Below are 144,179 nucleotides of genomic sequence, written 5' to 3' on the forward strand. Positions count from 1 at the left end.
GAAACTTGATTTAAACCTTGTTATACAAAATGGATCATAGATCAAATGTCAAATGTAAAACCGTAACTCTTTAGTGGATAATATGGGAGAAAATCGTTAGAAACTAGGGCTTGGTGAAGTATTCTTGGACATGACACCAAACACACAATCCATAAAAAAGAAAATAGATAAATTGACCTTATCAAAATTAAACGTATTTGTTCTGTGAAAGACCCTATAATGAGGATAAAAAGGCAAGCCACAGACTGGGAGAAAATATGTGCAAGCCATATATTTGGCAAAGGCATCACATGTAGACTATATTAAGAACATTCAAAACTCAACAGAAGAAAAACAAAAGCAATTCAATTAGAAAATGAACAAGAGACGTGAAGATACCTGCCACTGATGGCAAATGATCCTATTAAAAGATGTTCAACATCTTTTGAACAACACAATTCATTAGGTAAATGTAAACTAAAACCATGAAGAGACATCTCTACACTCCTATTAGAACACATAAATTAAAAAATAGTGACAATACCAAATGCTGGCAAGGATAGAGAGAAACTGAATCTCTCATGTTGCTAGTGGGAATATAAAATGATACAGCCACTCTTGAAAAGAGTTAGCCTTTTTATTTAATTTTTTTTTTTTAAACTAACCATATAATTACCATTTGAACCAGTAATTTCAATCGTGGATATTTATTCCAGAGAAGTGAAAACATACGTCAACACAAATAGCTGAACATGATTGTTCATAGTAGATTTATTTGTAATAGCCTAAACTAGGAAACGACCCAAAAGTCCTTTAATAAAAAGCTAATCGTTAAACAAGGTGGTATATCCATACAATGGAATACTACTCAGCAACAAAAAGGAAGTGATTATTTATACACATGTTAAGTTGAATGGATTTCAAGGGCATTACACTTAGTGAAAAAGTCAATCTCAAAAGATCACATATGGTGTGATTCCATTGATATTATCAAAATGACAAAATTACAGAGATGGGAAACAGATTAGTGCTTCTGGGTTTAGAGATTGTGCAGTGGTGAGGAGGGGATGGGGATATGACTACAGTCATGGGTCTCTTAATGACAGGGATATGTTCTGAGAAATTCGTGGTTAGGCAATTGCCTCTTTGTGAGAACATCATAGAGTATCCTTACACAATCCTAGATAGTATGGCCTGCTACACATCTAGGCTATATGGTACTAATCCTGTGGGACCACTGTCATTTATGCCATCAGTTGTTGACCAAAATGTCGTTATGTGGTGCATGACTATAAAAGGGTAGTGCTAGGTAGATCTCTGTGGTGATGCAAAAGTTCTGGATCTTGACTGTGATATTAGTAACACAAGTCCACACGCATGGATAAAATGACATAGAACAACACACACTCATTGTGCTAATGCCAAATTCTGTCTTGAATATTGTAATACAATTATGCAAGATATAAACATTGGGAGAAATCATTGGGTAAAGAGTACACAGGATCTCTCTGTACTGTTTGCAACTTCCTGTGAATCTATAACTATTTCAAAATAAAAAGCTTGTAAAAAGGGCATGCTATTGGCTCGTGAACAGTAGAATGGAAACACTGATGTGTTCTAATTCAGGAAATAGATCACCCCTCTATCATCTTACAGAGAGTCTGTCATAGCTGCACAGATTTGTGAACTCATTGTGACTTGACCTGAACGGAGTATGGACCTTCATGCTTGGATGCATTAGAACCACGGCCAGATGCACTGCTCAGGTTGTTGAGTCTTTCTGACTACCCAAAAGGTGCCTCTGGGAGTTGAGCTGCTGTCAACAAATAACTCCAGACAGCCTGGTCCAATGCCACCTGGGCTGCTGTGGCATCTATCACCTCTTTGTTTTAGCTGGGGTTTTACTCAGATTTCCTGTTTCTCTTCAATTTAATTCAATACATAGTTTTTGAGCACCAACCACTCTGGGCCAAGCACTGTGTAAGGCACCGGGTGCCCTGTGACCACTTGCAGAAGGAATACATTGATTAATGGGGGATACTGACTCCTGTTTCACGATCTCAGATTTGATGTCCTCCTATTTGATTGGAATTTGTCCAGGCACCAACCCATTCCTCCCAAAACAACACAAAACAAAACAAATAAGTTAACTGAATCTGCTTAAGGATCTGAAATAAGCCACAACTCATAATATGTTTGGGTAGGTTTTTCACTTTTAGCGCAGGTAACATTCCTCATGAAAAATAAAATAAAATAAAACACAAAAATGTGCGTCATTTTTGACCTATTAATAGTTGAGAAAGTCTATCCTAAGGAAATTTTTCAAAATATGGGCTCAAACTATATGCAAGATGTTCATCATTAATCTTACAATATAAAAAATAAAGTAAATACCCACAAAGAGAATTGTAACATAAATTACGGCACATTCCCAATTATGGAGACTACGTAACAATACACTAAAACATTGAATGAAAAAACGAGGACATTTTGATATACTCTATAAACATATCTATATTTTTTTTAAAGAATAGGAAAAAGCCTAGAGGGAATATGTTAAATCTGAACCTGGTTTGTATTAACAGTGGTGGAATCGTGAGCCTTCCCACATCACTCTCCCCTTTTCTACTCTTTCTTATCTGTTATTAATCACGCAACCAATACACAATATTATAATTTTAAATATCACAGATAAAATTAAGTCTCTTTTGATTACTATCCCTAAATCTATTCCTACCTCTTGCCAAACGCACCAACACACATAAACACACATCCTAGAGGTAACTTCTATTGATTTAGTGTGCTTGTTCTTGAAGTCCCCTTGTATGCATCTATAAAGCATACTGTCTTGTATGTTTACATAAGCGGCATCCTGTTATATGGATTGTTTCATTTCTTGATGTGTGTATTCAACATTATGACTTAGAGGTCATCTTATGCCAATATATACCTTTATGTTGATATCTACATCCTTATTTTCACTGTCAGGTCATATCCTGTACTAGGATTTTTAACCATCTTTCCATTGATGGACACTTAGTGGCTTCCATTGTTCACTGTTACAAAATTCTGCAATAGACACTGAAGTCTAAATCTCCTCTGTTCAAAAAAGTCCTGTAATGTGGTTACATTAATTTTATAATGAAAAACAAATTTCAAAACAAAATTATTTGATTATGTTAACAAAAAGGAAATCAATCATGCATTTCATAAAGCATTAGAGGGAAAAATGTACTTTGGACGGGAAATTCTAATTATTGTATATTACATAAAAACCCAAATAAATGACTTTCAAGTGTTTTCAATATTCTTTAAATATGTTTTAATTTAAATTTTAAAAGCAATATTTATGCAAAGACAATGCATTATTGTCAGAAACTTTCAGTAGTAAAATTAACCTAGAGATATGGCTTTGCTAAGAAACTTAAAAAAACTTGCGTTATTTTCTTCCTTAGACCCTAGGAGTGCTGATTTTTTAATTTGTTTGTCTGTTTGTTATTTTGGATCTCAGTTACTCTATTATATTTGCAGACACATAAAGATCCATCTAATTGTTGGGCATGAAAAGGGCCATATTTTAATCTTCTAAGCTCCAGAGATCTTAAGTTTTCTAGAGCTGAAATAATTTTATAATTAACCTCACCTTTTCCTCTACTGACCAAACTGTAGGAGATACTCCTCAATTAAGATTAATAGTTATTTGGGGGAATTTTTAATTATTCTTGTATATAGCTTACACAAAAACTAATCTGGTGATAAATGTTTTTATTTAATGTAAAAGAAGAAAATTGTAAAATAAGTATCATGTTCTTTCAGGGACAAATGAACACTCACACACACACACACACACACACACACACACACACACACACATAGTGCCTTCCAGGTTAGTACAACTACAAGACAGTCTACTGCATGAGTAACAGACATTTAATGAAATAAGACAGTTCAAAACTAGCTAACTAATGAAAAATGAAAATCTAAACCTAAACTTATAGATAGTGATATTGCTTGTCTTGCAATCTAAACTAAGTAAAAAGGTGAAACTGAAAGACAAGAATTGCACAAAATCTATAATAGATTCTTCTCCACCCCGCATTCTATTGCCTTTGTTCATGCGCTCGTCAAATCTTCCCTGGAAGTTGCCTTTGAATGGATATTGTTGTCCCTGCTTTTAGCTACTTGAAACCTACACATACAGCAAATTTGTTCACATGATCTACCTAAAATGCAATTCTTATCATCTGCTAAAATCACAACAGAGGTGGGCCAAGGCTTTTGCCAGAAACTCCCTGCCTCTTAACAGGACCACAAGGTCCTCCAGAATCCCAGCGCCCCCGTCCCTAGCCACATTTCTTCCTCCTGCCTGCCCGCCTGTAGGTTATGCCACCAGAGAACATGGATGTGCTTGTAGCTTTCCACACTCCGTGCTCCCTCCTCTTTTTATTTCACTCAAATGCTCTCCAGCTGGAATGCCCTTCTCTTGGTTGCGGTGGTCTGGTGAGATCTTCCTCACCCTTCAGGATGTGGTCTGCGTCTCCAGGAAGCCTTCTCTGACCTTGCCTTCCAGGCTGAGTTAAGGTTCCTCTCAGAGATTGCATGTGTAGAGCTCTAGCACTGTGTCCACGTTATTTTATACTGTATATCTCTCTGCCCCTCTGCCCCTCGAGCTGTTGTAATTCCTTGTATTTAAACCCTATAAAAAGTGTCTGGCGTCCAGTAATAATTCAAAATATACTCTGGTTAAATAAAGATGAACGAATGCATAATGAATGGATGAGCCGGCTACACATAGATGCCAGAGCTTTTTCATCTGTTTTTGTTTTTTCCAAAGGTTACAAATCTTGTCAGACTCAGCTCAGGTTTTCTGTGCTCCTGGAGACCTCCCAGACTGTTCCAGTCCACAGACATGGAACTCTTCTGAATTTAGCTCCCACTTTGAGTCTGTGCCAGTTTAGCATTTATCTGCAGGAGACAATCCATGCTTCTAAAATTGTGCACACTGGTTCTTAAACTATTGGTCGTTTGAAATTAGCCGTCATAGGAGTATTTACACCATGGAAATTAGCAAACTCTAAAAGCGAGGGGTTTTTTTTTTGGAGAGCCAGCTGTTACACTTACCAGCACATCACTCTGTGTGTGTGTACATACATACATATATCATTTTACTTTTACTTTATGTGTATTTTCCTACCCCAACAATATTGTAAGTCCTAAATGATGAGAAGCCTATATTTTCTGTTTATAGAAATAAAAATTACATGCTTACTTCTTTATAGAATATACCTCATCTACTTCCAAAATGTGTTGTCTCAATAAAATATTGACTTCAAAATTCTAAATGTAAAATAAAAATAAAAATAATGTGAGAGCAAGAGAAAATCCACGTCACGAACATTGAGATTTACATAACTACTGTGACTAAGTGTTAAATATTAGCTCTGTGCTTCATATCAGCCAAAAGAAAAAATGGCAATTTTCAATTCACTTTATTAACTGCTACTAAATAGTGACTAAAAGGATAATGCACATTGACGTTGAACGAAAGCATAAAAAATGTTATTTTTAATTCCTGTTGGCCATGCCTAGTATTTTATACCTTATTTTCACTCAGTCTTCACAACAACGGAGGTAACTCTTGTTAACATCTTGTGACAAAGAAGACACTGAAGCTTAGAGACGTTATGTGCTTTGTCTCAAGATCGTACAGGGCTAGCCACTGTGTGTGCCAGCGTGAATGGTCATCACCACTCTGGTCCATTGATCCCAGCCACCATGTTCCACTGCCTCCCTTGGCTAGCAGCAATGTCTATCAGAAAAAGTTTACACACCAGACAAAAATGTCTCCTGTGTGGGGATTATTTACAAAATCACCCTAAAAAAGTAGAGGTCATGAGTTTCAGAGGTAACTCAGGGAAGACAGATCTGCCAGGCCTCACTCATGAGATTTGCGTGCATAGCTGTCCTGGGATCTAACCTGATGGGAGGACAGGATTTCCAGCTCTGGAGGAGTCATTCTTGGGTTACTCCTAACAACAACTTCCTCAAATGCTAATTACCCTGATGAGCTTTCAGTACCAAAATGAGAGAAAGTCCAAGGTTCAAAACTTGATGGCCATTTGAAGGCCATTTCATAGATTTGTGTTATAAACAAAACAAAAACACATTGCTTATATACAGGCCAAATCTAGTCAAGGTAAGAAGCTCCCAGTGTAATGTATAATTTGACCCTAATAAGGTTTCATTTGGATTTGCCTGTTTTGAGTCCCTCACTGTTTTCCTGTGTAATGTAAACAGTGGAATGGCCCAAGCTTATAAACACAGAATTTTGTGCTGGCTCCTTAGAGCTCTTACCCAAATGATTAACAGGTACCTATATGCAGTTGAGTTCAACACAAACACTAAGTTTCTCCTATCTATCCAATCCTGTATAAGGTGCTGAGAAAACAAGATTCAGTCTCTGTTCTTCAGGACTCAAGTCTCATCAGAGAGAGAGAACCACAAAAAAATTAGCTGCAGTGTGGAAAGGGCTATGGCAGGTGCATATTCAGGATGCTATGGCAGCCCAGTGGGCGGAGGTGTTAACACGGGGTGGGGGTAGAGGAAGGGCAGGTGTTGTGTAGAGATAATGGAAGACTTTGGTAGGATTTCACTGAAGGTAGATCCAAAAGTTAACTTCTACTTTATCATTTTTCTGGATGTAAATATACTTCTGATGGTTGATAATCACGTGAACTGGGTGAAACAGTTTGTGCAACAATAAACATAATTCTTGTATCATAATAAAAGATACAAAGCGATGTGTGTGTTAGAAAGGTGCAAGTAAAAATTTATGGTCTTTCTGTGTAGACTCCGTGATCCTGGAGGGAGCGGGAGGGAGCTTCCTGGTGGGTTTACACTTGAGCTGGGTCTAAAGAATATCATATCAAGGCATGCAAGCTACACAAGAGCCGGGGTAATGTCATGGCCAAAAATAACCTGGAAAGATGAATAACAAAATGATAAACGTGGAATTAAGACAAAAGCATGGCTGCAAAGGCTGGAAATAGTGATGATAAGCACAATGCTTACAAAATGTTCCATATCAAGGACGTCAAGGATATCTGTTTGCTTGTCACACACTTGGAGTTTTTAAGTCGTATACAATCTGTGGTTCATGTTCTCTGCTGCCAACACCAAATTTCCTATCCTGAATTCCAGGTGATAGACATTCTTTTCTCTCTTCTCTTAAAGCATCACATACATCATCTTATTCTTATGTGTATCAAGTTATTGTGCAACTGGTTCTTTCCTCTGCATGTCCTGAGCTCAGGGATGATGCTCTAGTGTTCCCAGAGCCAAACACAGTGCCTGGAACGTAGTGGGCACCGGGTAGTTTTTGTGGTTTGAATGCTGTAGAATAGTTCTTATTGGGTTTTTTAAAATTCACAAAATTGTTTGCAGATGCCCATCTCCCCATCATGGCATCCTTAATGAACCACTAGGGATGGCAGAATGTTGCCCAGAACCATAAATGAAGGTTCATTGAGTAAACTAAATGACTGCATGAAAGAAGCCCTTCATACTCAAGAGTGACTTAAGTATGGTTGGCCATACAGTTGGTTGGCACAAACTGGCCAACAGTACAACACAGTCTCCGAAGAACCCTTGGGAGTGCCAAGACACTCTCTTGTCTCCACAGCAGGTATGGAGAGATTTCCCTGACAAGTTAGACACCTGACGTGGCAGACCCAAGTGTTCTGCCCCTAGAGGTGGTAGGAGAAGGGGTACCACTCTGTGCTCAGAGCATCGAGCATAAACCACTCAGATTCTGAGCCATAAGATTCTTCCTCCCTGAGTCCTCCTCCGTGTCCCTGACACCTGGATGCCACGAAGCCCAGTTCCATTCTTCATATGCCACCCCTGCCCTCCTTGCTCCGGGAACTTGCCGGGGTGTGTTGGCATCAGGCCTGCCTTTAGGCGTCCTCAGTGGGGCTGTTGAAGACCTAAATTAGCTGGGATGGGTCCATTTGACAATCACCCAGGCCAAACTGGCACCTGCGATCTAAGTCACTGCCTTTTAACTGTTTATTAAGTGGTGACAGTGACAGCTAAATAGTGATGAGGAAGGGCCCTTTCTCTGTGAGTTCTGGTAACATAATGCTTTAGTGAAAAGGCAAGAGCATTATTAACAGGGGAGGCGCTGAGAGAGGAGGGGGTGCCCTTGTTGTAGACCACAGGACGAGCACACAACCAGATCTCGCTTCTCTTTTGTCTCTTGGGGAAATGGTTTGTTAGAAGTCATTCCGGTACTAGCTCTCCGCTCTGTGGCCCTGGCTTTGGGCAGCTTCGCACAAGCCTGTGTTTTGAGGAGCACTGAGGGCTCATTTGGCAAAATAAAGTTCCTCCTGTATCTGACAGGCCTCACATTTCTGCTGAAATGCTGCAACGTGAGTGGCCCTGATACCTCGGAGAAGAGGACAGATCTCTATGGGCACCTAACACACATTGAAGAGGCCCGGGAAGCATCGCCACTGGCACGTGAGCGTGTGAGCTCGTCCAAGTGGCTCCTTGGCTACCTGAGAGATGGGGACTTGCATATATTTTTCAGCCACTGGTGGGTGGGACTAACCATCCTAGGATAGGAAGTGATGCACAGCCAGGTGGGCTGTCTAGGGGGCTGCTTCATTGGGGGCACTGGGAGAGCAGGGCCAAAGATGGACGTGGCTGTCTTCATAGTTTTGCCTGGAATCAGACTTGTCTGGCTCTTAGGGCCCATTTTCTGGATGTCAGCAAAATACATGCACACACGTGCGCGCACACCCACACACACACACACTTTTGTGCAGCTCATATGTTGTCTGCTGCAGCAAATGCTAAGTTCTCAGTGCAAGCAGGACTCATGAAAAAAGAGGCCTGAGGCAGGGGTGGAGGGATTTAGACTCTGAAGAAGATCTGAGTTCAAGCCCCAAGTCCTTCACCTTGTGCCATGGAATTTTATCTTGGACAAATCTCTTGGCTCGTCTGTGCCCAAGAAGTTTTTTCATGTACAAAATGAAAATAATAATAATAATAATCCCTACCTTGTAGGATGGTTTTAAAGACCAACGAGCTAATTCGGGGTTTCTCAACCTCAGCACTACTGACATTTTGAGCAACTAATTCTTTGCTGTGGAGGCTATCCTGGGCATCCTGGGTATCTAGCAGGATGTTAGGCATGGAGATAAAGACAACAATGAAGATGTAACAGTATTTACAAATAATCTAAGTGGGCAAACTGTACATTAATAAACCAGTGCCCAGTTTCAAAGTTATGGGATGGGAAATCAGATTAATCCAGCATCATACATTTTGGCTCTGAACTACCGTGAAAACGCCGTATTAAACAAATTCTGTTTCTTTCTTCTTAGTAAAGGGGAGGGAAAAAAAAGAAAATGAGTAACACATTAAATTGCTAGGATATTAATTATACAGAGCTACATATTAAATGTTATGCATCTAAGGAGCTAATTTTCTTCACAATGTTATTATTATTTGTTACTTGTATCACACCGTTGATGTAAACATACTGTTTTATAAATACTCCCATAAAGTTTATTGCTCTTATATGAGTGTGCCATATAATTATGCATTTACCTTCTAATAAGCAATGTGAGAAGCACAACTCACTCACAGCAGAACCCCATTGCCTTCTCATCTCTCTGACTTTCTAAAAATCTCTGGGTAGCAACTACAGTGATGTTGTGCTAGAAACAGAATTGATATCCTCTGAGTAAACAAGAGTTTTAAGAAAAATCTATTTTTGTTATTTTTTTTCTACTTTAAGGAAACAGGCCACTCTTTCTCAGAAAGAGTTTCACACTGTGGGGTATTTTTTGAAGGAGGGTATTTTTGGTTTTTTGTTTGCTCTTCTACAGGGCTGATCTATCCCTGTCAAGTCGTCAAGGCGAGTTGCGCGTGGGTGGAAAGATAAACCACACCGAATGTTCTTGTTGCCAGAGTTAGGTCACCTTAAATACCGCATGGCAAGTTTCTTCAGAAGGGAAAAATGCAACAAAAAGAAAACACACACACACACAAATGATTGAAATGCCCCTGTGAATTATATTCTCAAAAGCAGCTTAGCTTCTTCAGCTCAAATCACTCATGTCAGCAAAAACTCTTCCTGCCCCATGTCAGCCATGGACATTTGGAATATGGAGCGCAAAATGCAGGCCACTCTGCTCTCTAGCAGCTGAGCTCTCTCTGATGAAATAGCCATTGATCCCCCTACGTGATTGGCCTTAGATCACGTCTAGCTCAGACGCATTAGCAGAAAGATCCTTGGGGAATGCAATATAATCGCCGTATTGGTCACAAATATTAGCAATTTTGTGGCTTTTTTCTTTATGTTCTCTACGTGGTTTGGAGCGTAAAACATCGAAGACCTTGGAAGCGTTTCTTTAAAAAAATGCGTCAATTGTGTAAACCAAACAGGATTCTGCATAACAGCAGGTGACAAATAATCTCCCATTTCTGTTAAATTGGACAACAAGGAGAGCCCCACTACATGTTTGTTTATTACAGACAATGGCTCCAAAATGAAAGCTACACATCCCTGGGGTTGCAGAATCTGAGGATGTGGTGTAGCAGGTGAACTTCCCAGTTGGATAAGATTGTGAGGCCTGAAAACCTTCTCCCAACTGATTTCCTCACAAATTCCAAAGAGTAGAAGCCCACAGTAACGGGTATTATTGAACTTTGAAAAAATAAATGGTGATTTGAAATAAGAAAACAAGAAGAGATTTTTTAAAAAATCCTTATCGCAAAAGTTTTTTAGAATATCTATCTTTATTTCTAATCTGAGATGTCTCAACAGATATTTTAGTCTGGAGAAAGACTTTAGAAAAATCTTTGTCTATATAATAGAATTTATGTAAAATATGTTTAAAATGCTCTGTTTATCAGTAATTTCACCTAATTCTCTGTTTATCAATAGATTTATTTTATATGCTGTTTGTTCCACCTTACCTGTAAGATGCAATGTATTCCCAGTGGGGGTGGTCAGTAATTCTCAGCAAAGTAAAGGAAGAAGTCAGAATATGGGAAGAGTCACGATGCTTATATGAGAAGGGCAAGTGTTGCCTTCTTTCCCACCCCATAGGCAGTGAATACTGAATGCAGGAAAAGTCCTGGAATATTGTTATTCTTTATGGCAGATCTCTCACTCAGAGTTCTAACTTCAGGGTGGATTTTTAATAGTTTGGAATAAATACTTCAGGAATTTACCAAAAGCCTGATTACCTCAGATAGAAGTTGACATAATTTAACACTTGGTATGGCAAGAAGTATATTTTTAAGGAAAAAAATGTAAAACAAGAAACTTCATCTAAGTACTATGAGATAATAACTTAGATCAGAAATCAAAACGCATTACAGTAAAGTGATTTAAATAGAAAGGAAAGCAAGCACATAGCTGGTAATATTATGCCTCATGTTCAGAAAGTAGCAATCTAATTCAAGTCATATGGGAACCACCAGATGCTTCTTTGATTTATACTCGTGAAAACGTCCTGTGTGAGCACTCTGTCCTTATGCTTGGGGGGCTCATCACACAACCAGCTCAATGTGAAGTCCATCTGACTTCACAGTTTCTAAGATCAAGCCTCTTCTTAGAACAAAATTTCCTTACGAAATAAACTGTGCTTTTATGAAATTACAAAACAGTGGAAGCCAGATCCTCACCTGCCTTCACTGTTCTCATCAATTTGAGATGTATGGGTGTTAATTGTTACCTCTTAGAATCAAATGTTTGGTATATTCCAGGATAGTTCCCAATTAAAATATTCTGGCCTATATGAAAGCATTTGTTAGCACACAGAGGGTGGTGAGAGCTAAGGGAATATAGCAGGGGCACCTGATCCCGTCTGCAATAGTCTTCTCAGAGAAGGTGTTTTAATCACGAGTAGGAGTAAGTTTGCTGAAAGTGAACTGGGGACACAAAGAGCTCGAGGCATACGTGATAGCAGGCGGGAAGGTCTGGAAGTCAGAGAGAGCCTAGAACATTCTAGGAGCTTAAAGAATCTTGGTGGGCAGTTCAGAGTAAGGGGTGGTTATGGAGAGGAGAAGAGCAGGAAGTGTTTAATGATGGGTGAGTCCAGAGAGTTGAATAGGAGCCAATACTAATGTCTAAGGACTTGGACATACTTGCAAGCATTTGCGTTTTGTCTTTGTCCTTGGGGGGTTCACTAAATTAAGGGAGGAAACCAGGGAGAGGAAAGTCGCGCCTGCTCCCATGACAGGCTTCTTGTCCCAACAGTGACCTCTGGGCAGGTGGTCTGCTCCATGACCTCCCTCCAGAAGTCTGGATGCCACTCATGCTTGGGAGACAAATGGTCTTGGTGGAGAAGTTTTAACTATAAATTTAACCAATGAAAGGACTTAACACTAAACAGAAGAAAAATGCTTCTTCATTTCTGATTTAAATCTAGAGAGTAATGTTTAATTGATAGCATGATTACATCATTACGAGAGTTTTTTTCTTTTTAACCTAATATATATTTTTCATTTTAAGAATCTAACCATGTGTCCAAAATTTTTGGAGACTTGTGAAGAGAAAAAACCCATCATCCTTCCTTCCACTAAGCTAACTCAACAGAGCTTGTGGTATTCAGTGAATTTACTTTGAGCTTTTTCCCCTTATGAGTGGGCGTTTCACCGCATTTGTACTCATATTATGCACACAGTTTTAACCCTAATTTTTCACATAACATTACATCATAGACATTTTTCTTATTAGTGGAAGGATTCCATAACCATCATTTTAAATAAAAAGATAATATTTCATAAAAATGCACCATAATTTATCTAATTATTCTCCTATTCTTTAGATTATGATGACCATTTTGCTATTACAAATAATCTATTCACGGGATTTTTCCCAATGGTTTTGGATTATTCCTTTAAGATTGATTCCTAGACCTGAAATTTCTATTCAATGTGTATCAGTACACTTACTTCTCTTTGTTCATCTTACCAAAATATTTTCCAAATAGATTATAACAATTTATACTCAGACACCTGCTCCAGAAAACAAGCCTTCTGGAGAACTTGGGGACTTCTCATCCACACTCCACGTTCTACATTGCGTCATTATTCCTGGCTGAGAAGAGAAGCTTGAGCAATGCCGATGCTATGGAGGGGCACATATATGGGTATATTTTGCTTCTGGGCACATTTTTACCTTTAGGTGGTGTCAGTAAGCAATTTTGCACAACACCACTATGCATCTCAGACCATGTTTCCAAGAACACTTACACAGCAGCCTTGGAAGCTACTGTCTCCCTCCAGAACAAAGAGCAGGCTTGTTTTCTGACCAGGATAATAAAGCTATTGTGTCCCTTGGGGGCAAAGGTTGGGCAGATTTACGAGAAGCCCTCTTATACGACTCAGTGTTTCTCAGCTGTGACACAGACCTGTGTGTGCACGGCATGCACCTAGGGCCACCTCCTTATGACCACATGGGCCTTGGGGGAGAAGCAGAGCCGACACAGACATGAAGCTCATGTTGCCATTGTGTCACGGATAAGAAGCTGTCTAAATCCATGTGGGATTGCACTTTCCTCACCGACTGACTCTTCGAAAGGGTGGTGAGTCAGCCCAACAGTTGCAGCGGCCCCTGCAGCTCAGGGGCCACTTGACAAGTAGTGTTAGGACAGACCACCCATGTTTGTGCAAATGAGGCTCCAAGTGAGGGCAGAAAAACGCCCTGGCTTCTGATGACAACGATAGCACCTATTATTAATGTTGTTAATTTCCTGAGGGCCTCTGTAGGATCATTCATATTTACTCACAATAGAGGATAAGGGCTAGGAGCCAAAACTCTGGAATCAGACACACTTAGATCCAACTGCCTGCTTTATCCTTTACTTGCTGCATGACCGTGAACACACTCCTCTCCTCTCCACACCTCAGTTTCCCATGTATGAAATGACAGTAATAAGAGAATCTCATAAATTTGTTTAATGAGATGATACATTAAAGTGCTGGGTGTGCGGACTGGCTCAGAACATATTGAATGTATGTTAACTATTATTTTTTGTTGCTTGATTAAAATATTTGAACAGCTTTTCGGTCCCCAAAGACTGTTAATATTAGTTGACCAGATAATTTGGTAATACAGAAAAAGCTTATTTGTTAATCAATCCAGTCCTATATTTTTACTGAAGAAAAAAATGGAACCCAGACGGTGACCTGCCTTCTGCTGAACTGGACATGAAGTTATCAGCAGGTGGGACCAGGATACGGGCCCCTCAATATCAGCTCAGTTACCTCCCTGTTGGCACTTTAATTCCCTGTGGTCACAAAGCCTGAGTGAAGTGCTGCGTCGGTAGGAAGCCAGAAAAGGAAAGACGAGAGCAAGTCAGAGAAAACCTAGAGCAGCCAAGGATAGTAATAGAACCACTCTGAAAACCAGGCAGACAGGAAGTAGTCTCAAATACACCTGAAGGCATATTTGTGATGGAAAATACACACTACACATTCTACGTGTTAACAGTTAAATAGCTTACTCAGAAGGCAGGTTCTCAGGTTCTCATTCTGAGACAATTTACTTTTTCTTTACAAATAAAACTAAATTTAGATGTTGCCTACTAAAATCTAACTAACACAGGATCGAAATACTGATACAAGATATCAGGAAAAGTGGCCATAGGGTAGAAGATTTACACACAAGCACATGTATCCCATAAAAAGAAGATATGCTAAATCAAAAAGTAAAATACTATTAACTCATAAATGTTGAGTAAATTAATAGAACACATCTCAAAAGTGCGTGTGCCCACAATTATATTGTTGTACAATTTACATAAGCTAATGATTAGGAAAATCGTATGCAAGCTCTAAGACCCTATAGAAATGTAAACTAATATTAATAATATAAAGCAATATAATTAATATTTTAAATAATATCGCATAGGCATTTCACTAGTGAGGATAGAATATGCTGTAGGAACAGCTCCTATCTCTCAGGAGGTTAATGCAATAAAGGTTTGCATTTCTCAGAAATGAAAATTCTGTTGCAAGTTCGGCGGTTCTCCAAGGTAATTATCCCCCATGTAGTAATTCAATAATTTTTGTTGCTTTGATCTAGTGGTCCCACCACTTCAACATGAGGCCTCCTTGGTGACAGGGATGTGCAAGACAACTTGAAGTTTGCAGCCAGTCTTTTATATTTTGGCCTAGAATTAGCATACATTGTTGACATCAACAGCGCAGAGACAGAACTAACTAGTCAACGAGACTGGGAAATACAGGAAACAAACTGAGTGCTTGGGAAGCCCACTCTCTTTGCCACAGTCTCAAATGAAATTGGTCAGTTCTGTTCAGTGGATGATTTCTAAGAAGGCATCTAACTGTGTAATATGTTTAGGAAGAGCTTCATGAAAAAGTTTCTTAGAATTTTAATAAAAAGTGGTTTTTAGTATGATAAAGGCTCAATTACACAGAAACTCAAATATTTAAAACATGTCGTTACATAGAATGAATAAGCAAGATTTTACTGTGTTCTGAAAGTTGGATAAGACCATATAGATTATTTAAACAAAGCACAGAACTTTCTTGCCTTGGAACACTGTGCAATTGATACAAATAATGATCTATAGGGGCTAAAATGGTAAAAGGGATTTGCAGGAAAGTGTGCACAGAGTACGATTCCGTTTCCATACATCCTTACACATACACAATCATACCTACATACCTACATACATATCTATATACCTACACACATACACACATATATATACACATGCATACTCATATACATGTACAATGCCTACACACATACGCACGTGAGCATGCACAGATATGCACACATGCATATACACATACATACATACTCAGTTGGACTGCATTTATCAGGACTCCTTGCAGTCAGACATGCCCATGCAATGGAGTTCCAGCAGATAAAGCATGGGTAGAATAGCTCTATACCACTCTTCAACTTCCAAGTTTGGCCCGTAGAAACCTACACTCACCATCCTCCATACCTTTCTCCTTTACTGGCTGTTTTAACAGAGAACCCCTCACACAACCATGGAAATCAAGTATTGTGGATGGTGTAACCCCAAGATGGAAAAAACCAGACCTGCAACCCTGATTGGAAAAGAGGCACCATCAAACAGGAACACCTGATGTATACTTTATTTGAGCAAGAAATAAATTTCTATCACATTTTGAGCCTTTTTAAAAATATTGAGTTTGCTTGTGGTACAGCTATCTTACTCTCCCTGGAAAAAATTAAGTCAAAGTTTATAGTTGCACCACAAAGGAGTGAGATTGAGGGTAGTGGTCGAAGAAATGCTCTATCTTTGTAAAACTTGGCGCTTTTTGATTTAATTTTTGAATTAAAATCTAAAAGTTTAAAAATTAAAGTTAAAAAAGAAGATAAAACAAAATAAAATTCATGTTATATGCTTGCCTTTCTGCCCTTGTCTCTTTCTGCTAAATTTTAACACTGAAATAAAAACAAACAAAAATAATCCATTTAATTGACCAGCATATATACCAATTATGCGATTAATAAAGTTATTTAAGCTCTTAGAGCCTCAGATTCATCACTTTTATTCAAGGTCTTTTAACTTAGTTACCTCTATAGGATCTTTCACATAGAATGTCGTAATTATAACTTTTTACACGGGCCTGTCAGGGATTTGATCCGCAAGCTCACAATCAGACAGACATCTTGAGAAAGGAGAAGTTCAGCGCTCAAAAAGAGTATTATTTGAAAGAAGGAGAGGTGACAATCTCAGATTCCTTTAACATAGAGGTGTAGGACAAAGAAAAAATAGTATTTTGGGGCTATGAAAATATGTATGTGTGTGTGTTTGTGAAATACACATAAGCAGAGACTCTACTGATTTAAAAAAACTGGAGGATGTAAAAACAAACTATGCATATGAAATGTTTCTAAAAATGCAAATAAACAAACAAAGGGAAAGCAGCTGCCTGACCACAGCATAATGACACACACACGCACGCGTGCACATGCACACACACGCACACACACACGCACACACACACTCAGGACTCGCATTCATTCTCTTTGGTGACATTAAATTCGATGTAGGACTCCAGAGCTATTCTTATTGTAACAATCTCCTTTGTATATCACTGCCTATGGAAAAAACTTCTCTCTCTGAACAAGCAATAAATCTCGTTGATGTTGTTGAACTGTGATGAGCTATGTTGAAAGTCTGGTGAGAGGAAATGTCACGCTACCTAACCTCCAATCTGTTTTCCGCCCCTCTAGTCACCAATGGTTGTGCAAATAATCCCTTGTCCCGATGAGCTTTTGTTCCGGGGAGAAAACACAAAAGGAGTGTGTAATATGTGCTGAACCCCTGGTGCTGGTTCTCTAACAGTCAGATTCCTGCAGCATGTTTTCACAATCATGGTCCTACCTGAACATTCTTCTCTTTACTTTCAGAATTTTCCTCACCTACTGTTTGGTGCCAACGTGGGTAGATGATGGAGGTTAGAGAATCAAAGTCAAGGAGCAAGGAAGCTTTTTAACACTAATAAAACACAACGTGTATTGAAAGCCAACCATTGAAACAACAGGCCAAGCACGTTTCTTAGATTATCCCTGCTGCTCAAGTACAAGTGTACCAAATGGGTATGTCTACCTATTTCCCAGCCCTTCCCCACGCCTGCCGCAGTGTCTGGCACGTAGCAGAATCTCAATAATAATGTTTAATGAAAGAATAAATGAATAAAGGTTCTTGGTGGAAATCACCACTAATTATGAAACCCTTTCTACTGCCATGAAGCAGAGGGTATTTCCTTTAGCATCAACATAGTTCTTTCAGTGATACTCACATGGAAATATGAGAGTTCACAGGAAGTAGATATTTCACACCAAGGTTAATCTTTTTGAAGTTGTTGATTGAACCAATCATAGGACTTTAAAAGTCAAAGGAATGCTGTAAGCAAGAGCTCATTGCTGATGAGCCTCCTGGGACTAAGCAACAAACAAATAATCGAACCTCTTACTTCTGCTGCCAAAGAATTCAATAAATTGGTTTGACATTTGATTATTGATGATCTATGACTTTGGAATGAGGAGGAGCTGAGGAAACACTAGGATTATGCAAAGCAAAATTACCTATATTTAGCTTTTGGGTGGGTTTTTTGCTGTCCTTTACTTTGAACATGCTCATGTCTGTCATTGGGAAAGTCATCCTAAACCACGTTCTGGAACCATTTGATGAAAAAGAGACTCAGAAATGATGGTCTGTCTTTGACCATATATCCTTTCCTTGTCATTGTACTGGACAGAATGACTTCACTTCTTAGAAAGACAGGTCATTTCCACAGTCATCATCATCATCACCACCATCACCATCTCTTCATTCACTGAATGACTACTATGTGCCAGGGCCTAAGGACATTACCCATATTGCTTGACTGCTGCACAACAATCTTTTGAATGATGTGTTAATATTCCCATACTTTGGATGAGGAAACCAGGGCTCAAAGAGTTAAACTAAGTAAGTGAAAAAACTAGATTAAAACCCAAATTTGTATAACTCTAGATCCTCCAGCTTACACACTACTCTATGGATCAAATCATAGCTTCATTTTATCTAATTTTGCACTTTTACCAATTAATTGTGGGGATGGAAGAAAGGATTTAATTATAAAGACAGTTTTTGTCTAAAAATAAATATCCTTCAACCCTATTGTTAAAAACAGCCGGCAGAGAAAATATAAATGAAAACTGCCAACATGTAAACAGAAGTGACAATAAGGAGAGGAAGGCAAGAAGTGCAGCTGAGAGTTGAGAGTTTCCTGCAAAGATCTGCTCGTTTGCTCAGGAGAAGTATCCAGAAGTCTGGTCTGGGCTCCAGATAACAAGGCCCTACCTGACTTTCTGTTCACAAATCCCACCTGATTACGTAGCAACCTATGTTTTATCTATGTCTGGCCTTTGTGGGGTGAGGGAATGGCTCCCCGAGAACCTTCAAATCCAGGTTCATGTGGGATACCTCCTGACAACTCCCTCTGGATGGTTCTGGCTTCATTTTTCCTTTACCTTTGGATGGTGGCCATTTATTAGTATAAAAGTGGGTAGTCATTTCAGTCATCGCTGGATTATAGTGGAAAATCATAGCAGGATTCCAAGCACACCTTATCCTAGTCCTAAAAAAATCCCTCTGCAGCCAAGAGATGCTGTTAGAATTGAGATAGGCATTTGGAAGCTGAAGGAAGAACAAGGAGAGGGCATATCCCTCTCTCCCAAGCTCTTCTAGCAATGCTCAGAACACACGGAGAATGCTATTCATTCTAGCAACCACTTTTCTAGGTTTGTTCAAAGACCTAAATCAAGCAAGGCCAGGTTTTCATAAGTGGCAGTGGTTTGGGCTGAAACTGAAAACTATGATTCACCTGATGCGGCTCTATTGAAAGTTTTATGTATGTATGTTCTGTAATGAAGAACATAAAATTGAAATCATGAAATGACTGGTGTTCACTGCCTTTCCATTTTCCAAGTAGTTATTTGACTGCTCTGAGTTTAGCAGCCTACTTCTGCTAATTTTTGAAAAATTTTTTATGAAGATGAAAAAGAGAAACATTTATAAATCACACCAAAGGTAGATGGGCTAAAAAGATGTAAAGGTGTTCAAAAGATGCTGAATAAACACTGTTCTTTTTATTGCAGTCTTACAAACTTTTGGACAGATTAGTGAAATATTAAAACAACATTGGAGAATTTTCCTTAATTTCTGAATCCCTCCATAATCTAAGAAACACATTTTAAATACATTTTGGCTTTTGTAAGAGTTGGATCATTTCCAAACGGTGTCTATTTCAGCATGACACTTTAGATGCTGGCAAACTATGGCAGTGGCCCAAATTCAGCCTACTCCTTGTTTTTCTAAATAAAGTTTTATTGGAACACGACCACACCCATTTGTTTATGTCTTATCTATGGATGTTTCTCATGCTACAAAGGCAGAGTTGAGTAGATACAATAGAGACCTTACAGCCTGCAGACATAAATAAAATATTTACTATTTGCTCATCACAGAACACACTTGATGACCCTGCTTTAAATAAAATAGACCTTATAGTAACTGGAGTTAGGTTTCTGCAGATTTCTGAAATAGAACTAAATGTAAACCTTAACGTTCTGAGCTGCCATGACTCTCAAATACATTCCACTTGTAGCTGCTAAAAACAAAGCATTATCAATTTCTTTACCTCTTAAAAAATGCACTAGGGGCTGGCCCTGTGGTGTAGTGGTTAAGTTCACGTATTCCGCTTCAGTGGCCCGAGTTCACGGGTTCAGATCCCAGGCGTGGACCTACACCATTTGTCGGCAATGCTGTGGTGGTGACCCACATATAAAGTAGAGGAAGACTGGCACAGATGTTAGCTCAGGGCTAATCTTCCTCAGCAAAAAAAGAAAAAAAGAAAAGAAATGCACTAAAGGAAAACTAGCATAACAGAGGAACTGTATGTGGACAAAGTATATGATAGAATCTCCTCTGGACCTCAGAAAGTTTTTGAAGAGCAAACACTACTCAATTTTTTTCCTACCTGTCCCTTTCCTATTGGCAACCTGAGAAGCATGATCCCAGTCACTGCTTTCTGGCCAGCAAGGTCAACAGTCTGCATATGAGAGAGGGCCGGGGGAAGGGAACATGAATGCAGAGGTTCTCAACCATGGCTTCGCATCAGAAACACCTGGGGAGACTAGGCAGTTACCAATGCCAACCCCACACCAGCACCAGGCCCATTGGCTCTGAGGGTTTGGCTCTGTGGCCGGGGCAGCAGAATTGTTTAAAGCTCCCTAGGTGATTCTACTGTGCAAGTAGAATCGGGAACTCCTGCGTTCCAGTAATGAAGGAAGCTGTCTGTAACAAGGAAGCCACTTCACTTCTTTGGCCTTTTCCTTTCAATCTGTAAGTTGAGGGTGCTGAAATAAAGTTCTCTGAGGTCATTCCCATTTGTAAGTTTAAGTTCAGTTCAATTGAATTACGTTAATTTTCCCAGAAGAGGAAGCATGAGAATTGTCATGCCCTCTGTTATGCAGAATATGCAGGATGGATAGAGCAGAACAGGAATGGGCTCACCGCACTGGGGACTTGGAGAGACTTGATGATGTCGTATTGCCAGTCTGTGGCTCTATACTTTACACGTAATGTATTTCTTCTTCCTTAGGAACCCGAGTCACAGAGATTTGGTGCAGAGGTTGTTGGGGCCAGGCCTTCAGGGACTCCCCTGTAAGGGAGTGAGGGGAGGAGAATCAGACAGAGGGAAAAATTGACTGCAACGCAATTATAACAGAGCCTCAGCTGATCCTTTGAGGGGTTCTGGAGTTGGGATGGCCAGTCAGAGTTGTTCCAAATTAAGTCAAGGGCTACATCTTTGTTCCCCATGTCAACTGTCACTGGAAGTGGACTGCTTCTAGGGAGAGGACTTTCCTTGGCCTAAATGACTCTCTTTACAGGAGACAATTCATGGGGAGGAACTTAGGGGTGATCCATCAGCACCCAACTCTCCAACAGCAAGGATAATGAATTAATGAATATAAGACCTCACAGGGAAGTCTGGGCAACACAGCACTGTGTCCACTGCACACTCCCAAGCTGAGGCAGCGGAAAGACCCTGCCCAGTTTTCTGATCTTGCACTTCTCTTCAGCAATGAGTGTGAAGCCTGAGCAGAAATGGCAGAGCCACATCACTAAGTCTTTGCATAAAAGACAGTCATCCTGGAGAACTCTCCAATCTACAACGGGTGTGGCATCAGTGACAAGTAGATGTATGACTTAAACTATTGAGAGCTGTTTTGGTCACTGCAGGATAAGCGTGGCCCAGACTGATTACTTCGGCATCTCAAAACTTACATGCAAAATCAAATTCCTGATTCCCCACCTTCTCCAAACTTATTCCTTTCTACAGTCTTCAGGACCTAGTAAGTGGAAATTCCATTCTTCCAGTTTATGATTAAAAACTCACATACCACATTGAGTCTATTACAAGTCAGCTCTTCCTTCAGAATAAAGTCATAGCTAATCCTATCTCACGCCTCCAGTCTTATCTCTGGTCCAAGCCACAGACATTTCTCTCTCAGATTACTGTAATAGCTTCCTAATTGATTTCCTGCTTCTGTAGTTACCATCCTCTAATGTTAGCACAGAAGACAGGGTGATCCCGTGAGACAAATAACACTCTGCTCAAAACTCTTTAGTGGGCCCTGTCTCACTCAGAGTAAAAGCCAAATCTTCCAAGGAGATTATGTGATCTGGCCCCACATTGCTTCTTCAACCTCATCTGGCGCTACACTTCCATTGGCTCCAGCTGCTTCACTACCTGCCTTCTGTTGTTAGCACACTGGGCGTGCTTCTCTCTCAGATCATTCCTACTCATTGTCCTCCCAGCCTGGAATGATCTCCCAGCTCTCCACTAGTTCCCTCCCTTCCTTCAGGCTCCACTCCAATGCTGTCTTAACGGCAAAGCCTCCCTAACCACCATCTATTTTTTAAAAAATACATAAACGTACTTATTATGCTTTTGTTCCTTAGAGCATTCATCGTCCTGAGACGCACTATAAATGTATTTTTAAATAAAAGATTAGCTCTACGCAGGCGGAACTTTCTGTATTCCTCACTGCTGTATCTGCTATTCCTACAATAGCCACTCTTACACTGAATATACATTTGTTGAATAAATGAACTGAATACATGAAGTCTCTCATTAGTACCAATGGTTTACAGATTATATTGAATTTTCTATGAAAAAATATTTTATTTGCATTTAAAGGAAATTTTATCTCTCACTTAAATCTTAATAACTTTCATTTCTTTCCTTTTTTCTTTGCATATTGCAACGGCTAAGACCTTCAGTACAACTCTGGAGGATTTTTTACCATGAAAGAGAGCCACATTTTATCAAGTTGTTTTTCTGCATCTATGGACATGATTATGTGGTTTTCTAATAATTAGTTAGTGGAATTTCTGATATTTAGCGAACCTTAGATCTCTGTACTAACCTGCTTGATCTTTGAGATCAATGTCAGAATACAAAGCTCAAGACACATGGACCACAGATTCTGACTGTGACCGTCCTTTAGAGACATCATAGACTGTTCCACTGACGGGTGTGGTGTTTCTCAAAGCTTTATCAGGTGAAGTGCGTGCCTTCAGGAGCCTGACAGACGTCGGGAATCAGTAAAACAGGCTGCAGGAGGAGGCTGGCACATGGGACAGCTCACCTTAAAACACAGTGGTCAGGGATTAATCAGCATCAACTGAATGTCACTGTGTGAAAATGAAGGCCCAGTGTTGCTAGATCATCTGATATTTGACCAGAGAGAATGGAAATCTGGATTTCTTGAAATGTAAACTAATTTTTAAACACTTTTAATTAATTTAAATTTATAAAAGAAGACATCCTGTGGTCCAAGCATAACATGTCTCTAGGCCAAGTTATGACTATGAGTTTAAGACCTCCAGTGTACTAGAGTAAGTTTGTCTTTCCATTCTTAATAGACATTAACCTCTTTTACCTCACTTCCTCATTTGTAAATTGCAGATAACAAGAATTGTCTCACTGAGTCGTGTTGAGTAAATAAGTTTCAGAAGCATGAAAGCGATGCTGAAATAAAAGAAAGTCCACTATGGCTACCGATCCATGTGTGCATCAAGCTAGATGAGAAGGAAAAGGAGACAACTTAGTTCACGTCCATCACCCCTTGAAGAAACCAACTCTGAGAGCAGCCCATGAGATAAACCAGTACAAAGAGCAAGTAGCAGGAAACGGGAGATTTAATGCATTTTCCCTTCTTACTGTCCAATATGACCCAAATATTATTTTCCATAAAAAACGGTGATGTTAAAACTCTCCTTGCTGGATGGCTGGTTGGCTCACATCAGATACTGACACGGAAGTTTGGACTACAGCTCTGGGTGTGGTGTGGGTGCTCAGTACATTTCTTGCTCTTCCCTTTCCATCCCTTTTACCCCTTCATGTCTGCAAGGCCAGGCACTGCAGGGCCCACAAGGACGATTGATACCAGGGTCCAGTCCTCAGAGAGGATCTAGACTGAGGAGGGAGATCAGCCATATAAAGGGTAATTGCACTAGGTGGTGTGGTGGAGGGAGCGTGGCTGCCTGGCACCAATCATGGCCCTGCTGACACCTAGCCAGCATTGGCAAGTCTCTGTGCCTTAGTTCTGTGTGTAAAATGACTATTGTACTGTAGGATTCCAAAAAGGAAATCCAACTCCAGTCTCGGGAAGGCGCGGACCCACAGACACAGGAGACCGAGCTTGATGCAAATGCACGAGGTTTTAATTAAGCGGAGCTCCGGGTCGACACGTATCTCTCGCAGGAGACAGAGTGCGAATTTCTAACCTTAAGGGCAAGCTCTTTTATAGGATTCGAGGAAGCATAAAGCGGGAAAAGGTTGGCGAGGTCTTACATGATTGGCTAATTTAAAACATTTAAACAGTTACATTTTATGGCGCGAATTGCTATGGCGCGAAGCAATTATCAGGTTACACACACGCGTCCCCATCTGGACCCCCTCCACCCCGACCCTCCCAAACTTATCCCTCTGGAGCACTCTCTTGTTCTCAATTTTCCCGAACAGTTTAGAAGTGAGTCTTCTATGAATAGAGTCAGTCAGGATCGAGCAAAACGCTTCCCCTTATACCAGGAATCCTTAGGTGTGGAGGTGCCTGTCTCTAAGGTATTAACTTTTAAATTTTTAATATAATTTACTTCTTCATTCCCCACTTCTTCTTTTGTCCCTAGTTCTAATCTTAGAACTTAGTTTTCGGTGTCTACTATCAGTGGCTCATTGTGTGGGAGAGCTTGGTAATGGCGTTAGAGCATCATAGCATGCACTGCATTGACTCTTTTTCTTATGAAAGCAGTAATTTATTGAAAACACACGGTCCGAAGACCAAAAGTAGACAAAGAATCAGCAAGGGTCCTGCTAGGGAGGATAGTAAGGTGTCATCCAGGGGACTTAGTGAACCAGGATTCAAACCAGCTCTGTTGCGCCTCCTGCTTTGCTGCCTCATGTCTAATCTTTTTTTAATCTTTGCATTGAATCTCGGACTACCCTGTGTGATCTGCATAGAAACAGCAGTCTTCTTTAAGGCCGCACAAAGTCCTCCCTCTCTTAAAAACAGCAGATCTAATCTTCTTCTATTCTGGAGCACTACTCAGACAGGGAGGTGAGGACTCTTCTAATTTAGAGATGGACTGTTCTAAAGTCCTGAGGTCTTCATCTATAGCATTGCTCAAGGCAGTTAATCCCTTTCTCCTGTGACTAAGGCGTAGTGCCAGTCCCTACGCGGCAACTCCCAGTCCCAGGAGTACAGCCAGGGTGAGGGATACTGGTTCTCTTTTCCATAATCTGGATCTCTGGTCAAATTCATCCTCGAAACTATTGGCAGTATGATAATAAATTTTAGGCACCAACTGCACAAGCACGCAAAATCTTGTGACGAATTGAATACGCTTAGTTGAGATGCAGGGGTTAGGCCGTGGTGCAGGCCCACCACCTGTGGGTCCTGGTACCAAAAATGACCAGGAGTAGTCGGAAGGCTGACTTCAATCTTATTACATAGAGCTTGGTAGCCTGGGAATTTTTCCTAAGCATAGTCCTGAACCGGTCCCGACACATCCGTAGGGGTTAGCCGCCTTTCTTGCCCCAAAGACAAGTCGTGTGGTCTGGGGTGTTATTATAGACCCCCATGGTGGCAATTCCTTCATAATAAGGGGGCTGACTGCTAGGCATAGCCAGCATGATTCAGTCATTTCAGGGTTGGAATCATTCAAAGGCGTGAGTAAGCTCCCATACTAAGTTAAACAGTCTGTGCCATCTTTGCTCAGTAGGTACTGCGGAGGTGGGTAGATGGTGGTCGAGAGCAGATCTGGTGACCATATCTACAGCCCCATTTAGGGTTATGGATTTTACCTGGGGGTTTGGGGCTATTTAACCCATCGGTCTGCTGGCGGGGATTTTTTTGGGACAGACGGGGGCCTCTGATCGGCTAGGATCCCGCTTTGGCCCTATTGGTCTGCTGGCGGGGAGTTCTATTTTTAATCTAATAGAGAAGGTCAGGCCATCATCGTACCGTTCTTTGTACAATCTTATTCCCCATGAATGACCATTCGATCCAGGTTTTAATTGTTTTTCCCTTCCTGTGAACTGAATGGTTAAGGGGTGGCACCAGGTATTGCATTCTGAGCCCGACTCATCTGGTGGCTATAATTTGCTCTAACCCTGATTAAATCCCAAGAAGAGGAGGGTTCCCAATAAGTAGTCCCACTGGTTTCACATCCCCAGTTTTACAGTAGAAGTCTTCTTTGCCCCGCTCAGGAGTCAATGAACGAGGTCTGTGGTGACCGGGCACACGAAAAAGGGTATGCCTTTAGTTTACCCGCATGATGGGGAGTGGCATCCTCCGGCTTGTTTTTGCCCCCTTCGTCGACCCATGAAATCCCAGTCGGGGTTCCTATAGCCAGTTTACAAGGTCAGGGTGTAAGTCTGGCCACCATGTCCAAGGGAAGCAGTTTTTGGATTGACCAGGTTATATCTCCTACCTGGGAGGCGACTGCCACGTGAGCAGTTGAGGAGCGTGGGGATTAGGATTGACCACTTGCTCGCGTTCCCATGTAAGCGCAAAACGCAGCTTAAGAGGGTTATCAGTCTTTCCACCTTCCAGAGATCTGCTGCATTCTGGGGTGCCTTTTTACGTGTGGCGTGAACCCAAGAGGTTATACCGCCCACCTTGACTGCTGTGGGCGAGTGAGGGAGCACCACGTGGGGCCCCTTCCAACGTGCTCTAATGACCCCGTCCGATGTCTCTCACAAGGGACAGAGTCCCCAACCTGGAATTGGTGCGGATGAGCAGATCACCAGGCTGGTAGGCCTCTTTAGCTGGTTCCAGATGTCGCACCTGACGGCCTCGAGTGCTTTCAGCGGGCTTCTGCCATAAAGCTGCTGCCGTCGGTGTACCAATTAGGGGCCCCAGCGGCTCATCCGCAGATCGGTGGTCCCCGCTTTCTGATGCCAAGATGTCGCCGCATTGGTGAACAGGTATTTCATCATCTGCTTCGGGCAGTAGTGTGGTCGGGTTTAAGATGGCCGTGAAGCGAAGGTAATTCTTCAGTTAGGAGCAGACTTTGGTGAGTGAGTCATCCGGGCGTTAGTCATCCATCGATCTGGAGGCTGTCTGATAATGCTTTCTAAGGCATGGGGGCTACTACGGTTATCTGTTGGCCCAGAGTTAACTTATCTGCATCTTTACCAGCTGGGCAGTGGCGGCGATTGCCCAAGCAGGAGGGCCATCCACTGGCTACCGGATCCAGTTTTTTTGATAGATATGCGACTGGGCGCTTCCAGGCCCAAGGGCTTGAGTTAGGACTCCCGGGCGATTCCTTTCTTTCATCTACATACAAGGTGAAGGGCTTGGTCAAATCTGGTAGCCAACGCGGTGCCTCTAATAATGCCCGCTTTAGAGTCTCAAAAGCTTCTGGTGCTCTAGAGTCCAGACAAAGTTCCCACTTTCCTTAGTCAATGGGTACAGTGGAGCAGCCAGGGTAGCAAACCCAGGGATCCACAATCGGCAGAGACTGTCCCTAGGAATTCCCTTACCTGGCGCGGAGGTTGGGGCCGGAATCTGGTCACAGTCTTTTTCCGATGCGTCGGTTAACCACCTTTGGCCGTCCTTTGAGTGTAGCCTAAGTAGACTACTTTTTCCTGGCACACAACTGTGCCTTTTTCGACGCCGGTATCCCAACTCACCCAACTTTCGGCCAGGAGGCGCTGGTCCCTTCTTCACAGTCTCCGGGTTTCCGCGTAACCAGTAGATCATCTACATACTGTAAAAGAGTCACTTGAGGGTTTTAACCCTATAATCAGTCAAGTCCCTGTGGAGGGCTTCATCAAACAGGGTAGGGAGTTTTTAAAACCTTGAGGTAGTCTCGTCCCAAGTCAGTTGTCCAATCGATCCCCATATCAGGTCGCGCCACTGAAAAGCAAAAAGTAATTGGCTTTTGGGTGAAGCCGTAGACAGAAGAATGCATCTTTCAGGTCCAAGACAGTGTACCATTTTCGTGATGGGGGAGGAGCTGAGTAGGTTATATGGGTTTGGCACGGTAGGGTGTAAATCCTGCACTCTTATTTACTTCTCAAATCCTGGACCGGCCTATAATCATTAGTTCAGGCTTTTTTTACAGAGCAGGAGGTGTTCCAAGGAGACTGGCAAGGAACCATATTCCTTGTTGGAGCAGCCTCTGGATATGAGATTCCTTCTCTGGCCTCTTTGCTTATTGGGTATTGGACGCACCCTTTATCGGAGTGGCTCCGGCCTAAGATCTATCACGACTGGAAATTCTCGTAGCGTCCCTAGTCCCCGGTTTCAGCCCATGCCGTTGGAAATTGATCAGCCACTTGTCTCCGGTATTGAGCCGAGCTCTAGGCTTAGGCTGCTGATGGAGCCGATATTTTCCTCTAGCTCCAGGCCAATATCATGGTGGTAGGTGCACCAGGATACTGTGTAGGCCGAGGTTGAGCAAAATCTATTTGAGCTTTCAGTTTGGTTAAAAGGTCACCGACTCAGCAACGGGTCGGGCATTCCAGGAATCACTAGGAAGGAATGGGACACCCTTTTCTTTCCCCAAGTCCACTGTCCCGGGAAGTAGTCCATGAGTATTGTTTCTGCCCAGTGGCTCCAACAACCAGAGTCTTTAGTTTTTAATTTCCCCAAAGGTTGCTTCAGTACTGAATATTCAGCCCAGTATCAATCAGAAAACTCATAGAGGTCCCTCAACAGTTAGGGTTACCCTAGGCTCGGGAGGCCCGAGCCCCGCCCCCGCTATTCTTCGTCCTCTCTAAAGACAACACCTTGGGTGTGGCCCTTTTCTTGGGGCATTCCCTTGCCCAGTGTCCTCTCTCCTTACAATGAGGCACATTGGTCCTTGTCCAAGGGTTGCCGTCTCGTGAGCCTGGTCGTGGGGCGTGCCCAGGTTCCTGACTGTTCAGATCTGGCCCTGTCGCTTTTATCACTGCGGCCAGTATTTTAGTTAGTTTTTCTCGTCTCCTGTCTCTCCTGTCTTCCCTCTCCTCAGCCTCCCTTCTCTCTCTCGCCTCTTCACTCTCCCTTTATGATACACCTTTTCAGCCTCCTTTATTACGCCCCAGGTCGTAGTCTTGCAGCCCCTCTAGCCTTTGTAATCTCCTCTTTATATCTGGGGCTGACTGTCCAATAAAGGCCATAATGACAGAGGCCTTCTGCCCTTCCGAGGACGGATCAAAGGGCGTGCGACCTGCGGTAAGCCTCCATCAATCGTTCTAGAAAACGGAGGGGTTCAGTGGGTCCTTGCTGAATCTCTCTTACCTTAGCCAAATGTCAGGTGGGCCGCCTTGCGCTCCTGAGACCCGCCACTAGAGCCCGGCGGTAGCGGACAGCGACCCCCTACCTTCAGCCGCCGTGTTATAGTCCCAGTTGGGTCGGGTTAGCGGAAACCCTTCTTCCGCCTCAGCTATCGTTGCCGCCGGCTGCCCGTTGGTGCCTCGGATATTCTTTCTTGCTTCCTGTGTGATTCTTCTTTCTCTCCTCCGTGGTGTGAAGAGTGCCTGTAAGAGCTGTTGACAGTCATCCCAAGTGGGCTGATGGGAAAACATTAGGGACTCTATCAGGCGGTTAATCCGGCGGGGTTTTCTGAAAAGGGGATGGTTATTTTCCATTATACAGGTCTGAGGAAGAGAAAGGCCAGTACTGGAGGGGTGACAGCTGGTTGGGCCCGCAGGAGCTCCATACTCTTAGCGGGAGCGCCACCGTATCAGGCCCGTCCGAGTGGCCCGCTGGCGGCCGGTTCCAGCGGAGGGACCCGAGCCGGTAGCCCTCCGTCCTGATGCGATCCTGGGCCAGGGAGGGGTAGGGGAGGCGAAAGGGGCCATTCGGGAGGAGGCTCAATCTCAGGAGTAGACCCCGGGGGCCGAGGCGTCTCGACTCCGCTGTTCGAGTTGGGATTTCATTTTTTGCCGTGTCTCCATCCTGCAGCGCCAGACTGGGGCTTAGTTTTCTGCTTTTACCCATGGCTTAACCCACGGGAGTGAGTTCTGCACCAGATCCTGCCACACTGTAATATATGGTCGCTTGGTCAGGATGGGACCCCGGTTTCTCCTGGAAAACAATAGCCCTCACCGCTGAGGATAACAGTTAGATTAAACGTCCCTCAGGGGGCCAACCCACATTGAGGGAGGGCCACTCCAGGCGCAAAAGTCTGCCAACGCCCTTTTTTATTTCTACCGACAAATCGTGCGCTCTGCGCTTCTCACTTCAGTCCAGTGGTCTAAGGTCAAAGAGAGGGGGTCGTCATAGTCTGTCCCATCCCGTCACAAATGAGGTCCACGTGAACGAACAAAACAGAACAATGAACATCAAAACACAGCAAGACAAAAACAACTTTGCCCGGTTGGTGTCTGTACAAGCCGGGCGGTTTCAGACGGAGGGGTTTTCATTGTCCTCCCTGAGAAAAAGTGCCGCTTTTTCTACCTGAAAGGGGTAGTCAGGCTTTCCTGACTTCCTTGTCCCTTGGGGCGTCCCCCAGGGTTGCAGCCTGCAGTTCCCAGCATCGTCTGCCACTGCAGCCGCTGGGCCCTCTCGGCCCAGCGGCGGCTGCCCAGATACCGAGACCAAAGCAATGCTTGGGGCGCCGCACACACCGCACACCCAGTCACTCAGGCTTACCTCAAGGGGTCTGAGTCTGGGGTGACCGCGCAGATCCCGGACGAGCCCCCAAATGTAGGATTCCAAAAGGAAATCCAACTCCAGTCTCGGGAAAGCGCGGACCCACAGACACAGTGGAGACCGAGCTTGATGCAAATGCACGAGGTTTTAATTAGCCGGAGCTCCGGTCGACACGCATTCTCTTGCAGGAGACAGAGGGTCGACCCGAACCTTGAGGCAAGCTCTTTATAGGGATTCGAAGCATAAAGCGGGGAAAAGGTTGGCGAGGTCCTACATGATTGGCTAATTTAAAACATTTAAACAGTTACATTTTTATGGCTAATTGCTATGGCGCTGTAAGCAATTATCAGGAGTTACACACACGCGTCCCCATCTGGACCTCCACCTGACCCTCCCAAACTTATCCCTCTGGAGCACTCTCTTGTTCTCAATTTTCCCCGAACAGTTTAGGGCGAGTCTTCTATGAATAGAGTCAGTCAGGATCGATAAACGTTCCCCCTTATACCAGGAATCCTTAGGGTGTGGAGGTGCCTGTCTCTAAGGTATTAACTTTTAAATTTTTAATATAATTTACTTCCTTCAGTACCAACCCCAATGTTGAGGGGACTAAATGAGATGAATGCAGGTGACAGGCATTAGCATTTGACACTTGGGTAACAACTTAATGATCATGAGTCATTGCTATTCTTGTTAAAGAGAAGCAAAATACGAGGTGGAGACACCATGGCTATTCAAAGAGGAAACGATTGGAAGGCAGAGCCATGGAAACCAGGACTCAAAGATGGACAGCATTCAACAGGCAGGGACATTTGACATTCATGGTATAATACAGGAGGTTTTCCAAAAAAGGGGACTAGGGTGAACAAAAGCACTGGGTGGGGAGTGCACAGGGGAGGTGTGGGTAGAAGCTGGATTACTCCCAAAGTCATCCAGCTGTGTACAGAATCAGGACACCACCCTCCTCGGGTTTGTCCAGGTTCATTTGTCACCCCCATAGTTATGGGGGTGACATAACTATGTTATGTCTAGTGTATTTCTCCTGTGTACAAAGAATTCTGGCTTTCAGCATCATGTCAGAGGCCCCATTCCTTAGAGAAGATTCAGAGGAGCTGGGGGGGGGACACCTGAGGGCACCAAGAAGGACCTGGGGGAGCTGGGACATGCCGAGTGCACACCTGCGGTGACGTCAGCCTGGGCTCACCTGCCCGAGCGGAAGTCCTCTGGGGATGCTCTGCGGCCTGGGGGAGGGGTGCATCTGCGTCAGCCCACAAATGAGGCAGTGAAAGGCCACTGATTAAAATGCAGAGCCCTGTGAGAGGGCGAGGTGCCGCAGCTGGACAGCAGCTTCTCGGAGTCATTTGAAAAAGCCTCTCTCACAGCTGGAGAGAAAATAGCCCTGGCGCCACTGGCCGACCATTGTGAAATCCAAAGAGTCCTTCTTAGGGCGGAAGCAGAAGTTCACCCAGCTGTCAAGTATTTGAAATGTAAAAACCCCAGGGCTCTGGGGGAGGGGAGAAGACAGAGGCCACGTCAGAGGAAATGCAAGCTGCTCGGGGGTTGAGGAAACCGTGGGCTGTTCACTTTGAGCAATCAATAAGGCTTTCAGAGAGCAGAAGAGAAAAAACAGTTCCGGAGAGAGGGCAAGAAAGAGGGCCAGCCGCGCTTCTGGGCGCGGAACTGCTCCTGCCACTCGCAGGCCTGACGGGGCGCAGAAGGATGCTGAAGCTGCTCAGACCCCCAGCTCCATGAACTAAAAGATAAATTCAAATACGGTGCCTGGGTATCTTAATCCTTCCGCCCCGTCTCCGTCTCCTGCAGAACCGTGAAATCCCAGGCGTGAGACTGGACTCCTCATCCCCCATGCCCCCCGCCCATGCAGCCTGCTGGGGTCCCAGCCCACAGAGCAGCCTCCGGATGCCCTCCGTGTTTCTGGGAGTTCATTTCCTTCCCCTGCTTTCTCCTTGTTCTCAAGACGTCCCCAGAAGCAAGCCCAGGGTCCTTTCTCCATCGCTTTTCCTGATTCCCACCCCAGGCCCCCCCCCTCCCCCACACACAGAACTGGGTAGTCCTTCTCCTCTGTCTTCCACAAACGTCTGCTGAGGCTTTTATCACTTAACAACTCTGTGTGAATGACGTGGCATTTGTGAGCCCTTGTGCCATCTGCTAGGAATAAATGGTGAGCATACCCCATCTTTGTCCTGGGAGGTTCCAATCCAGAAGTGTGGACAGGCAGGTGAGTGACAAATGCAATTGTGCGGTAAATTCTCCAGTCCAGGTCCTCTAATCTCTAAGAGCATGTGACTCAGGGCGCTGGCGCCAAGCAGGACGGTGTCTTAGGCTAGTGGAGAAAATAGAAATGCAGCTGCTTCCCCACGGCCTGGCACCCTGAGCCCTGTGCCCTTCAGGCTCCTAGGAAACTACAAGCTGGCCTTCGGTCCACGACTTCCCCAACTGTTGCGTTTTTCATTCACCTGTCTGTCTACACGTCCAGACTGTAATAATGGCGGGTGCTGCTTGTGACCCATGTTCCCTTAAACCTGCTTGGTGCGCTAGCTCTTCCGTTTGTCCCTAGATGAAACTTAAGGCAGACTTCTTTACATTTTGGGGGTCAATTTAAGTAAAAAAAAAAAAATCAGGTTATTTGATATCACAAAAACAATATAGCAGTTAAATCATGGCTGTGTCCAGCCCCATGTAGTGACCAACCCTGAAAATGAACCGAGTTGAGGCGTCACTCCCAGCTAGACGTGCAGCCCTCGTTGGCTCCTGGGCCCTTCTCTACCTGGGGCTGCCACCTGCCCTCTCTCCTGCTGCCGACTCTGGTACCGGGCCTCTTCAGGGTTGGGGAGTGTGGGAAGGGAGGGGGAGGGGTGGAAGTTCTCACTCCACAAATTCACTCTGGCAGAGCAGGTGTGCAGGCGTGTTCTCCCCTGAGGGCTTTTGTGGGGTCCTCACAATCTCTCCTTGCTTGGGAGGATTCATACCGTCATTTCTCTTGATTTGGGAAATGTAGCTCCATTTTTATTGATCAGAATCCAGACAGGAAAGCAGAAACTCACTGGTTATTTTAACCAAGAGAATTTAATCTAGGGAATGGGTGAGCCAGGCAGCCGGCACCTTAAAGGCAGAAAAGGAAATTGGAGTCCCAGGGCAGGAGTCAGTGGAGGAGGTTACCTGCCCCAGGTCTGGGGGACAAAAGAAAGAGGTGGTGGTCATGAGAACATGGAAGCTTGCGGAAGGACCTTCCTGAGCTAGAGCCCAGCCCTTTAAGGAGGCTGCTGCCCACTGGAGCTGATGGTTCAAGAGCTTGAAGGAAGGACCCAGGACGCTGGGACTCAGCCCTCTGAATGGGGAGTGCTGCTTAGGGGAGAGGATCATGAGGCTGGCTCTAGGAATGTGCACAGAACCAGCAAGTGAAATGAAGTGCTGCTTAACAGACACTGCAGGGGAGAAGCAGCATTGAGTGCAAGCTGCCCACGTGAATAGTGTGCAGAGAAAGGACGGAGCCCCTCCCTCCTCCAGCCTTGCAGTCTCCCTCCAGCAGCACTGTGAGCAGAACAGGTCAGGGAGCCCTGGCAAAGGGGAAAGGTGGCTTGGAGCCCCAGCCCTGGCATCCCAGAGCTAAGCATAGAAGGGCGGGTGAGAAGCTGAGAGACAGCAGCTTAATAATCAGTCCTCCATTCCTGAGGGCCACTGTATTTCCTTCCTCAGAACCTAGGCATCGGGGTCTCTTGGATCAAGGTCTCCTTGCCTCCTCTAAGGGGCCCTCTAGGACAGCATTTAGTCTAACCCACATCTCGCTCTCGTTCACGGCCCACGCCTGCTCTGTGAGGAATAATCACACATCCTTGCCCAAAGGTCAACTTCCTCTTTACTCAGCTCTCAGGGTGGCTGCTCCTCCTTTCTCGCCCTTAGGATCTCTCAGGAGGGCGCCAGACGCTAGTTCACTGTGCCTGCCAAAATACAAACCACAAATATCCAAGCACTTTTTCTTTGACATGAGATTGGAGGGAATGCCCCCTCATTCCTCACGGTACATCAAAACTCACACTAGAAAAATCTTGCCCCCACTCCAACTTCTTCCAAACCTTCACATCATCCCATGGGTGAGGGGTGATGACTCTGACAATTGGTTTTCTCTTCTTCTTTTTGAAATTTGCCCTCGAGATCTTGCACCTCTTTCTGGAATATGACATCTGTCGATCTGTTAGTGCCTCAACTGAAATTTCCACTTTTACATTTAGTTAAATTTTAATTAACAAATTCAAAATTAGAGGAAAGTATTATATGTCATATAAAAATGTCATTTATACATTAATTTCCCTACCATATACGAAGCATTATCAAGATAACAAGGAGGAAGAGATATCATCCTTTCCCTTGACATATGCATGAGCTAAAGGGAAGACAGAAATATAAAGAAACAATTAGAAAGCAGGATGCAAAAATTAAGGCAGCTTTGGTGAAGAACGCACAGATGAAGGAACACTGGAGCCGGATTTCGAACAACAGACTGGCCAGTTAGAGAAAGAACTAAGACTTTCTAAGCAGGGACAGCAGTGCCTATGAAGGCTTGGGGGGTATAAAATAGAAGAATGCCTCAAAGACAAGCAGGAAAAAGATAGTGACTAGGCTGCCACAGGTCCCGTGTGCCAGGAGCTTGGATCCATCATCGATGGAAAGGCCACCTAAGTTTAGATCAAGGGTGTTTCGTTTCTTTAAATGAAGACAGAACAACTTGAATTTGAGAAACCAGTTAGGAGACTGATGTTACAAAAATGCACATTTTTTTACATATGCATTTCTGAACTAAGGCAGTAAGAGGATATCAGATAGGATCTTGTTAGGGTTTTAGAGACTAAAGTCAGGTCTTGGTGACTCACTGGATTGATAAATGAGAGACAGACAAGGCAAAAATCATTTGATATTTTATATCATGAAATTGGCTTGTGTTTCATATGCTGATGCCCTGCTGTTGACTAGGGATTAGGGAGATGGGGAGGCGAGTGATGAGCAGATGTCAGAGATGGTGAATGTGGTGCCTGTGGCGTGGATGTCCAGTGTCTCTTGTGGTGAAAAGTCTGGGAGTCAGGAGAGAGACGGGGGCTGAAAGTAGAGCCTGGGAATCATTGCCTTACAGATTTCTGTCTAAATTGCTCTCAATTCTGTGGCACAAAGCTATGAAAAAGTGGATATTAGAATATGACCCTTGAAATCACTGATACATCAAGTATACACATAGTTTATGCTTGTGTTTATTTGAAATAAATCTCCATAGATGATAAATAAACCTTATAATACTTTTCACAAATGAACATTTAAGAGACCACTGAGAAAGACTGATCCTTTCTAAAGACATCTCACTTCTTTTATTTCTCTAAGGAACGCCTTATTTACAGCCACATAAAAATGCATTCAAAATCCAAATTTTGTTGCAACACAGTGACATCTAGTGTTCAGTTTGGCTAACACCAAGAGACAATTCCCCAGGGAAACACTGGAGCGTTTCAACTTAAAATTCTGACCTGGGTTTTAAAGGAAAAGTTTTAGAGGATGAGTAAAGTCTCATTTTCTGGTCTTACTTCTAATAGGTGGTAAAGCTCCATAGAGGTATACAGGTGTACACAGGCACACGTGAGCCTCAAGTTCAGAGGTTATGCTTTCGGACCAGAACCATGCGTATTCCTCATCTGATGAGGCCTTCCCTGGCATATTTGGTTTTGATTAAGACTTTTAGTTAATTATAACATAATTATCAGAACTTGGACTATCAGTCTGCTTTAATGATGGTCATTAAAATTTTTCATATAAATATAATTATGCCAAAATATCGTTTTGTCCTGGAAGTGCAAGCGTGGTCTGCAGACGTATTCTGGGCTGCTAGATTCAGGACAGAGACCAGAAGGGTGCCTGCTGGTCTTAGCGGATTCTCAACAGCCTTCCAAAGACGTGCAGCTTGACGGTACGTGCACTTCACCGGAAGTTGGATGTCCTGTGTTCTTGTCCCAATGTTGTCGTTAATTGGCAATGTGATGCGACCTAGAGCAAGACTCCTGAGCCCTGAACTGTATCTGTAACTACAGTATGCAATATTCCTCATGTTTATCATGAGACTCAATGAGGTGCTGTTTGTTATTTTGTCAATCTTCACAACTGTACTTTGAGATATGTGTTATTTCCCTCGTTTTATAAATGAGGAAAGTAAAACTCAGAGAGATTAAAGTGAATATTCAGGTAGTCAGCTTGTACGTGACAGACCTGGAGGTGTAAGCCAGCGCTGCCGGGCCCCAGGCCTGCTCTGGTCTTTGCATACACCACAGCTGTCAGTTACATGGGGCATCAGTTAAACACAAGGTGCAGTAAAACATCATTAACTAGACCCTGAAAGCTTCCTCGTAGGAAGTGAAAGTTAATAATATTTTATATATCTGTTTAACTCTAGCCAGCCCTGGTGGTCTAGTGGTTAAGATTCAGCACACTCATTGGGTTCATTTCCTGGTCAGGGAACCACACCACCTGTCTGTTGGTTGTCATACTGTGGTGGCTGTGTGTTGCTGTGATGCTGGAAGCTATGCCACTGGGATTTCAAATACCAGCAGGGTCACCTATGGTGGACAGGTTTCACTGGAGCTTCCAGACTCAAATAGACTCAGAAGAAGGAGCTGGCACCCACTTCTGAAAAAATTGGCCATGAAAACCCTGTGAATAACAGTGGAGCATTGTCTGATACAGCACCGGATGGTGAGAAGGTGGCACATAAAGACCAGGCAGGGTTCCCCTCTGCTGCCCACAGGGTCGCTAGGAGTCAGAATCCATTCGATGACACTAACAACACAAAAATCTACCTCTATCGGTCTATCTCTCTCTCTTTCTCTATCTAGTCTCAAGAAGCAATTGGCTCAATATTACAATTACTGTCAGGGAAAAGATATGAATGCTCATGATGCCAGCACTAAAATGACTGGGCTTGGCAGTCTCCAAACAGAAATGCTAATTCTAAGAACTTTATAGAACAAGAGAGTTTTCCTCATGCATTTGGATAAAACTTTGTAGCATATTCATCAGCCACATACTAGGAGGTTACTAGACTCAAAACTAAATGTTGGGAATCAGGTTCCAACTGAATGAAAGGAAATAACATGAACTAATTCCTAGGATGCATTGGAGAGTATCGTTGGGACTTTCCCACATGGCATTTCAGGCTGCACCTCACAGCCACCCTACAGGCTAAGTAGTGGCCTTCCCCACTGTCCGGAGAAAAGGCTGACACCTGCACCCCACTTTTCTATGACAGAGTTCTGTCTGAAACTAAAACAGAGGAAGTTATCATTCTTCTCCTACCACCTCACATTAGTAAAGATTTTGTGTGTGTGTGAGGAAGATCGGTCCTGAGCTAACATTTGATGCCAATCCTCTTTTTGCTGAGAAAGACTGGCCGTGGGCTAACATCCGTACCCTTCTTCCTCTACTTTATATGGGACGCTGCCACAGATGGCTTGACAAGCAGTGCGTCAGTCCGCACCTGGGATCTGAACCCGCATACCCGGGGCTGCCGAAGCAGAGCACACGCACTTAACTGCTGTGCCACTGGGCCAGCCCCCAAAATTATTTTTTTTGAGTTTGTAATATCCAGCTTTTATTACTGGAGGGGGATGGTCCTCGTCATGCACTGCTGCTGAGGGTATAAATGGGGGCAGCCTTTGAGTAGACATTTGTCATTATCTCTCAAGTCTGAATATCTGCATACTCCCTCAACAACTCAACTTTTTATTCTACAAAATTTTTCCCTATTTATGCAAGAACAAGTACATGATTTTTTTCATTATTTATTGCAGTATTTTAAAAATACTGACCTTTGAAGATAACACAATTGCCTATCAAAGGATATTATCAAATAATTTATACTGCATCCGTACAATACTATGCAATTGTTATAAAATTTTGGTTCATTTGTGTGTACTAGCATAGAAAGGGCTCTAAGACACAATATTAAGTGACGAACTGCAAGTCGTAAGCCTGGATCTATAGTGTATTGAAAGTACTTGTGTGTATTTATTTGTCAACCACGGTCACATGGTACTTACTGTCTTCCAGACTCTGGTCTAAGAGCTTCATGAATAATAACTCATTTAATTCTCCTAAGAGCTCTATAAGAAAGGTACTATTATTAATCTCTAAATAAGGAAACTAAGATATGGAAATGTTGAATAACTTGCCAAAGTTACACATCTGTTTTTCTCTCTCTCTCCACATATGTGTGCAATGGGGTCTACAAAGGTAGAACTTTTAGTGAATTAACTGGTTAACTTAGGAGAATGAGAGGAGTTGGGGTGGTGGAAGGAGCCATGTACTTCTCTATATACTTGGGCACTGCCTATTTTTTAACAAGCAATGGTTATCATTCAAGTCACTGCGGACCCAGAGCTTACCTCCAAGCTTTATATTACTTTGATAGTAATTAAATACATTAATAAAATCAGGTAGGATATGAGGTCTCAGCCAAGGAGTGTCCCAGGACCTTTGGCAGGTCTGAAGTAGCTTTTGGAGGTGGAGATTGTCTGCCCCTCTCCCTATATCTGGACTAGAAACCAGGTCAGTGTCTGAATCCTTCGAAATAGCATGCCAACTTTGCCATCTGCTCACTGGCAGACAGAGTATTTAGGTCTTCCTTCCAATAGTTGATCTGACCATGAGCCTCTTTCCAGCATTTCCCTTCAGATGTCTTCTCTCTTGTCTGTACCCAAAGTGGGGCTTGGACAAGGAGATTTTAAGGAAGGTAATCCCAGTTACTATTTCCCCAACCCGGCTGATTATAGGATTCACTTGGAAAGTTTTTTCTAAAAGAATGCACATTCCCATATTCAATCTTTCATTCAAATTTAAGATGGGGTCAAATGGAATCCATTTTTGGAAAGTTCTCCAGGTGACGTTGCTGGTCAGCCAAATTTAGGATCTGGGTGATGCCATGGGCCACACATGAATGGTGAGGCTGCAGTACACAGAAGCAGGCATTTTTCAAAGACATACGAGGGGCTGGGTCACGGTCCATGAGGTCAATCAGCTGGAAGGAAAATACCATGATGTGGGTATACACAGGACATCTCCAGACCCACAGGGGAATGGCCTGGCAAGAGAAAGTGGAGTGTCAGGGGCCCAACAAAGCAGACTTAGGAGTGAGAGAAAATCAGGACGTTAGGGAATAAGCCTAGTTTCACATAAGGGACAATCATAACTGAGGGAGCAATGGTTAACATTCAAGTCACTGCGGACCCAGAGCTTACCTCCAAGCACATGGGGACCACGCTGTCACTTAAACTAACCGTAGAACCTTCAGCAACTGTAGAACACTTGCTATCTGAGACCTCTGTTCTGAATTGAGGAAGATGGATGAGGAACCGGGGAGGAGACCGTTCTCTTCCTCACTTTCATAGCCAGTCAACGTCCTTATCTGTTATTCTTCTGGATGAAGACCCCGATGACTCTGCACTTTTACCCCTAAACAGAAGCCCTAAGTTAGCTGAAGCAAGACTCTGTGTGAAACAAACTCAGACTTACCCTCTGGAATTCTTCTTACTGTCGGTCGTGGCACCTCTTCCCCCGCCAATGGCTAGTGCACAGCCTAGCCACTGGGTGGAATGCTATGTGGTGGGCGAGGGAGTGAGGTGGCTCAGAAATGAGAAACTCTTGTGGAACCATCATGCCGGGTAGGAACCGGTGCCTGGTCCCCATCTCAGTGCATTTCAGTGCATCTGATTTGGTCCTGCCTCTACCATGCTTCTCTTGGATCCTAAAATCAAGCCCTTGGAAAAAAATGGCAGGTGCTAAGGAAATTAATCACTCAACTCAAAGACAAAAGTGATCACTCAGCATAGGCTCCACTCCCAAAGAACTTGTGAGGCTTCATCCACCTACAGTGAAGTTAGCCACGCCTGTGTCAGCCCCTTCACGCCTTCTGTTAAATAACCTCTTAATTTACAACCAATTGAGGCTGTCACCTCCATCTCTTTTGCTGCCTTACCCTTCACCATCGTTGATCACCAAGTCTTGCCGACCATCCACTTCTCCAACCCCACTTTAACTGCCCTCCGCCTTCCACCAGGAAAACTGCAGTCCTGCCCTTGCTGGGATCTCTGCCTTCGAGCCTCCCTCACACAAGTCCTTAGTCCTCTTGCCCTCAGAGTAATCCTGCTAGAATGGAAACCCGTCCTGTAAATCCCTTGCTTAAAACTCCTTAAGAATAGCAGGAACTTCTAACCTAACGGTAGCTTTCAAACTGGGTTCCACAAAGTTCTAGAAGTGTGAAGGAAGTGTGGCAGGAAGAAAGAGTCAGGCGGAGCAGGCAGCATCCGGAGCCCCTGCCCTGGTCCAGTCCAAGCAGTTCTGCCTGTATCTGTTTTATACATTTGGATTCTAACTTAAATTTTACTTTTAAAAGGAACGACTGCCGTTTCTTTTAACTTGTTCTGCAGAACAACATCAAATTTCTTTGATTTGGCTCATAAAATTGTGCGTTCCTGTCTAACTTAGCGTCAGCTATTTACTATTTTCGCTACCATCTCCATGGCCTTTCACACTTGAATTTCTTTTGTTTTCGTTTGGTCTGGAATAATCTGTCTCAACTCTGCCGTTGTATATCTAATGTTACGTATTTTTCCTCATTCTTCAAGACACATTTCAATCGCTGTCTCTCTGGAGCCTTCCCTGACCTCCCACCCCACTCCCTCACCACCTTTGTTGGCTCCCATAGCCCCTCACCTGTGCCCCTTTACATTCACTTGTCACACTCTTGGGCTGTGTGTATACTTGTTTACCACACTGACCCGGAAATTCTCAAGAGCCAGGACCAGACCTTGCTCCGTGTTGCAGGTTGGGCTCCCAGGAAGCAGACTCCGAGACGGGGTTAGGTGCAGGCTGTTAGTCAGGTGGCTCCCTTGGGATGCGTACCTGTGAGGGAGGAGGTAATGAAGAAGCAGAATTGGGAAGAGGAATGAGGTCAGCCTCGATGCGAACCCAAGGACAGCTTCCTATCTCAGGGGAACTCTGGAGCTAGAATGGCCTCTAGAAGCTGTCCTGGACGGAACAGGCTTTATATTTCTTCCATTTGGGGGCAGGGAGTGACTGGGCAGGACCGCTATTGTCTAATAGTCTTCTCAGCACCTGTGACAATCAGTCCCTCGTTGACAGGGGATCTGGGCAGCACATCAGTGTCCACTGCACTCTGCCTAATGCCATCAATTATCAACTGTAGGTTTAAGTAAACAATGTAAACATTAATGGAGACTGGGCAAGATGGGAGAAGGGGCATGCTGCATGCACAGTAGAATTTTTCTAACCGTGCCTCCTGATGAAAAGAAACACCAATAACAAGTATTAACAACATGATAATAAGAGGTGTTACAGCGAGACAAAGCAACAAAGTGGCTACAGCACAGGAAAGGGATGCTAGCAGTGGATAAAAGCACATACCGGTCCCCACCTCTCCTCAATGCTCTGGTCTAGTAGCCATTTTCACCCGTGAGCTGCAACACTACCATTTGCAGAAGGAATATGTAAATGACCACTCTCCTAAAGTCCTGGGTGTAGATAGGCACCAGTATTTTACCTGGTTTCCATCCATCCAAAGATCATGAGTTCTGCTATCAAGTGCCTCATCTCCCCACCATCAAGGAGATCATAGACAGTGGGGAGAGAGATATGGAAACAAATGGCGATAGAAGAAGACAGTAGGACTGCGTGGGCAGTGACATGAGTCACCCGAGACTGTCAAACTCCGTGCTCCCAAATGAAGAGTCTCTGTGGAATATTTGGATATCTGTTAAAACCCTGCTGCAAGGTCTATCCTCCTTAGCAAGATAGCTTTAGTCTTCTAAATATTATTGGTCCATGGGAAATGGCCCTATTTGCAAACATCTGATTGCTGAGAGGGGTTCTCATTTACAGACCACTAACAAGATTAAAGTGCTAATTTGAAAAGTGCTTAGCCTAGATACTTAAGCAGCACCAGCCTTGTGATTTTATAACTGTTGTTTCTGTACTGGTTGCTAAATAGGAGCCATTTCATTCTCCTGCATTGAAATGGATCAGATAAATCACATTAGGTAGGTTCACACAAGCCAGCAATGACAGGTTCCTCAGAACTGAAAGCTGAATAACCTGCTAGGGTCTGACTTTCTTTCATCATGCACTCTATCTTCAAACTCAATACCTATTTAAAGCTTCTGATAACACTCCACGAATGATCCTAGCCCTCGTCCTCAGGCATAATGTATGGCTTCACCAATGCTATGGAATTTAAACATTTTTGATACAGTCTATTAATAAAGAGCGATTGTAGCTAATTCAAATTCAGCAAATTCTAATAAAAAAATAAAAAGCCAATGAAATCACATGCTGCCTTTGCAAAGGAAACTGGGTGGAAATCACACAAGGACGCTCTCTCTTCTGTCACTAAATTATCTCTCCCAGGCAGGCAGACCTGATAAGAGAACTCATTTTACACACACCTCAGGAACCGAACAGGAGAAGATCTCATGATCTCCCCAAAGAGAAGGGAAGTTCACATTTCCAAGGGATAAAAGCTACTGTATACTTTATGAGTCCTTATTCAAATTCTCCCTTAAATAGAGGCAAAGGCCTCCCTCACAGCCCTGGGTGCAGGTTACCCTGTTTGTATATACTCTTGCTCTCTTGTCAAGGTAAACACCACACTCCACTGGGCACCATCCTTTCATGATATGAATAAAGTGAAATTGTGCAAGAAACCAAAATGAGCCTAGGATGATTGTATGCAGTATAGTGTTTTGCAACATGGTATTTCTGAGTATTTTACCTATGTTACTTGATTAAGTGGTATAAGAGTCTTATTCATCTCTGTAGGTTGAGGTCAAATTTAATAATGAGCAAAGGAAAATACTTTTTATATCCAGGTTCCGTAATTCGTTATCTAGTCAGACCTAAAAATAAGAAGTAATTGGAAATGAAGAAAAAATAACTAGAAAAAATGATCAGAGGATTTTGATAAATAGTAAAACAAAAATGGATAAAGGTAATAGATTGAAGAGGGAAATGCGACTGTCTGCATGTTATAGAAAGTTGGAAATCTAAAGAATAGAGACAAAAATCTGTTCATAGAAAAATAGAAGGTTGAATAAAGGTAAAAGAGGGCCATGCAAAAAGGTCCCATAAAATGAAGCAAAATGTCTATAGCACTTGAGGATGGGGGTGACAAATTCTATTCTTGACTTTGCCGTCACTAGTTCTGTGAAGATCTATTCAATCTTCTGATCTTCCTTTCTCATTTATAAAACTGTCATCATAATAACTACTTCATGAGCTTGTTATATGAGATATGAAGAGTATCTTGTTCAGTGTCTCAAATACTGTGGTAAAAAGTGCGGCTTGTAATGCCAGTAATGGAAGTAATGTGGTAAGGGAGCCAATGAGAATAGTGGTTGTAGCATTTAAGTAATATTAATTATTGTTAAATATATCGATGAATGCCTTAATTGCATTACAAATGTAATTATGTGATATCATGATTATAAAATCTTTAAAAGAGAAATGATACCAGCCACTATAATATCAATTAAATAAGGGAAAATATAGGAAGTAAAATCTTGTCTTTGTTCATTTCTAAAGGCCCATTACAGGACCTAATTTAAAATCAGGGAAAAGATTTTCAAACTTCTTATGTTCAATTGTTAATTCTTTCACTTGTTCATTCAAGTGAATTAGTTAGAGTCACTGCATTGTAGAGAGCACAGTCTGCTGAGAGAGGAAAAATGCAGATACTTAAAATAAAAGGCTGTAAGTGCTCTAATCAAACGATACAAGATAATGGGGGAGAAGCCTCCAACTATAGCTTAGGTTTTAAGGGGAAAAGAAGAAGTGTCTTTTGAACAAAATCTTGAAGGTTGAGTGTACTCCCAACAGGGAAAGGAGAGAGTAATGATCATTCAGACATAGGAAATGGCACTTGCCGAGCACAGGTTTAGGAGAGAGGACCCCACATTTATGGAAGGTTTAGAAGTTTGCTATGGCTGTGCTGTGAATACAGTGGAGGAACAAGAGGATGGAGAGGTAGGGAGAGATTTAGAGTGGAGTCATGATTGTGTGTCCTGCTCAGGAGGACGAAATTCATCCTTAAGACAACCAAGAACCAATGAGTGACTCAACATGTTGCACGAAGAATGGGCCAGTTCTGGTCTTCTGCTCTCTTGTAAGAAGCTTAGAAGAACTCACCACTCAGCCCTAACAACAAATAAGAAACTAAACAAACTGAAAAATCAGCAACTCTTCTTAGATCCATAAGGGAAGGGAGGCCACAGGGTAAACCACTGCCCCCCAAAATTGGAGTGACAAACAGGCAAATACAGAAAATCACAACCCACTGGAACAGAAACTCATGAGCAGGAAGCTCTGAGGGAACCAGTGCCAGCATAGGAAGACAAAGTGTACTGAAAAATTGTTGGTGGCTCAATGTGAAAAAGTCTGAGAAATAAAAACTTCAGGGGGACTCAGTCACAGAGGGGTCCTCACACCTTTGTGAGTTTTACCTCCAGGAGCTCAACCAGGTTCTCACAGTGAACACCAGAGAAAAATCTCCTCATGCTTTTGGCTTGGGAAGAGGAAAAATAATCATTTTGAGATATGATAATGCCAGAGCATTCTGTTCTTTTTCACAAGATCTGCTCTTAGGAGAAACTATTTAACCAGAGCCTAACCTGCTAGAGTTTTGTCAGAGCCTAACTAACCCAGGGGAAGCAAAGTAACCAATTTCAGCCCCCTCTAGCCTTCCACATGAAGAAGGAAGATATCCAACTCCAGTGCACTCTAACTAACCTGTTCCACCCAAAGGGGTAAGGGAAAAATGCAAAAACCGAGAAGTTAATTTGAAGTTTATAATCCAGAGGCCCAAGTTCACTAAAAGACTGACCTTAAACATAGGACTATAGAATCTTTACCCTCCCTGCACACCTCACCACCAGATTACTAAAGGCAAATTTACAGAAGTTCCTTTTACCCAGTACATTATGTCTGCTTATCAAGAAAAAATTACAAGGCATACTAAAAGGCAAAAAATACAGTTTGAAAAGGCAGAGCAAGCATGAGAACCAGACTCAGATATGGCAGGGATGTTGGAATTACCAGAATGGGAATTTAAAACAATTATGATTAATATTATAAAGGCTCTAATGGATAAAGAAAACACTTCAGAAAAGATGGACAATGTAAGCAGAGAGATGAAAATTCTAAGAATCAAATAGAAATGCGAAAAATAATACTCTAATAAAAATAAAAATGCTTTTGATATTCTTATTAGTGGGCTGGGCATGGCTGAGGAAAGAATCTCTGAGCTTGAGGATATCTCAATAGAATCTTCCAAACTGAAAAGTACACAGAAAAAAGACTGAAGAAAGCAGAACAGAATATTCAGGAACTGTAGGACAACTACAGACATTGTAACATACATATAATGGGAATATCACAAGAAGAAGAAAGAGAGGAAGGAACATAAAATATATTTGAAAAAATAATTACTGAGAATTTCCACCAAATTAAAGTCAGACACCAAACCACAGATCCAGGAGGATCAGAGAAAACCAAGCAGGATAAATGCATCAAAAAACTACACCTAGACACATCATTTGCAAACTATAGAAAACCAAGCTCATATAGAACATTCACCAAGACAGACCACCTCTGGGCCATAAAACACACATTAAGAAATTTAAAGGAATAGAAATCACACAGTGACTTCTCTCAGACCACAGTGGAATTAAACTAAAAATCAGTAACAGAAAGATAGCTGGAAAATCCCCCAAATACTTGGAGATTAAACAACACACTTCTAAATAGCACGTGGGTCAAAGAAGAAATCTCAAGTGAAATAAAAAAATATATTTGAACTAAATGAAAATGAAAACACAACTTATCAAAATTTGTTGGATGAAGCCAAAGCAGTTCTTAGAGGGAAATTTATAGCGTTGAGTACATATATTAGAAAAAAAGAAAGTAGTAAGATTAATAATCTAAGTTTCTACTTTAGGAAACTAGAAAAACAAGAGCAAATTAAATCCAAAGTAAGCAGAAGAAAAGAAAAAAATAAAAATGAAAGCAGGAATCAAATAAATTGAAAGCAAGAAATCAGAAGAGAAAATCAACAAAATCAAAAGCTTCTTTTAAAAGATCAGTAAAAGTGATTTGCTTCTAGCCAGGCTAACTAAGAAAAAAAACACTGAGAAGACACAACTTACTAATAGCAGAAATGACAGAGAGAACATCACTACAGATCCCAGACATCAAAAGGATAATACAAGAATATGATGAACAATTTTATGCCCACAAATTTGATAACCTAGATGTATAAGATATATGTGAGGAAAACTATAAAACTCTGATGAAAGAAATCAAAGAACTAAGTAAATGGAAGAATATTCCATGTTCATAGATAAGGAGACTCAATATTCTCAAAATATCAGTTCTTCCAAACTTGATCTATAGATTTAACACAATCCCAGGCAAAATCCTATCAAGTTACTTTGTGGATATCAACAAACTGATCCTAAGGTGTACATGGAGAGGCAAAAGACCAGGAATGGCCAATACAATATTAAAGGAGAAGAACAAAGTTGAAAGATTGACATTATCTGACTTCAAGACTTACTATAAAGTTACAGTAATCAAGAGAGTGGTATCGGTGAAAGAACAGGCAAATAGATCAATGGAACAGAATAAAGACCCCAGAAAGAGACCCACATAAACATGGTCGACTTATCTTTGGCAAAGGAGCAAAGACAATATAGTGGAGAAATGTAGTCTTTTTAACAAATTGTGCTGGAAAAACTGGACATCCACATGCAAAGAAACTAATCAAGACACAGACTTTATACCTTTCACAAAAATTAACTCAAAATGGATCACAGATCTAAATGTAAAAGGCAAAAGTATAAAACTCCTGGAAGACAACATAGGAGAAAATCTAAATGACCTTGGGAATGGCAATCGCTTTTTAGATACAACACCAAAAGTATAGTCCATGAAAGAAAGAGCTGATAAGGGGACTTCATTAAAATGAAAAATTTCTGCTCTGTAACACACATTGTCAAGAGAATGAAAAGACAAGCCATAGACTGGGACAAAATATTTGCAAAAGACATATCTGATAAAGGACTCATCCAAAATATACAAAGAACTCTTAAAACTCAACAATAATAAAATGAACAACATAATTAAAAAATATGCCAAAGACCTGAGGAGACACCTCACCAAAGAAGATAGACACATGGCAAATAATGTTATGAAAAGATGCTCCACAGTGTATGTTATCAGGGAAATGCAAATTAAAACAATGAGATACACCACATGCCTATTAGAATGACCAAAATCCAGAGCACTAATAACACCAAATGCTGACGAGGATGTGGAGCAACAGGCGCCCTTATTCATCTCTAGTGGGAACATAAAATGGTGCAGCCACTTGGAAGACAGTTTGGCAGTTTCTCATAAAACTTAATACACTTTTACCATATGATCCAGCAATTGCACTCCTTGGTATTTACCCAACTGAGTTGACAACTAAGGTCCACACAAAACCTACACATGAATGTTTAAAGCAGCTTTATTCATAATTCCCAAACTTGGAAGCAACCAAGATGTCTTTCAGGAGGTGAATAGATAAACTGTGGCACATCCAGAGAATGGGATGTTATTCAACACTAAATAGAAATGAGCTACCAAGGCGTGAAAAGACACGGAAGAGCCTTAGATGCATACTACTGAGTGAAAAAAGCCCATCTGAAAAGGCTACATATTGTATGGTTCCAACTATATGACATTCTGGAAAAGGCAAAACTATACAGACAATAAAAAGATCAGTGGTTTCCAAGGGTTGAGAGGAGGGAGAGATGAGAAGGTGGAGCGCAAAGGATTTTTGGGACAGTGGAACTTTTCTGTATACTACAATGGTGGATAATGTGTCATTATAAATTTGTCCAAACCCATAGAATGTATAATACCAATAGTGAACCCCAATGTAAACCATGGAATTTGGGTAGTAATGATGTATTGATGTAGTTTCATCAATTGTAAAATAATGTCCCACTCTGATTGGGAAATGTTGATAATGGGGGAGGCTGTGCATGTGCAGGGGCAGGAGGTATATGAGAAATCTCCATACCTTCTCTTCAATTTTGCTGTGAACCTAAAACTGTCCAAAAAATAAAGCATATCAAAAAAAACAAACAAAAAACAAAAAAAGAATGAACCAGTACAGGAGGAAACTGATGGCAGCTGTAATTGGGTGCATGAGATAGCAGAGGCTCTAAAACTCAACAGTGAAGCTGATAGCAGGGATAGAGAGTGTAGGTGGAGACAGGAGATATATCTGAAATAGAACTGACAAGATTTAGACATGGAGTATTCCATGGAATATGGAAAAAAGGAGGATTCCTGGGATTCTGAGTCTCTTCTTTGGAAACCTGAGAAGTTTTGACCAGCATTGACTTAGAGGGACAATACTGGCAAGGAGTAGGATTGGGTCAATTGAGGAAGACAATATAACCTCAAAGTTCTACAAAGTTCTCCATTGTGCTGATGAGTGTGCTTGCATTTTCAAGTACATTAACTTAAGTTTGCATGCTCCGCTTCAGTGGCCGAAGGGTTTGCAGATTTGGATTTATGCAGCACTTATCAAGCCATGCTGTGGCAGGCATCCCACATACAAAGTAGAGGAGGAGAGACACAGATGTTAGCCCAGGGCCAATCTTCCTCAGCAAAAAGAGGAGGATTGGCAATGGATGGTAGCTCAGGGCTAATCTTCCTCACCAAAAAAAAAAGGGGGGAGAGCAAGTGTTACGTGAGATCCACATGGAGAACCTTGAGCAGGTTAAGGCAGTAATGCATACAAGGGTCATACATCATCATCAATGCCTAGATGGGTCATTGCTGCTGCACTGTAACTCAGGACCCAGAATTTTGCCTCTGCCTTTTCCCGGTCACCTTTTCTTCAATCTTTGCTCTTAATTAAGGTAAAAAGTTTCAGAAAGGCTTCCATGACTCCAACACTTTTAAGCCCTCTTGCCCAGGCAGTGAAGCAGTACAGGGCCAGACGTTGCATTGTTAATTATCAAATGCCAATTGTGTAGAAGGAAAAATATCACCTCACTTAGGAGAGTAATGAATACGACAAGCAAATCTCACTTTAAAAAGGAACAACTTTATACTGATCCTCTTCCCACAAGCAGCCCAGTCTGAGCTGGTGAGATGCTCTCAGCCATGTTTTCAGACAGTAGAGAGCATATTCCTTTCCCTGCAGTAAATGTGGCCAAAAAAGGGGGGGAAACAAAAGCAAATGAAACCTCTGCTTCCAGAATTAAAAACAGTTTGATCCCCAAACGCTGATCCTGAACAGGAGTTATGAGCACACGAAGAAAGTATTAACACGGTAATGCTCAGATATCTGCTTGGCAGTAACTGAATGTACAACCACTCTTCGCGATTACCGTTGGACAAATACATATTGGGCCTAGTGTTCTCACAACTACTTTTTAGGCTAAGCCAATTTCACGTCATATTATGGCCTGGAAAGTACAAGCCATCTCCTAACTATTCTGCTCAAGCATCCTTTTTCTATAGCTGTCTGTTGTTCTGCAGTGACAGAGACTTTCAGAAATATTCAGATCTTTCCATCCTGGTTCCAGGGAAACTGGGATGTGGAGATTTGTCATTCTAATAAATTTCCCAGGGATATACAGCCTCTGGGATGACTGTAGTGAGAGCGTATCTCCTGATGAGTAATCCACAAGAGAACTGCTGGATATTGTGTCTGAAGTTTACAAAAATGTCTGAATAACTCTTCGAAAAATCCAGTGAAGGATATCTCAACAGTAATGCAAGTGCAACTTTTGGTAGCAGACAGATCTCCCAAGAAACATGGAAGAAAGAGCAAGAGATACACAAACCAATTGATATTTGCTTATTAATTCATTTTTGTTCTCAATCCTTCACATTTACAGTCATAACATATATTTTAGTAGTATGTAATTTGCAGAAGCTTTCACATACATTATCGCAAATGTAAATATTTATTACCTCATATGGTAGAAAATGTCTGCTTTAAGAAAGTCTTATAAATTAATACTTAGTGACGTAATCAATGGTTTACTACTTCATTGGGGGGCACTGTGGATCTTTGACTGAGTGTTAGATTATAGGAAATATATGTTGGACACAGAGTTCCAAGATCTCATAATCATGCACTTCCCATTACCAGATGTGCTGCTCTGGGTAGGTCATGACCCTCTCTCTGGGACTCAGTTTCCCCACTGGGTAGAACGAAGGGGCAACAACAACACAACAGGTCTGCCACGTGGGGAGCCTCAGCCATGTGCGTGGCTTTGTTAGCAGGAGACACTGCAAGCTGCCCAAGGCACTAGCCGCACAGGGTGGCTGTCTCCTGGGGAGAGCTAGTGCAAAGGCACTGATCCTCCCAGACCAGCTGCAGCCAAGGGGACGTCCACAAGTTCAGTGGCACAGCTGTGAGTCTAGCAGTGTTCCCTTGAGCTGGTCGGGCCCTCAGCTTCCCGAGCCTTCATTTCCCATCTGCCCGGTGGAAATAAGAACGCCTCCCAGAGCCGGCTGTTGTGTGCAATAAGTGAGATAATGTGTATAAATCCAGGACCCAGGAGTGGCCCCCAGCGCAAGCTCAGAGAATGGAGATTCTTCCGTTCAGGGTCCCAGGGGGTAGAAAGCAAGAAAATATAACAATAATGAAGGAAAAAAAAAGGAAAGATGGATTGTCATTCTTTAAATAAAATCAGGGAGCGAGGTGTGAGAAAAATAGAGAAGTGCAGAGAGTCTGAGGGAGAGGAATAGCTCCAGGCACTCGGAATAGTGCTGCAAGATTCTCAGAAGTAAAAGCTTCTCTTAAAATATTGGAGTTCCTCCATATGGGAAGCTTGGGGAAAGAGGAGAAAAAATTAAATTAAAGCGTTTGAAAGTATATTATAGTTTTATCTCTTCGGCTCTGCGATTTCAGAAATAATATAATCCTATGGAAACCTGCTGCCAGAAGATTTTGTATAGTGGCGCCCCGACAGAACGGGACTGAATGATGTCAAAAAAGCTTATATAACAGTTTTGTTTTATTCATTTACATAAATCACATTTACCGTAGGTGTTTTATTCAAAATAAAGTTTGGGAAAAATAAATTGAACAGATGAACCTAGGCAAACCTGGTGATTTTTTCATGAGTAGTGTTTGATGATAAAGGCATAAAAGCATAATGTGGTATCATTTCACCAAGGCACAATATGGATCATCCATATGGAGCAGAAGTTGATAATACTGCGAAGAAGCAAAAATAAACAGAACAGATGTACTTGTAAAATCAAGTCTGCACCCACCCCTGAGTACCTGCCTTACACTGGAGAAGTTTCTACAAAAACTCAAAACTGGCTTCAAGTCACCTTCCCACAGGGACTCTTGGGAAGCAGAGATGAAATCTGACATGACGGAGCCGAGAGAGGAAGAGGCTTCCTAACGTGGCGTGTTCCCAGTGGAGGCTGAACCAGAGCATGCTGGCTCCCGCAACAGAGCCACCTGACAACGCCTCACGTGGCGGGGTCGGGAGACACGGGTTCAAATCCTGGTTCCCCCATTGTTAGATGAGTCCATGGGAAATCCCTAAGTCCCTAAGCATTGGTTCCTCAAAGGCAACATGGAGCTGTGTTACCCAGTTTATAGGGTACGCCTACTTCATCAGGTGTAACTGAGAATATACACGGAGGAAAATGATGCTATAGACCACCAGAGAGGCAGAGTTCTGACTACAGTGGTTTTGTCCAGAGCTTTTTCTAAGGGACATGCCAGAGGAAGGGTGATGTACAGTGATCTCATTTTCACCAGGAGGTAAGACATTTGAGAACCCCAGGTTTATTGTTTGATGAAGATTCAATGTAGAATCATAATATGCCTGAGAGCATGTCAACATTAGACTACTCTACTGATAATATTAATAACATGCACATAAAATTTTATCATTTCCAAGGTGGTTTCTCACATAAATTTCATCTGATCCACTCAAACCTTGTGAGGCCCACAAGGAAGAAAATAATCCACATTCAACATATGAGTAGACTGTGGCTCAATTTGTGGGACAGCTTGGATCAAAATCCATTCATGTCACAACATGACACCGTTGTCACCCACATGTTCACAGGTGCTCTTATTGTACAAGGAGATTTTTATACGTGGTCAGCCATGAGCTGTTGTCTGAGGATGGACTGACTTGAGAACAAACAAGACCCCAGCACTTGGTGTTCAGCTGAGAGTATATGAAACCACATTTGTGATGTGTAAAGCATAGAGCTCTTTGAAAATTGTAAAGTACTAGTATGCATATAAAGTGTTATCCTTTCATCACCACTTTCCAATCAGACAGCAGAGAAACATCTAGTGGTAGCAGGAAAGACTCCTTTCAGACCTTCCTCCTATAATTGCTGGAGCATTGCTTCAGATCCTCTCCTGTGGGCCAAGCTCTCTTGATTCCTCAGCTTTGTCTGAGCTGTAGATCCCGTGAAAGAGTGCACTGCACTGCTTCATTTAAAACGTCCAGATTGTGCTCAGGTTACCTGAATGCTGCAAAGTCCCTTTGTGTATTTTACAAAAGGTATTTGGAAATTCTTGTCCTGTAGAGAATCTATGGCTGCATATTTCAGAGAGAAGCAGGCAGATGTGCTTTCAGCAGCCCAGAAATACAGCTTAAGGATGCTGAGGAACAAGGGGAAATGGAAAACAGAAGGGAAATTCTCCCCTTGGCCCATAGTAAACGTGGCCACGTGGCCAACAGCTGGAAGGCACCATACATGTCCCATGATATAATCAAGTGGCCACCCATCTGCTTGGTTCCCAAAACAGCAAGGAAAAAAATAGCGTCCCACGTCCCACGCACTCCAGCTGTCCTCGGATCCAGTGCTCAGTGATTTTTTTCTAAAAATAAAATGAAATAAAATCATCACTTTTCCAATCAGGAGAGCACTTGTTTAGGGAACAGTTACAAGAGACAGGAGCTGTTGTCCCAAAACTACCTACAGGTTTGTGAACGCAAGTGGAGAAGTCATCCTTTTCTTTGAGAAGGTTGCCCTTTGAAAAGGGAGCTGTGAAGCCTGCCAGTGCTGGAATCCCTGCTTGTGAGTGTGCATCTGGAGGAAGGGATTTGATATCTGAGTCCACTGGGCCACTGTGCTTAAGTATTCAGCACTGTTGGCACCTGGGAATTAGTACATCCTGGGTCACATTTTAGATTCCGTTGTTTCTAATCAGTTCCCCAAAGCATCCCTCTGTAGACTGTGGACATATGTCAATATTCAAGAATAGAACTGGAAGATATTTGCAGACATGCAGCCTCTGGGTATGCCAGCATTATCTTCAGTCAAATTCTCTTTTATAGGAAGCCCACATCAAGTAAACACTTCCCCATGGACTTCAAGTTTTAGAGCAAAAATTGCAAAAGAGAGTCTACCATTAAAAGAGGAGGAAAGAGTCTGATTCTCTCTCGTGGCCAGAAGAGCCAGCCCTCCCTGCATCCCTCCCGCCCCCTCTCAGCCCCTGTCCTGCCCTCATATGACTGCCGTGTCATGACACCCCTACTGCATACCATGTGGACGCCTTGCCATTGTTCAATCCTGTCAGTCATCCATTCCTGTAACTTATGTAGCACTTTACACACCCTTTTCCTAGCAGTTCTTAGATTGCACTGCAATTATATGAAACACGTTTGTCTCGTTGACTCTACCATCTATTTTTTATGTATTTAGGAAACATTTATAGAGCCAGCCACCGTTCAAAGCGGTTTACATGAATTAACTCGGTTGATCCTCCTAACAGACCTTTGATTTAGTGATGGCTGCTGTGGCCATTCTACAGATGTGCAAACTAAAGCACCTGGCCCAGAGTCACCCAGTGGGTAGGTGGCTGACCCAGCACTTGCACCAGGCGATCCGGCTCCAAAGTTCATTCTCTCCACTGCAGCTCTAGAAGCCACCTGAGGGCAGGCGGACCCTCCTACATCTTTTAATTTATCCACCACCTGTCCCTTGCCGATTCAATACATTCTTGTTGATCAAATGCTGATGGCAATGATATCATTTTCAAGATATGTGAGCAGCTTCTTGATGATGTGTACATTTGCCTTGGAGCTCACTATGAGGGCAATTCCAGAAAGGACACTTCATGTCAATCTGTAATTTAGGCATAGCACAAAATGGCACAAAAACACTGTGGAATAAGTCAGGCAGACATTATTACACCCATTTTACAGATGAGCAAACTGAGCTCTGTGAATTGGACTTCTAAAGAATCTGATAAGCTAATGGTGCGCAAGATTGTATTTTAGGAAGATAAAATTTCACGTGCAAGTTCGTGGCTCAAGAGAAGACAGGTGATCACAAAAGCAGTCCGTGTTGAAGTTACTTCTGAAGGACCAAATAGGTTTAAGATTCTCTGTCTGGAAAACTCCTGAGAGTAGGAAATTCAGAAGAAGGAAACAGAAGCAAACCACAAATTTAAAGATTGTTGAGCTGGTGGCATTGTGGGTCCCAGTTAAACCCTGGAGGGTGAGTGAAGCAGCCGTTCTGTACAACTTCAGTACTGTTTGTAGTCTTTGACATCTCTGATGCTCCCTAAGTGGCTGAATGAATAGAACATTTCCTGTCATGGTAATAATAATTGTCATCCATATCTGACTAGCCCTTAACATACGCTTTCACATGCAAGAAAGGGCCGTGGCTGGGGGGTGTCGTCATCCTGACAGGTGAGCCTGAGCACCATATGGGATGTCACTGTACCCGAAATCCCCCAGGCCGACTGGGGCTGTGCGCAGGGGAGAGGCAGTTACTCTCCAGGAAGCCATAACCCCAGTTAAAACGTTGGTTTACTTCCAAATATTCCAATTCTGGGGTTTACGTGGGTGATAAAGGTTAATATGTGGGGAAATGCGTTTTCTGTAGGGCTCCCTGGAGGGTCGAGTACAACAGTGGTGAAGAGATGCCAGGCTATGCTGGCTGTGAACCGCTGATCCTTGGGGAACACTCTCCCCCTTACAGGGAATAGCAGTTAAAACCGGAAAGGGCGAGATTTCAGCCACATCCATGGTATCCACAAGCTCTGCTCTGCTCTCTGCTAGCCCCTGAACAGAGACGGGAGCTGGCCCTTCTCAGCCAGGGCACTCAGGTGAAGGCTGCCCCCTCTTTTGTTTTAACCTCCCTCTCTCTCCCTTAGTCTCCCACTCGCTCCCTCTCTGTCTCTGTCTCTCTCTCTGTGGCACTGCCTTTTAAATCAATCTTGGGACATTGTGGTAAGGATTACTTCAGAGACCTGTGTTCATCTAAAAGGCTCTTATGACATTTTCAGATCCAGTATCTTGTCACTATAATTTTATTTTTCCTTTGCAAGTATTCTAACAAACATCCAAATCTAAAATTACTCAAATCTCAACTATTATGAGACTGCTAAGAAAAAAAAAAAAAATCCACCATGGACACTAAAAGCTAGTTCCTTTAAAAATGTTCAAGAATAAATGAGTGTTTTCAAAATACTTGTCAGGATAAATCTTATTTCTTCTTTTACTTATTAATCCGGAAGAGGGGGTGTGCCATGTCATTTCCAAGTTTGCAGACAATGCTGAAAATGCTATTGAACAGAAAGATGTCAAGCTGACAGGATAGACGGCAGCAAAAAGATTCCCCCAGGCTGGCTGTGGGGGCGGGAAGTGGCAGCTGAGTTTCAGTGTGGGCAAATGTGAGGGAATGCATCGTGGGGAACATCAGTTATAACACGGTCCTCTCCTCGCTGTCTGAGGCACGACACAGGAAAGACCAGTTCACATCCTCAGGAACTATTATCTGAATGTATAAATATCAGGATCCTGTATAATAATGTTTTATAACTTACAAAAAAGCTGTGTGCACACGTGTCTGCAAATATGTGTGTGTATCGGTACATACATACATTAAGTCATCCCACAGAATTTTGCACCTACATTATATGTGAGTCAGTTAGGTTAACAACTTGGTTATAGTTACATGGCTACTTAATGATGAGACAATTAGATATTCTTCTTGACCTCAGCAACTCATAATCTTGAGGGGAAGTCATACACAAAACCTAGGCAGGACAGTGTTTCCCGTGCTTCTTAAACAAAAATGCTGGTAACTGCTACACGGCATCAGAAATTCTTTAGAAAGTACACAGAGAGTAGAAGAATACTATATGGGACAGGCCTTTGCAACTCAACACTACATTTACCTTAAGAATGTTGTTGGAAATATTAAACGTCCTGTTGCATGATGCGCTCTTTATGATTTTAGTCTTATATAGATTTGCTTCTCTTGGATAGACAAATGAGAACATTTTGGCATATTTATTTTTATGGATCTGCAAATTTTTTAACTGCTCTTTTTTTCCTCTCTGTGTTCATTTCTAGGAAGCGAAAAGTCAATTTTGCAACCCACGTGCAGCAATTTTAGGGAAACTTACAGAAAAAGGGAAAGATAATTTATCATCAACTCTATTAGTTTAGTCTGGTTTGAAGCTAGCACACACCACACGGCTGCCAGCCGATGCAACAAGCCACAGGCCCTTCAGTTCCGTGGACGGTGGTCACACAATCCTCCACATGCTGGCACAGAACGCATCGTGAGATTCAGTCTGTCTAATTTTGAAGATTTTCTCTGTCCCATTCTTGAAAGTTTCCTGTGAATTTTCAGTCCTGCCCCTGCCCCCTGTCCGGGTATGAGTTTGACTTGGGTTTTCCCAGCTTCCTTCTCTAACAGTCTATGACGTATGGTCCCTCTCACTTGTGGCATTTCCCACTCTCAGCTGACAACCTGGCCCTACCACACAGGAGGGGACATGTGCCTGGGTGAGACCCACAGCAGATTCTTTAAGTTTCTCAAGTTGTCCCTATAAATTGAATCATATAACATGATTTATGTTTCATTGGAGGACAGTTTAATTTCTTAAATAACGATCTGGCACAATTTACAATATCTTTCAAAGACAACATTTGTCACTGGGATATGGAGCCAAACAATTTGGAAGCAAATATTCATTTCTATACTAGGTATAGACTAGCTATTAGTTACACTCTTCATAGGTCAGCATCCTTAAGCCCGGAGCGGGCTTGCTGGAGAAAATGTGTCACCCCAAAGCAACGATCTTTCAAGAACATGATAGACTCAAGGTTACAATGTCAATAAACTTTTCTATAATGTTCTCTCTGTCTATTTGGCCACCCATCACTAATATTTTTCCCACTTAACATCAGACATTAAAAATGATTTTTCAAATGAACTTTGTATATACTTATCCTTGACATTTCCTTATTGGAGTAATGATAAGTTCTTTCACCAGCGTACAACTCAATGTCCAGTATACTTTATCGGCACATTAAACATTTGTTAAAAAAATTTTTTGAGGGGGCCATCCAGGTGGCATACTGGTTTAAGTTTGCACGCCCCGCTTTGGTGGCCCGGGGTTGGCAGGTTCAGATCCCGGGTGCGGATTTGCATACCACTCATCAAACCATGCTGTGGCGGCATCCCACTTACAAAACAGAGGAAGATGGGCACAGATGTTAGCTCAGGGCCAATCTTCCTCAGCAAAAAGGGGAAGACTAGCAATAGATGTTAGCTCAGGGCCAATCTTCCTCCGCAAAAAAAAAAAAAAAGAGTTCAATCGCCTTGAATGGTTTGCTAATTCTATTATCTTTACTTGATGAGTAGAAAGATGAGAGGGACATTTTGGGTCTAAAATGTGTGAAGCGAAGACTCTGCAATAAAATAGTCACTATCTAAATATGTATATTATTGGATGATGTAATTCAAAGGCAAGAAGATCCTTTGGAATTTTTCTATTCAAAACCCTTTAGGGCTAAGGAAACTAAGTGACTAAGGCTCTAAGTCACACAACTAATTCGTGCAAAATCGGAGCTCCCAGATGGGAAATCTCCACCCTGCATGTTAGCGCTCCTGGCACAGAACGCTCTTCCTGAGAGCATCTCAGAGATTCTATGTGGGGTTACCCCTCCCTTTCTCCAGACGTGACTTTTAAAATTAAGCTTGCTTATTATCTCCAGTGATGTATTTCCACATCAAGGAGTGCACCTGCTCTTTAAGTTGCAGACTCCTTGAAGCAGTTTCTTGTCTCTGGGCGGGTCACTACACACTACTCTTCGTGTCTGATCCGGACAGTAAACAAAACTGGGAGTTAAAGTAATGTGAAATTGGAAAATATGTGCAATTGGCCTTGACTAGCATCTCTTGAAGGAAAAGTAAGACAGTGCTTTTGTCCTGGAATGCAGACCACAGGTATAAACTCCTTAAGGGAAGGACTAGGCCCCATTCCTCTTGCGTCTCGCGCAGCCTCCCTGCATCTCCGGCAATGCATGGTGAACCGGGAACTGAACGAGAGTGAGAAGCAAGTGGTGTATGTCTGTTGGCCAGTGGATGTAATATCTCGTGGCTCATGATCTTAAGTGGATCATTTGCTATGGCAGCGTTTCCTTTTATATTTTTTTAATGAAATCTATAGATTTGCATTTATTTTCTCTCATGACATTAGTTCTGCCACATTAAACAATCCTATACTATTTGAATATTTTCACTTTAAAATGTGTCTGGGGGTAATAAAACTGGGGAAACACATTTACAAGTGAGGACAGTTGAGTCTATGCTGATTCCTCACTGGGTCCATTTGAGCATCCCTTCCCAGAGCAGTTTTCTTAAATACAGAAGTGCTAACACTTTGTGCAGCATTAATAAAAGAGTGGGGGGCTGTTTAAGTAAACAAAAAGAAAGATTCTGCTGTCCTAGAAATATTCTAGTAATAGTAAAAAAATATGTCAGGGCAGGTAAGATTTAGACAAAAGTTATTTTATGCATTTTTTTGCTTAAATGTTACATGTTTGACAGCATAGCTAATTTAAAGTACACCTTTTTTGTTTGTTTTTGGCTACTAAACCATGTTTCAATAAATTACCTTGAAAAAATACGTTAAGTTTTTCTGTATTCACCTGGCAGAGTTATCAGATGAAATAAAGCATATGGAAGTGATTTATAAACTTTGAAGAACTGTATACCCATCAAGTACTTTTTTAATACTAGCAATCAATCATTAATTACTGAGTATCTACTATGTAGAAGTTAACATGTTGAATATAAATACAAAGATTAAAAATCTTGATCTCTGCTCTTAAGTAATTTGCAGACGATTTTGGAGAAACCAAGCAGAGAAATGATAAACTATCAGCAAAACGCAGTCTGTCATGGGGAGCCAAGAGCTGGCCTGGCCTTGCCAGAAGAATTCAGAGGGTGGGAGCACCGATTATGAATGCTTTTTCAAGGAAATAGAATTAGAGCTCCTGGTCTTGGAAAATAAATGGACTATAGAAGGTATTTATTTCAGGTCTAGCATTTGAAATTCCAAGACAGTCCTCAAGATCCTAGTCCTCTGGGGTTTTCTACACCCTATATAATCTCCTCTCCTCAGTATGGAGGGGCCTTTGATCATGACGAGGTGTCACTCCATGATTAGGTTCTGTTTTTGGCAAAGGTGAAAGGATTTTGCAAACGTAATTACGGCTCCAAATCAGCTGGGACCTTACCTTAATCAAAACTGAGATTATACTGGGTGGGCATGACCTAATCAGGCTAAAGCCGTTGAAAAGGGGCTAGCCTCTTCCTGAAGAGAGAGACTCTGTCCGGCTGACCTTGAAGAAGCAAGCAACCATGAGTTCAACTGCCACCAGGAAATAAATTCCGAGGGAGCTTGAGAGCAGATCTTTCCCAGTCAAGCATCTAATGAGAAAGCGATGTCTTGGATACAGCCTTGTGAGATCTGGAGCAGAGGACTCAGTTTAGCTCTACCTGTATTTCTGACACCCGGGCCCCGTGAGATGGTAACTGTCACTCACTAAATTTGTGGTACTTTGTTATGCTGCAGTAGAAAACTAATACAACCACCATTGTTCAAGATTCCCCAGCTTGAAACTGTCTTAGAGCTACTGTTCTGCTTCACACGTCAGTTTGCTCTACAGAATGTTTTGTCGTCTGAGCTGTTCAGAGGCAGGTCTGAAGGAGTTGCTGTCAATCAAATCCTGCGGGGAGTGAGCATTCACTAGGAGATGATTAGGCTGTGGGCCCAGGGGAGAGACTATGGAGCATAACACAGTGTGCACACAGGTTTGTCAACATACCTGACAATCACAAACTCCATCTCTGGAGGGGACTTCCTCCACATTTTCATTCTCTGAGTTTCCCCCTGAGGCTCAGGGTGGCACAGCTAGCTCCTGGGAGAGCTGGAAGTGGAACTCAGGTCTTCTGGCATCCATGTCAATGTTCTTGGCACTATCTGAACCTCCATTGAGTCAAGGCAAGATCCCACCCTGCGGACCGCAATCATTATAGTCGCATCCCTGTGGCATCTCCTTAAGGTCCAAAAGAACACGATGAGAAATTATCCAGTTTTTCTTGCTTATATCACACTGGTGGTTGCTTTTTCATGATAAATTAGTAATAACTCTCAGGCACATTTGGCAAGCTGAAGAAAAATGGATTTTTTACAATGCACTGAATAAACATCTTCTGCTTGAATATCTCCTATACTTCACTGGCTTCAATACAGCGGAAGTTTATCGACGTATGTACTGCAAGCTATGTTTGAGTGATTGCTTCATATATTATGCTATGCTACATTACATCGTGTTCCTTTTCTGCTTCCATAGCCCAAAGACTTATTGGAATCAGTTGTTTTAGACTCATAAAATATACATGACTTAGAAAAACAAAGATTAGTGTACTAAGAATTCCACCAGTCTTTTGAAACTGCATCCTTGATTATTTGTTGAAATTCATTTCATTTTCCTATCATTATCCCAGTGCTTGTTAAGTCCTACTGTAGAGTGTAAACGTGTGATCTGCTCAGTGCGGCGGTTTGTAATGAGCTAGCATGAAACAACATTTTCAGTGTTATGGTTTGTTGACTTTTTTTTAAAGAAACTAGCACCCATAAAGCAGAAAGTTTGTTTGAAAGTATGAGTTCTAAAATGAGCCTTTTTCTAAAGCAATTCCATCTAAAATTTAATTAAACTGCCCTGTCTTTATCAATAAACCATCTACATTCCACGTAGTAGACATTTTTAACAGGAAGATTTATGAGTCTGTTGAAGCAGCAGGGTTGAGGAGAAAATGCACAGACATCGGAGGCTGCAATCAATGCCTGGGATGTCTTGCATCAGCCCTTCCAGACCAGTCCTCCACCATCTCTGCTGTGCTCTGTGCCAAAGGCCCATTTACATGGACCCGGAGGACGGACCTTTCACCTTCTTCCTTCCAAGTGAATTTGACAATTGGGAGGGGAGGGGAGGGGATGGATGGTGAGGTAGGGGAATACACATGTTTAGCTGCTTTCTTGGCAGGTCACTGCAGGGTGATAACTCCCTCTACCAAGGGCCACAGCTCTTCTCAGGGGGCTCTTTCCATACAGTGCCTCCTCTGGGTTTCAGCGTCCACTCCAGGGTGGTATAGTTGCTCATCCCGGGGTCCTGCTTCATCCTTGTTTTCCCTAAACACTGCCCACATCATTGTAAACAGTCCCTTTGTAAACTCTCCTTGACAGGGAATTTAAATGCACCAGTTGCTTTTTGCAGGGACCCAAGATTGCAGAGTTACAGTTCTTGGGTGTGTCATTTATAATCTCTGTATGTGTGTCCTTTTTCCTTGTCTAAAAATAAGGGGAAATATTCCTGCTCAAATTGCCTCATGAACCTAGTAGGAGTATAAAATGTGAAAATACGTGGTTAAATGCTTTTCAAGGTTGAAAATTTTTGTTCAGTACATGTTTATTGAACGCTTAGTTTGTAATGGATACTAGAAAGTCACTAGGTAAGAATACAAAATGGGTTAGGTATGATCTCTGCACACTGATAACTGTAATAGGAGGACTATGATGAAACCAAAGCTGAGACTAACAAGATGACATGCAAGTTCAGTGTAGCTCAAATCCCAATTAGGGAAGATGGATGGTGGAAGTTTCCAGCAAAAGGTGCCATTTAAATTGGATATCAAAGCATGCATGGGATTTCGGTGCAAAAATGGACTAGGTAATCCGGGATGAAAGAGAATGGTGAGCAGGAGCAGAGGGCTTGGACAAGCTTGGTAGTTACCTAACCAGACTCAAAGTGTTTGAGGCACTTCCATATATGTGAGGTTTCAAAATGTGGGCCACTTTTGTAACAGGCATTTTCTGCACTCTAGCTCAGCGGTTGGTTCTCAAAGTGTGGTCCTGGGACCAGCAGTGTCAGCATCACCTGAGGACTTGTTAGAAATGCAAAGCCTCAGCCCCACCCCAGACTTGTTGAATCAGAAATTCTGGAGGTGAGCCCAACAACCGTTAGCCAGCTCTCCAGTGACTCCAACACCTGCTGCAGTTGGAGAACGCCCACCGAAGCTGTGAACCGATGGGCTGCAGGTGGGGAATGGTGGAGCCTGGGGCCAGGGGCACGGGGCCTCCAGGTGGTGTGCTCCACCACAGACACTGGTGTGGGGTCAGGAAATTGCCCTGCTTCTGCCTCAAACTCCATCTGTGACTGAAGTCAACTCCTCTTTGACCTCAGTTCTTTAATTTCCACACATAACATGAGCAACTTGAATTATCTTTTCTTTAAGATCCCTCCACTTTGGTCACCTGTAGCCTCACGTATTTTTTCTCATACGAGATAATGATGAGGTACTGAAGATGGAGCTCTGGACTCACAGAAGACGAGGGTGAGAATCCACTTTACTACCTCCTGGTCCTGTGACCCTAAGGGCTCATCACCTTGCTTAGTTTCAGCTGCCTCCTCTACATTGGGAATAACACCATCCACCATGCAGGGCCATTGAGAGGATGAAATGGGATACTACTACTGAGAGAGGCAGAGCAAAATATTGCTTCTGTTTTCATGGAGTCCTATTCACCGCTGAGGTCTCAGTGCACGGGTCGAATTTCACAGACGTTCTCTTGCACTGCCTAGTCCAGGTTAGGTTTCCCTGTCACACACTTATAGTCTCATGCAGCCATCCCCCCACAGCTGGATTGTCATTTCACCATTTGGGGGATTACTCGGTTAATGTCTATTCTCCTATTAGACAATAGGACCTGTGATGGAATCACCATGGCTTTTTCTTCTAATCCATTGCATGTTTAGTGACTACAACATAGCATGCACTCAGTAAATATTTCTTGAATATTTTTAGTATGAGACATCCTTGAAAAGAATTACTGCGTTTTCTAAATAATCATGCCAGCAGGAACTGAAGAACTGTAAAGAAATAGATCCTAAGTCTTTACAAACAAACATTTCTGACCTGGAATGAATGAGGCAGTGTTCCAAGTCACTTTCCTCGTGAGATTTTTTGCCAATAAAACACGTGAAGGTGAGAGCCTTGGTCTTTAAATACCACCTCAACTAGCCTAGTTCTCTGCCGTAATTTAGTCATATTGCCCTGAGTTCTATCCTCAAGTCTCCATCTCTGTGTCACCTGGGGCATCTGGCAGGGCTCTGACTTTAACTCTGGTATCATCGCACCTGTTCTTCCACCTGCCCCCACCGCGGGTTTCCTGGGTCTCATGTCCTAAATCCTGAGGCTGCCTTGATTTGGATCTTTCTCAGCTGCTATGGAACTTTCTCATATTCTCTCTCATATATTTATATAGATATACATTAATATAAATATATATAATATATACTGCTATATATTGATATATCTTATCTATCAACACATATTCTCTACCTACCTATCTATCTATATCAATAAGAATCGGCTATGTCCGCATGTCCTTTTTAGTCTTCTGACAGTAGAACAGGCATGACTTCCCAGTTGCATTTCTATATGTTGAGAGAAGCCCGTCACCAAACTCCCTTAACACATATCAGCAATTACCAAAAGGCATTTGGATCCTTTGGCTATCACTGACTGCAAATACACTGCAATCTGCTTTCCCACTGCTTGAGAAAGCAGAGTGCGACATGGAACTGCAGGGATGACCAGTCGGCTCCGATATCACCCTCTCATGACAGCCAGGCTTTGGCGCTTCCTGGGAAATACCAACCACAGCTGAGTTGGTGGAGGTGCCAGAGGCGTGGGAGCATTAAACGCCCGGCACAGCGGTTCTCAGTGTGGCCCCAGAGCAGCAGCTCTAGCATCACCTGTGGACCTGTCAGAAACGCACACTCCGGGCCTCACTCCAGACCTGCCAAGTCAGACACTCTGGGCGGGGCCCAGCCTCTAACATTTGGCAAGACCTCCAGATGAGTCTGATGCACACTCAGGTGGGAGAGCCGGGCCCAGCACCATCTATGATACTCAATGGTGCTCCACTGAAGTTACTGTTGTCTATGATTAAAGATAAGAAGCTGCATGGACACCTATTTAGCTAATTAGCTGTGCTGGGGTGAGAGGGATGAGCTGAAGCCAGCCTGGCTTGGAGCCTATTTTGGTATTGACCTCATGGCCATCACCCCCCACCCCCACACACACACACGCAGAGAGGTGTCATATGGAATGCTGGGATGGGAGGGAAACCTAGTCCACATCTACAAATAAATCAGGGCATGTGTCCTCTTCAGGAGGGGTCACTGGGCGCCTCTGTGTTGTCACGGGTGGCACCCGATTGTCATTATCAATGGATTAATGTTTACTCCTCTGTGGAACAGCTGCTTAGAAAAGGAATCAGAACTCACTGTGCAGCTGTCTACAGAACACAAGCCTCCACACTCAGACCCCAGGCTCTTATTTGCTCCTCACAGCCCTGTGTGGTGGGTAGAACAGGGGTTTTCATCATTTCTTTTATGCTCCATTGGCTGTCCTAATTGGTTGATATGAGTTAAGGGGAAGCTATGTTGCTATCAGAAACCCCACCTTTCTTCTACCCCAACCACCACCAGCCTGACACATTCTAAATGGCAGTCTTGGCCTCAGGGATGGCTGACATCAGGGGGGAGCGGGAAGAAGCATGTTTCCTCCCAGCATTAGATTCCCAGGGCCTCTAAACTTTTAAAGGTAGCAGTCGCCTAACCAGAATATGGACCCATGGCCCCCTATGAACTTCCTCCCTCCCAGGAACCACAGGCTGGTTGCGGTTGGACCAGCACACATTAGGCAGGCCTGGATTTGGAAGTGGCTCTCCATTTAAGAGTTGTGTGACTTGGGCAATTTACATGGCCCCCAGAGACCCAGTTTTCTCATCTGTAAGATGGAGACAACAATATCCAGCTCAAGGGTGAGTGTGAAGAATAAATGATTGAAATGGCCTAAGAATATTTCTGCTATTGTAGTAGGAGCTCATAAATGTTATCTCCCTCTCTTTCAAAACTTACCTGGCAAATGTGGTATGAATTGGTCATATCACTTCCAGCTATTGCCTCATGCTCCAAGCAGCTAATTCTAACCAAATCACTGAACCATCAGTTCCTTCATCTACCTGTTCATCATCTACCAATCCACTCATCCTTTCATCGGTCCTAAAAGTACGGACTCGGCGTGGACCGTGTGTCTGTGGGACCCTCAGGGGTGGGACACAGTGAAAATTCCCCTCTCCCACTCCTGTCACCCTGCTATTAAGATTTTCCCTTCCCCTCAGGGTTCATCCTCCATGCCCCACCCCCTTGAGTCCCCCAGACAGAATTCACGTCACCTTTCTCTGTACTCAGCGATTTAGATCTCTAACGAAAATAGAATTTATCATAATCAACTTTTTAAGACATTTATCTGTGTATATCCTTTAATACATTTATCCATGTATGTCTTTCTTCTCTACTAGAATCCAAAAACCTCTTTCTCTCTCCCTCTCCCTCACACAGCATCTAATAGAATGTTCTGCATTCAGTAGGCCCTCAATTTCTGTTGTTATAATGTTGATTAGAAAACCGAGAAATAGGGTGTTCCTCCTGCCCTGCAAAAAATTGACAATCTAGCTGAAAAGGTATACGTATGAAACTGATCACTCTCTCAGGTTGATTATTCTTTTCTACACTTTGCTTGCAATTGTTGCCTATGCTTCATCACAAAAACCTCTACTTGTGTATCTTTAGCTTTGTTTTAGGTCTGAAGCGCTACATTGTTCTTAAAAAATATTTAAAGTAAATGCAAAAAGATAGATCCAGAAGTTGCAAAGATTATTACAACACCAAACCTTAAAGTTGGAGCAGTTTCAAGACACCCAAATGCCTGCAGCTCTCTCTCCCCTCGTGTTCATTAAAATCCTGAAATGAAGTAGTCATACTGTTTGGTCACTTTAATCAGTGTTCATTGGACCAGTAAATGGAAAATGGATAATAACAGATCGTTTGGGGAGCACTAGGTTTTATTTGCTTGAAAATAACAAATGCAAACCTTTTACAGAATGGAAACAGTAAACTCATGTGCCTTAAGGGACAAAAGTCCTGGTTGGAAAATTTCCCCAGGCAGGAGCTTTGAGGAGCAGCCTCATTTCTGCTTTGACTGCTGTTAAGGATCACCTTATGTCTACAAAGTTTTTCTCCTGAGGTTGGGCACAGCAGATGATGGATAACTCAAGATGGAACTCACGTTTTACATCAATCCCCCTACCTATGTGCCAGCCCAGCAGAAATATGTGCAGTGTCCAAGTAGCCACCATGAATTTGCACATTCCATTTTGACATCCTGCAATATTTTTGTCTCTGTTAATTTGATGAGCTCTTACTAGATCTTTAAAAGACTGTGCAGAAGCCCTCTTGTTCAGGAAAACTCTGGCACCTACCCTCCCACCCCACCTGACTCAGGGCACCCTTTCCTCAGGCTCCCCGGTGTCTTTCATAGCTATCATCACACTGTGCTGTGTTAGCATTTAGATTTATGTCTATCCAACTAGACTATGAACTCCATGAAGCCAGAGGGTGGGACTCTGTCATCATTTTATCCCTGGTAAATTTTTAGTGAATGATGAACAAATGAAGGAGATTTCAAATTCCCAACTGGTGATATTCAAATGGCCATTTTTGGCATAGATGGAGGAGACCCAAATGTTTCATCAAAGATGTCTTTTGTTGTCCTTAGTGGTTTTCAGCCTTGGTCTTCACCTTTGAGTGATCCATCTGGCCACAGATTCCAAGGAAACTTAGGTGATTGATGTATGAAACTGGCCTTCCACTCATAGGAACAGAACATGATTTGAGGAACTTCTCAGCTGAAATTGAGGCTGAAATTCAGCAGTTTGTTCCAAATGGTCATAGGTGTCATTTTTCTACCCATGTTCTTCTATCAGACAGTGGTATTAATTCAGCTCTCAGATTGCTATCCTGTGAGCACACACAAAAGAAGACGTTTATTAAAGATGTGTGATCTTCCAGATGTGCCTCAAAGGGCAGACCACGGAGTCAGTTACTTTCCTGGCTGTGAACTCTGTCCCTCTACTTGAAGGCAGTGTGGTGGAATGGAGAGGGCACTCTCCTGGCCATCAGAGACCGGACTCTGAACCCCACTCTGCCGCTGTGACCACCTGGGATAGGTTGAGCAGGCCATCTGAGCTCTCTGAACTTCAGTTTCCTTTTCTGTGAAATGCTGGCATTAACTCTCTTGAATGCTTCACCAAGAGTTGTACTAAGTGCTTTGTGAGTTTCAAGGAGATCTCTCCACATAAGGGGTTCCTTCCTCCCTGACAGAAGGCTGTGGACTGCTATCAGTTTCCAGGGCAGCCATCTTCATCAGGTGGGAGTGATAAGAACAGGGACATCTAGCAGAAGAGTGGGTTTTAATCTCCTATTTTCCTAATGACTTGTCTTGATACAGAAGGAAACCAAAGAACACATGGGGATTTCCTGAGCTCTTTCCTCTGCCGATGGACATCTGCACCCTCCTGTGTCTCCCCTGTCCTCCATGCTTTAGCAGGCTCACTTAGATTAGATATTGGAGGAAACAATTGTCCTTGACCTTGGGAATCACCCTATAAGCCATGTCCTCAGCCCCCTGCTCACCATTCCCACCAGTCCACTTCATTGCAAAGACTCTCAGGTCACCTCAGATTAAGTCATTGCTGTGGTCTGAATTGCATCCCCCCAAACTTCCTATTTTGAAGCCCTAACCCCCGAATGTGATGGTATTTGGAGGTGGGTCCTTTAGGAGGTGATTCGGGTTAGATGAGGTCATGAGGGTGAGGCCTCTAAGATGGGATTAGTGTCCTTACAAGAAGAGACACCAGAGAGCTTGCTCTCTGTCTCTCTCCACACACACACAACAAAGAAAATCATGTGAGCAGACACCAAAATGGCAGCATCTACAAGCTAAGAAGAGATCCTCTCACCAGAACTCCACCATGACCATGATCTTGGATTTCCAGGCTTCAGAACTCTGAGAAAATAAATTTCTGTTGTTTAAGCTGCCCAGTCTATGGTAAATTTGTTATGACAGCCTGAGCTAACTAAGACAGTCATCATTCTCTTGAAACCAGATGTCACCAGTGTATAAGTCTAAGCATTGCTTTGTTAATGTCCCTGCAGCATGTATTTTGAGCATCTGAGAAGAGAAGCTTTATTTGTGGTTATATTCTCAGAAACTTCTAAGTACCTACTCTCTGTTAGCCACTGTATTAGGCACTGAGGATACTGAGATGAACCCACAAATCAGAGTCCTTGCCTCATGGTAAGGGTGATAGATGTGCATTCTAAGAACTAGGAAATGATCTATTGAATGCCAGCTATCCTCCACTATGTGCAGTATGAAGGGCCTGATCCTTAGAATCTCTTTATCAAGTTTGCTTTATTGATTGAGAAACAATCTAGAATACCAGTACTTAAAAAAAAAAAAAAAATGTTTAGGGAAATACGTTAGTTTCAGCCAACAGAAAGAGGGCGCAGCCTGCAAGACCCCCTTCACTCTGACACTGACTGTAAGGTTGAGGGTTTCCCAAAACTACCCTCAGTTTCAATAATTCATTAGAAGAACTCACTGATAGCTGTTATACTCACAGTTATGGTTTATTAAAGGGAGATGAAACAGTTTAAAATCAGCCAAAGGAAGAGATACGTAAGGCAGAATCTGAGAGCGTTTCAAATACAAAGCTTCCATTGTCCTCTCCCCATGGAGTCAGGATGGTTATCCTCCTGGCATGGATGCATGACGATACACAGGGAGTACTGTCAACCAGGAAATCTCTCTGAGCCCCATGGTTCAGAGTTGTTATTGGAGCTTCATTAAGTAGGCATGACTGATTGATTTCAGTTTCCAGGTCTACTGAAACTCCACGATCCAAAGCCCTATGCTAAATCATATGGTCATCTTTCTGTCTTTCTTGTGTGGCTAGCTCCCATCCTAAGACTATCAGATGTAACTGGCACACCCGCAGACCAGCACCTGTGGTGAACAATGACAATCCTATCAAATAGGAGGTAGGTTACTTCGCAGAAGCAAAGGCAAAGGCCAGAGCTTTCTTTGGGCAAGGGCAAATTCTTTACTCTACTGTGAACATTGCAGGATCCCATAGTTACAGAGTTCAAGGAAAATTTAACAACCTAGAGAATATAAAGTAGTGGAATAGTATTACATTCAGTGGCAGACAGACCGAGGTTTGATTGCAGGTCAGCAAAATTCTAGACTGGTCACTTCATTGCTCTGAACCTCAATTTCCTCAACTGTGAAATGGAGAAAATGCTTGCATATCAAGTTGGGGAATTAACTTAGAAACTGAGTTTTGTTTTGTTTTTTTATTTTTTTGTGTGAGGAAGATCAGCCCTGAGCTAACATCCATGCCAATCTTCCTCTTTTTGCTGAGGAAGACCGGCCCTGAGCTAATATCTATTGCCAATCCTCCTTTTTTTTTTTCCCCCCAAAGCCCCAGTAGATAGTTGTATGTCATAGCTGTACATCCTGCTAGTTGCTGTATGTGGGACGCGGCCTCAGTATGGCCGGAGAAGCGGTGCGTCGGTGCGCGCCCGGGATCCGAACCTGGGCCGCCAGTAGCGGAGTGCGCACACTTAACCGCTAAGCCACGGGGCCGGCCCCAGAAACTGAGTTTTAAGTATCTACCACATTCCCTGGCACCAAGCAGGTTGCCAATAAATAATTTTTCTCTCATTTCCCTCTTTCTCTTCTTACTTCTCACTAACAAGAAGGAGCTGCTGAAGCAACAGACACCTCTCCTTGATGGAGCAGCTGCTTCTGCCTCCAGCAGAGTGGTTATAACAGGAGGGAGCCTTTTTTTTAAACATATACACACACACAGACACGCACATATATATATGTATGCACTTTAAGTAAAAGAATCTACTCTTCAATGCTATGTTAGTGATTTCAACAGCTGTGAGTCAAAAGGAACTATCACAAGGGTGTGATTTCCATGGCAACTGCCACGGTTACAGAGGAGAAAGGAGGGGAACGGAGGAGACAGCCTTCTTGTCCACTGCCCTTCCCCGGCGTGTGCCAAGGGTCATTCCTTACTGCCTCCAGAAAGATGACCGCTTCTTTCTTTTACTGAAAAGATTCTTGAGTGATGGCACTCGGCCACTTGAAGAAGACCTTGGAAGGCTCTGGTTTCCATACCTGTCCTTTCACTTTAGAAAAACAACCATGAAATGGAGGACTTCAAGCAATGATTGTTTTGTCACTGAATCTCAGGATCTGGACAACCGAATACCAAAAATGCTGAAGGTAGCGGGGAGGGGCTAGCGTGGGAGACGGAGGGGTAGGGAGGTTGGGGGATTGTTTTCGATGAGTTGGAAGTATGATTCAATTGCCTGTTAAGGCTCATCCCACCCTGAGTTAAGAATAATCATTTTCAGGCATGTATCTATGTCAGCAGTAGGGTAAATTCAATAGGCTAGATCAAGAAGCAACCATTACTTTCCAGAAGTCAGGTACTCATGAAGTAGGCACAAAATAAAACCATTTAACTAAGTGCTTTGGATACATAGTAAAAACTGGATATAAAATATTTTAAGTCTAAGAAGGAATTAGGATATTATGCAACTCAGAGAAATGTGTGAACATGACAACAGTCACCAAAGCATCTACTGTGTTAGACAAGGCTCACTTTCAGCTTTGTGAAGGTCCAGATGGGCCTTATGCCCCGTCTGAAGACTTTCGTGACTTTCTACTTCCTCTCCTTGAGGGCTGCACGCTTTCTCTCACCTCCTTGCCTCTGCACATGATTTTCATTCTATCTGAAGTGACGTGGCACCAGCAACACCACTACCATCTTTCACCTTACAAATGTCGTGTCTTCTCAAGTGTTGGGTCACACATCTCCTCATTTGTAAAGCCAGCCCTCATTCCTGCAGGTAGTCTTGGGGCACCTGTCCCTACATAGAAGTTCTCAACCTGTGTGTTCGCCAGCCTCCACGGAGCCAACCACCATCACTGGAAGCTCCAACATCACCTCTTTCCTGAAGCCTCCACAGTTTTCCGAGCAGTTTTCCTGCTGCACTTGATCTGAGCCTCCCTTGGATGCTTAATACTATCCATCATGTACATTAGTCTACACAGAGGCCTTAACTCCACTGCCAGGCTGGGATTCTTGAGAATAAATCTGGATGCTTGATTTATTGTCATATGTCCACAATGACTGCCACCTAATAAGAAAACAGTGATTTGTTGAAAGACAGAGTAATTCTGGAAGAATATACGTTGAATAAATATTTGTTGGATGAATAATACAATTTTATCAAAGAGGATACCTTTTACAGCTATTTATACAGAGGACATTTGATTTTGGTTGTCCTGTCATTATATTACATTCCTATGGCTGCCGTAACAAAGTCCCACAGACAAGAGTTTAAACCAACAGAGGTTTTTTCTCTCACAGTGCTGGATGCCGGAAGACGGAAATCACAGTGTCAGCAGGATCGTGCTCCCTCTGAGGCCTCTAGACAGTCCATCCTTGTCCATTCCAGCTCCTGGTAGCCCCAGGCTGTCCTTAGCTTGTGAATGCATCCCCCACATCTCAGCCTCTATCGGCCGTGTGCACCTTCTCTCTGTGTCTTCACATCATCTTCTCTGTGCGGGTCTGTGTCCAAATTTCCCTCTTCTTAGAGGAACACTCAGATTAGATGAGGGGCCCACCGTACTCCGGGATGCCCTCATTTTAACTTAACTAGTTACATCTACAACAACAACCCTATTTCCAAATAAAGTTCCAGTCAGGGTCACTGGGGGTTAGGACTTCAACATGTACTTCTGGGGGCCAGTGTGACCCACAGTGCTTGTCGCTCCCCTTGCAAGGACATAGAGATTTGAACCTACCTGCACTGTCAGTGTAACTGAAGCCCTGATCCATTAGGATTGGGGTCATTTTATTTTGTTGCTTTATTTTCATCCACTTGTTTTTCTTTCGTTACTTTAAAAATGTACTTTAAAGTTGTATTTTAATGTATTTAAAGTTGTTACTTTAAAAATGTATTTGAAATGTAGACAGCACCTGGTTCAGAAGGTCTCCAGGCCTTTCAGACGGGCAGGATCTCAGTGGGGAGGAAAAGAAAAGCAGCCGAGCGCACACACACACACACACACACACACACACACACACACAGGCGTGCACGGCTTTGCTCACGAGGGTAGAGGCAGGAATATCTTCACAGCATATGGGAAGCGGGGAGATGCAGAGGTGCCCTGGGAGCCAGGACGCAGGGAAGAGCTTCTCAGGGCTCTGGCGTGCAGGGGAGGGAACAGAAATAACCAGCAAATAAATCCCTTCTCTGTGGAGAACCCCCGGTGAAAAGGGGCAACAGACGAGTGACAGGAGTAAAAGGACAGGGAGCTGGGCTTGCAAACCAGACAGGTTGTGGCTCCAGATGGCAGAAAAAGAAGAAAAGGAACCGTGAACAGCAACAACAGTTTTATTCAGTTTGAACATTTGCAAAGTTTTCTTTAATTATTACTCCCTTCTGGGACTCCAGCTAGACAGAGTTGAGGGGCAGACTCAGTGGGGAGGCCGGCTAAGCCAAGAGCTGGCCCGGAGCTTCCAGGGGGCCTGGCCAGCTCCAGCTCTGAGCAGGGAGGAAGTTCTTGATTGTGTTTTCCAGGGGGCTCAGGTGACAGGCTGTCAGGAGGGTGGCTGGGCTTTCGTTCTCTCCAGGTACCATGGCTTTGAGCTACGGTGACCAGACAGCTGGGCTGGGAGAGACGTGCTTCCTGCCTTCCTCAGTCAGTCACCACCTTTGGAGCAGCCACTAGGGAGGGCAGCCTGGCAGGACTGTCCATAGCGCTGGCCGAGATCCAGGACATACGCAGAGCTGAAGAGACCAGACGTGTCAGGAGTGAGTCTGGGCAAAGCAATAGTGGATGTTTTCAAACATCCTCCTGCAAAGACAGACCCTCCTGGGAAACGCCAGCTCCCTCACCTGGAAGCAGTTCACGCGTCTGAAATGTGGGAAGTCTGCCTGATAGAAGAAGCATAGGGAGTGCCGGATGGGGAAGGCAGCCTTAGCCTTGCCAGTTTCCACCGTGGACCCAAAAAAGGTGCTGGACTCTCGGAGCCTTAGTTTCTCACGTGCCCAGCAAGTCCCCTTTCTTCTCCGGAGAGAGAGGTCTGCAGTGTACACATGCAAAGGACATGGCTGTGACCGGCACACACTGAAAGCACATGTCTGGCCACACCGTGGTGTCTCTCCTGACAGGTCTTGCCCTGTGTCCTTCTAGATGAGAGAAAGGAAGGCACATTCACAGGTGTGGATGCCAACAAATTCTAAACCAAGAAGACAGCCCTTCTTGCCTTGTTAGCTCTCTAAGGAAATGCAATCACCTCGTATGACTCCCAGTGGGATGAGAACTGACTGGCCTCGCCTCTGTAAAGGAAGGCATGCACTAGACCATTAACTGAGCAAGGCACCAGGCTCTACTCGGTAAATCAATCATAAACATACTTCCCTCCCATGTGTTTTTTCTTTAAGAATTTATATAATTAGTTTAAACAATCTAATAATATGGCAACAAGTTTTCTAAATGTATTTTACCTTAAATAAAAAAATATGTTAATAATATGTCTACTGAATCCAAGGTGAATCGCTAGCTACAGGGGCAGAGTGGACCCATAGAAATGACACTGAGCTGGATGTCAGGAGATCCAGGCCCAAATTCTTGTTCTCCTGTGGGGGGGACTATGTGACCTTCTTCAATCGCTTGCCTTCTCTGTGCCTCTGTCTCCCCAATTGAACATGAGGCCCCAAGTACAAAGTTGTTTTGATGGCCAGGTGAAACACAGATGAAACAAAATTCCGTAGGCTGCACTACATACACTATAGATGTACACGAGTATTGGCACACATCTGTGTCCATTCATCTGCAGGGGCATTCATCTTCTTTGGCACAGAACATTCTTCTGTAATATAAAATTATTTTAGTCTTGCAATAATTACACCTTGATTTCATGAAGTATTCTTATTTAAGAGACCAAAGATTCCATTTCCTCAAGGAAATTATTTCCTGTTAGATGAGTTCCCATAGAATATTTTCATCTCTCCTATGCATGCCCTGCCACAAAGAGGAGTCACCAGACTGTGAACACCTAGAAGATATGGCCCCAGTCTCATCACTTGCCTTTGCCTCCCCATCTCCCACAACATGGCTTGGTACACAGTGAGCAACTGTCTCTCAGGAGTCCAAGCCCTGTTGGCCACAGGGCCTGGTGGTTGGCTCCCTTTGACTCTCCCCTTAGGCGAGCAGAATGCAGGCACAGAGGTCTGCCCTCCCAAGTTATGTCAAACAAGCTGGAAACCCATCTGATTAAACTGCTCAGAAATGATGAACTTGTTCTCCAGGCCAACTTTTAGATGAATCAGCTGTTTCTCTATTAGCGATAGTCTGATGAAGGTTAGAATCCCCAAAGGAAAAAAAAGACTTGCACGCTTAAAAATAGCTAACGAACACCCAGGTTCACAGCAGCACTATTCACACTTTATACAAGGGAAACAGAGGTCTCAGAGGGAAGGGACATACTAGGATGGCCCTGAACTGAAGGCAGGGCAGCTTCTGGAACCCTGGCTTGCCGCCTCCCAGCCCAAATCGCTACCAGTCACTGAGTGTGGCTTGTTCACTGTCGAAGGCACAGCTTCCCAGGAAAGGCTCCAGGCTTACAACTAATTAAAGGTTCACACGAGGTTGGAGGATTGGCATTGAGCTGCTAATGCTTCTGACATTTGTCCAGATTAAAAATAATCCGCCATTCATTGTATCAGATCTTCCAGGCGCTCTCTGTTCTCACAAGTGATTCTGGTTTTGTTCTCCCTTTTGCTAGACTAGCAGCATTTTGGCCCAAAATGAAAATCAGCAAACAAGACAATTGGAATGGATTGAAATTGAGAGGCAGGCTCTTTTGAATTCTTTCTCTTCCTCCTCCTTTGATCTCTCTCTCCTTCCCTCCCTCCCCTCCTCCTTCCCTTCCTTCCTTCCCTCCGTCCCTCCCTTCCTTCCTCCTTCCTCCTGTCCTTTCTTCCTCTTTTCTTCCTTTCTTTCCTTCATTATGTTAGAAGCAGGGGTACTAGGGCTCTACTGAAACACGTAGTATTCCCCAGTGGGAATACAGGGATGAACACAGACTCATTCATGAGTCCATTAGGCATTCAGACAGTCAGTTATTCCTTCATTCTTTAAGTCAGTAAACCTTACTGGGCTCTACTATGGACAGAGTATTGTTCTGGGCAGGCACCAGAGATGCAAAGGGACACAAGGCCCTGCTGAGGCTGGACTCTCTGGAAAACAGAACCTGAGGCAACACCTAAGCACAATCTCAGAGCACGAAGGAAAAGGGAGCTGAGGACGCAAAGAGGGGAAAATACAAGTGGGCGTCCCCGAGCTGGCTTCACCCAGAGCCACAGCGGGCCTGGACGCCCCCGGGGCATCTCTGGACAGGATGCCCAGAGCACTGTACATGGGAGGCGGTCTCCGTAAAGGGATGGGGAACACCGTGTCTGCTGCTCCCCCAGGCTCTTGTGCGCCTTATGCTCTTATTGTCAAGGTCACCGCATGGGAGGTTAACTCCTCTGCACTGGGCTGGGTCACCTGAGCGTTTTGACAGCTCCTGAGAAAGTCGGACCCCACATCCTGCAGTATGGCCATTCACCCGAGCCCGGGATCAGGCAGATGGCGGGGCTAAGGAGGCAGGTGAGGCCGGGAAATCTGCGATGGTGCGTATGTGAAGGAGGTGAAGTCCAACACTGGTCCTTAAAGAACGCAGGGTCCATTGTGGGAGGTGGAGAAGCAACAATAATTATTATTACTATAACTAAGATATGTTCACGCACTGACTGTGTGTCAGGCACTGTGGTAAACACTTGACATGAATTACCTAATTTAATACTTATCCAAAGTGAAAGAGTATTTCCCCAATTTCCCTATTTTACAGGTTAGGAAACTAAAATGTAGACTGCTGATGATATAGCCAGGGTCACTGAGCAGGCAAGGGCAGAGCTGATGGTCACACACAGACACCAGATTTACGCCCCAGGTTTCCTGCTGGAAATTGTTGCTCAGGGATTAACCCTGAAGGTCATTGTCTGGGAGCCATGGATGGCAGCCCTCCCAGAGCTGTTGGTGTCCCACCCTGGTCCCCTGAGTCCCCGCTCAGGCTGGCTCACTCTAACCAGGTACAGGGGGAAGTGGGGCAGTATGAGGGTGTTTGCTCCGGGAAGTTAAAGTAAGAAAATGTATTTGAATTCTATTACTTACATGCTTGGAACAGTGCATTGCAGTACAGAGTTTAGGTCAGTGTTGAGTCTCTGAGGGATCCCCATGTAGATAGCAAAACTTTCCTCCACCAGGGTTCAGGTTTATTTTCAAAATAAAAGAATGGCAGTAGAAGCCCAAACCCCTCCTGCTTACTGCGTTTCCATGCTGACAGTCACGGTTAGTGGGCGAGCCCCGGCCCTGCTGGGAGGTGTGAGGCCAGGATGAGGCTGCTTTGTCCACCATCCCCTCCTGGAAGCTCCTCACACCTGAAGACACCCAGGGCAACCCCCAGGGGAGGGGGAGAAGGGAGGCGTGAAGTCAGAGCTCAGGAAAATCCCTCCTCCTGGAAACTGTTCCCATATAACAACAGGCTAATCCACTTCAAAGCAGGGAAGGGCGGCCAGGTCATCTAACTGTGATGAAACTTATTCATAACACAAGTCTGCGGAGAGAAAATATGTAACGAGAGAGTCCTGGAGGCAAATGTGACAACATGGTAACATTTACGGGACACTCGTGGGGTCCAGGCACTGAGCTGGTTGCTTTCTCCACACCATTTCTAGCCCTGGTCACAGCTCTAGAGGTGGGTGTCATTATTATTCTCACTTCGCAGGCGAGGACACTGAGGCCCAGAGACAAAGTACAGTGATGAAGACCACCTGAGTAGATAGACCCAAAGGTGACGCTTGATCCCAAGCCTTGGTGGCTTTCAGTGGTCATGTGCCATGACCCTCGGTTTCCAGTGCCCACTAAGCAGTGCCCAGGACTGTGCAGCTCAGCCCTACAGATAGCCCAGTTGCAAGGTAGAAGCACCTGGTTGTCTAAGCTGGAGCCCAAAGACATTTCATTTCTCTCACTGCATCCCTCTGTTTGGCTCACACGCTCACCAAGACAGCCTCTGATTATGACTTGGCTTCCTATGGGGCTTGTCTGCAGGGAGAGATTTTGAGTCAGGCCCACATAAATGTCTGGTCTCTTCCTAACAGATGCAGTTCTCCATGCAAATTAATAAATCATTCTGGCTATAGACACCCATCTCTTGGGGCCTTTGTTAGCCTGGATCAGCATCCATAAGTCTAATCAACCCAGAGGTACTCAGGAGACATTTTCTGAGTCTGTAGACATGAGACCAAACACCTGCAGACCCAGTAGGATTCTAGGGGACCTGGGGGCTCCCGCAGACACCCAATACTACATCATGCCTTCATCTTCAGACATTCACTTGCTAAGATGTCCAGGGTTCCCAAGCCATCTTCCTCTATTCATTTTCCAACTGCTTTGCAGCTGTAATGAAAGAAAATATGGATTTATTTAGGCTGCAGAGTATGGTCATTTCATGTATTCTTAAATTTAAAACACATACACACACGCATTAGGTGCCAGGTACTGTGCCATATGATCGTGATCCAGAGATGAAAAACACAGAGACCCTGCCTTCAAAAATCACACAATTATACAGAAAACTGCATGAAACAGAAAATTACAATGCCATTTACTATAGAAAATAAGCTTTAAGGGTGGAGTAGGGACTTTTCCAGGAGAAGAAGGTGTAGAGATGGAAAGAACGTCGCTGCCAGAGGGAAACCTGAGAAAAACATTGGATGATGAAGACCTACAGTTCTGTGGTGCCTGGGGGTGTGACGTGGGCCCCCACTGGACTGAGAAAGTCTGAGTGAACCTCAGCTTCACCACTGACTCTATGAGCTCTGCATTTCTGTAGGAAGGTGGACGGGGAAGTTCTTTCCAGCTCAAAGGCACAACTCATGACCATCTTTGGCCTAGACCTAGAATCATAGAACCAGAATGTACCTTAAATTATTCCGTCCAACTCCAGTCTCCCTGAGACTTCCCCGAGTGGGGAATGGTTTGCCTGAGTTGATTAGCTGATCAGTGCTAGAGCTGAAACAGGATCTGGCTTCCTGCCAGGGCTCATTCCTCTGTGGTTCTAGCTCATTAGACGGGCTTCGTGTGGCTCTGGTGCTATGAGTTCAGCCTGATACAATTTAGTGTATACCCTATGATGGCACTCAACAAAATATGTGAATGTTGACCGCTTACTTCATGAGTACACCAATGCACCATCAACTTGTCCGGGCAGAGATGATGGTTTACTCCTCTTCCTACACTCAGTACTCAATGTAGCACCCAGACCAGAAGAGGTACTTAAAAGTGTCTGATAAATGAATGAATGAATGAATGCAGCATCAAAATAGCGCTTTTGCAAAACTGAGAATAAGGCAGATTTATCTTAGAAACTGTCCAGAAGGTGAAAATCTCCTTACAAACTGGATCATTTTAAGTGGAAAAACTCCCAAGGTGCCAAAGTATTGTGCGATTGCTGCTGACGTGTTGACATAACTTTCGTTCCGACTTTCAGAGCCTTGGCCCATTTTGTATTAGTCCTCTTACTGTTTGTGTACTATGTACTCCAGTTTCTCCTCTTCATCTGATTAACTTCTCTCTGAGTTTGGCCACAAGCTACTCGCATGTGGAACACAGTGTAATGCATTAATCACGCCCTTCCTGTAGCTTGAGTCCCTTATCTATATGAAACCATATTGATCTAGTTCTCCTTGGAGCCCATAAGACACACATTGTTTTCACCTGTAATTGGCCGCTCTGCTTCACTTACACGCATCTTTCATTAATCAACTGGGTTGTTTACTCCATCACAATAAACGGAGGCTGTGGTGGCCTATTGTAGCTATTGGGTTTATAGCAAAGAGTTCAGAAGTTCTTATAGCCTGGTGACTCTGAACAGTGAGTCTGAAAATTGTAAGAGCCTCAAGGGGAGGCTCATAGGGAAGCTTCTTGTGTTCATACAACCCTTTGTCTTAGGCCATCCTGCTATCAAGAAATCTAAGAGCTGGATATAGTTACCTATATTGGGTTTCTAAATGGTTCAAGATCATGACTAGGACTTCTGACCCTCCAACTTTATCAGGAATTCCTGTAGGTCTCTCCTCTTGCCAAGAATTGGATTCCTTAGGAAATGGAAAGAGAGAGACAGGGAAAGAGAGACTGTTTCTCATATTTCAGCAATGACTCGTTGGTAATGCCGCTGCATTAATTCATTGTCAAACCTTTGTAAGGCACCGGGTCCCTACTCTAATGGTGAAAGGGACAGTGGCATGTAATCACTGCACTGCTAGGGGTTTGCCCAAGGCACGATGGGAGCAGAGAGCAAGAAAGTCCAGTCAGTCAAGGGACCCAGGGAAGGTCACATGGGGAGGTGGTACTTGGGCTGAGCCTTGAAGGGGAATGAGCTTCAATCCAGAGGTGCAGTGTAAGCAAGGTGATAAGTCCAGTGGATCAGATGCACGGGCGAGGATGGCTCATCCTTGGGAAATCAAGTAGTCCCATTTCTCTGGATAATAAAGGACATGGGGTGGGTGGAGAAGACATGAAAGACCACATCCTAGACCTCATTTGCCATGTTCAAGAGTCTGAATTTTACTCCAAAGACTATGGATGAAAAGATTAAAGCAGGGGAGGAACGCATTCAAATTTGTGAGTTAGGAAGGGCAATCAGGCACCTATGTGGGGGGTAAATTAGAAGGCTTCCAGATGGAGGTGTGGGTGGGGGAGAGGGGTGGAGTCTCCTAAGATTAGGGACCCCTTTAGCCACCTTGTAAGTTGCTGGACCCCCAGCAGAACCTGCAAACAAGAAGCACCTCATTTACTGCCCTCTATCCTGCCTTGAGGAATTGGCCCCCAGGGTGGCTGTTTGAGGTCCCACCGCCTCTTATCAGTTGGGACTCCACTAGCCCAGGAGCCTCGTCCAGCAGCTCCAGAAGCAGATCCCTCGAAATTCCCTGCGAGTCCTCTGAAGGTGGACTAGAGACGGTAATTGCTGTGGACTCTGTGCTGTCGCTTTCCTGGCTCCTCCTTCAGTGCCTTGCTCTGTCCATCAGCTCTTTTTTTTATAATCACTAATTGTGGCAAGAACATTTAACATGAGAGCTACACTCTTACCAGATCTTCAAGTGTACAAGACACTATCGTTACCTATAGGCACAATTTTGTACATCAGATCTCTAGACTTAGCTTACATAACGGAAATTTTTTATCTGTTGATTAGCACTCCCCTTTTCCCCCTCTAGCAACCACCGTTCTATTCCTTGCTTCTATGAGTTTGACTATTTTAGATACTTCGTATAAGTGGAACCATGCAGTTTAAGCTCAAAGTTACTTCCCGACTCCACAGCACAGAGTCTAGGGTCTCTTCTGTCAGTTCCCTCCTCAGACACCCTGGGATCTAGTAAGTGTAGGAATGCATCCCCACTTCTCTTATCAGGGTGGCAGGAGCTTGCACCAGATTCAAAGAAGAGCTGGGAATGGCCCATTCCCTTCCTTCCTTCTGTCCTCCCTCTCAGTTCTACTCCCTTCCTTTCCTTAGTTGTTTTTATTATGAAGTGGTGCGTGTGTTTGTGTTTGTGTGTGTATAAAATAGTAGATAGAGTCTAAATTGATGGATAGACAGACAGATGAGACAACACTATTGAAGTGAACCCCATTCCTGTTCTCTCCAGACTGAAATTACAGCCCTGTCAGTGCACTTGAAGCCACGTGTGCCCTTCTCAGTCCCATCTCCCTTCTTCCAAGCGTGGCGTTGGTGAGGCTCCTCAGCTGCGAGTTCATGGTCACTTCCTTTTTTGACATATTTTACCACTTAAGTATGACTCTTTAAACGACATATTTAATTTTTTAAACTTATAAAACTGGAATCATTGAGCATTTGTTCTTCATAACGTGTTTTTTTTTCTTTACCCCACATTTCTCTCCATGTTGACGTAATCACCTGTAATTTATTTACCTTTCCTGCTCTGTATGGTGATTTGCAGTCACAAGATTTTTTTTGGCTTTTGCACATGTTGTCTATGTTTCTTAGTGGACACTTGGGTTGTTTCCAGTTTCTTGCCATGACCAGTGCTGACCTGGACATCGCTGAAACTGTTGCTGGATGACAGGCTGTGTTGCTCCATGACTTCAATGGCACCAGGCACTCTGTGTGCCAAACACATAGGCATGCAAGGGTTTTCATTGTGGTTTTATTTTGCATTTTCCTGATTAACTAATGAGTTCAGAAATTCTTTTTATTGGTTGCTAGGCATTACTCTTTCCTCTTCTGTAAAATCTCTTTTAATATTTCTTGTCCATTTGTCTTTTAATTATTGATTTTAAATAGTTCTTTGTATATTTTGTTAATTGTGTTGCAAATATATTCTCCTGCTCTGTGACTTGCATTTCATTTTATCTGTAGTTCCTTTCCAGGAACAGAAGTTTTGGATTTTTTTATTTCTGTTTTAATAAAGTCGAATTTATATTACTTATCTTGATTGCTTGTTTTCAGGGCATATTGTTTTGAAAAAAAGTCTTCTACCCCAAAGCTCACAAAGTATTATTCCATACAGTATTAAAAATTTTTTTGTTTTGCTTTTACATACAAACCTTAAGCCATGTGGGATTTATTCTTGTGTACGGTTTGAGGTAGGACTCTACTTTTATTTTCCCATACAGTTAAATACTTCCTGGTTCATTTTTTGAGGTTTTTTTTTTTCCCGTTGATCTGTTTCTGTTTTTATTTTTTTCTTCTGTTTTCTGTTCCACTCACCTATTTGCATATTCCTGCCCAAATACCATCTTCTCAATGTAGTATTCCAATACATTAGAAAGAGATATCTCTCCATTGATTTAACTCTTCTTCCTTATTTTACAATAATTCAGCAACTTATTTCATGACAAAAATTTATTTATTATATTTATTTCTAGGTATTTTACTTTTCCCCTTTCTCATAGTTTATTATTGTGGTAGGGAAGTGCAATTGACCTTTATATAATGCTTTTAAAACTATTAATATTGCTAAGCTCTCCTATTAATGCAAATTATTTAATGTATACTATTCTGTGTGTTTATGGAAAATCAAATTATCCACAAATAATGACAATTTTGTTTTTGACTTTCCAGTCCGTGAATATTTTTTCTTGTCTCATTTCTCTGGCTCAAATATTCAATATAATGTTGAATAGAAGTATGAGTGGGCATCCTTGTCTTTTTCTGAGATCAGAGGGAATTATTAAAGCTCTCCCTACTTAGTAAAATACTCTTTACATGTTGAGGAAGTTCTCTTCTCTTCCAATTCTGCTAATCATTTTTATCATAACTGGATGGTAAATGTTAAGAGAATTTTCTACATATGTTTAGATTACTTCTTTGTTTTTTTCATTTTTTTTAAGTGCTTCCATTTGGTGCTCTTTTGTTTTGTTGTTTTTTTTTTTTTTGGAGTAAGATTCGCCCTGAGCTAACATCTGTTGCCAATCTTCCTCTTATTCTTTTTTCTCCCCAAAGTCCTAGTACATAGTTGTATACCTACTTGTAGGTCCTGTTAATTCTTCTATGTGGGATGCCGCCTCAGCATGTCTTGACGAGCGGTGAGTAGGTCCGCGCAGAGGATCCGAACCGGTGAACCCCGGGCCGCCGAAGCAGAATGCACAAACTTAACGGCTACGCCACCGGGCTGGGCCCTACGTTTCTTCTTAAATGTATTAATATTTTCAGTTGCATTAATAGATTTTTGTGTTGGCCTAAACCTTGCATTTCTGGAATAAACTAAATGTATTCATTATATATTATCATCTTTTCTATACATTACTAAATTTGATATACTAATAGTCTCATTAGATTTTTTCCATATTTTAGACTTTTTCAAACTGACTTTTAATATTTTTTGTTTGTATTGACTTTGTCTGGTTTTGGTGTCAAAATTCTCTTTGGTTACTAGCCATTCCTGAAAAAATGTGTAGGAAAATGTTTCCTTATCTTCTATTCTCTGGGAAAGTTCATCTATGATTAAAATTATTCATTCCTAGGCATATTAGACTACTGTTGGACAAACAAACAATAACAAGAATTTATAAAATGCCTCATTGGTTAGAAATTCTGGTCTAACCCTCATTCTTCACAGTCAGATAGAGATTAAGATGGAGTTAGTTTCATGCTTTACAAACGTGTTGAAATAACTTTATTGAGAAGTCTGGGGGTGGGAAATGGAAACTCTGAATGTTCCCAATATATATGTGCATGTATTTTTAAATTATATGTAAGGCCAACAGAGCTTTTTCTTATAATTATTTTCATAACTAAACTTCTTGCGCTATAGATTCTGTTCTTTATAGATGGGTAAGTTAAAATCCAATTATCGCTCACATACATCAAAATAACACATTTGATATTTATATTTATCACAGATCTGCCATTTAACACCTCCATATTATGCTCTGCTTTCCTCCCATGATCACATTCCAAAATACATTCTACAGTCCAATTTTTTTTTTTCTTTTTTATCATGGAAATGACATTCATATTGGGAGATAAGAGTGTTCAATAGAATGTTGGTTGTCTGTACTATGTAACTTCATCTACACAGCCTAGAATATAGAAGGTGCTTAACACGTTGTTATTATTATTATTAATAATAATATCCCCACTGCTGTTATTATTCTCGTATCAGCATTTACAATATTCACCACCAAATAATGGAAACTGTTGGTCCTGGTAAATTGACCAATGGTTGCTTAACCGTTCCATGTTCATTGATACCAAAGAAAATTTCAACCAAACAAGGTAAAAAGAGAAAAAGAAACTCCTTCTCCAGAACTATCTCCACCAGCTAATTGGGTACTTATTCAAAGACTTCATGTGAAGAGAACCTCCTATGTGAAGCCGAGCGTGCTGGGTAGGAGGTAGAGACATAGCTCCTGCCTTCCAAGAACTTACCACTTTGTTTATTTTCTCTTGCCTTTCGAATGTGTTAGTTTGATTTTATAACACTAATCCCTACCAGAAGTGCTGTACATTCTTAGAACAAAAATAAGAACAGAATACCTTTTTTTTTTTTCTTCTGTGTTGTGTTGGAGATTGTCTCAACACCATTTGGAGTAACCGAATTTCAGATCAAATCTAGGTCCCTAGGAAGTCCAGGACTCAGTAGTCAATCTCAGATATGTCCTCAGGTCATTGAAGGATTAGGAAACCATGAGACACAACCAGAAGGCAGGCTTGATTTGAATTCATTACCTGCACTGCTTTTCAAAGATTAGTACTTTACTAGTAATGATAGACGTAATCTTCTCTAGTTTATCTCTTAAATCTCCAGTATACTTCACAGCTATTCTCCTCTTTGATTTTTCCTGAAGATAGAGACTTGTCCTGAGATCAGATTCCAACCAAGACATGTGACTTTAATAATCCAGTGATGTTCACCTTTAAAATGTGACATGACTAGTGACCAAAAGAGCTGAACGATGGCCAAGATGAGACTTATAAGGAGAAGCAAATCAAAGTCACTGTAAGTATATATGTCTCATCCCCCTAAAGAGTGGTCCTGTCTAGAAGGAAAAAATGTACAGTAAACTTACAGTACCTTTGTAAAAAAAGAGCCCTAAAATAAGTTGTTAATTTTCTTTCTAAATAGCCCTTGACTCTGTATGCATTCTTGAAGAAAATCATTATCTGTCTCCAGCCACAAGATTTTCTTCTGAATAACCTTCCTTTGGGTAGGCCCCATTGCTGACATCCAGAGATACACGATAGGATCTGCACCTGTGTTGGGTGGGTTTTCAGAGGGCCTGCGCCTTTAAGGACCATTCTCAGGCTCAGACTTCAGATTCAACCTGGATCAGGAAACAGAAGACTGGAGTCTTAGCTTTGGCTCTGTCGTCTCATAGCTCTCTCATTTGAAGTGAGCTGTGGAAGTTCTCTGACCCCGTTTCTTATATCTGTAAAATGGAGATCATTGTGTCTCCCACGCCTACTCCACATACTTTGAGATCACTAGTTACAACATTCAGAGACCCTTTTGTCTTTCCTTCTGTGGATTCCAGAAGAGTGAGATTGCCAAAAGCCTGACATATATAAGCAGGAAGTAAACATATGTGTGAGATGCAATGTTTATTATGCATTCTGTATACATATGTATATTCCGACATAGACATATTCTTCAAAATTAATTTTTCAAAATGTTCTATCAAATTCTTTTCCTTTTTGCTGTTTCATCTTTTAATTGTCAGGAGCTTGGCCCCTTCACAATTGATAAATCATCCACATTAATTTGTCTCCCACCTTCTGCCTTCAGATTGTTCCCTCAGCCACAATAAGATCTGAATGTGTGCCTCTACACATGGCATCCTAAATTATAACCTCCCAAGTCTCAGGATTGTTTTCAAAGGGCTAAAAATTGCCATTCTCATAACAACAAAACAAAACAAAAATGGCAACCTTGTTTGCCTTGCCAGTCTGTCAGAGCTTGAAAAACAAACTTCATCTCAGAAAGACAAACACACACAGCAAACACAGAGAAGGAGCTGCTGAGAGAGCCGAGAGAATCTCCGGGCCGAGGAACAATAGAAGAGAAGACAGCCAGAGGATGTGGGGAAGGCAACGCGCTGCAGAGCTGGTGAACCAGGAGGAAAGAGCAGAACCCCAGTGGTGGGAAGGAATGGAGTTGGAAGGACTTCCTTCTTTGCACAAACCCTCCTTCAAAGGCCAGGCATCCCCCACCGTCAAAGCTCATACATGGGAAGGTACATCTGAATTCAGCTCTGCTCGTGCCCTCCACTTGTGTTATTGACATTGAAAGGCATCCGTAACTCTGGGTTAAATGGAAGCGTCTTTACCTAGTGTAACTCCCTCTGGTGTGTGATGTCAGGTATATAAATATGCAGATACAAACAGACACTGAAATCCCAATTTTGCAAATCATTGTTGGAATGAGCCAAAGCCAATCAACTGCATGTTTCCTGGAAGGCTTCATTTTACAACCTCTGATGAGATACAAAATAAAAAGGCGACTTTGGCGGGTTTCTATAATAACAGTTTATATTAATATTCTACAGGAATCCTTTCTTCCAAGGAATCTAAAGTACTTGCAAGAGATTGGATTCTGCCCCAGCTCTGGTTCCAGCAGGAATAAATGGCAGTGCTTGGCAGCCACGGTGCCAACCTTAGCAATGTCTCGGGGGATGTGAACACTAAGCCGCACAAATTACAAACTATAATCTTCGTTCACACACACTCTGGTCTACCGAAGCTTAGCAGCTGTTGGTCCCAAAAGGATCAGGGCAGATCTATCCCTAGTTTATGGGTTAAGAGTCAGTTGCCATGCAAATAAGTTCTTAATGTGGCCTATGAACTTAGTAGCACTTTAAGGTACCCTTTAGTGAAGATTTGCCATTTGACGTGCACTGTACTAGACTCTTTCCCCACGTCATGTAACACTCAATGCAATCCTCTGAGGTTGGTAATTATTTCATGCCCATTGTTCTTACGGGGAATAAAGACCTAGGGTGAAACTTGTCCAATGACATGGCCAGTAAGTGGTAGAGTCAGATGTGTACTCAGTTCTTTCTGCTTCCAAAGTCCACGCCTTGTTTTCCGCTGCTTGGGTGCAGACTGATCCCAATGATAGAACGAGGTGGCATTCACACTGTTTTCCTACAGGTGTGGTCTTCTTTTCTCTTCACTATGCCAAGAGAATGGGACTCAGAAGTGTTCAAGTTCCTACTTTCCAAGCTGCTCCAGATCATTCAAGTCCCCCTGCCCCACCTCCTTACTCCATCCATGCAGGTCAATGGGTCCCGTTGGTGCTGAGATGTCTTCCCGGATGGGACCTCTTGCATACCTGTATCCCTGCACCGGCTTTTAAGACTACTTGGAGGATGCAGTGTCTCCCTAGACTGCCCTGATGGGCAGAGAACATGGGCCTGGTTCTCTCTTTAACTCTTTATTTAATTCTCTAAGTAAGCTAACATTTATTGAGCACTTATTGAATGCTAGGCCAGGGTATGGACCAGGTAGACCAAGTGCCTCCCTTTCCTCAGGTGCAAAATTTAAAGAGATGCTAAAAACTATTAATCATGATTAGTCATATTTTAATATAAGATTTAAAAAATAAAAATTAATGCAAAAGTCATGATGGAGAGACATTAAAATCTTAAGTAAAGATATGATATGATCAGCATTAGTGACTGTTTCTTTTGCCTCAAGCTCCAGTGTGGCTCACACAGCTCTGTGCTGGACCTACGCATCCAGAGACCTCCCAGGCCTTTGGGGATAAGCACTGCTTACAATCTGATTGCAGTATAAGATGCAAATAATACCACCTCATCTTTAAGGTGAGAAATACAATCTCTACTTCAAAAGAAAACTACTAGAGAGTTATTGGATTGGACTGAGTTGAATAGATTGGACTAAATTTAATTTTCTTGCTGTTGAGCTAGAACGAGGCTTGGCATGAGTGCAGTTTTAAAGAATATAGAGGGAGTCTCATGTCTTCACAAAAGGTGGTGATGGCTATTAATCATAGCAGCTACACACAGCATGGCAGATTAGAGCCACCACAAACTTACTGTCCCTTCTGTCCATCGAACCCTTAGCATGGATGAAGAATACTACACGCCCTAAGTCAGCCACCTCTCGTGGACTGGGGTGACAAGGGTCACAGGAACACTCAAATTCAAAGCATTATCATTGCTTATTTTTTTTTTCCAGGCCCTCTTCTGGTCAATAACAGCACGAATGGGACAGAGAGGAACTGAAGGGCTGTGACTGCCAGTGGGGGACAGCGGGAGGGGAAGGAAGAGCCTTTATGGCGGATGTGGAAATGACAAAAACCAGGTCCTCTTCCCCGTGTCGCTCACGTCAGCCTTGATGTCTGTGGCATGTGTTCAAGTAAACCGTCCCAAGTGCATTCTGCATGACACGGGTGGTAACTGAGCAAATATCAAATATGTCCAAAGACATTCATTGCAATCACAAACGTCGTTACTTCATTGTAGGGTGACAAAAAACATGTGAAGGAGGGATGTCATTCCTACTTTACTTTACAGGTGAGGAAAATGCTTTTAGGGAATTACATGACACATCTACAACTATCCACCCTTTGCGAGGAAACCAAATTATTGTCTCAATGGGGCCACTGAGTCCAGGGCTTCGAGTAGATGGGAGAAATAGAGGCAGATCTCTCAAATGTCTGTGCACTGCTGCAGGTCCAGAATACCAAGGCTCTTTAGATTTCTCAGGAAACGCCAATCTGTGATTTGTTCCATACACAGGAAGGGAGATTACATTTTCTCTGGTAGTATATTTATTTAGTTTTAACTTGTGTGTTAAAAACTGGAATCCTCAAAATGTTAAATGTAGAGTTACCATATGACACAGTAATTCCATTCCTAGGAAGGTAACCAAGAAAAATGAAAGCATGTCTACACAAAACTTGGACACAAATGTCCAACAACTGATAAACAAAATGTGGTTTATCCATATAATGGAATATTATTCAACAATAAAAAAGAACTAAGTACTGACACATGCTACAACATAGATAAGCTCATAATCATTATGTAAGTGAAAGAAGTCAGACATAAAAGAGCACATATTATATGATTCTATTTACTTGAAATGTCCAGAATAGGCATCCAGGGGCTGGGGATGGGGAGGGGATGGAGAGTGACTGCTGATGGGTATGGAGTTTCTTTCTGGGCAGTGGAAATGTTTAGGAATTAGATAGTGGTGATAGTTTCACAACTTTGTGAATGTACCAAAAACATTGAATTGTACATTTTAAATGGGTGAATTGTGTGTATGCTAATTATATCTCAATAAAGATGGTAAAAAAAAAATACAAATTTGAACTAGGCAAGACCTGGCAATCAAACTCTAGAAATCTGGCCGCAGTGGAGGCAATTTCTGGGACAGCCATGGGGACCTGTGAGGGATTTGAGAGCAGAGTGCAGTTCAACGTCCTGGAGGAATTGATACCAATGACTGCCATCCTATTCAAGGATGGGAAGGCAGCCCCCAAGAGTGGGAGGAATGCTGCAGGGATGGTAGGGCTGTGTCCTACCTGGAGTGATCTTCACTGAGGATGTGTGAGTTCAGGGCTGCGATGCAGATGCAAGTGAGCACCCCTGAGTCCCTTCAGATGCTCACAGACCAGGAAGCAGCATCTTGAGGAGGTGGTCCATGTAAGTAGGAGTGCTGGTTCCCACCAGGGAGGGGTGCCTACAGGCACTGCAGCAGGAGCCATCATTCTGGGCGTCCGCAGCCAGGAGAGGTGTGGAATGTGGCCACGGGAGGCGTCTGTGAGCCCCTCTCCTCCATGGTTTGCTCTAGGACAAGAGCAAGGGGATCAGGAGGAGCTGGAGCCCCACCTCCGCCCATAATGACCATTTCTTACTGCACTGTGGCCCCATGTACTCCCTGCTGGTCTCACCCGGGGACACCTGTTTCCCTGTCAGGCCAGCCGGCCCTGGGCACAAGTCACATGCTCAGGTGCTCAGTTAATCACTGGATAGCTAGAACTTGGAGCAGAGAAAATAAAAGGCCCTTCTAGAAATGACTGACATTGGACCTGTCAGCTTGGCCTCTTTGAGGGTCATGCACGGAGCTCCTTTCTTCCTCCTGCTCCCAGTGCCACCTACTGAAACCCACAGGGAGGCACGTGGCAGCGAGCTCAATGACAGAGAGTCAGACCAGAGAGCGCCGCCTGAAACCGGAGACCGCGGCCTAAGGGTGCTGCCCGACTCCATCACCAGGCCACACGGAGGACACCTTGCCCTCCAGCGAATAGAGTCTCTGCACACTTTACAGAATTATTCCTGTGGTTGGAGCCCTGGGCAGGTGGCAGCTTAGCCTCAGGGACATAGAGAGCCACCTCCGTCCTCCTAGAGGGACATGCAGTCAGATGGGCCACCCGGGGACCTTAGTTCCCACAGCAGTCAGGGGCCAATGCAGACTCCTCTGTTTCACTCAGCATTGGAGGTTTTCTAAGATGCTCTCACCCTGCTTCCTTGAAGCACATTCCACCACTCCTAGACAAGCCCTTTGTTCAGGACATTCTGGAGCCTTCTAACTCTTCTTCTGGGGCTTTCCTTCCCCCACGCTCTTGTCCACCGTGCTCCCTGTGCTGTAACTGGGAACACACAACTATTCCTGTGAACAAAGGCTCTGGCCACACTTAAGGGATTGCATTCAACCACTGGATATACAATTACGATGAAGGTACAAATATTAAAAGCAATATAAACTTCTAGAGTTTAGTGTTTAATTTTGGGGGGTAATAGAGAAGGGTTTTCTATGAATTATGTTAGCTTCATTAAGACACTACCATAATATTAATGTATCACAGGGTGTTTGAATCCCTTTCCACAGACCCAGTATGGATGGAATATCTTTTAATTCTTCCAGAACTCAGCATTTTAATTCAGATAACTGGAGGAAGAGGAAGTAGAAATGATCTCATTTCATTCAGAATTTCCCTCTCCATTGCTCCCAGGCTGTGTCTAATTCCAGGAGCTGATGATTTGCAGTGTCAGAGGGTGGAGAACACGAGGCAGGACTCTGATGCCGTTGTCTGGACCCTCAGCAGTCTGCACAGCAGTTCCTCAGACCACAGTCAGCACTGAAATGACCTTTCCAACCCCTTCTGTGGGGTCATTCAAGTTCAACTTTTCTCTGCTGATTGAGTCAACGTGGTGGGCCTGAGCATCTTTCCTCTGCTCACACGTGGAGAGATCCCTGCAGGTCTGCTCACCTAACCCACGTGGGGCCGGTCCCCTCTGGGGTCTTCCCACGTCTTCACGCTCATACCGGGAGCATGAGAGCCACACGAGCCCAGGCTTGCTGCTGCTTGGCCTCTGTTCAGAAAGCACACGACAGAGCTTTTATTCTCCCCTCAGAAAATCATCATACTGTCTTTTTTCTTCTCCTTTGACTGTTCTCCTTCATGACCTCATTTTCAGGGTCTCCGGGGAGGTAAGGCAGTGGGATGGGGAGTCTTACAGTTGGCACATTTTTTCCTAAATTTCTCTGCCATGAATCCTTTCCTTTCCTCTAAAGGCCTCGTATCTGAAACTGAAGAACTGGAATAAAACACTTTCCCTTTCTGCTCTCTGGTGTAACTTCCATCCTTGAGGCAACTAAGCAAGATTAGACTAGCTCCTGCCTGATGCTACTACAGAGAAGAGTGGGAAAGAAACACCAAGAGACGAAATAAGCAGAAATACACCAATTAGTATTTCAAAACGACATCCTGCCCTAGTATTTTATAACACATGGCAGTTCACAAAGCATTGGTATGTTTTTCTCACTGAATTTTTCAACGAATCATATGGAGTGGATGCTGTTATCCTATTTATAAACAAGGGGGCAAAGTGCTTAGCAGTCATTCATTCTCCCAATGAATATTAATTGGATACCAGATACCATTCTAAAGGACAAGTGAGTTATGAATTTATAGCTAAACTAGATTGTGAGCAATTTGAGAAAGGGGTTGTGTCTTATTTATTTTTCCTTTTGCATATTATCCAGCTGTTATGGGCTGAATTGTTTCCCCCCAAAATTCATATGTTGAACTCCTAACCCCCAGTACCTTAGAATGTGACTGTATTTGGAGACAGGGTCTTTAAAGAGGTGATTAAGGTAAAATGAGGTGATATGGGTGGGCCCTAATCCAATATGACTAATGTCCCTACAAGAAGAGGAGATTAAGATACAGACATGCACAGAAGGGTGACCATGTGAGGACACAGTGAGAAGATGACCACCTACAAGCTAAGGAGAGAGGCCTTAGGAGAAACCAACACTGCTTGACCTCAGATTTCTAGCCTGAAGAACTGTGAGAAAAGAAATCTCTGGTGTTGTATTGTTAAGCTGCCCAGTCTGTGGTATTTTATTATGGTGGCTCTGGCAAACTAGTATACTAGCTCACTGCTTTGGTTAATAAATGCCTGTTAAATTATGAACTTATAGAGAAACAATAAGTGCTTTAATTTCTCCATTCCATAAATGCCTACCATTTGTTGGGCCTTCTACTGGTCTCTGGGAAGGCAGAGATGGAAGGAGGCCCTCCCGCCTTTGAGGAGGACTTCAGCTCTGGGCAATGCATGTGGCTAGCTAATTATCACATGCCAGAGTGGCAAGGAAGGGTGGCGGAATGACACCATAGTGCAGTCATCTGAAGGAAGGATGACTCCTCAGACTCGGTTTGTTGGGAAGACTCACAAGGAGGTAACTATGCTTTGTTTGCTGACAACTGAGGAATTGTGAATGGTATAAGAGTTTACAGGAATTATGGGTTGAAATGCTGTAAAATCTTCTACTGACTACCAAAAAAAAAAAAAATCAACTTCTTAGTTTGGCTTAAAAAACTCTCAGTGCTTTAGCTCCTGCCTTCTACCGCACTTCTATCTTCTGCTCATCCCCACACTTGGACCCTATCCCACAGCTCCGTTGGACTGCTTAGAACTTGTCAGACACCCTCAGATGTGCCATGTTGTGGCCTTTGCTGGGGAGACTTCTTCTGCAGGTACAGTCTCCCACACAGCCTCTCTAATGAAGAGCTCCTCAATCCCTGGAGATTTCTTTCAAGGGTCACCTCCTCCACGGTGTCTTTCCAGATATCCCCGAGTGAAATGAACTGCTCCCTCTTTGGCCCCATTATAGTCTCTGCAGACAATTATTTGTAGTCCACGTGACACTGTGTTCCCCTGATTTATTTACATATCTGACTCCTCTTACTGTATTATAAGCTTCTTAATAATAACAACCATTATTTATTCATGTTGGTGTCACCAGCATCCTTAGTAGATGCTTAATCCACATTTGTTGGCTGAATGCGCACACAAAAACACCAGGGTTGCAAAGAATATTGTGTGTAACAGGCAGCCACTTGTTCCGTGTGAAAGCCATGTAGAAACTTTGGAGTCAAGAGCTACTAACTGATGCTTGAAAGGTAGCCTGGCCTTTTATGTAGGGTTGCCAGATTTAACAAATAAAAATACAGAATGCCCAGCTAAATTTAAGTTTCAGATAAACAATCATGAATATTTTTAAAGTATAAGATGCCCCACACAATATTTGGGACATATTTATATTAAAACATTATTCATTTTTTGTCTGAAATTCAATTTTCATTTGGAGTCCTGTATTTTATCTGGCAACTCTGATCATATGCCCTGCTAAGAAGCTTGCATGGCTAACTGTATGTAATACAGACAAAGCTTCATTGTTTGGCTCTAATAGGTCCACAGTTTGGATCATTCCTCTTTTCCAAGTGATAGGTTAGGCAAAGGCATGGCTGCTTAATTCTGTCCTCTTAATTCTGTAGCCAGCACTAGAGGCAGGTAAAGTAGATTTAACCTCAGAGGCTAAGCAAGATTCTGCACAATGGAATCGTAAATGCAGAAACGCTATACAACATGAAGAGAAGAGAGAAGAAGGGGGAAGAGATATTTTAAAAAAACAGCCAATATGGTGTTGGCCTTCATCAGAGATTCACACAGCTTTGGGGATACATTTCCAAAGCTGAAACTTGAAGGGAAATCACATGGATATTATGCCACCCTTCCCAGAATTTTAAGCAGAGGCTAAATGAATGTTTCCCCAGAACCCCCTATCAATTGCAACCACTGACATTCACGGCGGTCTCGTGGCACCTGCTTCCACCAAATGTTAGTGTTTAACATTTCTCACAGTGTTTCTAAACTCGAATTTGCTCACTGCTACCAGCTAGGAACAGATGCACCAGAGAGAACCTATTTGAAAGTGGGTGGCTTATTATGAACAACTTAGGGTCTATAAAAAAAATCCCAACAAGAGCTGGAAGAAAAAAATAAAAACTGCCAGAAGCTCTAAAAAATCTCTTCAGAAGAGAACAGAATAGTTATCTGGAAATTCTGCAAATATGTAAAGGAAAGTTGTTTTAGCACCACTTTGCACTTTAGTATAATTTCCTAAAAGTTATCTCTACCTTGGATTTTCACAGAATTGAGTCAATGTCCCGCCACAAGGACTTTTTTAAGGCCAGTAGAGAGATCTCGTAGCACAAACCTAAAGAGAGGGCTACCATATTGGATAAAAATATCCATCATTTGCTTGGTTCTAACTATCTAACGACATGGTGATTGTACAATTCCTATAGTTTGATTGATTTTGTAAAATCGTTTCCTACATTCATTCTGTATGATGGAGTTTCTAGTCTATGTTGTCCAAAATGGTAGCCATTAGACACACGGGGCTATCGTGCCCTTGAAATGTGGCTAGTTTGAATTGAGAAGAGCTGTACATATAAAATACAAACCAGATTTTGAAGACTTAATGAGAAAAGAATATATGAGATCACTAATGATTTTTATATTAACTACATGTTGACATGATAAAATTTTGGATAAATATGGCTAATAAAATACATTGTTAAAATTAATTACACCTGGGTTGTTTTTTCTTTTTTGTTTTGGTTTTTTTTTTTTTGTTTTTTTTTGAGGAATATTAGCCCTGAGCTAACATCTGTTGCCAATCCACCTCTTTTTTGCTGAGGAAGATTGGCCCTGGGCTAACGTCCGTGCCCATCTTTCTCTACTTTATATGGGACACCGCCACAGCATGGCTTGATAACTGGTACGTAGGTCCACGCCCAGGATCCGAATCTGCGAAGCCTGGGCCGCCAAAGTGGAGGATGGGAATTTAACCACTATGCCATCAGGCTGGCCCCCAATTTCACCTGTTTTCCTTAATGTGACTACAAAAATAAATTAAATTATATTTTTGACTCATCTGTCTGGCTCCCATTAAAATCCAAGGCATATTGTATTCAAAGTCTAACAATTGTTTTAACTCAAAGAAGATGATGATGCTCAACATTTTCCACCTTTGATGTGGGCTCCAGGAGTCTCTGGTGTAATCAAAATACCTCAATGTCAAGGTGGAGGGAGCAGACCTGGGAGGAAATTTTGTGAGATTCAGAGCAACAACTTAGTCAACAAGTGAAGGAGAAATTTAGAGGACTGTTCACATTATACACTTGAGGGGCCGGCCCAGTGGCTTAGCGGGTTAAGTGCGCTCCGCTGCTGGTGGCCCGGGTTCGGATCCCGGGCACACACCGACACACCGCTTCTCTGGCCATGCTGCGGCCGCATCCCACATACAGCAACTAGAAGGATGTGCAGCTATGACATACAACTACCTACTGGGGCTTTGAGGGAAAAATAAATAAATAAAATTACATTACACACTTGGCCTGACCTTGACTCGGATTTGTATGACCTCAGCACAGACTCCACAAACATTCTCATAAAATTCATTGAACAACCGGTACTCTTTATGCAGTGATTTTCATCTCAGTGAGGCTGGAGGATGAGATTTCAACATGTGCTCAGCACATTTTTAACACTCCCTGGTCACTGATTTATCCAAGGAACGTTCCCTGTGCCTTCCCTGAGTGCCAGGAACTGAGCACTAGGTGTAGGGAAAGTGGGATGGAGGGTGGCAGCAGGGGGCCGGGTGAGACTGATGAGGAAACCAACAAGTGTGCTTCAGCAAGGGTGCTGGGACAACTGGGTATCCATAGGCAAAAGAAATTAACTCAAAATGAACATGAGTTAACTCTAAAGACATGAACATAAGAACCAAATTATAGAACTCTTAAAGAAAATAAAGGCATAAATATACATGACCTTGGATTAGACAGTGGTTTCTCAGATATGATGGCAAAAGCACAAACAACAAAAGAAAAAACAGATAAATTGGACTTCATCAAAATTATAAACTTTGGTGCTTCAAAGACTGCTCTCAAGAAAGTAAAAGGACAACCCACAGAAAGGGGGAAAATATTTGCAAGTCATATATCTGATAAGAGACTTGTATCTAGAACATATAAAGAACACTTATGATTCTATAATAAAAAGACAAATAACTCAATTTCGAAGTGAGCCAAGGATATGAAAGGACATTTCTCCAAAGATGATGTACAAATAGCTACTAAGCACATGAAAAGATACTCAACATCATTAGTCATGAGGAAAATGCAAGACTGAACCACAGTGGGATGTCATTTACTACCCACTAGGATGGCTATAATCAAAAAGCCAAACATTAAAGAGTGTCGGGGAGGATATGGAGAGATTGGAACTCTTATATGATGCTGGTGGGAATGTAAAATGGTACAGCCACTTTGTAAAAAGTTTGGCAGTTCCCCAAAATGTTAAACACAGAGTTACTATATGATCCAATAATTCAACTCCTAGGTATCTACTAAAAGAATTGAAAACATATGTCTATACAAAAACTTGTACAAAAATGTTCACAGCAGCATTCTTCAAAATAGCCAAAAAGTGGAAACAACCCAAACGTCCATTAACTGATAAACAGATAAACAAATGTGGTCTATCCATACAATGGAATACTATTCAGCCATAAAAAGGAATGAAGTGCTGACACAGGCTTCGACATGGATGAAGCCTGAAAACATTGTGTTAGCGAGAGAAGGCAGACAGACACAAAAAGCCGCATAGTGTATGATTCCGTTTATATGAAATATCCAGAATAGGAAAATCCATCATGACAGAGAGTAGATTAGTGGTTGTCAGGGGCTGTGGGGGGTAGTGGGGAGAGTGGACAATAGAGAGTGACTGCTAATGGGTATGTGATTACTTTTGTAGGAGATAAAAACATTCTGGAGTTAGATAGTGGTGGTAGTTGCACAACTTTGTGACTATATTAAAAAACACTGAATGGTAAGGTGACTTTGTCGTACATGATTATATCTCAATTCAAAAAAAAAAATGTGACTCTAAGTGCAGTTTGCAGGACCTCCACAAACCAAAAATGTGTTTACATATACAGTATATACACATATTGAACATCTATTAGAAGCTATGGCCCTTTCTGGGCTTGTGATATATATTCTTGATCCAATTTATTCTCTACAACGATTGTGGAAATTAAGTATTAGTGCCCACATTTCAAAAATAAGAAAGTTGAGGCTCGAAGACCTAGCTGTATGTAGAATAAAGGAATGAATTAATAAATACTGCATTTACGTAGATAATGTTTTTATTCCTATATGGTTCTGAACCCAATTCAAACAGTTCTTGATGAGAGTAACACAGGTCTCTTCTATGTCAGAATCTGCACAAAGTGCTTCTGTATTATCGCCAGTCATCTAGGCACCTCTGCTGTGGGTAGCCCCAAGGCAGCCGATCTTGGAGAGGAGAATGGGATCTCACCCTGCCTCCCGTTACTCTGCCACCAATAAGATGGTTTAGGTTTCCGAGTGAGAGCTGCACATTCACTCTGGGAAGAGTCCCTGCTCAAGGGCCAACTCACATTTTGTGCCACTGAGTCCCATTAACCAAATGTTCTCATTTAATCCACAAAATGACCCCTCTAGAGTTTATATGAAAAGGCTGGATTCATGGAGTGGAAGCAGTGAACTCCATATGGTATTTATTCAGATATGACACAAAGGCCAGTGATTCCAAAGTTTTGCCCTGGATTTTTGCAGCACTAACCAGTCTGCAATTTACCCCATGGACCACAGGGGGCTTGGAGAAGTCTGGCGACCACAAGTGTCTTCCTGAATCTGCACCGTTGGATGAGGTCTGGGAGGCCGGGGTATGAGGTCAGCAGCGGGGAGGTTCTGGGGATTTTTGGCCACGTCAGAGAGTCTGCACGGAGTCCTAAGGACAATGGGAAATACAGCAGAGGGTCATAGGGGTGGACTCTGAGACAGAGCGACAGGACTGCATTCTACTGAGCTCCTGAGAAGTCCTGGGCAGGGGGATGACTCTGAAAAGAACCCAGAGATGAGTATGTCTCAGAATCTGTATTCTTTTGAGAGGAAGGCCAAGCATGGAATAAAAGATAAAATAAATACAAAATAATATTTATTAAATGCCAACAAAAGCACAGATAATATGCATTGCAGGAATTCAATGAATGAGAAAATAAAAGATGGGATGAAGAGGCTGAAAGAATGAGAAAGAGAAATTCTAGAGACGTGACTTTATCTGATCTGCAAAGGTGGATTCTGATGGGAAGGCAAACAGAAGAGGAGAGAAGCAAGCCCCAGTCACTGGCGGGGTGGACACAACTGAAAAGGAAACTTCCAGAGAGGAGAACGATGCTGCTAACACATTTTGATCTACAGGCACCACACTGTTCTTTGAAAATAACTCTTTTGAAAGCAGAAGCTCTCCTCTAAAAAAATTAGTCCTCAGTTGACTGTCTTTCTTGTACAGTCATCTCAGCAGAAAGAAAAATGTATTTGATTGAAAATCCTTTCCTTGGTGCACATCTCTCTGATGCACAGCCAGCATCCCGGGGGCACCACATGGCTACACAGTTACACAGGGACAGTGCACAAATCAGACCACAGGGGGCAAGGGGTGGCAGGGGCTGACTCAGGAGAGGTGTTCTCATGATTATCTCTGCTCTGGCTAGCTGGCTGCAGCACCAGCAGGAGCGCTCCTGCCACGGCTGCCTCGTCGTCATGTAACATGCTTGACATAAAAGGTCTTAAGGTCAAACATAACCTTGGAGAAGTAAAACTACATCAGGAGGCACGTTCCAAGACACCCTGAGGTTAACCCAGGGGGAAAGGGACACTTCGGAGCGTGACTTTTGATTTCCTCTTCTGCGTTTTCACTCTAGGCTGGAGGAAGCAGGAGGCTGGGCAGATGTGAAAGGTTGATGGATCTAAGGTAAAAATAACACACTCCCTCTTCGCCAGCTCTGATTCTGAAAGTCTTAGAAGATGCTATGATAGAAACCTGGGCCAGTAGGAAAGGCCTAGACCCAGATCTGAAGACCTGGATGTGCTTCCCTTCTCTGCCACATCCCGGGACCATTCAGCTCTCCAGGATGCTCCATTGCCAGGAGCCATGTTTGCATCTGGTGAGTGAGGAGAAGGGAACCAAACGTAGCTCAAGCCCAAACACTGCCACATTTGGTCATGTTTCTTCACAACACCCTGTGAAGCAGATACTGCTTCACATTTTACAGGGGAAGAAACCAAGGCTCAGAGGGCTTAGGTGACTTGCCCAAATCATGTAGCTAGTAATTAAAAATCCGGAGTATCACCCTGGTCAATCTGATCCCAAAGCCCTAGCTCAGTGGATGATAATTTCCTGCTTTCTTTGTGGGAAATGGGGTTGACTATCCCTCCCTGCCTTCTCCAGAGGCGTGTGTGGAGCAGAAAGAAATGACAGATGTGATGGAGCTTTGGAACCATGCTGGGCTCCTTCTGTGTCCTTGAAGAAGAGCTCCAGGAGAGTAGGCTCAGGCTGAGCTCAGCGTTTGGAGTCGCAGTCCATGCGTTCTGGATCTACGTCACATGCGGGTAGGAGGCAAGAGCAAGAAAGGGGCCGTCCCTCAGTCTCAGGTGGACAGACTCTGCACTCTCACATCGCTCTCCCAGAGAATCACTCTCACTGCAATCGGCTTGGCTTCCCGCTCATGGGGACACATTTGCCCAAGGATAGAGACTGAGCGAGTTGCCAGACCTGGGGGAGCTTTATGCCTACAGTAGCCTGACCTCAGGCTCTGCTGGCGAGAATCACTGCAGGCTCCGTTTAGGGCATTGAGTCAATGAATGGTGGCCCCAGGGGACAGTGGGTGAGCCAGAACAGAATGCTCCTCCCTGCTAGGCTGACCCAGTTCCCACAGACTGGCTGAAATCTGAGCAAGTACAGACCTTTGGAGGCCAGGTGGGATGGGCCTCAGCAAATGGTGCTTGCTCCTGGGGAGAGTGATTCGGGGAGAGTGATTCGGGAAGAAGCACCAGCAGGCTTCACGATGAATGGGGTTAGAGGGCAGGGCTGGGACAGACCTGCATGGAAACCTAGAAGCTTGGGGAACCTCCCTGACCTCAGTTCCCACATCTCTAATGGGAGATGATAATCCCTAGCCTGGAAGGTCATCGTGAGAATGGAATGAAATGATGTGTGAAATCACTGTCACATAACTTAGTTCAGGAAATTGTAGCCGCTGTGACAAGGATGCTGATGATAATGACAATGACAGCCTCCCTGCGTCATCAGAATAGCGGGGCTGCCTTTGTCTCGAGTGTGCTCTGCAGTGTACCGAGCTCTTTCACGGCCCTCATTCCATCTGAGCCTCGTGACAAGCCCATGAGGCAAGCAGTGCAAGAACTTCCCCTTTTTACAGATGAGGCAGCCATGGCTCAATGAGGCTAAGTGACCTTCCAGGGTGACAGAACTGATGGGCACTGAGGCGAGGGCTATCACCTGGGTCAGACCCATTGTCCCTAGGACCTGTAGCTGCTTCCCTAGCGCTGTGGCTGGACCTCTGTCAGGAAGCTGACCCCCTTTCTAGGGTTGCATTAAGGTGGAAGGAATGCTGGAGTCCTTTATATGCTTTAGAATTAAGAACCCTTGCTGGGCCGTGGTGTTTCTCTGTGTCTGTGGTGGTGGCAGTGGGAGATGGAGGGTCTTTTACCGTTTTGTTAATTTCACTCCCCATGGCCACTGTGAGTGATGTCTAGGAAGAGTCCAGTGGGCCTCTCTTTAATGAATTGTAATGAATGGTTGGCAATTAGTGGATCAATATTTGTATCATAATAACAGTCTCACAAGTATTTGAGAACACTCTGTTCTATGTGCTACAATGAACGTTTCCTTGCCTGGTGTTATTAATTTTCACAGCAAATTATCTTTTTGTTTTTAATGCAAAGGTAAGCTTAGCTCAGCCTTGTCAGGATTAAACTTAATCAAACAATAATAGTGCTCATTATGCCTCAGGCACTAGGCTAAGTGATAGAGGACACAGCAAGTAATGTTCCATCTTTGGCCTTTAAGGTGTAACTTTTTAAGGAAATTCTGTAGACTAAAATTTGAACGAGAAGAAAATTGCAACTTAAAGGATTATTATTAATATTATAAAAGGAGTTTGTGTGTGTGTGTTTTGTATTCAACAGAAACATTCACTATAAGGTTATTTCAAATAAACTGTTGGTTAATATATTTTTCATAGAGGTGCTTTATAGAGATGTTTTCAAGAATTCAGCTGTCACTTTCAACATTTAATGCCTGTACATTAAGGAATTTTACTATATATTCAAAATTGAGGACTCTTGTCTGTTTGGACATACAAATACTGAAAATGACAGCCAAAATACTAGGCAAAGTTAGAGTATTGACACTAATAAGAAAAGATTACCCAATTAATTTTTATTATTTTTTATAACCATCAGAAATATTGTACGTTCAAAAACTTAAAGGCAAAATACTCAGAGGAAACCACCACATCTCTAGAGTCGAATCCACTTGCACAATTTTGGTGCAACGAAAAATAATTAAGACACACTTCTATCGATTTAAAATAAAACATATTTTGCATATTATATATAATCTACATATATATTTACACATATGTAAATAGATTCTAAAAATCCATCTAGTATGGATAGATTCATATATATATATATAGCGCATATAGCATAGTTCTGAGTGCTGCCAAAGAAATGAAAATTCACCTTTCTCGTGTTTGAGGAGCTTATAGTTAATGTGGGAGATGAAACCCATCATGTGGATAGGAATGAGCAACTTGACAAGCAACAGGGCTGCATCAGTATCACCTCTTGAGCATCCTGACTATTCTGGGTGAAGTTCCCCAGGTGAACGACCCAACGTTCCTGCTTTACACCTGCCTAGAGCTCAGGCCCCTGAACCATGAGCCAGGCATTATTTGTTCGTTCATTTGTTTTGTTTTGTAAAAGGTATTCATTACTTTATTCTTTTCAAGCCTTCAGCTTCTAGGTTTGCCATTCTCAAGACCATGCCACCTATGGGTCTTAAGCTCTGGTCCCACCAAAAGCTTCGTATCGACCATCAGCACCACATGGCGACTCTAGTTCTCTGGTCCCTCACTCACTCAGAGTCCATGGTAGGCATTCTCCCCTCCTACCTCTCACCCCTGCTCTCCCGACCAGCACCTCCTCCCCATCCAACCCCACACTGCAGCCCTGGGCCAGTGAGCTGGTCTCCCTCTTGGTGGAGAAAATGCAAGCTATCAGGAATTCTCTCACTTTACTAATTTTAAAAAATTGTAATATAAACATATTGGTATCCATTATTATTCTATTCTTCTTCTTATGAGAGAGATTGTCCCTCCTCCTTTAAAATTGATCCCTATACCAATGGTTTGGATTTTATGCCTGTCTGCCTAGTTCGATGTTTACATTATCATTTTCTTTTTCTTTTATATTAAAACTTACCCTCTCAACTGGAATCTTCCCTTTGGCTTTTATGCATATTTAAATCTCCTTCTTTAAGAAAACCCCTCCCTCCCTTCCCGCTGCCTTCCCTCCTGAGCCAAACTCCTCAAGGCATTGTTCACACTCACTCGCTCTGTGCACTCATCTCTCATTCACTTCTTTTATTTTTTTTAATTTTTTGTTTATTGCAGTAACATTGGTTTATAACATTGTAAAAATTTCAGGTGTACATCATTATACTTCTGTTTCTGCATAGATTACATCATGTTCACCACCAAAATACTAATTACAACCCGTCACCACACACATGTACTGAATTATCCCTTTCACCCTCCTCCCTCCCCCCTTCCCCTCTGGTAACCACCAATCCAATCTCTGTCCCTATGTGTTTGTTTATTGTTGTTATTATCTACTACTTAATGAAGGAAATCATACAGTATTTGACCTTCTCCCTCTGACTTATTTCACTTTGCATTATACCCTCAATGTCCATCCGTGTTGTCACAAATGGCTGGATTTCATCGTTTCTTATGGCTGAGTAGTATTCCATTGTGTATATATACCACGTCTTCTTTATTTATTCGTCCCTTGATGGGCACTTAGGTTGCTTCCAAGTCTTGGCTATTGTGAATAACGCTGCAATGAACACAGGGGTGCATTTACCTTTACAAATTGGTGTTTTCAAGTTCTTTGGATAAATACCCAGCAGTGGAATAGCTGGATCATATGGTAGTTCTATCCTTGATTTTTTGAGGAATCTCCATACTGTTTTCCATAGTGGCTGCACCAGTTTGCACTCCCACCAGTAGTGTATGAGAGTTCCCTTCTCTCCACATCCTCTCCAACACATGTTGTTTCCTGTCTTGTTAATTATAGCCATTCTGACGGGCGTGAGGTGATATCTCATTATAGTTTTGATTTGCATTTCCCTGATAGTTAATGATTTTGAACATCTTTTCATGTGTCTGTTGGCCATCTGTATATCTTCTTTGGAGAAATGTCTGTTTAGGTCTTTTGCCCATTTTTTAATTGGGTTGGTAGTTTTTTTGTTGTTGAGATACATGAGTTCTTTATATATTTTGGAGATTAAGCCCTTATCAGATGTATGGTTTGCAAATATCTTCTCCCAATTGTTAGGTTGTCTTTTCGTTTTGTTGATGGTTTCCTTTGCTGTGCAGAAGCTTTTTAGTTTGATGTAGTCCCATTTGTTTATTTTTTCTAGTTTCTCTTGCCTGGTCAGACATGGTGTTTGAAAAGATGTTGCTAAGACCGATGTCGAAGAGCGTACTGCCTATGTTTTCTTTTAGAAGTTTCACAGTTTCAGATCTTACATTCAAGTCTTTAATCCATTTTGAGTTAATTTTTGTGTATGGTGTAAGGTAAGGGTCTACTTTCATGTTTTTGCATGTGGCTATCCAGTTTTCCCAACACCATTTGTTGAAGAGACTTTCTTTTCTCCATTGTATGTTCTTGGCTCCTTTGTCAAAGATTAGCTGTCCATAGATGTGTGGGTTTATTTCTGGGCTTTCGATTCTATTCCATTGATCTGTGTGTCTGTTTTTGTGCCAGTACCATGCTGTTTTGGTTACTATAGCTTTGTAGTATATTTTGAAATCAGGGAGTGTGATACCTCCAGCTTTGTTCTTTTTTCTCAGGATTCCTTTAGCTATTCAGGGTCTTTTGTTGTTCCATATAAATTTTAGGATTCTTTGTTCTATTTCTGTGGAAAATGTTGTTGGAACTTTGATAGGGATTGCAGTGAATCTATAGATGGCTTTAGGAAGTATGGACGTCTTAACTATGTTAATTCTTCCAATCCAAGAGCCTGGAATATCTTTCCATTTCTTTGTGTCTTCTTCAATTTCTTTCAGAAATGTTTTATAGTTTTCGGTGTACAGATCTTTCACCTCTTTGGCTAAGTTTATTCCTAGGTATTTTATTCTTTTTGTTGCAATTGTAAATGGGATGGTATTCTTAATTTCTCTTTCTGCTACTTCGTTGATATTGTACAGAAATGCAACTGATTTTTGTATGTTGATTTTGTATCTTGCAACTTTACCATATTCATTTATTACTTCTAAAAGTTTTCTGGTGGATTCTTTAGGGTTTTCTATATATAAAATCATGTTATCTGCAAATAGTGACAGTTTCACTTCTTCCTTTCCAGTTTGGATCCCTTTTCTTTCTTTCTCTTGCCTGATTGCTCTGGCTAGGACTTCCAGTACTATGTTAAATAGGAGTGGTGACAGTGGAGATCCTTGTCTGGTTCCTGTTCTTAGAGGGATGGCTTTCAGTTTTTCACCATTGAGGATGATATTAGCTGTGGGTTTGTCATATATGGTCTTTATTATGTTGACGTACTTTCCTTCTATACCCATTTTATTCAGAGTTTTTATCATAAATGGATGCTGTATGTTGTCAAATGCTTTCTCTGCATCTATTGAGATGATCATGTGATTTTTATTCTTCATTTTATTAATGTGGTGTATCACGTTGATTGATTTGCGAATGTTAAACCATCCCTGCATACCTGGAATAAATCCCACTTGATCATGATGTATAATCTTTTTAACGTATTGTTGTATGCGATTTGCTAGTATTTTGTTGAGGATTTTTGCATCGATGTTCATCAGTGATATTGGCCTGTAATTTTCTTTTTTTGTGTTGTCCTTGTCTGGTTTTGGTATCAGGGTAATGTCGGCTTTGTAGAATGAGTTAGGGAGCTTTCCCCCCTCTTAAATTTTTTGGAAGAGTTTGAGAAGGATAGGTATTAAGTCTTCTTTGAATGTTTGGTAGAATTCACCAGGGAAGCTGTCTGGTCCTGGACTTTTATTTTTGGGGAGGTTTGTGATTACTGTTTCGATCTCCTTACTGGTGATTGGTCTATTCAAATTCTCTACTTCTTCTTGATCCAGTTTTGGAAGGTTGCATGATTCTAAGAATTTATCCATTTCTTCCAGATTGTCGAATTGGTTGGCATATAGCTTTTCATAGTATTCTCTTAAAATCTTTTGTATTTCTGAGGTGTCTGTTGTAACCTCTCCTCTTTCATTTCTGATTTTACTTATTTGTGCCTTCTCTCTTTTTTTCTTGGTGAGTCTAGCTAAAGGTTTGTCAATTTTGTTGATCTTTTGAAAGAACCAGCTCTTGGTTTTATTAATTTTTTCTATTGTTTTTTTGGTCTCGATTTCATTTATTTCTGCTCTGATTTTTATTATTTCCCTTCTTCTACTGATTTTGGGCTTTGTTTGTTCTTCTTTTTCCAGTTCCTTTAGGTGCATTGTTAGATTGTTTATTTGAGATTTTTCTTGTTTGTTGAGATAGGCCTGTATTGCTATAAACTTCCCCCTTAGAACTGCTTTTGCTGTATCCCATAAATTCTGGCATGTCGTATTTTCATTTTCATTTGTCTCCAGGTATTTTTTTATTTCTTCTTTGATTTCTTCGTTAACCCAGTCATTGTTCAGTAGCATTTTGTTTAATCTCCACGTATTTGTGGCTTTTCTGATTTTCTTCCTATAGTTGATTTCCAGTTTCATACTGTTGTGGTCAGAAAAGATGCTTGGTATTATTTCAATCTTCTTAAATTTATGGAGACTTGTTTTGTGGCCTAATACGTGATCAATCCTGGAGAATGTTCCATGTGCATTTGAAAAGAATGTGTATTCTTTGGTTTTTGGATGGAATGCTCTGTATATATCTACTAGGTCCATCTGTTCTAGTGTGTCGTTTAAGGCCAATGTTTCCTTATTGATCTTCTGTTTGGATGATCTATCCATTGGTGTAAGTGGAGTGTTAAAGTCCCCTACTATTATTGTGTTATTGTCTATTTCTGATTTTATTTCTGTTAATAATTGCTTTATATATTTAGGTGCACCTACATTGGGTGCGTAGATATTTACAAGTGTTATATCCTCTTGTTGGATTGTTCCCTTGATCATTATGTAATGCCCTTCTTTGTCTCTTTTTACAGTTTTTGTTTTAAAGTCTATTTTGTCTGATATGAGTACTGCTATCCCAGCTTTCTTTTCATTGCCATTTGCATGGAGTATCTTTTTCCATCCCTTCACTTTCAGTTTGTGAGTGTCTTTAGGTCTGAAGTGTGTCTCTTGTATGCAGCATATATATGGGTCTTGTTTTTTTATCCAGTCCGCCACCCTATGCCTTTTAATTGGAGTATTTAGTCCATTGACGTTTAAAGTAGCTATTGATAAGTATGTACTTACTGCCATTTTTTAACTTTTTGTTTTTTTCTCAGTGTTTTAGTAGTCCTTCTCTGTTCCTTTCTTCTTCTATACAGAATTGATGGTCTCTTTAGTTTGAGCTCTGTCTGAAAGCTCTACTCTTTAACTCCCCTCCTCCCTCCTTTTATGTTTTTGATATCATATCTAACCTCTTTTTCGTGAATTTGTACCCATTACATTCTTATCATGGAAATAGATAATTTTTCCTATTTGTGGTCTTCTCTTTTCCCCTTAAATCAGTCCCTTTAACATTTCTTGTAGCACTGGTTTCTTGGTGACAAACTCCTTTAATTTTTGCTTATCTGGGAAAATTTTGATCTCTCCTTCCATTTTGAATGATAACCTTGCTGGGTAGAGTATTCTTGGCTGTAAGTTGTTTCCTTTTAGCACTTTAAATATATCGTGCCATTCTCTTCTAGCCTGTAAGGTTTCTGCTGAGAAGTCAGCTGATAGCCTTATGGGGTTTCCTTTGTATGTAACTTGACATTCTCTTGCGGCTTTTAGGATTCTCTCTTTATCTTTAATTCTGGACATTTTGATTATGATGTGTCTTGGTGTGGGCCTCTTTGGGTTTATCTTGTTTGGGGCTCTCTGTGATTCCTGTACCTGGATGTCTGTTTCCTTCCTTAGATTAGGGAAGTTTTCATCTATTATTTCTTGAAATAGATTCTCTGCCCCATTGTCTCCCTCTACTCCTTCCGGGACACCTATAACACGGATGTTAGTGCGCTTGATGTTGTCCCAGAGGTCCCTTAGACTGTCCTCACTCTTTTTAATTCTTTTCTCTTTTACCTGTTCACCTTGGGTAATTTCTTCTAGTCTTTCGTCCAGCTCACAGATCCGTTCTTCTGTGTCCTCTACTGTGCTTTTGAGTCCCTCTAATGAATTTTTCATTTCCGGTATTGTATTCCTCATTTCTGATTGGTTCTTTTTTATATCTTCCATTTCTTTGTTGACATTCTCACTGAGTTCATCTATTCTTCTCCCCAGATCAGTGAGCATCCTTAACACTCTTAGTTTGAACTCTCTGTCGGGCAGGTTGCTCATTTCTGTTTCACTTAGTTCCTTTTCTGGGGTTTTGTCCTGTTCCCTTACTTGGAATGTATTCTTTTGCCTCCTCATTTTGCCTCTTTCCCTGTGCTTGTGTCTACGTATTAGGTAGGTCAGCTACGTCTCCTGCTCTTGGATAGGTGACCTTATGTAAGTGATGCCTTAAGAGGCTTCCAGTGTGCTTCCCTCAGTTCTCAATGTTCCAGGGGTGACCCCTATGTGGGCTACGTGTGTCCTTCTGTTGTGGCCTGTTTGCTCTCCCTGTAGGCGCCCAGGGAGGCTGAGTTATGCTCCTGGCCAGCTGTTGTAATGCCCAGCTGCTTGTAGTTGTTGTGGGCCCTTCAGTCTCTTTATCAGGTGTGGGGAGCCCCAGCACAGTTGGCTGCAAGTTCTAATACCACATTTGTGTTGCAGTATTTCTTTTAAGTGAGTAGGCCCCCAGCGTGGCAGGTTGTTAGGCTCAGGGCCTTACAATTGCTGTAAGCCTCTAGCCTATTAGGTCTCTTGTCAGCTCTCTGAGGATTGCAGCTGGGTGGGGCTGGCCTCAGGCACAGGAGCACCCAATTGTTTCAGGCTTTGGAAGGTGGGGCAAACCCCCTATGTGGGTCTTTGAGAAGCACAAGTCTTCTGCAGCTGACAAGCCCTGCCGCCCACAGGTCCACACACACAGTCATCACAGTCCTGCCCCATGTGCGTGCCCCGACCTCCACAAGTGGACCCAGTCTCTCCACAGCAGGAGCCCCACACACTCTGCCACTGCCCCACCCTCTCCACCCGCTCCTTGTGCACACCCTGCCCCACTGAAGTCAGCTCAGTTGCCAGGCTGCAGAGAATCCAGTCACCAATCTATGCAGACCCACAAATTGCCTGAGGGCATGTTGTTGGGTGGGGCCAATCTCTAGGGTGGGCTGCCCACCCTGGCTGAGCTGGATTAAATCTGTGCTCTAGCGGATGGGGCAGACCTGGGCTAGCAGGCCTCAGGGAGAACTCCAATGGTGTCTGTGTCAGCACACCCACACCAGGCCACAACAATGGCCGCTGCCAATGTCCCAGTCCCTGGAGAGGTCTCACCCCTCACCGAGATGCATTCAGGGCCTATTAGGTGAGTCTCTTTTCACCACAGCACTGTGCATCTTTCTTTCTGGTGATTTTAGGATGCTTTCTGAAACCTGTGAGTTTGTGCGCGGGCCCTTTAAGAGCCAGTTTTAGTTTCTTTGTGAACCGGGTTTTCTGGGGGTACTCCCCAGTGTTTTAGTAGCAGGCACAGTCAGATATTATGCCGCTAGTCTCGATTGTGCTGGGTCCACAAAATCCCCACAGCGGGGGCGCTCCCCGGCTCAGGGCCCCGCGCCTCCAGGGAGGCTGCGTACCTGTGAGCTGCTCCCGGCGGCCCTGACGCTGGCGGCTTGTGAAGGCGGCGTTTTTCCTCTCCAGAAGGGAGTCTCTGCCTCTTCCACCTCAGTTAGGATTGTCCGTTGTTGCAGGAGTTCCTCTTATCCAGTTTTCAGTTCTGTCTCATGGGTAATTTTTCCACGAGTAGTTGTAAATTGGCTGTGTCCACGGGAGGAGGTGAGTTCCAAGTCTGCTTACACCACCATCTTGACTTCTGTCCTCTCTCATTCACTTCTAAATCCATGTCACTGGGGCTTCAGGTGCCATCTTTCTTGACATCTCAGGATGGTTTAACACTCCTGGTCTGAACCTCTGTTATGGGTTAGGTGTCCCCCAAAAAGATATGTTGAAGGCCTAACGTGCATACCTGTGAATATGACCTTATTTGGGTATTTGCAGGTGTAATGAAGTTAAGATCAGGCCACTTGGGTGGGCTCTAATCCAATATGACTGGTGTTCTTATACAAAGAGGAGAGAGACAGACACAAAGGGAGGAGACAGCCATGTGATGATGGAGACAGAGTTGGAGTGATGTGTCTACAAGTCAAGGAATGCCAAGAATTGCCAGCAACACCAGAAGCTAAGAGAAAAACATGGAACAGATTTTCCCATAGAGCCTGCAGAGACAGCATGGCCCTGGAGACTCCTTGATTTCAGACTTCCAGCCTCCAAAATTATTAGAAAATAAATTTCTGTTGTTTTAAGCCCCCCGGTTTATGGTACTTTGTTAGGGCAGCCCTAGGAAACCAATAGAAATAAAGTTCTCTAGTATTGAGCCCTGACTGCTTTAGTTCAGTTCTTAGGGTAGCCTCGCCTATCCTAACTAAAACAATATCCCATTCCTCAAAAACCTCCAGGGAGTTTGGCTAATCTGATTTTAAATGAAGTAACTGCAATTAACCTTTTTCAGAGATGCCTGTCTCATACTTTCTTTTCAAAGAAACCTTCACATCTTTAAACCAAAGGGTCATTATCTATGGAGATTTCAAGTACCAGGGACACTGTGGAGAGGTGTGGATGAGCATTTCCATTCTGTGTCTTTTGTACCTAGGGTGACTGCAAGTCCTGGCAGGCTTACAGGAGTCTCTCTGTTTCTGCCTGTTCAGAATCCCAGCGAGGCTGGACCTCTTTTCCCTCTCACAACTGAGATTATTTGGGTAATAAGTCACGATGCTGCCCATCCAATGTCCCGCCATTGAGGGGCCACCTGTTCTGCATTTTGTAGATCTATCTCTGTTACAGATAAAAGCATATTTCCACAGTGACCCATAAAGGGTCTACCTGCTGAGCCTGCTCTGGGGTTACTTCTTAGAGGCACCAAAGGGCACCCAGAGTCCACACATGCCTTCCTTTTCAAAGACAAGGCTTTAAATTCTTCATAAATTGAAGAAATAATGTTTAAAAAGAAAGATGAAATACCAATGGAAGAGCGTAAGTTTCACAGTTCGTGATCAGGGTGGGTATTATACTTTATTCTTTACATAATGTTTATGATTTAGCAACCTACTGTAAGTCTTTTCCATGTTAATAAATATTCTTCTAGATTACCATTTGTGATGGTTTGTATTATTTCATCATATGTACCCCCTTCTTGAAGGGTTCATCCACGCTGGCTGACAATACTCTCTCCCTTCCATTTGCTCCTCAACCCAGCACCTGCTTCCTGCCCCATCCACACTGATCCGCAGCGGCCACAGGTACTTACCTTCACTCTGGCAAATCTCTTTCCATTTGTTTTCTTCTTGGGCTTGTTGACAACATTACTTGCTTCTTTATAAACAACCACTGAATTTTGTAAACTCTAACTCTTCAGGATCTCTTTCTTTTTCTGTAATTGTTGCTTCCTTTTCATGGGCTTCTGTTCACAAAACCAAATTTCAGAATTATCCAACTGTCTGCTCTGCATCTCCTTTGAGAAATTTCATAGCCACTTCAAACTCAATTTGTCCAGAAATGAACTCAAACTCTGACTCTCCGAGGGCAGATGAGAAGAAGAAATGTTAAATTTCAAACTTTTCACAAGAAATCAATAGATGTAGGAAAATATTGAAGCATACTATCAAAAACAATCATTAATAACTTCGTCTTTCTCATGTTTTACATAATCTTTTCTTAACACTAGAGTTTTTTTGAAATGTATCTCTTGTGAAAAAATATGTATTTGAAATATTTAAATTTCTTCATTTTCCTTGAATTCTTTTGTCTTGTATTAGTTTCATGTAAAGTTTAATTGAGTATATTTGATTAAAAACATCAAGTACAGTATGTCTTTGGTTGTTTTGTCTCTTACTACACAGGTAGGTAGATAGATACATAGACATATATATGGATTATATATGTATATACACACATATGATATTTATACCTTATCAATGTCTATCTATCATGTGTATATTCAGATAGAACTATATATATTATTCAGAGAGAGAGAGGGAGAGAGGAAAAACGTCTGAAATGATGTTTTGGTAAAGTATTACCAATATTTATTTGTGGGTGCTCTTATTTTCTTTGAATTTTGCTGTCTTCATGTGTTTGTTTTGTTTTAGTTCTTTGTGTTTAATAATAAACTTTCTTTCTGTCTTCCTTCCTCCCTCCCTCTCTCCCTCTCTCTCTTTTCTTTTTCTTTCTGTCTTTTCTTCCTTCCTTCCTTCCTCCCTTCCTTCCTTCCTTCCTCACTTTCTCTCTTTCTCTCTTTTCCTTTCTCTCATAAAAGGAGATAATACCTCCTACAAGGTTGTGAGAATTCACAAGATACAAGTTGTGTGGGACACATGAGACACTCAACTGTCCTATGACCTGGACCTCCCTTGACTCCTGGCAGACTCCATGGGTGGCTGTTCCTCAGCACGTTGACCCTGTGCTTAGTGCATATTTGAGTCTACCTTGTAGAATAAGTCCTTTCTTAAAGGGAAGACAAGGATTGTTTTATTCATTGTTAACTTTCTCTTTCCACAGCACAGTACCTGACACACAATAATCTCTCTTTTTTTTTTTTTTTTTTGTGAGGAAGATCAGCCCTGAGCTAATATCCATGCCAATCCTCCTCTTTTTGCTGAGGAAGACCAGCTCTGAGCTAACATCTATTGCCAATCCTCCTCCTTTTTTTTTTCCCTTAAAGCCCCAGTAGATAGTTGTATGTTATAGTTGCACATCCTTCTAGTTGCTGTATGTGGGGTGCTGCGTGAGCATGGCCGGAGAAGCAGCGCATTGGTGCGCACCCAGGATCCGAACCCGGGCAGCCAGTAGTGGAGCGTGTGCACTTAACCGCTAAGCCACGGGGCCGGCCCCCACAATAATCTCTTAATAAATGTTTGTTGAATGAGAAGGGAAGTAATATAAGGTGTACTAAGTGTCCTAAAGGCATTACATTTTAACTCACTTAGTCCTTTCAACAACTGTATGAGGCAGGCACTATTGCATCACCATCCTACAGGTGAGGAAACTAAGGCACAGCAAGTTTAAGTAACACTCTTAGGGCCACTCAACTAAGTGGACATTAAGAGTCTGACTGCAGAATCCAGGCTCTTAACTGAAAGAGTCTCTTAATTGAGTTATTTACCTTTCAATAAAGCTTTTTAAAAATCAAATACAGAACAAATGCCATTTCTTACGACATTTTCTATTTCTCTGTTGAACTCTAGAAAATGAATAAAAACATCATTAGACTTGAACATCGTGTTATGCTTTTGTATATTTTAGCTTCACCGCTTGATTGAATGAAAACAATCCCAAGGGAAGCATCTCTCTTTCCTCTTTGTGGTTTCATCACGCTGTGTGCCGTCGTCATTCAGTGGAAGGCAAGACTCTGCCTCCGCTCTGGGTATCCTGGGAAATGTAAGTAATAGGATCAGTCTCCAATATTGCTGGCTCCTAGATAATGAGAATCTCGGTTCTCCCCAGAGTGATCCGAAGTCAGGGTCCCTTTATCTCTAGGTCAGCACGCACTGTCGGGAGGCATGGGGATGCGCGCTGGGGATGATTGATTACATGTGACACAGGTCTCTGTTTACGCCATGTCTGCAGGATCCACAGTGCCAGCCTGCACCAGTACACTGAGCCGAGATGAAGACATGAATAATTGTTTTGATACTATTAAGCAGGCATGTGTGATGTCGCTTTGCAACATCTGCTATTAACAACATAAACAAAAGGAGTCTTTACCGATTGTATGTTACTCTGCTTTCAGGAACAATGTCATGTGTCCAATTTGGTAGGCCTTTGCAGGTGTCAATTAGAGCACCAGTCTTTTCTGAATATCTCAGGATCAAGTGCAAACACCAGATGGCTAGGTAAAAATCAGTTAAGTTTGTTTAAAATATCAAACATCCCTGTTGCCTCCTAAGATTTTAATTGATTATATCACAGAATAGAGTAAGAAAATCAGCGAATGTTTTAACAAACACCAGAGGTTATCATGTGTGGCCAAGTTGAGAAACCATTGGTCTGATCCCACCTCCCACTGAACCAGCTTCCGATACAGTGCTTGAAATCCTCAACAATCTACCAGACCAAAGGTCCATGAACTTTGGTCACTCCCTGCAAGGCAATCCACCCAAATGTACAGCTCTGCTGCATGATAGTCCTGCTTCCTGAAGCAGGATATTTTGAACTACTAAACAAGATCCCTGTATCCAATGAACTGTAATATTTTCCATGAATGGAGAGCAACCTGCGCAGGCACGGTGAGCTGGCAAGCCTGGGAAGTCTGGCCATTGAAAGGAGAGAGGACACAGAGCAGTGTCTGCAGTGGACGGGGGATCACATAGCAGATGGGGAAGGGGTTGTGAAAACTGGTCAGTGAGGATGGAATGATGCTGAGGACCAGATAACCCCATCCCCATCCCCACATGCCCAGAACCTTGGAAACAGGTAAAGCCTGCACTAATCTTAGACGCCCTTGTGGAAGGAGTGACACTGATTTAACTATGAACAATTTTCCACCACTCAATGTGGGGACGAGGGTGAGCTGAAATAAAAACTACATCCCATTATGAAAGCAAATGAAGACAGCATTCTTGCATATCTGAGAATGTGGACTAGCTTTTATCCCAACCACTCTTTCACGGAGCAAAATCTATTTCTCTGTAGAAATTTCTATCGTGTTCTACCTGTTAGGGTTACTCACAGTAAATTTTTCTTCTGTATGTTTCTTTTTGGCTAAATGAAGATGGAGCTGATGTACTTTTCTTCTCCAAACTAAACATCCTTAATTCCATCATACTTCATTGGGCAGAACTGTAAACTGCCATTCTATGTAAACTAAAATTTGCACATATTTTCCATAACATGAGGGACTGAATTATTAGTCTCTATTAACCACATATGGTCCAAGCTATTATTTTTCTCCAAAAATGGTTTGATGAATGCAACTTGGAACATAAGCTGTTCTAATAATAATTTTGAAGATAATATAAAATAAACCAGGCAGAAAACATAATTTAAGTATTTACTACGTGCACGGCCAGTTCTAGGTGTCGTAGGGGATACTAACAGGGATAGGTACTGTTTTGTCCTAGAGATTCTATTGCACAAATTTTATTAATTGATCTGGTTGATCATAAAGTTCTCCTAAGAGGCTATTTTTTCCTATTTTTATTTTACTTTTTGGTTTTCTATTTATTCGAAGTATTAGGGAAAGGATAGGCTTCTGTAACAAAGACTCCTATAAACCCACAGCTTAAAGAGTAGAAAAGGTTGCTTCTCTCATATGTAGTAGTCCTGATGTTAGCAGAACATGGTGTTAGGGCAGCCTTGTCCCTCAGGATCCTTCCTGGGACAAGGTTCTTTCCAGAGCTTTGCTCCTCCATCCTCTGTCCCTCTGTCCCCTAGGGCGGTGGTCGGCACACCAGTCTGCCATCTGTTTCTGTAAATAAAGCTTTGTTGGAACACAGCCATTTCTTAGGTATTTCCTATGACTTCCTTCTTGTGGCAATGGTAGAATTGAATAGTAGCAACAGAGACCATATGGCCCACAAAGTCTAACGTATTTACTCTCTTTCCCTTTAGAGAAAAAGTTTGCTGACTCCTGCCCTGGGGTGTTGTCATTGTCTTTACAGTTGAAGCTGGGTCACCACCATATCTGGGTTCAGTTTGCAGAAAAAGGAAGACAGCATGGGAAAGGCACCCCCGTTAGGGCCACACACAGAAATGGCATACGTCACTTCTGTTCACATAGACTGGGAGAGAACTTAGTCACTTGGCAATGCCATCTCCAAGGGAGGCTGGGAAATGCAGTAGAGCTAGCAGTCACACATGGGCGACTCCACATTATGGAAGGGGGGAGAAGGGGCTTTGCTGGGTGGCCAGCAGTCTCTCCGACACCTAATAGACACGAGGTGAGTGCAATTCTACTTTAGTACACAAACACTTCAGTCCTTTTCAACAGAATAAATCCTGTCAATCAAATTTTCCCCTCTGATTTAATGCCTGTGTTTATTTTAAAGAAAAATTTATCCATATGTTTCTGCATCATTTATACCTCTTGTCAAAATGTTGTTTGTCAACAGCTGTTTGGCATTCCAAATTCCTGGTAGGAAATGAATAGCAACTTTGGTTTTGTAGTATGAAGCTTGGAGGTATGTGTGGTATGTATCTAAGCTCAGCATGTCAGCATGTGTCTCACTATTCCGTAAAGAAGGTGAGGGTTTGTACAAATACCAAATGGAGCCGATTGCAATAGAGATCTTCTCCAGCCCTTGTCTACCAAATCACGAGTTAAATCTATTGTCAGGTAATAATATTCAAAACAAAGACACCTTGGATAAACAAGGACTCCTACTTGCATACAATTCCCCAGTCTATAAAATGGTTTCACATTCACTGGCCCATTTGGCCAGCGTTATACTCTGTAAAGTAGCCATCTCTGTCATTCAGGGCCTCCAGGATCCCCTGTTCTATTAGCATTCCTGATCTCTTTTGGCAGGAGAATAACTTCAGCATCTTTCTTCTACTGTGGAAGTTCAGAAATCCAGAGCACAGCCAGTCACCAGCCTCTAGGAATTCCAATACCGAGAAAGTGACAGAAAAAATGAAAGGAGATCTTGGAAGCCAGGCTTGATCCAGCAGCAGTGCAGAGGCTCCCGGATCACGGCCCAGTCTGTGTTCCTAGTTCTTGAAAAACTTCTTCGGTTCTTGTCTTGCTTCCAATCCTGAGTCTCCAGCCACTTCCTGCTTCCGTGAGCTCTCCTCCTGATATCTTTCTAACAAATTCCCTTTTCGGTTGAATTAGTTAGAATTAGTGTTGTGTGATTGAAATGGGCTGATTGTGTCCTCCCCTTTATAGGTGCAGATACTGAGACTCAAAAATTCTTGCTCACAGTCTCACAGCTGGTAAGTGGCAGAACTGAACAGACTCTAGGTCTTTTCATTCCATATCCAGTGATATTTTTCCATCTGACGAACATTCTTGTAATCTCCCTTGTCTTTGGAAAATTAAAGGAAAGTTTCTGGCACAGCCCCAAGGCCCTCTTCATCTGAGAAGGCTCAATTTTGGAGCCATCTCCTCTCTGAAGCCTTCTGTCATAATACAGCCAGAGCTAGCTATCCTCTTTTCTCTGTTCCCATAATGATTTCCCTACATTTCTATTAGAAGAACCACACATGTTTTATTAACAAGGTGCAAACTTTTCTGTATAACTCACTCAAGTGTAAGTTTCATTAGAGGAGGAATACTTTCTTGATATATACATATTATAGTACCTTGTGTATCAGGGGCACTCAATTATTTCTGTTGAGTAAATGAATGAATAAATGAGCAAAAGAATGTAGTAGAATAAGCTGTCAAGACTCTCAAGGGGGTTTTCTGAAGCACAAGGGTTTTAGAAAAGCAGAATTATGCATAGCCTTATTCACAATCTGGTAGCAACCTCTCATCAAGATGCAGGAATTCCACTGCAGCATCCATGACTGGGAGAAGCTAATATCGCCACGCCCATGGGCGTCTGAGGCTTTGTCAGCAACTTTTCTGTTCAAATGTCATAGAGGAAGACATAGGCAGCCTGTGGGAGGGCTTGCCTCAACCTCGTCCTATGACTCACGATGGTGAAGGAGCCAACTACCTAGAACTGTTTCTTCTACGAGTCTAGTAAGGAGTCCAGCTAGGTGGGACCTTCTCTGATACTGGATATGATGTCTCCAGAAGGCTATATTAATATAAAAATGCCTTCCTCGGTAGGAGAACCAGTGGGCCAGTGATGGCTCTGACACCCTTGGATAGTTAGATAGGAGCTCGGGAGCAGAAAGAGACAGAGAAGTGTGCTGCCCTGTGCATGAGACCCACTGCGGGGGCGATGGGGTCTGAGCACGTTCTGACAGAACTTGAGAGCAAGTGGAGAGGGACCGAAAGAAGCAGAACAGAGAGCAGAGTTGTGAGAGGACAGGCATCGACATAAGGCGGTGCACATAGAAAGGTACACTAAGAGACTCTGAAGACCGAATGCCTGAGGTTTGCGCCCAGAACAGATAGAATAAGTTTTCTTCTCTGAAATGGTTCCCAGAATACTATGTCCTAGAAATTAATTCAGGAATGAACACTTCCCAGGTGCCAACCTGGATCCATGGAGACACAATTTGTTTTCTAGGTAGCTAACTCAGAGTTCACCTGAGAGACAAAAGAAGGACTTTATGGGTTTGAATGGATAACACAACATATATGAGTTTTCTCCTACAACACGACTGTAGGGGTAAAGCTCTCGGTCTCCTCAACTAGGCACGAGCGTCCATTCTTACCTCTGCTGCTTCCCCCAATGTTTAGGCTTAAAGTTGTACTATTACAAACAGAAATGTGGTGCCGTGACACTCCTGTGATTGTTATGCTATAGAAGACTCCGTCTTCCCAGAAGACTCACTGTAGGGCTCCTGGCTATATTGACGATGTAAGCAGCTATGTTTTGCAAGCCTGCATGGACAGGAACTGTGAAGACTCTCTAGGAAACTCAGGCAGCCTCTCGATGCTGAGAGCAGCCTCTGACCAACAGCTAGCAAAAAAATACTGAAGCTCTCAGCCCCATAGCCACAAGGAACTGAGTGCTGCCCACAACCACATGAGCAGGAAGACCCTTCCCCACGGAGTCTCCAGAGGAGAACCCAGCCCTGGCCCGCTCCTTGACTGCAGCCCTGAGAGATCCTAAACTGAGGGTGCAGCTATGGCCTGGGCTGTTTTAAGCCACTAAGCTTGTGGTCATTTCTTCTACAGCAAGGAAAGCCAATACAATGGTGTAGCTGGTATTCTAGCAAAACTAGTGCAGAATTGTTTCATGATCTGTTTCTCAGATTCCTACTGGAAAGAAGTAGGAAAAGGGGATGCAGTAGAATCCAGCAGAAAGAGTATTTCTACTCTTGGAGAAAGATAGATGTGGATTCAGATTGAAACATCATCTCTTGCTTTTTGTGTGATCTTGCACAAGTCACTTAACCGCTCTGTACCTCACATTCTTCCCCAGAAAAATAGAAAAGATTTCTTCTGCTGGGCTATTGAGTTGATGTGAAAGATATAGGTAGAGCAGGAAAATCTAGTGGTGCTAATTACTAGCTTCAAATAATCGCTTATTTAAAAATCACAATAGCTAATGTTTATTGAGTACTTACTATGGGCCAGTGTACTCAGTAAATTATATGTGTATATTTACTCAGTTAATGTTTTCAGTAACCCAAAGAAGTAGAGACTACTATCATCTCATTTTACAAATGAGGAAACAAAAGCAAAGAGAAATTAAAGACCATACCCAAATCACACAGCTGTGATCTGAACCCAGACAGTTCATCTCCACTGGAGTTCAGCTTGGATGTGGCAGATGGATCATGACCGGGAATGACCAGTTGAAAGCAGAAACTGAGACCCTGGGGAGCTCAGAGAAACTTAGACTTCTTCCTGCCTGATAGCAGTAGATAAAAGACAGGATTCTCACAGCAACGCAAACATAAATGAGTTCTTGTGTCTGAGCGTAGATGCGCCTTTATAAACACATTGTCATGTGTGGTAGTTTGGCCAGTGGGAGACAGCAGGCACAATGTGGATTGGTTGGGCTTCCAGGACATAATCCACGAATCTATCGGCCATGTATACAATCTCTCTTTTGAGAAGCAGGTTCTACATCCCGAACAGCTGACTTACAGATGATTTTTTGAATATATACTGCTTGAATAGTGTGTCCGCCTTCATGTGTGTTTGTATAGATACATGAGTTTCTTTCATCATGTCTTTTATATAAAGCTCAGCAAAATCATTGGGTTGGAGCCCTAAGCAGTACCCAGGTCATTGCAGCCAGGAGAGGAGCATCGAGGACATGCCAATCAATTCTTGTGCTGTGTCTCCTGAAGGCAGAGGAAAAGAACAATCCCGCAATCCTGGGGTCCTGTTTGCTGGGGAGAGCTAAGCAGGGGATTTATGGACAAGCTTTTCAAAACAGTGGGAGCTATGGGGAAGAAATGTGAGACACCTAAGAAGCTCTAGAGATCAGAATTATGTATTTGGCTATCCATAACCCTTTCAAGAAACAAAACCCATGTCATTTGCCCCAGGAAAGACAAATTTTCCTTGAGAATTTTAGGATGTCTCAGGGTGAGCTAGAGAAGTTATGGCCTCGAGGAATAGGAAGTGCGTTTAGATCTCCACATACTCTGAATTTACATTAAGCAGAGTGGAGGGGATTGTGTGCACTGATGCTCAGGTCACTGCGCAGCACTGAGCACAGCACTGCAGGTGAGCCTGAACGTTTCTGTTATGTTCTCAAGGCAGCTACTCTCCACCTGTTGTGTGGAGTGGTTTTCCGTGAGTTGGAGACAGCCACTAGGACACAGGAGTGTTCAATTTGGGCCAGCTGTGATTCCAACCAGACAGACAGCAACTTGACAAAAACTCCCAGAGGGAAACCAAGGAAGCTGCCGTGTTAGAGCACAGAGAACACAAAACACTGTGTCAATAGAAAGAGCAGAAAGTAGAGGTCAACGGAGGTTTAACCCCAGGGCCCTCACTCTGTAATTGATTGTTTTTGCCAATGAAATAATCTGTAGTTCCCCTGGGGAATTTACCACTGAGGTACATTGTTCCATAGGAGAGAGCACATGAAATGAAACCCGCCTGCCTTGCTTTTCTGAGCTCTGAGAGTGAGGATCTTATGGTCTCTTGCCTATTTATCTTCATTTCCCCACCTTCTTGCACAGGGATTGGCAGACTATGGCCCACTGCTAGTTTTTTGTATGGTCTGCAAGCTAAGGGGCTAAGGGTGGTAGAAAACTTTTTTTTTTTTTTGTGAGGAAGATCAGCCCTGAGCTAACATCCATGCTAGTCCTCCTTTTTTTGCTGAGGATGACCGGCTCTGAGCTAACATCTATTGCCAATTCTCCTCCTTTTTTTCCCCCCAAAGCCCCAGTAGATAGTTGTATGTCATAGCTGCACATCCTTCTAGTTGCTGTATGTGGGACGCGGCCTCAGCACGGCCGGAGAAGCAGTCTGTTGGTGCACGCCCAGGATCAGAACCCGGGCCACCAGTAGCGGAGTGCGCGCACTTAACCGCTGAGCCATGGGGCCAGCCCAGAAAACATTTTTAATAGTTGAAAATAGATAAAAGAAGATTGATATTTCTTGTATATGAAATTATATCAAATTCAAATGTTAGTGCCTATAAGTAAAGTTTTATTTTTCAACTTTGGTGCTATTGACATTTTGGGTCAGATAAGTCTTTGTTGGGATGGGGGTGCTGTTCTGTGCACTGAAGGATGTTTAGCATCTCTGGCCTGCACCTACTAGATGCCAGCAGCACCCCTTCTCCATTCACGGCAATCACAAATGTCACCAGATATTGCCAAATGTCCCCTGGAAGGCAAAATCACCCCAGTTGAGAACTCTTTTTCATTGAAATGCAACCACGCTCATTCCTTTCACTGTTGCCTGTCTGCTTTTGTGCAACAAAGGCAGAATTGAGGAGTAAGAAAGGCTGTCTGCCCCACAAAGCTTAAATATTTACTCTTGGCCCTTTACAGAAAAAGTTCTCTAAATCCTGGTCTATCACACAGAAGGAACTCAGTGTTTAAAAAGGAATGAAGAAGGGAAGGGAAGGAGAGAATCAGAGAGTAGGTTAGTCAGGCAAAATGCTTGGGGGGAAAATGAGTTTGGTTTTGTTTTTTTAAAAAAGGCCAATCAATGCACAAATGTCAGGCTGCAGGCCAGCCTTTTCCTAAGAACACCATAAGTACAAGTTTATTTCTAAAGCAACACCATCTGAGATCCTAAGATCAGCCTCTTCTATTTAAACTCCAGGAAGCTACCATCTATCATAGAAATTGCAAGTCAACTAAAAAAAGCCAAATGGGAGAATGGGTAAGTATTGACCCTTACCAACTCCGGAGCTATTTAAATATGTTAGCAGCATGGAATGGCTCAACAAATTCCAAGTCAACAGACTGACAACCATTCTGTGAAATCCATGGAAGAGTAAGGAGTCGATCTTTCTTGAATATTCACCATGTGTCAGGAGCTCAGAGAGAATCTGTATGTTTATGTAACCCTCCCAAGAGCCCTGTGAGGCCTTATTTCCTCCTTTTGGACATGAGGGAACTGAGGGTCATAAACATGAAGGGACCTGTTCAAGATCTTAGAGAGTCAGAAGCAGAGCTGGGACTCTGAACGGGACTTGGATCCTGCCAAAGCCTTTACTTCTGTCACCGCCATGCTACATGTATGGTAAAACTTATTTGAATCAGCCACAACCATAAGGACAGCAAATTCTCCCAAGTGAGGTGACACTTCTAGAAATTCTGAGCACAAAGGGAACCAAGTCAGAAAGAGTCAAGATCACTGCTTATAGTCCATGGCAACAGGGCAAAGCTTCTGTGGAATAGCCAGGGCCCAGCTCCTTCGGCTTCTAGGGAACGTGAACTGATGTATCCTGGGGTGACCTGGCCTGCCCAAGATTTTGGTAAAGTGTCAATGTGGCCATACGGCGTGCTGAGCAGTGTTAGAAAGACACTCTCAGACTATCCAAGAGAGTCAATGGACTGAGAAACCATGTGTGTAGAAGCAGGCAGTCTAAAGAGAGATTTATCACTTGCTCTGATAAATTGACAGTGAAATTAAAAAGCTTAATTATTTCAGCATGAATTTTGAGAGGCATCTTTTCCCACTGAACGTATGAAAAAGTTTCAAAGCATTTTGCAGCAATAAAACATCTGTGACCCAATTTACAAAAAAAAAAAAAAGCAGAATAAAACCGAGAGTTGGTAAGGTAGCAAAGAGCAGCAAGATTGTTGTGAACCCTTATTCCGTCTTCCACCAGTAAAGGTACCCTTGTGCATGCAGCAGGCCTTCAAAGGTATGTCCCTACGAATCTTGAGTGTGTGGGGAGAGGGGGAGGAGTTCCGTAGACCCAAAACACCACTGAGAGGAATGCATAAAGGTTCATAACAGATCAAAGACCAAAGGAAGAAGCACACTGAGAGTTCACTAATGGAAAGATAATGGCCTTCAGGAGCTGGTGAAGAAGACAAAACAGAGCGAATGAATGTTAAGGATAAAAACACACTTGAAAAAAATATGGCACAAATACATTATCTGAAAACATTGAATTATAATAATTCCAAGATGTTTCTTTTATTCCATTTTGTGTGCTGCTACTGGAGAAAGACAGGAGGTATAGTCTGAACGGTTTAATGGTTTAGTTTTAAAAGGTTTCAGCTGTGTCTGGAGCTTAATTACAGTGGATCAGGAATGGCTTTCAAAAAAAGTATCTTTTGAAGAAAACCGAGATCCAATTCAATATACTCAATAAATATTCACGATTCTTGAATGATTTGAGGTAGATTATTTTAAACTGATATAAAACGTGACAAAAATCTGTTCTAAAGAATGTATAGAATATTGAAATATGGTAATTTACTAATTAGAAAAAAAATAGGCAACACACTTCTGTAAGATGTGATACTTAAATGGTGCAAAGAATTAACCGGATTGAATCAATGGTGAAAATTCTTGGACTTTGTGTCTTTATCATTATTTCAATCTGATTCCCCAGTGGCCAGGCAATTTGATGCATAGGAAGTAGCCACTTTTGTAAGCATATTCACTTTTAGCAAGGTTCCCTTTAATAGAGAAAACTAAAGGTACTCAAAATAAATACACACCTGAAAGTATTGCCTGAGGGAACTATATGGCTAACCCCTGGTCTTAATAAACTGAAGATGAGTTTTAAAAACATAATTGCTTATAGATACCTTTTAAATGAACATTTTTACATAAGAAATTAATTAATTACACACTAAGGCAGTGATTTTCAAAGGGCAGCACCATTTCTTGACTGGGGCAATGGGGATATATCATAGCTTGAGGACTATTTGAAATATAGCACTACCTATCACCCTACCCCCCAGTCCTGGGAGAAAATTCTACTATACATCTCCAAAGTGATATTATCTGCCAATAACCCTGTATCCCATTCTTATTAGAAATCTGGGACTTGGTGAGTCACTGTAATTGGTGAGGACGGGTCATTTCTCTCAAGTGTGTTTGGAGCATGGAGCAGGAATAAACCCAAGGATTTAACATTCTATTCAGCACAGTCCTTGCCAAGGACTAAATTCTACCATCAAAGAATAGAGTTTCATATTTGGCTGACAATATGCATGAGAGCTGCTGCAGGAATGATCTTATACTCAGTGTCATTCACAACCTTTACGAAGTTAGGCAGAGAGAAAGAATATTAATGGGCTTGCTTGAAGGACAGCGGTCCCATTTTTCCTCTGGAAGAGGGTCATCAATGTCAAGATCTGTTTGGGCAGAGCTGACTTGGGTGAGTGGAGTGGACCTGTTCTGTCGTAGGGCATGAAGTGGTGTGCACTAGGCCAGCTGGCGAGTTCATGCCAGCTGAATGTGGCCGGGGGCACTCTCTAGCCAATGGTTACTTGTGGGAATAAAAATCTAGGGTTGTCAGTATCCCACTTCACAAGAATTGTTAAAAATCTGGATTTTTATGTCGACTTGCCTAATTTTTATGTTAGAATCTAATTTAAAGAAATAGACACTGCTGGAACCAATCCTGTAGCATAAACACATCATATCTGGGGGTCAAATGAAGCCCATAAGTTGCCAGTTTGCAACCTCTGCTCCAAGTACCCTGAAATCTATTGAAGCACAGAGCCAGATACTAGAGCCATTTGCCTGGGTGATATCATACTTTCCCTTCTTCCCAATGGCCCACAGATTGCTTTTTCTGATTCATGGGGCATTTTTTGTTTTTTGCTTTGTTTTTCATGCAGCAGGAACAATTGAAGGATGTTATTAAAAGTAGCCCTGTGAAACTCATCCCAGTGTCTATTATAAGGATGTTGTCATGGACATTGTTGGATTATGTGCTACCACGTGCTCTACAAGAACAGCCGAGAAATGTCTGTTTAAGTTGTATTATCAGAAATAACTGTGCTTCTAAGGGGCGAAGAGTTTGTTTTTATACCTTATTGACTCTGTGACTTATCACAGATCATGTCCGCATCTTGGCATTGGATGCCAGAAGGCTTGGAACTGAATCTGTGTGCAAACACTTCTGAATCCATCCAACTTGCCTTCACTCACTTTCCTTTTGTTTAACACAATTCACATCCTCACTCAGTTTTACTCAATTTATTTTGTTATACTGACTGGGTTCTTGGTGAGATGAGTCACTTCCATTTCACAACGATTAGAAAAGGAATATGCGACAGGTATTTTAAAAATAAATTTTAAATATTGGTAGTCTGCCTTCTTCTAAGAGCAAGTTGGTTTTAACATTAAGTGGGACAAAGAGTGGCGGGATTCTTACATGGCCTGGTTCTAGACAGGTGACCTGTGATTGGATAGATTCAAACTTAAAATTACCATATGGGGGTGAGGGGCAAGATGGAGAGCAGGAGAGGGAGAGCAAGAGAGATGCCACTAAGGACTCAAGATTTATCCATCATCTACTGAAAGACATCTGGGTTGCTTCCAAGTTTTGGCAATTATGAATAAAGCTTCTACAAACCTGTGTGCAGGGTTTTGTGTGGGCATAAGTTTTCAACTCCTTTGAGTAAATACCAAGGAGCACAATTGCTGATGGTATGGTAAAAATACACTTACTTTTGTAAGAAACTGCTAAACTGTCTTTTAAAGAGGCTGTATGATTTGGCATTCTCATGATGTTAGCTTTTGATTAGAATCTTTTAAATATGACTAAAAACCCTTGGGTTGTATATTCATAATTAAGATACTTTTAATATTAATAAACTCCTGCTAGTGTATGGATTAAAATATACCTATTAATACATATTTATATATCATATACAATAATAGATACATACATATATATGTACATACATACATACATAGATGTATAGATGACAGATAGGTAGGTAGGAAGGTAGGTAGATAGACAGATAGATAGATAGATAGATAGATAGGGAATGTTTTCATCAAAATGTTACCTCTTCAACAGCCATTTCCACTTACTGATAGAGCTGCCTCCTACTCATTGTCAAGGCTGAGCAATGACAGATTGTGCCCTTCCCAACCTCCCTGCAGTAGTCCATGGGCTTGTTACACAATACTGCCCAAGGGGACCTGCAAGACATCTCTGCAGGCCTCCTGAGTAACCTTTTCTTCACTAAGTAATGAGGTATTTGAGGAGAAATTACCCCATACCCTGCTTTGTGATCTGGTTAGATGCGTTTGACAGTTTTTGGATCTATGACTAGACCAATTTACAGGTAAGAGCTGATATGCTAAAAAAAAGATAGAAGATATTTGGAAAGTGCTGGGACCCTGATGGCATGTTTGAGTCAATGAACTAAGTATTGTGTGCCTGCCCTACCTCAAGACTCCCTGATATGGGAGATAATAAATGTCCAGATTATTTCATCTGTTTTTATTGAAGTGTTTTTACTTGCAGCCACAGTCACCGTCACATACACAGTTATTATCTGTTACATTTCCTTTTGTTGTATCCCCAGTCAACAGGAAATCTAACACTGTTTTTCAACCATACATGGCAGTAGCAAAAAAGATTGCACCTAAACAATTAGGAAAACATACCTTAAGCAACACCTCTTTCAGAACACAGAAAACTAAAATCGTACAAAGGATTGGTGTGCTTGACTCCGGAAAGGAAATTGTCGATTCTTCTGAAGTTCTGGTCACTTGATCGTTCAAAACACGTGTGGCATTATATACATCTTATGAGGGTAATCATTGTTGGCGATGGTATTAAAATCGCCTTTTGTTTTGGTACATTAGAAAATGTGTCTCATATTTTCAAGCAATGCTTGTATTTAGATCATCTGATTGAATTTCCACAGCAACCTCACCTAGCTGGAAATATCTCCATTTCAATAACGAGAAACTGGAGTTGCAAGAAGTTAATTAAGAGAACCTGACAAAGCATCATACGAGAACTTGCCAAAATAGTAATAACAACGGTAGCAGCAGAAACAACAACGTCTTCGGCCTGCATCCTTTTGGATGCACAAACCAAAAGACCCCTAACCACCACTAATCTCCACAGTAAAATAGGCAGCAATCAAGAGTCTGGTTGTACTGAAAGACAAAGATAACATTAGTTCAAATACTGCATTGTAATCTAATAAAAAAATTACTGAAAAGTTGCTTATTTTGAGTGTCATGTTGACACCAGTGTCAGATAGTCAAACCCACTTTATTTCACACGGGGCTTTTTGGTCTATTTTACTTACATTTGACTTTCTTCCTTAAAAATATACTGAATACTTCACTTTTGGGAAATGCTTCACTTTTACTGCATATTGCTCTGTGAACAGGACAGGGGCTTTCTCTTCTAAAGAAAAATGAGACCGTGACACCCATGTGACTGGCAAGAGAATGGCAGGCCACTACTGGAGGAATCTCCTTAAAAACAAATGTCAGGTAGTCAGAGCAGTCAGAGCAACAATCCAAGACTGGACATTTGTGAAAGAGAAACCCAGTTTCCCAAAGTTAATGTCTCCTGGGCCTCCTGATTTGTACCTAATCAAGATATTTACATATTCTCTTTCCTGCACCTTGACAAAACTATTTTTGGAAAACCATCTTTCCATTCTAGCAGTCCCACTTTATATTCTTTTCTCCTTTTTCTTCAAAAATAAAATTGATTTTTGAGGAGATGAGCTATGGCCATTTGAAGTCACTGATTACTTGCCCTTCTGACTCATTATTTTCTTCAACAACCTTGCAATCTCCCTTAACATCACAAAATTGTGATTTTCCTAATTTTCTTTGTTTCATTTCATCATTATTCTTTCTATGTGCTTCTAGTTCAAGGTTTATGAATCAGCCCTATGAGAAAATCATCGATTATCACTGCCCTTTGAAAAGCTATAGGAAGTTGGAGATAATTTGCCTTAGTAATAGCCTGCATTTAAACTGAGCTAACACTTGAGTTGGTTTGTGACTGGCCCAGTACTCTGTCTTGGGCAGAGACAAACTAACCACTATGAGCTCAGCCCACCTATCTGCTCCAGTACAGGCTTTCACATATTGATGATAACATGGACAAACGACAAATTCTCCATTCTAGTAATGGAGCAGCACGTCACTGCCACAAATCCAGCAATTGCAGCATTGTGCATTGGTTTGCTATCATTTATTGACAAACTAATCTGTTTGGGAAAATTATTCTTTTCTGGAAATAGGAGGGAGAAAGAGCAGCACACAGCAAATATATTGATATACCCAACGCCTGCTTTGGGGTTAGAATAATAATTTAGAATACCACAATGGAGATACATCTATCAGAAAAATTTCAATTCATTCCAATCATTAAGCTTTTGTTTTATTTTTGCCAATTATAAGAACTACAAAGATCTCACTGTGGGCTACTAAGCAGGGCTTGGCAATTCACACTTAGGGTATTTGAAAATATACTTTCCTATCTAGTCAATAAATTTAAAGAAAACACATTCAGCTAAGAAAGACCAATGAGACACAGACACTTCTGATTGCTACAGAAATCTGCCAGCCATGACTAAAATTTTGCAAAATGGGAGCCACAGAGGAGAATGCCAGTGCATGGACAGAAAGTGAGCTTGGGAAAGTATGCTGGCGACATAAGAGGAAGTAGAAACAAAGGAGTAGACGTAAAAGTAAAAGTCAACAGTCTTCTCCTCATCTTGCACCTCCGAAATCTGCATTGTGCTGATCATGACAAACATCAAAATGTGTCTGATTCTCAGAGATCTGTTGGTAGAAGTCAAGGGACTCAGGAAAAACTGCTTCTGGGAAAGTTGGATCCTCCCACACCATCACATGTCTTCAGGAACCTGTGAGCCCTCTGGGTGGCCTTTCATATACACCCGCCCCTCGTCTGGAGTCCTCCCTACTCTCTTGCCGGGTCACAGTTTTTGGCTATAGGTTCTTTAGCTACTCCTCCTTTTTCTGCTGGTCTCATCCATATCCCTGTTTTTTCCCCTTCTTTTCTCATGATAATCCTTTTCTGAGGCAACCAAGCCACACCCATAGGTGAACTGGGGATCCCTAGCGAGGACAGTGGTAAAATGAGAAAGATCCCTTAGAGCCAGAGACTCCTTTTGCATTTTCAAAGCCCTCTCCTATTCTGTTTCATATTACATTGTCACATCAGTCCAGAAAGGTAGATATTTTTCTCACTTTGCTGGTGAAGATTGTGAGATCCAAAGATCTGAACCGATGTGCTCACGGGTGCACAATAAATAGTAGTGGGAATGAGATTTACTTCTAAGACCAGCATCAATGAAGAACTGTCAAAAATATTTGAAGTCTGCTGAGTCTTGTTAATGTTCAACCTCCTCATATTAAATAAGTAGCCTTAAATTTGTTTAAAATATTCTGACAATGACCACGACTTCACACTATATAAATACCAGTTTATTGTGCAGAAAAACAGAAAACACACACACACATACATGCAAACACATTTATACACATCTTCATTAGGACTAATTCACACCAAGAAATTGATTCTTCTATCACTTGAAGATGCCATTCATTTTTGGGGAAGGAGAGAGTTGACAGGAAAAAAGAAGCCTGCACTTTACAAATAGAACTGGAGGATCACGAAGACTTGGCTTTCTCATATCACTGTAGTTCTGCCGGACAGCATCATAAAAAACTGTAGAAGAGGGAGCTGAGCTGACTCCAAGGGTGCTCTGAACATCAAGGTAATCATCTAGCAGGTTCTACTCCAGAACTTGTGGAAAGGTCAGGATGAGTTCCTCTCCTATAAAGAGTAATTTAGGCTACATTTCTACAAGGCCAGCATATCTAATAGTTGCATTACGTTATTATTTTTTTATTCCTTCTTTGAAGCTTACAAAAATACCCCATTTCCTGTACCAAAACCAAACCAAATCAAACAAAAAAACTTGATCTACTGGGCTCTGTATAAAATGATAATTGTCATAAGTTTCAAATGACAGAACAATAAGCAAAAAATGAGATCAAGGGAAGGGAGGAGTCAATTCTTTCTAGTAACTCTTAGTATGTCATTGGCTCCATTTTATTTGGGGTTAAAAGGGTGAATTGAGAAATACTAGTAGGAGTTAGTAGAATATATACACATATATGCAAACATATACATAATTCATGAATAAAATTTTTATTGTCCTTCAATAATTAATTATATACAATTAATATATAGTTATGTATATAACATATATCTATGATGCAAAGCAATGTGCACAACAATGTATGGGTTCACACTCCCAGTTCCCAAGGGACACTTCAGACAGGAAGACAGCTCACATATGGTTGCAGATCCATATAATGCAGGGAAGATGGGATAATCACCATAACAGAAGTATAGATAGAGTGCTTGGAGGCTACAGGGGAAAAGTAATTTTTCTTTTGCCAGGAAGAATTGTTGACATTATGGAGAGTTGGAAATTTCTGTTCTTTTTTAAATTTCTTATTTGCATATAAGAGAATTATAAATTTCGCATATATTTTACATGATGAAAAGGCTGAGATTTAGAAAACTGGTGAGTTTTACACCATCCAAGGTAAATTGAGTCTGAGAAAAAGCCATTTCCTTGATGAGGAACCTGGTGGTGCATCTTACCATAAAGCATGCTCTCTTCTCACAGCGAAATGCTGTTACAATTCCTGTGAAATGGCATGTTCTCGAGAGGTAATTGCAAATTTGCTTCCCAAGCTGAAATTTAGGAATAACCAAGCAGGCCTTGAAATCAAAAGCACCAGTTGGCTCCACGTCCCTTAGCAATTTTTTTCCAGAAGTAAATAATTGTTCCTGGCTGAAATGACATGCAGCCCAGACAAAACGGTCCTTCTGAGGCCCAGTGGGGTGCTAACGGTCAGATGGTGAGTCCTTAACTTGCTGGGATGGAGAGCGGTGCGTTGAATCTTGCCTGTTCTATTTGAAACACTTAGCTTTTCAAGAGGGAGTGCTCAGAAGGAGATGAAAATTGCTCTGGCATCAGAATGAAAATAAAGAGGAGAAAATGGAAACAAAATTGTGAGCATCACTCTCAGAAGCCGAGGCTAATTTCTTCATCATTGTTAAATTTGAGGGAATTTATTTTTGAAAATTCCTATAGTAAAATACCAGGCTCAGTTACGAATAATGGTGTGTTTAGTGACTATAAATCAACAACAATACTGAATAATAGATGTGTTTCAGAACGGAGAAGGCATCAAGAAAGAAGGAAGGAAGGAACAAAGGAAGGAAGGAAGGAAAAAAAGAAAAAGGAATGCTTACCAAAAGCACAGTAATACTATCAGTTCCAAAGTGACTCCCTTCTATTCATCAAAATGAGTCAGGAAAATGGTATTGAGTAATTATGGAGTCCTCACCCACAGATGCATAACTGATACAATGCAATCTCTCTAAGTTTCTGAGCTAGAAATCCTCAGTCTAAATGGCTCTAAAGAAGAGACCATTTGCATCTGGGAAGGAGGGCAGGCAAGTGAGAGAGGTCTCCCTTGCCAGAAGAAATGGCCCTCTGTTTTCATTACTATTCCATTATGGCTCCATTTCATTGTGGATTCCAGTAGCCAACGAATTGCCAAGACAGACCTGCTGCTCTCCGTGTACATTACTTCTTTTCTTTCCAAGTTTATTTTCAGTGGGAGCCCACAGGAGCCCACAGAGGCAGAATCACCTCCCAGGGCAGTAGACAGAGCTGTGCAGGAATATTGACAACTGCACCACCTTCCAGATACTGAGCAAGCCCAATATGACATCTCTCATACACTGTTGGAGTAATTCTTGCATTGAGGACCTTTGGAGGGAAGATACAAAGATTTATTGACTGCCTATAACACGCCAGACCCTGAATGAGGCCTTGTCACAGATGCTATATTGTTCAATATCATTTACTCTTACAAAAACTCTGAAGGTGGGGATTCACTCAATGAGTAAAACGAGATGTAGGAGAGCATGTCCTTCTCCGTGCATACGTGGTTGGTAAATGGTAGATTTTAGGTTTAATCCCCTCCCATAGACTCTCTGCCCTGAGGGAAGCGGTGGAGTGCTGTGAACTGGGCTACACTTCCAGTTGTGTTCTGGGAGGCCAACACCCACCTGTTTGCTGTCCATTTTCCCAGCCTGACTCTGTCTAGATATTCCGCTGATTCTTTGAGCATCACACTGAATCCTTCCAATAAATTCCTTTTCTGCATCAGGGATCTGGTTCTGCTTCAGATACCTATTCAGGTGTCTATTGTTTGCAGCCCAGAACTCTGATGGGTACAGGAATGAGGGTACAGAATGCTAGAGAATTATTCCAGAAAAAGGGCTAACATGGCTGTCTAGAGGGATGGTTGAGAGTGCCAGAAGTTTCATGGAGGAGGGCTGCTTGTAAAAGGATCGGAAGGTCAGAGTTAGGGACAACGGTCCCAGCACGGGAAACAGCATCAGCCAAGAGGATTCCATGTGCTCTGGAACACTGCCCCAGCTCCAGAATCATTCTAACAAGTGGTGCTGATTTCCTGATGACCTTTTAATTGAGCTTCAGTGATAACTCTGTTAAAATGAGTGACAGTATCTCTCAATTTCTCTAACTTCTCTATCTCCATGTTCCATGGAGGTAAGTTTATTATAAGCAATCTTTTGTCTATTGCCTCAGTTCAGAAATGGTTGAATAAAAGGTCATGTGTGCAGCTGAATGAAACAGATTTTTCTGTGGACATATTTGGTTGATGCACCTGAAGACCTTTAAAAAAAATAGGAACTTTTGAAGCAAAACTGCTTTTAAACATCTGGTTAAAGATATGGGGTAGTACCAAAAGCAAGTGTGATATTGAATAAGGAAATAGCTTTAAAAAGAAAGAAGAAGAAGGAAAAGAAAAGAAGAGAAAAGAGAGAAGGAGGGAAAGAAGGAAGAGATGAAGAGAGAAAGAAAGAAAGAGAGAGAGAGGGAGGGAGGGAGGGAGAGAGAGAGAGAGGAAGGAAGGAAAGAAGGGGGAAGGGAGAGAGAGAGGAAGGAAGGAAGGAGGGAGGGAGGGAGAGAGGGAAAGAGAGAGAGGGAGAGAGGGAAAGAGAGAGAGAGAAAGAGGGAAAGAAAGAAAGAGAGAGAGAGGGAAAGAAAGAAAGGAAGGAAGGAAGAGAGAAAGAGAGGAGAGAGAAAGAGAGAGAAAGAGTAAAGAAAGAAAGGAAAGGAAAGAAAGAAGGAAGGGAGGGAGGGAGGAAGGAAGGAAGGAAGAGAAAAAAGCAGTAACATGCTGAATATGCTGCTTTTATTTAGAGAAAGAAATGAGTCGAAACACACACATTAGTCTTTCAAGCTGTGCAGCTTGGTATATTAAGCAGTTCCTATCCGCTTTTTAGAAAGGAGCAAGTTGTTTAGGAAGCAAGATGCATTTCTTAAGAACATGTACATAGACCGACTGAGAGGTCTATCAGGACATAATTCGTGTGAAAAATGTATTCTTTACTACATGTTTTTTATTTAAAAAATAAATGAAGCTAAAAATATCCCCTTAGCCGAGCACAGCCCTCTACCAAGTAGTTTCTTTCTCATTGTTCTGGAAAGAGGAAAGGGGAGAATGAACATTTAAACAAAATCAGGAAATATGATTTGGGCATAATCAAAAGACTGGTATTTGTATATAGCAGTGATCATGTCCTACAGAGAGGCTTGTTTTCACTGAATAATGATGTCAGGTCCTCAGCCTGAGGCATCAAAGTTTGCCGGGGTGACTTTGCAAAATGGCATCAGAGAAAAACCTACACAAAACCAGAGCCCTCAGCTCAGCCTTGACTGAAAACCAGAGCCACCTTCAGCCGTGATTCTTGACTTTGGCTGACCCGAAGAGCTCATCATGTGGAGACAGTGGGTGCTGCAGGGGCTGGTCCCTAATTCTGTACTCATATCACATCGAAATGCCCTCACACCAGGTTTGAAGCAGCAGTGGACCCAGAAGCCTGGGCAAAACATTTTCATAAGAAAGGTAAGGTCCCACGAAAGTCCAAAGGTTTGAGTAGTTAGGAATCAAGTTGAATAAGCTATATTATTCAAGATGGCATAACATTAGAAAGTACAACAGGGGCACTTCTGCATTCCTACAACTAGTCAAAAACAAGATGTCTATCCAAACTGTGGAGCAAGGAACGCTGAATGAGCCCTCTTTTGCGCCCCCTATGTGCACAAGTCAGTGTTGCATTTTAGTTCATTTCATCATTCAGTGTTACTTGAATGCTTATTCTGTCCCTGATACTGTGCTTCCCAGTAGAAGGCAGAAAGATGGTTAGGCTTAAAACAGTCCCTATCCCTAAACTGAATGCATGGAAGAGACAAAAGACATATACTAAAAGAACAATAATGCAAAGGATGTCAAATGAATGAATTGTGGAATAAAGGCCACTCTGATCACTAATGCCTTTTAGATATGTTTAGAGGTCAGAAACACATCAAAAGATAATACGTGTTTTTTTTTCTTTCAGTTAGTTTATTTATCAAATGCTTAAATTTAATTCCATGTGATTTTATCACTACTAACCAGAATTTCTCAAACTTACTAAGCTTAAACATCACTTGGGATCTTTGTTAAAAATGTGTATTCTGAGGCCTCAGATAAACGCTTTGACTCAGGAATCTGCACATTTACAAGAGCCCAGGTAAATTGAATGTAGGCAGGCCTTTCCTCATACTTTGGGAAACTCCATGGAGTAAAGATCTCTATTCAATATGTTAAACATTAGAGCCTCGTACGAAGATTGTCATATTGTATAAGTTTAACAAGTATTTGTTAAATGAATGAATGTCTACCATTCTTTATATGCCTGGCCTCGTGGTGATTTCTCAGAATGTAAGTTGATAAGTCACTAGACTAGTACACTCAGCATATAGTGTCTGACATAGCAGAGACTCTGTGAATGACACATCAGTAAATATTTATTGATTATCTCTTAGGTGCCTGGCACCAGGCAAAAAATGAACATAGTTCAAAAGTGCCCCGATAAAGGTGAACTTAGAGTGTTATTTGAACACATAGAAGAAATGATAGTCGCGTGTTTGCCCTCTCCTCCAAGACCTGCCCTTTCCCAGAGCCAGAATTTCTACCTAGCCCTTCTCTTTGCCAAGATCTTCACTTCCATCCTCAGGTTAATAGTTCATGGGTAGGCACCTGACACAAAGGAAACCCACACAGTCTTCCAGAAACGTATGGATTGTAATGAAAGATATGAAGATCATCAATTTCTCTCTCAGGATTCAGAATTGTGTACTCAGAGAACGAACTGGAAGCTGTGTAGAGAGAATGATTCCAAGTTGGAAGAACCCCATGGTAAGAGTATAAGGTGTTTGGAGAGATTGGAGTCATGTTGAAAATATTCACATAACCTAAGGAGTTAGATCTTTCTCCCATAGGCATTAGGAAGCCATATGAGATTATTAATCAGAGCAGCCTTCAGTTTTGAATAAATTACTCTAGATGAAGTGAAAATGGATGAGAAGGTGACAAATTAGAGCAAGAAGGTCTGTAACAAGGCTCTTCAAGGACGGAAGCCAGGATTGAAGACTTGCCCTAGGGTGCTGGCATTGGGGGATTGGGAGAGAAGGGACGGATGGAAGATCATGCATTTAGGAGGTAGAATTGGCAGAGGTTAGAAAACCCATGGTAGTATTTTGAGAATCTCCCAAAGACTCTCCCTAGTTTAATCCTCTGATTGCCAGTTTCCCACATGCCAGTTGACATGTGTATCATTATCTTCTCAGGGCTCTCCTGAGAGGGAACAAAATGCAGGATCAATGTCATAAACACAGCTCTCTAGGCCACAGAGGTTAAGAAGGTGGAACAGATTTACAGCGATCTTGACAATCACTGATGCCTAGCTTTCTTCTTGCTCATTACCTCTGGTAAGGACCCATGGGTTGGCCCAGAAAACATAAGTAGTGTAATGAGGCCCCTGAGTGCAATCCTTTGTGCTGCTCCTAGACAGTCAAATGGCTCTGGCTTTGACATTTTTGTTCGCTTGGATTCAGCTCGGGCCACAGACAATCTGCTTGCCTGCTTTGGGAGGATTCTCAACTGCTACTCAACCTATATCCCTCTTCATGGGAACCGTCCGAGCTCCTGCTTGTCCATACTTCTGGCAGAGATGATGTGAAGGTCCATGAGATGATAGCCGTAAGCACTGCAGTCACACCTGGTTGGTAGTGAGGGACTGGTCATTCATCCCCTGTCTAATCTCTGGCTTGATATCGGCTCTGCTCCCTTCTGCCTTGAATATTCAGGCCACAGTGTCACCTGGTCCCCATCGTGATGTATTATAGATCCCACTGAACTTTCCTCTCTGGCTTCCCATGGAGCACACCCTGCCAACTCCCTGCTGCTCATCAGATTGGTGCTACCAGCCACACAAAAGGAGCTGGTGCGTCTGAGCCTACACTACATGGCTGTCCACCTGTTCTCAGAGCCTGCCTACCAGGGAGAAGATCTATCACGTTTTAGTAACTCAACAAATACTGATTTACCTCAACTCAATTCAACAAGCATTTATGGAGAACCTACTGTGTGCCAGTCACTGTAATAGTCACTGAAGATACAACAAAAACAAAGGTTCTAAGAATCTGGAAGTTTATTATCTAAATAAGAGCATATAAATAAAACCAATTAATTATGAAAATATAAAATGACATAACTGCTAAGTAGAATACAAATACCATGCTGGAGCAGCATCAAGTGTGGAGAATATAATTCTGGTTAGCAAAAATGTGAGAAGAATGGATTAAGGAGGTTTCATTTGTTGTTCCTATTGTTGTTTGTAATCAGCTCTCGTGAGGCATAATTCACAGGCAATAAAAATATTTTAAGTATACAGATCACTAAGTTTTGATAAATTTGTATACACCCGTGAAATAACAATCACAACCATGAAACGTGATGCCTCCATCACCCCAAAAGTTTTCCCTGTTCTCTTCCTAATCAGTTCTCAGCCCTGTCCTCAAGACACTGCTGATCTGCTTGCTAGCAGTATAGATTAGATTCATCTTTTCTCGATTGTGTACAATCGGAATCATATAGTATGTACTCTTTTGTCTGGCTTCTTTTGTTCAGCATAATGTTTCTGAGATTTATTCATATTCACTTAGCAGTACTTAATTTCTTGTTATTGTGAATATCATTCCATTGTATGCATATATTGCATCTTTACCTATTTTATCTGGTCACATGTGGATGGACATTGGGGTTGTTTCCAATTGTAGGCTACAATGAATAAAGCTGTTACGAATATTTGTGTGCATACGGATGTGTGTTTCATGGATTATGTATTTGTGGAATATGTATTTTGTGGATAAGTATTTTCATTTCTCTTGTATAAATACCTTGGAGTAGAATTGTTGGGTCATGCAGTAAGATTCTGATTAACTTTATAAGAAACTGCTTAATTTTTTTCCAAAGTGATTGTAATCATTTCGTTTTATGTTCTCATCAGCAGTGTATGAGAGTTCTATTGGTCCACATCTTTGATAACACTTGCTACTTTCAGTCTTATTTACATTTTAGCCATCCAAGTGGAGGTATAGTCATATCTCGTTGTGGTTTTAATTTGAATTTCCCTGATGATTAATGATGTTTAACAGTTATTCATGTGTTTATTGCCATTCATATATCTTTTTGTGGATTAGTGCCTGTTCAAACTTTTTTAATTGGATATTTGTCTCCTTATTGTTGAATTGTAAGTGTTTTTTCATATATGTCCAAGTCCTTTGACAAATATATATATATATATACACAGGTATATATAGATAATATTTTATGCCAATATGTGGCTTATGTTTTTGTTTTCTTAAGGTGTCTTTTAAAAAGCAGAAATTTTAAATTTTGATAAGGTGCATTTTACCAATATTTCCTTAGTGGATATTGCCTATTATGTCCTATCTAAAAATCTTTGCCAACCCCAAAATCACGAAGATTTGTTTCTTAAGTTTTATTTAGAAGCATTATAGTTTTAACTTTTAGATTTAGTTGAATGATCCATTTTGTGTTTTTTTTGTGTGTGTGTATACCATATGGTGTTATCTATTTTCATACTGCCATCCAGTTTTTCCAAGCCCATTTCTTGAAAAGACTATCCATTCTCCATTGAATTCTTTTTACCTCTTTGTTGAAAATCAATTAGCCACATATGAGTGGTTTTATCTGTGGACTCTCCTTTTTCTTTTCCTTTTCTTTTTTTTTTGTGAGGAAGATCAGCCCTGAGCTAACATCTGCCAATCCTCCTCTTTTTGCTGCGGAAGACTGGCCCTGGGCTAACATCCATGCCCATCTTCCTCCACTTTATATGGGACGCAGCCACAGCATGGCTCGCCAAGCAGCGCATTGGTGCGCACCCGGGATCGGAACCCCAGGCCGCCACAGTGGAGCGCGCGCATTTAACCACTGTGCTACAGGGCCGGCCCCCCGTGGACTCTCCTTTTTGTTTACTGGTCTATATATATATTCTTTATTCTTACTCTAATACTATTTTGATTACAAGAAGTTTATAGTAATTGTTGAATTTAAGTAAAGTTTTCCAATTTATGCTGCCTAAAATAAGCTCCTTTGAATTTTTATTACAAATTTTAGAATTTGCTTATCAATGTCTACAAGAGTCTTCTGAGATTTTCACTGTGTTTATATTGAATCAATAGATCAATTTGTTGAGAATTCACATCTTAACAATATTGCATTTTCTAATATATGAGCATATGTATTAGTTTGCAAGGGTTGCCATAGGAAAATACCACCGACTCAGTGGCTATAATAATAAAAATTTATTTTCTCACGGTTCTGGAGGCTGGAAGTCCAAGATCAAGGTGTCAGCAGATTTGGTTTCTCCTGAGGCCTCTCTTCTTGTTTTGTAGATGGCCACATTCTCACAATGTTCTCATATACTCTTTTCTCCGTGGACACCCTTCTCTGGTGTTTCTTCCTCTTTTAATAAGGACACCAGTCCTAATGGATTAGGCCCCCACCCTAATGGCCTCATTTTAACTTAGCCACCTCTTTAAAGGTCCTCTCTCCTTTCAATAACAGTCATATTCTGAGGTATTAGGGGTTAGATCTTCAACATATGAATTTGGAGGGGGTCACAATTCAGCCCATAACCAAATGTAATCCATTTACTTACATTTTATTTAATTTTTCCTAGAAATATTTTGCAGTTTTCAATGTACAGATCTCTGACATTGTTGGGCTAAATTTGTCCCTAAATTATTCATATTTTAATGCTATTGAACATATTTTTAAATTTCAACTTCTAGTTGTGAATTGGTAGCATATAGAAATACAACCTTTTATATTGTCCTATCCTATGACATTGCTAAATTTACTTTAGTTATAGAAGCTTTTTTTTTTAGATTCCTTAGAATTTTCTACATAGATAATTGTGTTGCCTGCAAGCAAAGGTGTTTTTAATTTGTTCTTTCCAATCTATACGCATTTTATGTCTTGTTCTTTACTTACTGAACTGCATAGGCATTAAGTTTTATATTATAGATATAGATATAGACACAGATATAGATATAGAAATATATATAGATATAGATACAGATACAGATACAGATATAGATATAGATATAGATATAGGTATATCCTACCCTCAGAGAATTTGCATTCTAGTAGAAACCACAGGACATGTACACAAATAAATGTAATAATTTCAAATATAAGCAATGTTATAAAATAAAAGAAACCAGGGAAATATATAATAAAATATCTGGCCAGGATACCAGTTGGTGGGGATGTAAGCTCCTACTCTAGATAGGCTGCAGCCATGAGCAAGAGCTCGCAGGGGGAAGATGGAAGGTGGAGGGGGGGCGCATTACGTAAGACATTCTAGGCAAGGAGAACAGCAATTCCCAGGCCCAGTTAAGAATGGGTAAACAGAACATTGAAAACGTTCAAGAAATAAAAACATCAATATGATTGGAACATAATAAACTAGAGAGAGCAGCAGAAGGTGAGTTCATGGTTAGGCAGGGCCTACGTCAATGTCAGGTCTTAAAGCCCAGGTTTCATTTGAAAAGCATAATCTAGCATATTACATAAAAATATTATTTTTAATTTAATGAAAAAGCTTATGTCCCTTCTAGGAAACTACATTGCCTCCCTAAACATAACTATAAATATATATAGATGCACATTTTCATTATAATAATATGAATAGAGACAGCAAATATTAATATAACATTATTATGTTGCAGGTGCTATTGCAAACACTTTATATATGTGTCTCTATGTTTAAATATACACACCCAAAGATAGAACATTTTTCCTATATGTAATAGCTTATATACTTAAGTATAATATTTGAATTCTCTCTCCTTATATTTGTAATTTTTTCATTATGTAGAGTCATCATATATTTTCTCTGAGACTCAAGTTCAGACTGTTGTCATATCAAACACTCATTATCAGGCTCGGCTATAAAGATAAAGGAAATAAACAGAAGCACATTCTGCTTATCTATTCTCAGGTCACAGATTGCAACCCTGCTCATGAGCACATTCTCTGGTCTTTGGACAGGATAAGGCTCTGTACCAGGCACTCAGTGTCACCTCACTGTTGGCCTGATGGTGGTGTTAACTGGGTTACAAAGAGATGTAAAAACAAATTATAAAAGAACGTAAGACAATGGGGGACCTCTAAATTGCAGAGAGAAAAACTGCAAGTGATTTTATGTATTTGCAGTGTTTCTGTGCTCATCTGATTATGCATTGCAGACAAGGTAAAAATGAACATTCTCAGTAAGAATTTGCTCTTGCCAAAGAATGAGAACAGAATCTGTGATGCTGCAAACCTTGCAGGTCTGATGTTCCCTGGTGAATTCAGATGGCATCCTGAAGTGGGCCTCAAAGGGTCAAGACTCTGTTTCTCCCAGAGTAATGGGGCTGGTGAATCAGAATGGCGGACTTCTGTCACTACCTCTCATTCTGCAGTTGTCCAAACATACTTCTGGTAGACCTGAAGTATAAGAGATTCTCAATATGTTGTTAATAAAAATTAACAACATATTCTGGAAAAGCAGTCAAACCCACACAATCATTTGTTCATTCACGTAACACAAAGCTGTTGAAGGTCTCTCTGTACCAGGTTCCTGGCTCTGCATGGGGAATATAGTGGGTTAGAAAGACAAAATTTACTCCTGACTTCTTGTGACATACAGTCGAGCAGGGAAAGCATGTTAAGGAAGTAATGACAATAAAGTACTACAAGTGTTAGGGGAGGTGAAGTACTAAGTATTGTGATCACACAAATCCACTGTAACTAACCAACCTCCTTTAGAGGTCAGAAAGAGCTTCCCGTGGCAAGTGATGTTTAAGCTAAGCCCTGAATGAGTAGTAGAACGTTGGCACATTAAGAGTAAAGTAAAATATCTCCAGATACAAAGGACAAATGAAATGGCCTGGAGGTGAAGAGTCCAGGTTTTGGAAGAATATGAATAGCTAGAGCTTAGAATTTGGGGTTGGTGGGGGTCGGAGAAGAGAGGAAGATGTACTGAATGCAGTCACCTGAGTTTAGTCTTAATATGGAAAAAAAAATCATATGAAGTTTAAAAGCTTATGGAATGGAGGTGTTACAGGAGACAAGGTTGAAGATCCAAGGTGAAGGACACTGGAGAAAGTAGAGTGTTCCAGAAGGTGGGACAGAGGGAATCCAAAGGCAGAGAGAGGCAGTAACTTTACATATGTGGAGTAGAAGGGGATAGAGTAAAATTCATTTTGGAGCCTTTAAATTTATGCAAGAATTTGGGAGAGTTCAAATATGGTGACTTTCCCAAGTGATAAAGGAGATGAAGTCATCTCGTGTCGTGATGAGGTAGGGTGGAGAGGAGAAAGGAGAGAGAAAGAAAATGCTTGAATAGTCCCATTGGGGAATTGGAAAGAGACTGGACTATGGATATATAGATTATTGAGCAGGACTGATGGCCCAATGAGGGCTAGTGCTCATAATGTCTACAGGCCCGTGGACATGGTTAGGAGATGTTCTCCAGCAGTTCACGATGCCCTGGTGCAGTCATGGAGAGGCAGACGGTTAGAGCACTCCCAGTTTCACGTTTATCCAGGAATGTGGGACAGAATAAAGAGCCAAATGTTGATTACATTAATAAAGAGAGTTGTAGAGAGATAAACCAAGGAATTTAAGCTAAAAAAAAAAAAAGATAGAAGATAGGATGAAACTGGTGGATTGGGAGAAATACCCTCAACTGGACCAGAGTTTCAGATAAAGATTGAGCTGTTATGTTAGGTAGAGTTGAAGCAGAGGAGGAAGTAGAAGAGTTTGTAGAAACAGAATGGGATAACTGAGGTTAAGATTTCAGAAGTCATGGTTCCAGGGGACGAAGGTCCAGAGTGGGTAGTAGCACTTCAGAGGAGCAGGTAATTAGAGGTATGGGGTTGTCTAACAGGCTGGAGTCTTAGATGCATCATCATTGTGGATGCTAAAACTATCCACGAAATTGAAAGATGTGAAGTAGAGAAAAAGATTATGAGTCAGGTACTCAAATTTTCAGTGGATGAGCAGGTAGAGGGGTGGTACTATCACTCAGCAAATGCAGGAAACCTGGCTTTTACTCTTGGAGAATTGGAAAGTGTTGTTGAGCAGAATTGATGACTTGTTGAAGGTTGGGATAAGGTCAGACTAATGCATCTAAAGTTAAACCACCCATGAATTCTTGGACTAAACTCACTTGGTTATGACATATCATTTCTCTATATATCAACTTTGTACTGTCTTATTTAGAATTTTAGCATCTATCTCCTCAAGACAGAATTGTCTGAAAATTTCTTCCTTGTAGTGGCATTGTCAATTTTTGGCATGAAGGTTAAACTGGCCTCAGAAAGTGAGTTGGGAAGTGTTTCCATTTTCTTGTCTCTAGAAGATTTTATGTGACAGTGGTGTTTTCATTTCCTCAAATGTTTGGAAGAAATCCCTGACAAAGCCATGTAGTCTTGATGTTTTCTTTATGGGAATGTTTTAAGAACAGATTCTGAATAGATATGAACTATTAATATCTTCCTTTTATTTTCTTGGGTCAGTTATGGTATAGAGTGCCTTGTTTGGACAATCTTAACATTTTTATTGGAAAATTTAGTCTTTTTTACATTTAATGTAATTTCTGATATATTGGGGTATTAACTTTTATCTTACAATTTCTTTCTACTTAATCCAGCTGATTTAGAATTTCTTTTCTCTCCTTTTTTTGACATCTTTTGGAATTAACACAGTTTTTGTACAATTTCCCCTTTATTAATGTGTTAGTTATACATTAGTTACTATTTTTCATTGCTATCCTAGTGATGACCTCATGCATCCATGACACACTGTAACCTAATACAAATTATTACCTTGATCACTTCCTCAATAATGCTAGCAACTTATTACTTTTTTAACTTATTTACTTATTTCCTGCTTTTTGAATTATCATTTCATGTGTTTTAATATTATACATATGTTAAGCTCCTGAAGACATGTTATTGTTTTGCGTAGTCAATATTTATTTACAACTACCCACTTCTTCACATTTCTGTTACTGTTCATTGCTTTGTGCATTTACCTTTCTCTCTCAG

The sequence above is a fragment of the Ceratotherium simum genome, chromosome 11 (genome assembly GCF_057802395.1).
Source record: "Ceratotherium simum simum isolate JZ-2026a chromosome 11, ASM5780239v1, whole genome shotgun sequence".
NCBI classification, from domain to species: Eukaryota; Metazoa; Chordata; class Mammalia; order Perissodactyla; family Rhinocerotidae; genus Ceratotherium; species Ceratotherium simum.